Source organism: Ceratotherium simum, chromosome 7 (genome assembly GCF_057802395.1).
Source record: "Ceratotherium simum simum isolate JZ-2026a chromosome 7, ASM5780239v1, whole genome shotgun sequence".
NCBI lineage: Eukaryota > Metazoa > Chordata > Mammalia > Perissodactyla > Rhinocerotidae > Ceratotherium > Ceratotherium simum.
The window spans coordinates 20,122,601-20,266,779 of NC_141906.1; the positions used below are offsets into that span (position 1 = coordinate 20,122,601).

General features: G+C 38.0%; 2 protein-coding genes and 1 non-coding gene across 6 annotated transcripts; all 3 read right to left on the reverse strand.

Annotated features, from left to right (window-relative positions):
* Positions 1-378: 378 nt before the first annotated feature.
* On the reverse strand, positions 379-63,329 carry ZNF143 (zinc finger protein 143). 4 transcript variants are annotated; one of them, XM_087433236.1, is made up of 16 exons: positions 63,219-63,329; positions 37,757-37,871; positions 37,332-37,424; positions 36,531-36,614; positions 35,931-36,014; positions 34,424-34,620; positions 33,789-33,863; positions 28,360-28,479; positions 27,067-27,142; positions 26,241-26,366; positions 23,287-23,466; positions 17,092-17,319; positions 14,755-14,903; positions 12,142-12,303; positions 2,236-2,382; positions 379-1,369 (listed from the first exon to the last, which is right to left on the reverse strand). In XM_087433236.1, exons 1-16 carry the CDS (start codon positions 63,312-63,314, stop codon positions 1,286-1,288), a joined length of 2,016 nt encoding a protein of 671 aa, XP_087289362.1. In that variant the 5' UTR covers positions 63,315-63,329; the 3' UTR covers positions 379-1,285. The 4 variants fall into 4 exon arrangements, with proteins under 4 accessions (XP_087289362.1, XP_014638378.1, XP_004418477.1 ...); XM_014782892.2 differs by having other exon boundaries at positions 35,931-36,011; positions 37,757-37,875; positions 63,223-63,307; XM_004418420.3 differs by having other exon boundaries at positions 37,757-37,875; positions 63,223-63,307.
* An 8,848-nt stretch (positions 63,330-72,177) lies between these two features.
* On the reverse strand, positions 72,178-120,391 carry IPO7 (importin 7). Its single transcript, XM_004418419.3, has 25 exons — positions 120,191-120,391; positions 104,999-105,080; positions 103,977-104,130; positions 102,969-103,127; positions 99,293-99,449; positions 97,402-97,491; positions 94,326-94,420; positions 94,127-94,211; positions 91,817-91,951; positions 91,040-91,139; positions 90,194-90,270; positions 89,918-90,034; positions 86,175-86,264; positions 85,572-85,737; positions 85,208-85,368; positions 84,000-84,128; positions 82,283-82,349; positions 82,074-82,199; positions 81,546-81,643; positions 79,537-79,632; positions 78,680-78,900; positions 78,376-78,581; positions 77,369-77,575; positions 75,463-75,579; positions 72,178-74,315 (listed from the first exon to the last, which is right to left on the reverse strand). Exons 1-25 carry the CDS (start codon positions 120,272-120,274, stop codon positions 74,218-74,220), a joined length of 3,117 nt encoding a protein of 1,038 aa, XP_004418476.1. The 5' UTR covers positions 120,275-120,391; the 3' UTR covers positions 72,178-74,217.
* LOC147916562 (small nucleolar RNA SNORA23) lies at positions 85,819-86,000 on the reverse strand. Its single transcript, XR_015552839.1, has one exon. It is a non-coding gene; the product is annotated as a small nucleolar RNA SNORA23 (small nucleolar RNA).
* Positions 120,392-144,179: the final 23,788 nt, after the last annotated feature.

Consider the following 144,179-nt stretch of genomic DNA (forward strand, 5'->3'; position numbering starts at 1 on the left):
AAGCTCATCTCGATAATCTCAGCCACAAATTGTCATCTGAGAAGGCAGTTGAGGTGTGGTGAAAAAACACACTGGACTTGGGAGTCAAGAAGTTGGGGTTCTCGAGTCTGTGCCCTGCCTCTTCACAGCTGTAAGGCCAGGGTAAGGCACTTAACCTCTTTGGACCCTCAGTTTCCTCATGTACAAATGGGGATAATAAATCCATATATCTCACAAAATTGTTATGAGTACATAAAAATGTATGGAAAAGTACTTATTCTGTGCTTGACGCATAATATACTCTCAACATGTGTGTTGGGTTATAATCTATTACATTTGTGGTATTTTCTGCAACACTTCCCCCCGCCCCATACCAATTTAATAAAACAAATATGAAGGTAACATTTTAAAAATTGCTGTATTCAAAATTAATAATAAACTTTAGGGTAAATAAGCTTTAAAACAAAGTACATAAGCAAAAATAAATAATTTACACCAACCCACTAACCTAATTTTCAGAGTAAAGCCATTTCCAATTACAGCACTGTTATCCCGGGCTCCAGCCTGTGGTCAAACTTTGATAGTTCATTATTTTTAAAAAACAGTAACAAAAACCTGAACACTAAGTAAAATCTTTAACAAAAACAAAGCACTGGGTTTAACTTTTTAATTTTAAATGACCAAACCTTGTAATTTTATACATAATCCAATGTAATGCTAATATAATTAGCACTTTAGCTTGAAGAGCTGATATTTAACCGGGATGGAAAACTATAATGAAGTCTTCAAACTGTGAGATACAAATAAAAATGGACAAGGATACAGTAGAACAAAAACTGCGGACACTCTACTAACTGGGGAAATATTTGAAGGCTTCACATCCTTTATTATCCGTGATGGCTTTTGGAATTATGATTGTTTGATGTATAGAACCTTTGACATTTTAGATACAGCCTTTATTTTTTTTTCACAGTAAGTTAAAAATCCATCATAAGACTCTGTAAGACATCACTGGTCTTGCATGTAGACTCTAGGAGTTTGCAATCTGATAAAAGAGTAACATGAAAATTTACTGTATTGCCCTAATTTCATACTTCCTTGTACACAATGAATCAGTTTGGGAATCTATTCCAAGGATTATATACACAAAAGTGTTAAGAATAAAATGTTCTCCACTCTTGCATAAAAATGTGTACAATGTTTCAGGAACTGAAAGCTTCTAATTTTCCTGGGCCCGGGCTTCACGGATCTCTGCTGTCTGCAGACGAAAGGCTCCTCTTGCTTTATTGCTCCACTGTTCTGATGATTAATCGTCCAACCCTGGCGTTTCTCCTTGTTGGATCCTGGATGCTATTCTGATGGCTTCTTCCAGAGATGGCTGTTCTCCAAGCTGAAACAGGAACATACACAAAGCCACAGTCAAGATAATGCCAAAGAAATATTACATGCCAGAAGTAACATTTTTCAATTCTGACACCTGGGCTTGTTAAGATACTACTACTGATCCAACCACTAAGAGCACAAAAACAAATTCCCACAGGGGAGAAGAACGTAGTTTCTTTATTTAGGATTTTGATAAATCTTCACACATGCAAGGGACACAGATGCTTGTCTTTTCCAGTGGAGATACTCAGAGCGCTTCCTGAGCCTTTGGCTTCTAGGCCCATAAACTAAAGTAAGACCAATGATGGCATTTTTCTGAGTGTGTTCTAACCCTTTTCCAAGTAAATACATGAAAAACAACTCTCTCCAAGGAAAGGTTATCTGCACCTAGCATTCTCAATTCTCTGCTTGAATCCAGTGACTTCCCAGAGAATCGTTTCTTCTTAGTCTCCTGACATTCCCCACTGTAAAACAGGGCTGTGCAGTGATTCTCAGAGGACTAATTTAGGGTCTATGTGTACATGTTTACACTAGGTTCATTTCCAAGGAGTAGCTCTTAGGTGCTTTATAGAATCCTGCCTAATTAGACTTGTATTCTGAGAGTAAAGATGGTTGCCTGGGTGCACACAGGGATATATACCAGAAGCTTTATTTTTGTTGTTATAAATTCCCCTAGAATACGCAAAGATAATAGAGGACAAAGTGTTGGTCTCTTTGAGTCCACCTCAACTATAGCAATTTCCTTAAAGTGGCTAAGTGACACGGATTATCCTGTGCCCTGCTCCTATAAGGGTCATGCATAAAGCACAGTGTACGAGGCTGAGACCTATGAGCAGGGCTGTCGTCGACTGAGGGCAGCAGCCGTGTACTCACCTGAACTGCAATCTGGGTGCCATTGGATGTTGCCACTAAGGTCAGAGGTCTGGTTTCTGTGGTTACTAAGTGATGGCTATGCTGTTGGTGTCCCATTTCTGATGAGGCAGTATGGAACGCTGCCAAGTCCTGAGCCACAATTGCAACCTTAAACAAAAAAATACACAGAAGGATTAAAACTATGATTTATATAGATTAAAATCCATTGAATGCAAGGGATTGTCTTTAAATTCAAAAGGAAAAACTCCCTCTGACCACAGACGTGTAGAAACCTAAGGCTGGAAGGGACCTTATATATTGTCTATTCTGGATTCCTCTTTTTTATTTGAGGAAGTTGAGGCTAAGAAAGAATGGACTTACCTAAGGTTATGAAGGGAGCCAATGGCCAAACAAGGTGGAGGACCCTGGAGAAGTGGAGCCGCCACACCAGGCTCCATTAAGCGGGGGACATGACCACGTGGGTTCTATTACCCCTAAGTGGCTGCTTTGCAAGTTACACATGTGAACTAATTCACATCTCAAATGTCTATTTATTCCTAAGTTTGGATCAGTGGTAGATATACTCTTTTCTCCTGTTTACCTGTTGCATTTAAAATCAGATTTCCATTTAACCAGGAAAATTGAAAGGACCAGTAGCATTACTGACAAACAGCAACATATCTTGTTATACTCACTTTCTATTTTAGATTCCATGGAATCTTTCTATATTGTTCCTGAAGCATCTAGCCAGAGTGGTTAAAAATGCTTTTGTAGCTCTTGAACCACAAATATAGCCTTTTCTATGTAGATAGAATAATAATTAGAGTCCCAGAAGGAAAAGAGAAACAGAATGAGGCAGAATAAAAACAACTTGAAATAACAGCCAAACTTTTCCTAAATCTGGGAAAAAAAAAAAAACCCAAACCCAGAAAACATTAATATATGTTATAAAATGTCTTATAATTATACGTAAGAATGCTAGACGATAAATACAAAGAAAACCACACCATAATCAAATTGCTTAAAAGCAAACATAAAGAAAAAATCTAGAAAACAGCCAGAGGAAAAATGTTGTATTATATATAGGGGAACAACAATATGAGGATGGCTAACTTTTCATCAGACACCATGAAGGACAGAGACAATTTAAAATGCTGAAAGAAAAAAATAACTGCCAACCAAAAATTCTATATCTAGCAAAAATATCCTTCAACACAACAATACTTTTCAAAAACAAAGGTGAAATAATATATTTTCAAATAAATAAAAACAGAGAATTTGTCACTGTAGATCTGCACTACAAATAATGCTAAAACATAATCTTCAGGCCAAAGTGATGATTCCATATGAAAACCCAAATCTACAGAAAGGAAGGAAAGGCACTGGTAATGATAACAGTGAAAAAGTATAAAATACTCTGTTTCCCATCTTCCTGTAACTTAAAAGATTAACTGTTTAATGCTAAAATATAATATTGCATTGTGGGGGTTATAACATATAGATGTAAAATATATCACAACAGCACAAAGAATGGGGGCATAAATGAAAATATACTGTTGCAAGGTTCTTAGGCTTTATGTAAAGTAGTACAATATTAAGTCTAAGTAGACTGCAGTAACTTAAGGATGCACATTGTAATTGCTGGAGCTACTGCAAAAAAATAACACAGAAGGGCAGAGTTAGGAAGTCATTTGAGGAATTAAAATGAAATATGTATGTACCTAATAACAGAGCTTTAAAATACTGAAAGTAAAAAAACTAACAGCATTGAAAGGGAGAAATGATACAAATCCACAATCATGATTTTAGATATTAATTCCTTTTTCTTAGTAACTGATAGAACAAAGATACAAAAAATTAATAAGGCTATAGGACATTTGAACACCACTATCAACCACTTTAACCTATTTTATATTTATAGTACACTACACCCAACTGGCGCAGAACACAGATTCTTTTCAAAAACATATGGAGTACAAGGGGAAATTGATGAAATATACATGGAAAACGAGTCTTGAATTTCAAAAAAATCTTACAGAACATGTTCTCTGACCATAACAAAATTAAATTAAAAATCAATAACAATAAGATATCTAGAAAAGTAGAAGATATTAAGAAATCAGCCATATAAATCTAAATAATCTATGGGTCAAAGAAGAAATGATTACAGAAACTAAAAAATATTTCAGATTGACAGAAAATTTTAAAATGTATCGAAATTTGTGAATCGAAGCTAAAGCAATTCTTCGAGGGAAATTTATAGCTTTAAATGCTTATATCAGAAAAGGAGGTTTAAAGTCAATGCTTTTAGTTTCCATTTTAGGAATACAGAAAAAGAAGAATAAACCCAAAGTAAACAGAAGGAAGAAAATAAGGAAGGGTTTGAACAGAAATCAATGAAATGAATAAGAAAACAAAAAAGAAAACATGAGATAAAATTAATAAAGGTAAAAGTTTGTTCCATGAAAGATTAATAAAATTCATAGGCCTGACCCGGTGGCTTAGCGGTTAAGTGCGAGTGCTCCGCTACTGGCGGCCCGGGTTTGGATTCCGGGCGTGCACCGACACACCGCTTGTCCGGCCATGCTGAGGCCGCATCCCACATACAGCAACTAGAAGGATGTGCAGCTATGACATACAATTATCTACTGGGGTTTTGGGGGGAAAAAAAAAGGAGGATTAGCAATAGAGGTTAGCTCAGAGCGGGTCTTCCTCAGCAAAAAAAAAAAAAAAAAAAAAAAGAGGAGGATTAGCACGGATGTTAGCTCAGGGCTGATCTTCCTCACAAAAAAATTTAAAAAAAAAATAAATTAAAAAAATTCATAAAGCCATCAAAAGATGATCAAGGAAAAAAAAGGAAAATGCAAATTATCAATATCAGGAATGGAAGAAGGAACATCACTTCAGATCCTACAGACATTAAAGGGATAGTAAGGAAATATTATGAACAACCTTATGTCATAAATATGACAACTTAGATGAAATAGACAAACTCTTTCAAAAACAAAACTTATCAAAATGGGTACAAGAAGAAATAACTAACTTGAATAGCACTATATCTATTTAAAAACTTGAATTCATAATAAAAAAGCTCCCCACAAAGAAAACTCCAGGCCCAGATGGTTTCACTGGTGAATTCTATCTAACTTTTAGGAAGGAATAATACCAATCTTACACAAATTCTGTCAGAAAATAGTGGAAAAGGGAACACTTTTCAACTTGTCTTATGAGGCAAGCATTAACTCTGACATTAAAACCAGAGAAGAACCTTAAAAAAAAATTACAGACCAATACCATTCATGAACATTGACACAAAATAGCAAATTACATCCAGCAATATATAAAAAGGCTAACACATCGTAATCAAGCGGGATTATGATGTATTAGCTTTTTTAAAATGCAAATTAAAAGCACAATGATATACCATTTCACATCCACTAGAATGGCTAAAATTTAAAAAACTAACAATTCCAAATGTTCGTGATATAAACAAACAGAACTCTTATACATTGCCAGTGGGAGCGTATGATGGTCCAACTACTTTGGAGAACTGTTTGGCACTTTCATATAAAGTTAAATATACCTCTACCTCTGATCCAGCAATTTCACTAACAGGTATTTATCTAAGACAAATGAGAACATATGTCTGCAAATATACTTGTACTAGAATTTTTATTGCCACCTTATTCATAATAAGCAAAAACTGGAAGCATCCCAAATGATCATCAAGAGGAGAATGTATCAACAAATTCTGGTGTATTCCTACAAAAGAATATTGCTCAGCAATAAAAAATAATGAACTGATATTATATACAATAACAGATAAATCTCCAAAATGGTATGTTGAATAAAAAACCTAGATACAAAAGAGTCCATACTGTGGTTCCATTTATGCAAACCTCAAGAACAGACAAAACAAATTGATTGTCAGAACAGTTGTAGGGGCCAGCACGTGGTGTAGCGGTTAAGTGTGCGCGCTCCGCTGCTGGCAGCCCGGGTTTGGATCCCGGGCGCACACCGACACACTGCGTGGCAAGACATGCTGTGGTGGCATCCCACATAAAGTGGAGGAAGATTGGCACAGATTTTAGCTCAGGGCCAGTCTTCCTCAGCAAAAAGAGGAGGACTGGCAGACGTTAGCTCAGGGCTGATCTTCCTCACACACACAAAAAAAGAACAGTTGTTGCCTAAAAGCGTGGGGATTGACTGGAAGGGGTCACGAGCGAATTTTCTGGGGTAATGGAAATGTTCTGTATCTTGTTTGGGATGATGGTTATATGGCTGTGTATGGTTAACAACTCACTGAACTGTAAACTTAAGATCTGTGCATTTCATTGTATGTAAATTTTGCCTCAATTAAGAAAAAACAGATTGCAGGCTAATATGAAAAACATGTTCAAAGTCACTAGTGGTCAGACAAATGAAAATAAAAATAGAATTTAACTTTTGCTTGTGCATTATGCACATATAAAAAAAAAATCCTCAATGCTAGCAAGAGTACAGTGAAACAAGAAAGCTTTTAGATCCATGGCATAATTATTAAAACTTTCTGGAAAATAATTTGGCAATATGTAGCAAGAAGCTTAAAATAGTTTATACAATTGATCCAATAATTCCATGCCTAGAATTTGTTTCCTATGAAAATAATCAGAGGCTTGTACAACAATCTATTTATGTGGAATGAGTTAATAAGTTATGGTCTCTCCTTTTGATGAATTATTTTATAAATATTAAAAATCCTTTTATTTTTTATTTATGTATTTTTTTAAATAATTTTATTTATTTATTTATTTTTCCCCCCAAAGCCCCAGTAGATAGTTGTATGTCATAGCTGCACATCCTTCTAGTTGCTGAATGTGGGACGCGGCCTCAGCATGGCCGGACAAGCGGTGTGTCGGTGTGCGCCCGGTGCGCGCCCGGAATCGGAATCCGAACCCCGGCCACCAGTAGCAGAGTGCGTGCACTTAACCGCTAAGCCACGGGGCCGGCCCAATTAAAAATCCTTTTAAAAGAACATTTAATTGATATGAGAAAGTGCTCAGAATGTAGTGTTAGGTGAATGACAAGAATACAAAATCACATTATAATCCTAATTTTGTTCACACATGCACACATACAGGAAAAAAGACGAAGTAAATAGTCCTAAATGTTGAGACTAGTTATTTTAACATCAAGGGATTGTAGCTGATTTTAGTTTGAGTCTCTATTTTCAATTCTTTAGGGTATATACCTATAAGTGGAATTATGGGATCATAAGTAATTTTATGTTCAACTTTTTGAGGAACTGCATACTGTTTTCCACAGCAACTGTACCTTTTTATATTTCCATGAGCAATGCACAAGAGTTCTAATTTCTCCATATCCTCACCAACACTTGTTATTTTTCATTTTTTGGATAATAGCTATCCTAGGAGGTGAAGTGGTATCTCACTGTGGTTTTGACTCATATTTCCCTAATGACTAATGATGTTGAACATCTTTTCATGTGCTAATTAGCTATCTGTAAATCTTCTTGGAGAAATGTCTATTCAAGTCCTTTGCTCATTTTTAAACCGGGTTGCTTTTTTTTTTTGTTGAGTTATAGGAATTCTTTATATGTTCTAAATATTAATTCCTTATCAGATATATGATTTGCAAATATTTTCTCTCATTCTGTAGGTTTTCTTTTCACTCTCTTGGTAGTGGCCTTTGATGCACAAATGTTTTTAATTTTTCAGTAGTTCAATTTATCTATTTTTTTCTTTCATTGCCTGTGCTTTTGGTGTCATACATAAAAAATAACTTCCTCATCTAAGGTAATAAAGATTTTCACCTGTTTTCTTCTGAGTTTTATAGTTTTAGCTCCTAAATTTAGTTCTTTAATCCATTTTAAGTTAATTTTTGTATATGGTATAAGGTGAGGGTCCAACTTCATTCTAAGTTAATTTTTGTATATGGTATAAGGTGAGGGTCCAACTTCATTCTTTTGCCTGTAGATATAGTTTTCCCAGCACCATTTGTTGAATACAGTGTCCTTTCCCATTGAATGGTCAGATTTTAATTGTCGAAATGTAATTGACTATACATGTGAGTATTTATTTCTAGACCCTCTATTCTATTCCGTTAAGAATATATATTACTGGGCCGGCCCCGTGGCTTAGCGCTTAAGTGCGCACACTCCGCTGCTGGCGGCCGGGGTTCAGTTCCTGGGTGCACACCGATGCACGGCTTCTCCGCCCATGCTGAGGCCACGTCCCACACACAGCAACTAGAAGGATGTGCAACTATGACATACAACTATCTACTGGGGCTTTGGGGAAAAAAATAAATAAAATTAAAAAAAAAAGAATATATATTACTTTTGTAATCTGAAATTAACTAAAATAGATGGAGAGTACAGACTCTTCCCTCTATACCTGCTAAGTAGGCTTCCAGAGGGACCTGGAAAATTGAGTCTGAGAAATCCAATTACCTTTTTTTTTTTTTTTTTGTGAGGAAGATCAGCCCTGAGCTAACATCCATGCTAATCCTCCTCTTTTTGCTGAGGAAGACCGGCTCTGAGCTAACATCTATTGCCAATCCTCCTCCTTTTTGCCCCCCACAGCCCCACTAGATGGTTGTATGTCATAGTTGCACATCCTTCTAGTTGCTGTATGTGGGACGCGGCCTCAGCATGGCCGGAGAAGCTGTGCCTCGACAGTAGCGGAGCGTGCGCATTTAACTGCTAAGCCACAGGGCCGGCCCAAAAATCCAATTACCTTAATTGAAGAAAAAAAAAGATTTAGGGAAGGACCGACTGTTTTCTTCCTATGCATGTAAAGAAATAGCTGTAGCCAATTTAAGTGTTCCAGACAATCCACAGGTGGAGTCAGAACACCCCAACAGGATAGTCAACGTTTGCCCAATGGCCTACAGTTGCAGCAGAAGGAGCAGTGGCAGCAGCTGGTCCACAAACGAAACCCCTACCCCTGTTATGATATTCCTAGTTGCTGGAAGCTGCCTGTCTTCATTCCAGCCCTCAAAAGTCTCCTCTCCTGAGAATCTTCCTAGCCCATAGGCTACAGATAAGCTACATAAGAATGTTTGCTTTAGGGTCACTATCTTTCCAGACCTGTAACTGTAGCTGGTACAAGATGTATTTATCTAAGCTGGACTATAAACCCATCCAGGAATCCTAGAGCCATGGAAATCACTGCAAACTGATTAGGTGGGACCATTCCATGAGACAGCCTGAAAGCTAATGGTTGGGTTTTTTTGTTTTTGTTTTGGCATAAGGTATAATTAGCAAACAATAAAAATACAGGAATCTTAGGTGTTTTGTTGAGTTTTGACAGTTAGATACATCTGTGAAACCACTACCTAAAATATGATATAGAACAGTTCCTTCACACTTCATTCCATCAATTTCCTTCTCCCAGCCAAGTAGCACCCTCTGATTTCTATCACCATGGATCCGTTTTGTCTATTCTTGGATTTCATATAAGTGGAATCATACCATATATATACTAGTGGAACTGCTGGGTCATAGGGTAGAAGTATGTTCAACTTTATAAGAAACTGCCAAAGAGTTTCCAAAGTGGTTGTGTCATTTTACACTTCCACTAGAGTAGATAAAGGTTCTAGTTGTTTCATATCTTTGCCAACATTTGTTTTATTTTAGCCATCTTCCTGTGTCTGAAATGGTATCTCTTTGTGATTTTTTTTTTTTTTTAAAGATTTTATTTATTTATTTTCTCCCCCCAAAGCCCCAGTAGATAGTTGTATGTCATAGCTGCACATCCTTCTAGTTGCTGTATGTGGGACTCGGCCTCAGGATGGACGGAGAAGTGGTGCCTCGGTGCGCGCCCGGGATCTGAACCCCGGGCCACCAGCATCGGAGCGCGTGCACTTAACCACCAAGCCATGAGGCCGGCCCTCTCTTTGTGATTTTAATTTGCCTTTCTTTGATGACTAAAGACGTTGAGCACTTTTTTGTGTTATTGTCATTCATATATCTTCTTTTGTGAGGGGTTTGTTCAAATGAGCAATCAAATCATTTGCTCATTTAAAAAATTTTTGTTTATTTATTTTGCTCATTTTTAATGGGCTATTCATCTTTTTATTGTTGATTGGTAGAAGTTTGTTTATATTCTCATTACAAGTCCACCGTCAGATACATATAGTATGAATATCTTTTTTCCAGTCTGGGGCTTATCTTCTTCTTAACCGGGTCTTTTGGTGAGCAGAATTAATTTTGATGAAGTCCACTTTATCAGTTTTTTCTTTTATTGTTAGTGTATTTTGTATCCTTTCCAAGAAATCTTTGCCCTGAGGTTGCAAAAATATTCACTTTTCTTCTAGAAGCTTTATGATTCTGAGTTTTGTATTTCAAGGTGTAGAAGATCTTCAACTTTGTTCCTTTTTTTTCAAGATGGTTTTGGTTATTACAGGTCCTTTGCATTTTCATGTAAATTTTAGAATCAGATTATCTATATCTTCAAAAAAGTCTGCTGGAATTTTGATTGTGATGGTATTGAGTCTATAAATGAATTTAGGAAGGATGAGAGCTACCAATTTTGACAGAATCTATCACTGAACAAGGTAAGGTAGCTGTACTGAAGATCAACACTGCCTTCAGCAAAGTACAAACACAGTTGGGTTTTTTTTAGATTTTTTTTTCCTGAGGAAGATTGGCCCTGAGCTAACACCTGTTGCCAATTTTCCTCTTTTTCTTTTTTCTCCCCAAAGCCCCAGCATATAGTTGTACAACCTAATTGTAGGTCCTTCTAGTTCTTCTGTGTGGGATGCCGCCTCAGCATGGCTTGATGAGTGGTGGGTAGGTCCGCACCCAGGATCCAAACCAGAGGACCCCGGGCCGCTGAAGCAGAACACGTGAACTCAACTGCTACGGCACCGGGCCAGCCCCAAAGAACAATTTTTAAGTGTATTAATCAATATCATTTATTTTAAGGGAAATGAAAAATTAAAACTACAAAGAGAAACATCAGATAGGCAAAAATCCAAAAGTTTGATACCACTATGTTGACTATGCAGAAGGGGAAGAGGCACTCTCAAAAACTACACGTGGGAATGTAGATTGGCACAACCCTAGAAAGGAAGTTTAGCAACACTTAACCACAATAACAGAAAGCTACGCATGTATCTCTTCAATTCCACTCTAGGGATCTACCTAGAAGATATAGTCACACACATGCAAAATAACATGTGCACAACGTTATATGTTGTTTGAAACAGCAAAAGACTTTATAAATAAATTATGGCATGTCCATACAGTGCAATAGAATATAGCTTAAAAAAAGAGTGAAGAAGATCTCTATATAATGAAACAGAAAAACTTTCTAGCTATATTAAGTTAAAAAAACACATAAGATGAAGAACAGTATAGTTTACTACCATAAAAAAAAGGAGTGGGGGAAGATGACTATTTATTTGTATTTGTTTGTATATGCTTAATGAATCATTGGGAGAAAACACAAGAAACCAGTAAAAGTGGATTATCTCTATGGGGCAAGAACTGGATAATGGAGGCAAGGGTGAGAGGAAGACTTTCACTGCATACCTTTATATACTTTTTGATTTTTGAACTATATGATATAATACTATATATTCAAAAATTTAAAGTAAATTTTGCAAATGAGTATCTGATGATGAGGAGGATGACAGGAAGAGCTACCATTAATGAACACTTAATATATACCTCGGCTGAGTAGTTATACGCATTATCTCATTCAATCCTTATATCAACCTTATAGGGTAGATGCAACAATCACTCCTATTTTAGAGATGAGGAAAAACTGAGACTCAGAGCGTTATGTAGCTAAGAAGTTATAAAACTGGGATTCAATCTGAAGTTTGTGTGCTTATCCACTATATCACACTGTACATCTGGGTAACAGTTTTGATATTGATATATATGTATTGATTGACATAAGAGAAAAAAGCAATTACCTGCTGCCCTTCTGTACCCTCCGCGGTAACCATAGCAACAGAGTGTGTTCCTGCTGAGGAGATGACTGCGTCATGAGCAGGGACTGTGATGGGTGTGCCATCCTGTGTTACCATTGTGATGGTATTGCCAATGGCTTGCATGTCGGCTTGAGATATGTTGACCTGCAATACAATGCATTTTACAAATCAGTCAATGTTTCTTGTTATATTTGGCAATCTTTATTAAGGACTGGGCCAAATCATTGTATAAGTCTACTCTATGGGAACAAATAATCATTTTTTTTTTTGTGAGGAGATCAGCCCTGTGCTAACATCTGCCAATCCTCCTCTTTTTTTGCTGAGGAAGACTGGCCCTGGGCTAACATCTGTGCTCATCTTCCTCCACTTTATATGGGACGCCACCACAGCATGGTTTGCCAAGCAGTGCGTCGGTGTGCGCCCAGGATCCGAACCCGCGAACCCCGGGCTGCTGCAGCGGAGTGTGCGCACTTAACCGCTTGTGCCACTGGGCCGGCCCCAACAAATAATCATTTTACAATGGAATACACTCTTTTAGAAAGAGGTCACCAGAAAAATTGAATATTTCTTAAATGCAATTCCTCCTCTCCATCTCTACTGCCAATTTAGACTCTTATTTTTCTCTCATCTGACTTTCTGCAATAATACAACTTCTTTCCAGGTATCCAGTCTAATCCTTCCCTAACCATTCTCTACCTTGACACCTTTCTAAACAAACAATTTCATTATGCTCCCTGCTTAAATCCCCAATGACGCCCCATCACTACAGTTCAGGCTTCTTACGTGGTGTTCATGATCTTGCACGATCTGGCCTTTAACAGCTTCTCCAGACTCATGTTCCACTACTTCCAAACCAGCATCTGGCACTCCAGCCACAACTAATCATTTGCAGTCCCAGAGAGTGTCATATTCTGTTATATCGTCATGGCTTTGCCTTCCCTTCACTCTCTGCCTGGTGAACTCATGAAAATTCTTACAGATCCAACTGAATGGCCCATTCTCTATAAATGCCTCCAAGACTCCTTCAGAAAGAAGCATTTCCTCCTTCCTCCAGGCTGCCACAGCACTTTACATCCCTCAATTATATACCCATCATTATGAGACATTATTGTTCATTTTAGGAATGTTTCTCTCCTATGAGACTATGATACCCCCCTTCCTGTACTCCCTACATTAAGTCCGCCAAAATGTCTGGCATTGGGTAGATGTTCAATAAATGTTTGTTGTTTAATTGACTAAAGGAACAGAATAGAAATCTAATTCCTTAAAGAAATGGGAAGGTTATCTCTACAGAAAATACAACACTGGAATAGGGAAAATAGTTATTTTGGAACTCATGAAGAGGGATTAGACTCATTCTATATGGTCAGGGAAGAGCAATGAGTGGATGACACAGTGGTAGGTTGCAGTCTGATAAATACTAGAATCATCCAGCAATGGAACAGGCTGCCTCTTAAGAAAGAAACTGCCTCATCTGTTTTAGGCTGTTGTGGAGGGAATTTTTCCTGCATAGGGAGCAAGGGAGTTAGATCAAATGATCCCCAAAGGGCCTCTGTCCGTGATGATCTAATTCAAAAAAAGTCTTAGGGTTGATGCTGAATTACAACTGGGTTAGTAAATATGTTTAATCTTGCATGCCAATCAGTGGACAGAGTACTGCGTGGAATTAGTGATGTCAAAGTGATGGGGAGGGAGATGAACGGGATGGTACAAGTGCTTTGTACTTTCCAACCCTGAATATGTTCTGCCTCCTAGCTAACATCAGCATGTCAACAGTTAATCAACACAAATGGCAAATTAATCATGGAAGGTAAAGCTCTGAGAGAGACAGGCAAGGAGAGAGTTCTCCATGGAAAAGGCAGATATGGGAGGCTTACAAACCCCAAATGCCTTTTCCCACCAGGTACTAAGACAACCTTAGCTAGAGCTTAGAACATGAAATCAAGTCTGAATTATTTTAGGCTGGTGGCACCTAGAAAACAATAATAAGTTTGACTATCGGAGAACAACCATTACACTGCTTTTCCCGGGGAAATCAAGATACCTGTTCTATTAATTCTGTGAAGCTAGTTGAGTGAACTCCCATGATTCCAGGTAGGGAGAGAGCCACACTTTGGAAATTTTACAGGTTTGCCCATCACTGACTTCCCAGGATCTTTGCATGATGCCGTTGTATCCTCATCACCTCAGCCAAGGCTCTGCTGATTTCTTAATCTCACCTCCTGGATCTAATCAGCCATCAATCCTATTCCTTCTCTGAATTGTGTTTCACATGGATCCATTACTTTTCAAGCCCTCAATTTTACTGTGGTTCTGACCTTCATCACCTCACCTTTGAACTATACCAATAACACCATCTGAATTCCACAGAGTCACAAACCTTTTCTCTCTACTAATCTCCCTGCATGTAGTCTCTTTCAGCAGACTACTGAAAAACTCTCAGTTCTAGCACTGCCTACAAGCTGAAGTCCAGACTTGCACGAATATCAGGAAAGCCTGATATTCAAGGCTTTCTTCAATTGAGACCCAACCTGCCTCTCAAGCCCCGATTCAGAGAAATATTATTTAACTCTTTGGCTTTTGGTGGATACTTACATGCTGAGTCCCGTCCTGGGATATAAGTGTCACTTGTTGACTCAACCCAGACTGGGTTACTGTGGCTACTTGTGTAGACACAACATCATCCCCTTCTACACCTGTAACATATGTGATCTGGGACCCCTTAAGAACATCTTCACTTTGACCTGTTTGAAACAAACGAATCATTTATTTGACCAAACAACCAAGCTGTTTAGAAAACAGAGGATATTTTAAACACTACAGAGAAACATAAACAAATTAAAGAGCATATGCATTATATTCTAAATTACGAAAATGGCTTCCAGCACCTCTTTCCGATTCCTCCACCTCCACTTTTGCAAAGCCAAACCAAATCAAAACAGACCAAACCAAATCTTTCCACATACAATTTAAGTGTTCTAATTTTGGGAGACCTCTCTTATTCTCTTAGTTGGAGTAATTAGTGATACTGTGCATGTGTGTTGGAGCAGGAAGGGGGGGAATTGTACAGAAGACTGGCAAATACGCTTCCCATATCACAGGTATGCATTAAGTTCTTGCAGTCACTTAAGAAGCCGTTAAAATGATAAGACAATCTTCATAAACATTAACCACAAAACCGGAATGATGTGTAAACACAACTTACTAAGTTACTTACTCTTTAACACAAGTGACTGATTACAAGTCATCAGTACACAAAGACATCATTGTCTAAAGACAATGTTAATGGCATATTATCTGGGGTAAGGTTAACCATTTATTAAGTGACAGAACAGGAACCCCCATCCACTTCTTTATTTCAAAAAGAACCAGCAAGTAAACAACAATTTCAACAGTCCATTACTGCTATACTTGGCTACTAGGAAGATTACTGATCCCTCTCTTCTTCTATCATTTCGACCTCTCATGAAGCCAGAAAGAGGGTAAACATGTTTTCTTTTCCTTCAAAGAAGGACTTAACATGCTAATTTAAGAGTACTTCTCAAAGTTAGTGGTTGATGCATGCACTCATATGGCTATGCTCATCATGTGTAATCTCCACAGCAGTCATTACTTCATTTCTTTTTGTTCTGTTCCACAGCTATTTATATACCACTATTTCAATAGGGTACAAAACTTAGGGGATCATATGAGAGAGAAGGAACACAAATCCATCCCTATTCTTAGAAAAACAATCTTAGTTTTCTTTTTTAACAAAATGTATATTATTATACCATAGACTATTTTCTAGAATGCAAGAAATTCTGACAATCTGAAATATCAACATTTAAGGAAGAGACTGAGGAAGCTTCAAAAAGGAAGAGTTTTAAAATCTAAGTTTGACATCATTAAAGCCTGCTTTCTAGCTGCAAGGATTCAGCAGCTGTAACATCTAACCATGCACACTTACGGTGCTTTGGCTAGAAAATAATACAGCATTCAAGACGGAGGGAATTGCTATTTTCTTGCTATCACATGACAGATATCTGAAAAGACAAATGAGAACTACAGGCAATCATCTGAGCAGCTAGTGAGTGATCTGTTCTTTCCTTTATTCTCCAACCAACTTTTTTCACCTAAATGTTTTTCAACGCTTCAATATCAGTTAAGAATGGGAAAAGATGTTTTCTTTTAATTTTCAAATTTACTTCATTTAGGAAGTACTCTGTGAAACAGTAAGACAATCTATGTTTTTTTTGTTTTTTGTTTTAGAAAAACCTACTTCATTTTGTCTATTTACCTATGCTATTTAACTGAAGTCATAGAATGTAATTCTTGAAAATATTTTTTTCAAGTTTATTCTTATTGAAATGAATGTTTTTGTCTCCTACAACACTACCTAATAGCACATGAATCAACTAAGAATTATTTGCAAGTGCTTCCCTGCTCTTAGGATTAAGACCAACATCCTTAATGCACCCAAATAATCTAGCTGCCCCTACCTCGCTCTCTAGCCTCATTTCACACCACCTTCCAGGCAGAAGTGCCACACTCTCCAACTTCCTCTGCTCTCTCCAACCTCAGGACTTTTTGCACGTGCCATTCCCTCTATTTGGAACGTTCTCTTGCCTTTGCTCCCTGTCCCCACCCCCTACCCCCAAACCCTGCCTCTCCACCTAGTTAAACCCTATTCACTTTCTAGATCTTTCTAAAAGTCACTTCCTCAGGGAAGCTTTCTCTGACCTTTCAGACTAGACAAAGTTCCCTTCTTAAACATCCCAAAGCACCAAGTACCTTTCTTTGATAGCACTTATCACAGTTGTAAATTATGTTTGTGTGATTATTTGAATGAAACTTTATGATCTGAGAAAATGCTATGAATCATAAACTATGTTCATTACTGTTGATTCTCAAACACAGGAACAGATATACTAGACAAAACCCTTTTTGTACCTGGGGGAGGCTCAAAGAAGGCTTCCTGCTCCTCCTCGATGGGCTCAGTGTCGTTGTGGGCCGTCCGTTTGTGCATGGCCAGCGTGGAGATCTGCTTGTATGTCTTCCCACAGTGGTTACAGTTGTATGGTTTGGAGTGAGTGTGAACAACATGATGTTTGTACAAACTGGAATATTCTGTAAACCTTTTGTCACACCCAGGGACTGTACAAACATATGGCTTTTCCCCTAAGTAAAGAACAGCACCAAAAAAAACAAAAAATCAACTGTTACATATGAACTTTTACATAATCATTCTATACTTTCCTGGGGAACGGGGAAGCCTCTAACGGTAAAAATAAATAGTTGTCAAATCCTTTTCTATCCTGCCATGAGGATAAGACACAAGAAAAGACTCCCTAACCATGGTTTTGACTTGGCTCAAAAGGTAGTCTGCATCCTGAGTGTTATCTTGTGCCTGAATACTACTTTTCCCTTAATATCAAGGGAGGAGAAAAGTAAGGATGGAGATGTTGCCCAGTTTAACTCTAAGCTTTGATAACTGTATTTTATTGTTACCTATAACTAGATAAGCTATCGTTAATGATACTATCCTGATAATGACAATAATAAATGCAATTATTACCATAACGAACGCAGCTTACCCTATGGGTTTTATAAGGATAAGAAAAAAGGATTTTCTAAAAAGTCTGTTATGGGCCGGCCCCGTGGCTTAGCGGTTAAGTGCGCGCGCTCCGCTGCTGGCAGCCCGGGTTCGGATCCTGGGCGCGCACCTACGCACCGCTTCTCCGGCCATGCTGAGGCCGCGTCCCACATACAGCAACTAGAAGGATGTGCAGCTATGACATACAACTATCTACTGGGGCTTTGGGGGAAAAATAAATAAATAAAATTATAAAAATAAATAAATAAATAAAAAGTCTGTTAGACATAGTTTAGACACTTCAGTAAATCTAAAAGGACGTACATGTTTCATACTAACCTCACCTGACTTCTTGCATCCAATCAAAAGCTACTGAATATTCACTAAAAACAACTAGGCAATACAAAGGGAAGGGAAAACTATAATTCTTTTCCCATGAAATGATTGAGAACAATATAAGCAGTACATACATTTTTAGAACTTTTTATTATAGAAAATTTCAAACATACACAAAAGTATAGAGAAATAGTGCAATAAACCCCCATGTACCAATCATCCAGCTTCAATAATCAATTCATAGCTGATATTGTTTCATTTATTCACTACACATTTCCCCCCTTCTTCTGCCCTAGATTATTCTGAAACAGCTCCAGACAGCATTCCATCTCATCTAAAATATTTTAGATTCTATATCCGATAGATCCTTTTTTTAAAAAACAAAATTAACATTAATTAGCTTAATATCATAAAATATCTAGACAGTGTTAACAAGTTGGGGGGATCTAAAACTGAAAGCAAACTAGAACAAATTTACCTAATTTAAATACTTTTAACCACACTGAAGAGGTTTGTGTAGGTGGGTAGTGGCGAAAGTATAAACTAATTAAAGTAACTCATACACAGTATTTGACTAATGCCTTCAGTCTTGGACTAGGTTAGGGGTGGGGAGAATTACAAACAAATTTTCAACTCTTTTCCGTAGGCTTGTTTGTTGTAGTGGTATGGGCAAAGCGATTCTGAAACTATTTTAGATGTAATAAAAGACTGAGTAAATGTGTCAGTGCTGTTGGAAGCCAGTGCTCTTGCTGTGGAAGAAGGAACATACAAATATGGAATAGGGAAGGAAAAGAAACAGCTGTTGGAGGAAGCGGAATTGAAGGCACTGATGTGTAAACTCATATCATTTCTAAAATGTGCATTTGCATGAGTGTGTACATGTGCACGTCCCACTTTATTCTCATTCTGCACTCTCCTTGGGTAACTGCATCTTTTCCCATGGTTCTAAACATAGTAAAACCACCTACAAAAAGTAAAATGGCACACTAATGTAATCTGTAATATAAGTCTTGGATATAAAGTAACTGGAGACTGCTTCCTGTTCTCTGCCGAGTGCCCCAGTCTCAAAGCAGGGCAGGTTCAAGTTCTTATCTTGGTGGATGGTTGCGGGGGAGATGTGAGAGCAAGGCCAGGAAGGGCAATGGCAGGCAATTCCAACTCAGAAAACCGGCCCTACTGACATTTAGGAAGGAGCAGAAACCGCCACTAGGTGGCACCAAACCACAGTCAGGATGTAAATGAACCTGAATTGCACCTTTGAGCTCTCACTGGCTGGCTGCATAGCCTCCACTGGGTCACCTGATCAACCCTGAAAGAATGGCCTGAACCAATCTTCACACTCCACTTACAGTATAATGTGGGAATTAACTGTTTCATATACTTGATGATTATTAGCCAATCTTTTCTTCCAGCCCAGACCCACCTCTTGAGTCAGACCCAACATTTATCACTACCTACTGGATGGCTCTACTTCAATGATTCCCAACCATGTAGGCATATAAAAGACCTGGGGAGTTTTTCATATATACTGATACCCGAGCCTCACCCTGGTAAAATTATGTTGGAATTTTAGCAGATAGAATTTGAGGAATCAGTCTATTTTTAAAAGGTGAACAACATGCAGCCACATGAGAATACTCTACGTGAATATTCCACAGATCAGTATGGCCAAACCTAATGTAGGCATCCCTCTTATCAAAATCTAATTTTCCCATAAAACGTGTTGAATGGCAAACTCAGATAATGAATCCATATTCCATTATTTAAATGGGAAAAAAAAAAGTTTTCCCAGCCCATCTAAAACTCCTAGCCAATTTCCCCAAATATCACAAAAAGGCTCTTAAGCACTTGTGTTATAATCTACCAAGACAGTCCGCATAATATGAAGCACTTAAAACACCAGTAATCTAATTATTTAACATTCAACGAACTCAGTAGTGGGTATATGTTTGTGTGTAATACACAATGATATGGTATAGTATCGGAAAGGAATTTTGTTTTCCTTCTATATTGCAAACGTACTATAATTAAAAAATGAAATATCTTAAAGATATAAGAGGAATGCAAATTATATTAGCAAAATATAATTTTTCTTCTAATCTACAGCCACCTTTTCTAGGCCTCTTGGGTTTTCACAGGCTTTTCCACATTTTTAGAAAACATATTAATTTACTCATGTAGGGAAGATGATAGCAGTTATGCATAATACACTTACACAATGTAAGCATAAGATATGACTGTATCAGAAATAAGAATTCAGTGTATGTTCTCTCGCTTAGAAGCACATGCAACTTAAAATTTTTTCCTTTCATAGAAAAATGAACCCACAAGTAGATTTATTATAGGGGGTTTTCAATTGGAATCATAAATTTTGAGTAAAAATTTTGCAAATCATTATAGCAAATATAAAGATAGTAAGAGTTCAGGTGGTGAGGGATACTCAGAGACCTACATATTCCAAACTGAGGTTCTTATCTTCCCTTTCCAACCTGCTCTTCTCCATCTTCACATTATCATCTAACCTGTCATTCGAACTAGAATGATAGGTTCTTCTTTAGTCCTCATGACTAACTTGGTCACCAAGTCCTTTACCAGCACCTCTTCAAAGTCCTTCATTTGTATCCTTGTCCATTTCACTTCAAATATTATAACAGCCCTTAATCAGTCTCCTTGCTTATAGTCTCATCTCCCTTTAATTTTATTTTTATTTATTTTTTTCCCCCAAAGCCACAGTAGATAGTTGTATGTCATAGCTGCACATCATTCTAGTTGCTGCATGTGGGATGCGGCCTCAGCATGGCCAGAGAAGCAGTGCGTCGGTGCGCGCCCGGGATCTGAACCCGGGCCACCAGCAGCGGAGCGCGGGCACTTAACCACTAAGCCACGGGGCCGGCCCTCTCATCTCCCTTTAATGTCTTTCTATATTATTGACTGATTTTTTTCTAAAAAAGAAAACTTTCTTTAAATTCTCTTAAGACTTCCCCTCTGCCCACAGCAGTATTCAAACTTGTTAATGTACCCTTTTCAAAGGAAAGGGATTGGTGTAGATCCCTGAAAGTATTTCCAGAGATATCCATGCATCTGTGGAATGCCGTCTGAGAAACAATGACAATCAATTAAAGTTCCATTCCGTAGAAATGCCTTTTCATTTTGAATTATCACAAGTTTACTTTTTTTTTTTTTTTACTGAGGAAGATTCACCCTGAGCTAACATCTATACCAATCTTCCTCTATTTTGTATGTGGGTTGCCGCCAGAGCATGGCCGCCGACGAGTGCTGTAGGTCCACACCCAGGAACCAAACCTGGGCTGCCGAAGTGGAGCATGCCAAACTTAACCACTAGGCCACAGGGCTGGCCCCACAGGTTTACTCTTAATACTAGTAATAAAAGCAATATATTAAAAAATTTCTTGTAAAATGAATGCACATTCTGCCCCCCTCTCCCCTTCGCCTTTCCATTCCCACCCACCAAAAATACATCCACAAAGTGGAATATCAAAAATAAAAACTTTTGTGCTGAAAATGGTATCATCAAGAAAGTAAAAGACAACCCACAGAATGAGAGAAAATATCTGTAAATCATACATCCGATATAGGACTTGTATTCAGAATATAATAAAGAACTCTTACAACTCAACAATAAAAAGACAACCCAATTGAAAAAATAAGCAAAGGATCTGAATAGACATTTCTCCCAAGAAGATACACGAATGGCCAATAAGCACTTACAAAGATGCTCTATATCATTAGCACATCAGGAAAATGCAAATCAAAAGCAAAATGAGATAGATACCACTTCACACCCACTAGGATCGCTATAATCAAAAAGACAGATAATAACAACTGTTAGCTAGGATGTGGAGAAATTGGAACCCTCATACATTGCTGGTGAGAATGTAAAATGGTGCAGCCACCTTAGAAAACACTTTGGAAGTTCCTCAAAATGTTAAACACAGAGTTATCATATGATCCAGCAATTCCACTCCTAGGTATATACCCAAGAGAAATGAAAACATATGTCCACACAAAAACTTGTACATAAATGCTCATAGTAGCACTATTCATAACAGCCCCAAAGTGAAAACAATTGGTGAACAACTGGTAAATCAAATGTGATACATTCATATAATGGAATACTATTCTGTAATTAAAAAGGAAAGAACTACTGATACATGCTACAACACAGCTGAACTTCAAAAACATTATGCTAAGAGAAAGAAGCCAGACAAAAAACACCATATATTATATGATTTCATCTACATGAAATGTCCAGAATGGGAAAATGCATAGAGACAGAAAGTAGATTAGTGATTGCTTATGGCTGGGGGTTGGGGTGGGAGAAGACTGCTAACAAGTATGAAGTTTCTTTCAGGTGGGATAAAAAACGTTCTAAAATTGGATCACAGCAATGGTTGTACAAGCTTAAACACTAAATATACTAAAAAACATTCAATCATATACTTTAAATGGATGCACTGTATGGCATGTGAATTATATCTCAATAAAGCTTTTTTTTAAAAAAAAGAATATATCCATAGATCACCCCTCTCCGTCTGCTCCACAAGCACCACAAAGCTCAGTTTAAGAAGCCATTACCACGACAGCACAACACACAGGGCCTGCCTGCCTCTCTGACCTCACCTCGTACTACTCTTCTGTATGAGCTCTATGCCTCCTGTCAGAGGGAACCACTCAATGTTCTCCAAATAAGTCATGCTTTTGCATACTTTTGTGCCTTTACCCATGACGTTTCCCCTGCCAGGAATACCCTCCCTCCACCTAGCAAACTTTAGGATTCAGTCTAAGAGTCAAACTCCCCTGTAAAGTCTCCCCTGAATGCTTCTCCCGTTCCCGCAGAGCTGGCTGCTCCCTCTCTGCTCCCACATCATCTTGTTCACGTCTTGGGAGACACTGCACTCTGCAGCAATTATATGTCTACCCTCTCTCCCCAGCTCAAGTGCCCTTGACCATGTCTTATCTGTCTCTGTACCTCTGATGCCTGGCAGGGGAACACACAGCAGATGCTCAATAACTGATTTTTGAATAAATGAATGTATACATGCTAGGGAGAAGATTTTTTTTAAGTTGTTTAATCCCTCTCTACTACGCCAAGTGGTAGGAAGGAGGGAAGCGATGACTTGGAAATGGTTTATGGAAGAGGTAGGAGTTAAACTGAGCCTTGAAAGATAGAAGATCAAGAAATCAGAGACTGTTACCTGTGTGTATCCTCACATGGTTTTTATAATTGGTTGCACTGGCAAATGCCCTCCCACATCCTGGTTCTGTGCAGTAATAAGGTCTTTCTCCTGTGTGTGTCCTAATGTGTACTTTTCTGATATTTGATGTTGTAAAAGATCGACCGCAGCCTTCAAAGGGACATTTAAAGGGCCTTTCTCCTGAAAACACAAAAGGGAATAAATTAAACAGTACAAAAATACATAGAAAATTGAAATGTCTTATCCTTCAATTCCGCCTGGGATCACATTCAGGATTTTAGCCTTCTTGTATTGAGCTTCCCTTTCAGGGTTTTTTTTTTGTTTTTTTTCCTGTAAACAGTATTTTCTACTTCCAATTTAAATTTACATAGGAAAATCTGAATAGTATTCAAAACTCATCACTGATTACATGACTCTCCAAAATGGAATCATCCAGATGGGTGGGCATCTTTAAAAATGAGCTGAGAAAAGCAGAGAAAGAAACACCATAAAGAAATACAAAAGAAAAATAGAGTCAAGAATAAGGATTAAGTTAGAACAACCCTAGAATCCCCTAAAAGCTTATCTCCTACTTTATTTATTCTATAATACCTTGAAGAAAAATAATTTTTAGCTTTTAAAAAATGTAGTGTCTAGGGCCGGCCCCGTGGCTTAGCGGCTAAGTGCGCGTGCTCCGCTGCTGGCGGCCCGGGTTCGGATCCCGGGGGCGCACCGACGCACTGCTTCTCTGGCCATGCTGAGGCCGTGTCCCACATACAGCAACTGGAAGGATGTACAGCTATGACATACAACTATCTACTGAGGCTTTGGGGGGAAAAATAAATAAATAAAAAAAATCCTAAAAAAAAAAAAATGTAGTGTCTAGCACATAATACGCATCAAAAATACTTGCTGATTACTATTCTCAATCTAAGCTTATGGAAAAGTCTTCTCTGCAAGTTATACTGCTTTTATTAATACATATTTGTTTTGTACAACCTCAGAACCCAGAGGGCCTTTCAACTGTCAGGCAGGAAGGAGTGTCTACTTTTGCTTCCCATGTGTACTTTTCTAGATGAGCTCAAATTAAGCAAACAACTTCTGGGATAGAAAAAAATCCCTCTCTCTATATGTCTGTGTGTAGATAGACATAGACATCTTGTTGGTTGGATTTCTTTTGTTTGTTAGTTATTTAACAATAACTAACTTAGTTAAGATTGTTATTTTTCTTTTGGTCAGTGAAATTATGATTTACCTCTTGGTGGAAACCATTCCAAAAGATTTCTGCCCTCAAGTATGAAATCACTTAGAAAGAGGCAGGAATCTTTGATCCTTTCTTTACTGAGACTTTTGTTCAGTATGTTAACCCAAGAAGAACAAAGAGTTTATCCTGGTCAAGGCCCTTTTCCTTTCTGGATCTAGACGACTTCTAGCGTTTCCCCAGCTCTGACACGGTAGGGTAAGGAATCAGGCATTCTAACAATTTTCATCGTGCCGTACATCCTATTCCTCTGACTCCGGTAGCACCTTGCTCTGTGTTTGCACTGAATCACTTGCGTTTGTAATAGAAGTCCCTGAAGCCCCTTACTCAATCCAACATTATATCAATGAAAATACGAATGATTTAAAAACTGGTGCATGGGGGGCCAGCCCCGTGGTGTAGCAGTTAAGTGCGCGTGCTCCGCTGCTGGTGGCCCGGGTTCGGATCCCGGGCGCGCACCAAGGCACTGCTTGTCAGGCCATGCTGTGGCGGTCCCATATAAAGTAGAGGAAGATAGGCACAGATGTTAGCCCAGGGCCAGTCTTACTCAGCAAAAAAGAGGAGGACTGGCATGGATGTTAGCTCAGGGCTGATCTTCCTTACAAAAACAAAAACAAAAAACTGGTGCATGAATATGTGGTTTGCTGAATGAGTACTATCAAAGGAATCACAGTTCTGATGTTTTTGACCAAATATTAATGGAACTAGATTACGGTTTTATGTAGCTTTTATATAAAAAGTTGGCATTATATAGCAAATCCAAATAGAATTTGCAGGAGCTTGGAAACACTTGCCTCTGATGCAATGGATAAAAATTAGTGCATGAATGAAACAGAAGCGGAAACCTACCACTTTGTTCCTGACCATTGAAAAGTAAAGCCAATTTGGGATCATATTTGAACTAAAACTTAAACTTTAATAACTGGAAGAATTCTGCATGGAAATTTGCTAAACTATTCAAGAATACTTAGAAGTATTTGGGGACACAGTTATCATACTATGTTTAAAACATCTGTAGTAAAATCTCAAATGAAATTATCTTATGCTATATTACTTAGTCAACAGTTTATAACAGCATCCCTTATCAACAGTTTCTGAAATTCTTCCAGCTCTGATCCAAAGCAAATAATTACCTTTATAATACCAATTCCATAAATAATCAAGTACAAGGAAGGGAAGGGAGTGGAGCGGAGATAAGAACCAAGTATCCTTTAGGAAAAGGAGAGAAGTAAATTTAAAGGGGAGGAGAGATGATCACAAGGAAATGACAAGCCTTTCTTTCTGTGGGCCAGGAAGGGTTCAGACACTTTCTTTAGCAGCAGCTTAACGCAGGAGAAGCAATACTAAACTGAGAAGGAATCGAGGTGAGAAGGAATTGAGGTTCTGGTCTCAGTTGGGCTACTAAGTAGATGTGTAATCCTAAGTAAATAAGCCGGTTGCTCAGATAATTCCTGAAAACTGAGAGAGTTGGTGGTCTAGGGCCATTGTTAATCTTTTTGGGACACAGACTCCTTTGAGAACCTAACAAAGTTATGGGCCCTCATCCTGGAAAGAAGCATACATGCACAAATGGTAAATTGCATGGAATTTCAGGAGTTTAAGAGAAGCCCTTGATGCTGACTCCCTGAAACTCTTGCTGAGATTCCTTCCCCAGTCCCCTCCCCTGCAGATTAAGAACTCCTGGCCTAGATACAGTATTTGTTCACACCAGTACCTGTATGAGTTCTGATATGTTTCTGTAGATCTCCTGAAGTTTTGAAAGATTTAGTACAATTATCTTCTGAACACCGATATGGCTTTTCTCCTGTATGAGTTCTGACATGACTTTTTAATCCATAACCTTTAAGAAAAATTTAAAAGAAATTTAATTACATAAGACCCCTCTAGGCACGCCCATTGAGATTAAGCTATTGAAAAATATAGTAAACATCAAGGATATAACACTAGGCAAACACAACACAATAACTATTAAAAATGTATAAGAGTATGGCTCAGGACTGTCATGCTGAAAATTCAATAGTTTTATCTCTGTCTCTAAGAGGTTGTGTTTCTTTTTTTAAAGTGCCCCAATCTTATTAGATGTTCACAACTCATACCCCAAAAGCTTGAAGTGGAACTGAGACATGGGATGAGGAATAGGGTGGAGGTCAGGAGGCCTGGTACCAGCCCCGGTCCTGCTGGAGGTGTCCTTGGGCAGGCCCCGTCCCACTGCTACGTCCCAGTTCCCCATGGTTTTAAGGTCTGTCCTAATGTTAAGTTCTGTGTCAGCTTTTAATCCTTGGCTTTTATTTTTCCTGCTATAAGCAGAGAGTGGAGTGAAAACACCGAACACAGTGGGCAGTAACAGATCTGAGGAGAAAGATGAGAACAGACAGAGAGAATAGAGCAAGGAGGACAAAAGGTAGTCAAGGAGAGACTGAAAAACTGGTCACTGTGCATCCACTAACTCAGACAAAGGCAAGGGGCCAGTTCCTGTCTCTGGCCTCTCTCTGCTTGACCCCTAAGTAGAACCAAGAAACAAAGAAAATTCATGTTTTTACCTGTTGCAAATGCTTTCCCACAACCTGGATGCTCACACTGATAAGGCCGGTCTCCTGTGTGCGACCTCTCATGGACCTGTCATTAAAACGCAGGCATGAATTTATCTCCTTCAGGCACTCCTCAGGTAGATGGTCTCAACAGAGACCTATTTTTTTTCACTGCTAAATTATTTTGTTGTTTGTATGTTATTTTTGAAAAACAAAAGATACCTTTTCTTTTCTCAAAACTACAGCCCAATAATCCTCAATATAGACCTAAAAGTTTTATGTTAAGAAGTACTCATTTTAAACAAAGAACAGGAATATTGGAGGTTTGAGTTTTCTACAGTGGTCAAAGGTGTTTGTGGAATATATACATGGTGAGAGATAGGAGCAGAGGGTAGGGAGAGGCTACACAATGTAAGGTTAAGAGTGTGGAGGCTGCTGCTAGAGGCGCCTTGATCTGAGGCAAGGATTCACTATTGACGAGTGGTGTGGCTGTGGCACTTGCCATCTCTAAGCCAAAAGTCCTCTCTGTAAAGTGGGGACACAATGGTAGAGGGCTGCTGTGACAAATGAATAAGCATGACAATGGCCGACATTACTGAACCTTTACCACATGCCAGGCCATTCTTTTCAGTCCTTTACATGTACAGTATTAACTTATTAAATTCTCACAACCACTCTATGAGGGAGGTACTTTTATCATCCAACTTTATAGATAAGGAAAATGAGGTACTAAGAGGTCAGGTAACACGTCAAGATTACACACTGATAAGTAGTGGAGAGGGGCTCTAGGGCTGCAACTCCAAATATGCCCAATGCACACTTCCTGACACACTGTAAGTTATCCAATAAATGTTAGCTATTATTTTTATGAGTCATGGTATGTTGTGTTTAGCTGCAATCAAAATACTTGGCCTATATATTTGAAAGACAAGATAAATTAACACCAACTTTTGCTAGATTTCAGCAAATCACTGTTAACAGAGTGATTAAACACACATCTCTCATTAATTAAATTTCACATTTGACAAAAATGTATTCAAATATACAGAGTACCTACCGTGTGCCAGATAGTATGCTGAACATTAGGGAGACAGAGGTGAAGAAAATATAGTCCAAGCCCTCAAAGAGTTGACAGTTTCTAAAATCTGCATAGACTTTTGTGTGTTTGTGTATGAGTGTGAGAGTGTGTTTGTATCTTGAGAAGTGGAGGAAAACAATGGCGTTTGAATGCTACAAAAATATCATATCGGCATTTAATATCCTAGGTATTCTCATAACTAGATACAGCACTTCTCTTATATCTACCTTAAGATGATGAGCTGTTGTATATAATTTTCCACATCCATCATATTCACATCGAAATGCCTTTTCTCCACTCTGTTGAGATTTAGCAGTTACTCTTGTTGCATGTCCTTGTAAGACAATCTAGATGAAACAAGAAGTATGATTTAAATTATTTATACAGAAATAAAATAGATGAAATTACTATTTTCAGAATTAAAAAGATAAAAATGTAACAGGAGTTTCCAGATTCAGGTCATCATTTTAAGAAGATTATATCACTCTGAGCCAGTTAGGCTAATTCTGTTCCATGGCTGAATGGAAGAAGTCAAAAGGAGATCCACAAGGGTGCATAGCTAGAGCTCACAGATCTATTCCTACTCTAGAAAAATCAATCCAAGTAGCATCTCCATTGTATACAGGTATTCCTTGACATACTCAAGTGAAATAAGTCAGAGGGAGAAGGTCAAATACCATATGATTTCCTTCATTAAGTAGTAGATAATAACAACAATAAACAAACACATAGAGACAGAGATTGGATTGGTGGTTACCAGAGGGGGAGGGGGGAGGGAGGAGGGTGAAAGGGATAATTCGGTACATGTGTGTGGTGATGGGTTGTAATTAGTATTTTGGTGGTGAACATGATGTAATCTATGCAGAAATAGAAGTACAATGATGTACATCTGAAATTTTTACAATGTCATAAACCAATGTTACTGCAATAAACAAAAAATTAAAAAAAAAAAATAAATCCTGGATTCCATCCCAGACCTCCTGATCAAATCTCTGGAAGATGGTCTTAGTCATGGGTTATTTTTTAAAAGCTCCACAGCTCAGTCTTGTGTTTGCCCCTGATTACCACTGATCTAATTCCCATCTTTTAAAGATGGAAAAAAAAGAGGCTTAGAATAGCAAGGTTCACTTGCTCAAGGTCACATAGCTAGATAAAAGTACAGAAAATATACATGAAATATGATCCACAGTCAAACTGCTTATACTGAACAGGTTTTCGGGTAATTATCCAACCCATGTCCTGGGAGAATCTGCCACCCCAGCCATAGAGCCTGATAACCAGAGAAGATGGTATATTTAAGGCTGGCCAGTCATCTATGCCTTCTGTGGCCTGGCTTAAAAAGTCAAGCTAAGTCCACAAATTCTCCTTCCCTGGAATTTGACCTGAGAAATAAATGGAAATCTAGAGTTGGTTGTGGGTGGTAAACCTGAGAAAGCATGGCTGTGATGAGCCATGTGCAAACTCAGTGAAGACGCAGAGGAAGCCTGTCTGCAGAGAAAAGAAGGGAGCGGAGGTGCCATGAAAGAGGCGAGGAGGAAGAAAAAGGAGTGAGATCAGCTTCCGGTCCTTTGCCATTCTGGTTCCTGTGAAGCCCAGCTGTCAGCAGTTCCCTTTCTTGGCTTTTTGTAAGCTCTGCTGTATCCTTAAAATATATCTTCTTTTTCTCTTTGAGCTAGTTTGACTGGCTTTCTGTGTTTTCCAGCTATTAGAGCTCCCATTAAAACTGCCAACCCAGAGAACTTTGATCTCCAATGTAAATAAAATTAGTTTTGAATGAAGTCGAAACTAATGAAAACCATGAAAAAAGGCCTGGTATTCTAACAGAACACCTAAAGCATCAAGTATGCTGTATAATGCTTACTTACACATTTACAAATTATGTTCTCATGTATTACCTAAAATATTAACCAAATGAAAATCTCCTTTGGTTTTCATAACCCCATGACATGGGTAAAGCAAAGATTATTATTATTCTCCTTTAGCGAAATCTCAGAGCCAGAGAAGTTAAGTCATCTGCTCACAGTCACACAGTTACTACACAGCAGAGCGGAAACTCAACTCAGATTTTTTTTTTTTTTTTGCAGGGGAAGATTCGCCCTAAACTAACATCTGTTGCCAATCTTCCTCCTTTTTTCTTCCTCCCCTCCCCCACCACCCAAAGCCCCAGTACATAGTTGTGTATAGTTGTAAGTTTTTCTGGTTCTTCTACATGAGCCACCACCGCAGCATGGCTACTGACAGACAAATGGTGTGGTTCCGCACCTGGCAACCGAACCCAGGCTGCTGAAGCACAGTTCACAGAACTTTAACAGCAAGGCCATCACGGCTGGCTCTCAACTCGGATTTTTTTATTACAAATTATATGCTACTTTAACACCATGCTGTTTTCTAGTTAACTAAGGGTGGTGTAGCATGAGGGCAATGACAGTAGTCATAGTCTCCCTCAAATACACAAACCCCATCATCCTTACAGTTCTTACAACTGAACACATGGGCATTCTTAGACTACTTTTGATCAGGGCTTTCAAATTCAGCACTACTGACATTTTGAACAGGATAATTCTTTGTTGTGGGGGGCTGTCCTATGCCTTGTAGGAGATCTACCCAGTAGATGCCAGTAATACTCCCCCAGTTGTGACAATCAAAATTGTCTCCAGACATTGCCAAATGTCCCCTGGGGGGCAGAACCGCCTCCCCATGAGCACCGCTGCTTTTGATACTCTAGGTCCTTCTTGTCCTATGAAATTGGGTTTCATGTAAGAGATAGCTCAGCAGCACCAGCTAGTATGTTAATGTTAGAGATGAAAGAAGAAGATCTAAACTGTAAGCATCACAATGAAAAAAATCTAGAGGTTTGAAGCAAGACTATTTACAAAAACTCTATTGAATTAGCTACAATCCCTGTACTTGAAAGTTCAGCCAGGCACAGAATTATAACTTCTTAAGCAACTCTGGCAGAAGGAGAAGGAGTACCAAGAGACAAGCTGAGAAGTTACAGGTGCTACTTATTTGCAGTGGTTCTTTTGGGATATTTTGACCTTTTAATACCATGTACTGGGCCCTCAACCTCAAATACGGCACTCAATTGTCATGAACTTCTGGTCCAGCAATAATGAAGAGAAATATAATGAGTCACAAACGCAAGCCACATACATAACTAAAAATGTTTTAGCAGCCACATTTAAAAAGTAAAGAGAAACAGGTGAAATTAATTTTAAGTAAATATTTAACCCAATATGTCCAAAATATTATCATTTCCACATGTAATCAATATGAAAAATTATTAATGATATATTTTACATTCTTTTTTTCATAATAAGTCTTTGAAATCGGGTATGTACTTTACACTTACAGCACATCTCAGTTCTGACTAGCCACATTTCAAGTGCTCAATAGCCACACGAGGCTACCGTATTAGACAGCGCAAATCTAGTCTGTAAGGGAGAGGTACAGAGGGCAAAGGAGAAAACGTTATAGTAAAAAAAAAAAATTCCTGTTCAGCTTTCTTCTATTTCTTTGTCTATTGGCACTAAGACCAAAGGTTATACGTCTGCAGGTAAAGAGTAATGGGGCTTTTTATGACATTTCGCTTCAGCAGTTCTGAATTCCTTGTTATGTTTCTGGATTCAGAAATCCATTGTTGATGGTAATAGACCTTTTTTTTTTTTTTTTTTTTTTTATTTATTTATTTTTCCCCCCAAAGCCACAGTAGATAGTTGTATGTTGTAGTTGCACATCCTTTTAGTTGCTGTATGTGGGACGCGGCCTCAGCATGGCCGGAGAAGCAGTGCGTCGGTGCACACCCGGGACCCGAACCTGGGCCGCCAGCAGCGGAGCACGCGCACTTAACCACTAAGCCATGGGGCCAGCCCGTAATAGACTTTTATAATAATAGTATATTATAATGTTATATGGCTCAACGGTAAATTCATTCATTTTTTTAAGACTCATTCTATACTAGTTCATTACAAGTGTAGTTACAACTGTCTTTCTTTAAAAATATCCTATTATTAAAAACCTAATTTTAGTCACTAACAAGAGACAGAACCCTTATTGGGCCACCCCAAAAACTGACTGACATCTCTTGTATATATTTACACTGTGTTTGCATTTTAGTAGAGTTTGACTTAGGTGGATTTGACACACTGCAGTATAAAAAATTTTAAAGTCTCATTTTGAAGATTTTGCCAAGAATCACAGAGTTTCAAAGCTAATGGGCTTAATGAATTACAAACCGTGTTTATACTACTGTTGCGTCATGCCACCACTTCAGCTGGTAAACAGAAATACTGGTTATTCAGTAACGTTTAGAAGTATCAAATTTCTACCAGTGATTTCAGTGATTCCTGTTATTTCGTCATTCACTATTATTATAAACGTAAAATCTTCTTGATAACCCCTGATAGTATCACTCAGTGTCATTAAGTGGTGATGCTAATGCTGAAGTTAAAAAAAAGTATGATCCTGGGGGCTGGCCCCGTGGTGTAGTGGTTAAGTGTGTGCGCTCTGCTGCTGGCGGCCCGGGTTTGGATTCCAGGCTCGCACTGATGCACTGCTTGTCAGGCCATGTTGTGGCAGCATCCCATATAAAGTGGAGGAAGATGGGCATGGATGTTAGCCTAGGGCCAGTCTTCCTCAGCAAAAAAAAAAAAAAAAAAAAGAGGAGGATTGACATGGATGTTAGCTCAGGGCTGATCTTCCTCACACACACACACACAAAAATTTGGTTCTGAAGCAATAACTTTAGAATAGGAGTTAAATAGGATAAAACTCCTGGAAGAATGCAAAAAACTGCTATGAGAGAGGAGTCAGCAAAATATTAAGAAAATAATTGCTGAGAAAATAAGGAGTAGCATTAAAGCAAGAATATGCTACAATGATTACATAAGCTCCAAGCACTCCCTTCCCCAACACAAAAACACATAATTCAAAACAGAACCTCGAATTATGCAAGTTTTCAGTTTTTGGTTTGTACATCTACCAGAATGCATCTGTGACAACTTTGTACTTATCACAAAACTTTAGAGGCACTGCTGCCCTAGGCTGTTATTTGGGTAAGGGATAGTCAATGACTGGACCCAGGGTGAGCATCTGAATCAAGGGCAGCCAACCCATGGCCATCCTCAGCCCAGGAAACAGTCTGGTACAAAGAGTACAAACTGCTTTGCTAAGTAGGAACAATGATAATTAGCTAGGCTGGAGCTTCTCTCCAGAAGTTGAAAAGGAAAGTATGGAGGGTATCAGTTGGAAGCAGAAGAAACAAAAAGATATAAAAAGCAAAGTAGTGAAGGTTGGTTAGTTACAGTAATGAAGGAGCCCCAGAAAAAGGATCCACAAACTGCCATGGGTGGGAGCAGTCAGAAGATCACCTGGTCTCCAAAATTGCCTTGGATTCTAGAACATAAGTTCCATCTGGATTTCTGCGGTATTTCTGCTTCTTTAGTGCCAGTTTGTATCCACATAATGAATCCTGAGACCCGAGGTAGTTCGAAACAGCTGCTGCCTAATACGTACACAGTTTTTCTGAATTGGTAAGATTTTCCTAGGAAGGTAATGATTCTCTACTCATTCACAGAAGGGCCTAGAAATGCTAAGAGAAAGAGATTCTTTTTTTTTTGAGAAAGAGATTCTTATATCAAAAGGTAGCTTTACACACCTGCATTTTTTTCTCTTGCTCATTTTCTCCGATCATTCCAGTACCTGCTACACTTTCACTTCCATCAATGGACACCTAAAGGAATAAAATACAGCTTAAAAAAGTTTCACATTTTGCTAATTGTTTAGTCTGGGTGATAAAGTACACGGGGATTCATTATTGTTTATTTTTGTGTATATTTGAAAATTTCTATTATAAAAAGTAGGGGAAAAAAAACTTTTAAATTATATGAAAGACACATGTTCAATGCACGGAAAAAACCCAGGCCTTTTGATTAAAACTTAATTGAGACTTTCCTTCACCTTTTCCAATCTCTAATTTCTACTTCATAATTCATAAGCGTTCCATCTATACTTTATTATTTCTTTTATGGCACTCATCCTCGAACATATCTTTTTGTGAGTTATCTGCTACTTATTTCTTTTCTTTAAGCTCTTACTCCATTCTCTTGTTTTTCTTCAAACATTTCTTTCTACACGCCCCTTCTTTTAAGATAAATGCTGATATTCTCCTTGATGCTGTCTGATTTTGACTTTGAATTGCTAGTTTCTTATTTGATAAAGTATATTTTTGTGTTTTCTTTTAAAAAAATGAAGCTGTATCTGGGGCATTCTTGACATTGTAAAATGCTGTACCTTTGCTGCATATTGTTCCAAAGCACTGATGGTGTCAGGGTCAATCGTGGCATCCCCAGTGTGCAGACCTGCCACTGTCCCATCAGCCTGAATCGCCAAGATGGTGTCAGACTGTGGGACTTGCACTGCATGATGGATGTAAGCTGTGGTGCCGTCTTCCAGCTGAACTGCCTGTAATGCACTCTGGTCATAACTATCTGAGGGAGTGGAAGAGAATGGCATTAAATTAAAGGTAGTCTGATAAACAGTTAAATATTTAAAGGAGAAGGGAATGAACTTTTATCAAGTAGTTACTATCAGAACTGGCCCATGTGCTTTACATGGGTATTTCATTCAATCCTCACAACAATTCTGTGAGGTGGGTATATTTACCACCCTCATTGTACAAATGGGAAACTGAGGTTTGGGTAAGTAAAGTCATTTTCTTAAGGAACCAGGAAATTTAAAAAACTAACAATTAACAGTCAAAATCAGTATGTAGAGAAACCAGGATCTGAACTCATGTCAGTATGACTCCAGAGTCCGTGGGTTTTTTTCCCTCTAAATAAACACACCAAGATATATATACAACATTGTGAAATAATAAATCTAGCCAATTACAATGAACCCGTGATTAACTCCCACTGCTAAAGGAAAAAATTCAGTTTACTTTTTCTCAACTTTAATTAAATAATTTTACTTACAAATTTAAGTATTCTAAATTTTTAAAAATTTCCCCCTTTGGTTTCACAACTAAACAGTCTTTCTAAAACATGCAATGTCATTCTATAGTAAAATATTTTATAAAGTAATAACAATAGCTAACATTTATTGAGCATTTACTATATGACAAATATTGTTCTAAGTGCTTGCACGTTTCACACCAATATGTCCTATGTATGTTTGCACATTTCGTCCTCACAACTATCCTATGATGTGGATACTTATTATAATCCTCATTTTACAGACGATGAAACTGAAGCACAGAGAGGTTAAATAAATGCTCAAGGTCACACAGCTAAAAGAGCAGACCCAGGTTTGAACCCAGACAGTCTGGCTGCAGAACTGTGCTCATTACTCCTATACATTCCACCTTGAACCCCTGGTCCTCCTACACCAAGTTCATAAACATTAACATTTTGCCATACTTGCTCCAGATAGTTTTTAAATTTTTATTTAGTTTTAAAGACCAACACTACAGGCAAAGGACCTTACTAAATAAATTATATTTAAAACGAAGAAAAAACTCAACCATTTAACTTGCAAATGTTTAATTTCATATTTTAAAAGCAGCCTCAATTTGAAGTCTTCCAGGGACCAGGGGTTTGCTATTTCAACCTATTACTAGACAGCTCAAATTATTAGCAAGTTTTTCCTTAGACTGTGCCCAAATCTTCTATCTTATATTTCAGAGCACAAGTACAACTTTTCATTTACATGACAATACTTCAGCAACTAAAGGCAGGTCTTATTTTTCCCATACCCCTAATTGTCTGTTATTTTATTCATATTTCCAAAGCGATTTTACCTTTGGAGGTATGGTGAATAAATGCCGTGGTTCCATCTTCTAACTGCACTGCTTGACCATCCTCTAAACGCAAACTGTCCCCTGCTCAAGAACAATGCTTACATTTAGATCCCACGTTTTCTAAGTACGTTCTGATAACTCAGCAACAACAGAGTCAATAAACCATTAAAGACATTATAAAAACCTACACTTGCTTTATGAATCCTTGAACATTTAAGTAATTTCAGTAAAGATGGTCTGAATAAGTGTTGAAAGGTAAAAAGATATTAGAATACTTATTTTAGGACTATATACCAGGGGATAAGGCAAGTTGAAAGAAGGGAAAAAAAAAGAAGAAAATCAGAGACATGTAGGATTTAGCTCAAATAACGGGAATATTCACTTAGGACTGTTGTCCGTTTATGTCCAGAATTCTATTATCTTTGAGAGAAAGTCTCAATTAAGTTAAAATGGTCATTAGAGCCTCTCTTTGACATCTACTAGTCTCCCCTTTCAGAAGGAGGACTAGGGATCAGGACCAGTTTAGGAGTAAGAGGCAGCTGGAGACAGCAAATACTGAAGTATGAGAATCAGGAGTATAAGGAAGTATCAAATACTTACTACTTTTAGGTATGGGTACGTGTTGAACATAGGCAGCAGAACCGTCCTCCAACTGAATGACCTGGCCATCTATGAGTTTTCCATCTGCAACACAAGATTTAAGCCAATAAATAAGCAAAAGCAAAAATTTTAAACTTTCTACAATTTCAAAATGATATCAACGATAAAAATATACACCACTTAAGATCATGTTCATCTTGATTCTTCCCTCAGTGTTCTGAGGCAATTCAATAACACATCCAGTGATCCTACAGAAAGCAGAAAATCCTCCCTCAGCCCTCTTTCCTCCCCTCCAATTTTCAATTAGACAAGTTCAAGTGTATGTGAGGCCAGTTGTCATTCTCATCCCTGGGGGCTACAAGTCCCTTCACTATGTATACACGTGCTCAGTAGGTTTCCATAAAAACAGGGAGTTTGAGAACTGGGCTATTTCTTGGAGCAAAGCAAACACTGATTTAGAGACAATGTTATATAAGCAAAATCAAATGTCTTTACTTTTATGCATATTTTGTAAAACACTAAATAATAACCTAAAGTAAAACAGCAAGAAAGGTCTTAACAGAAATAAGTTGGGGACACTCCTCTTCCTCTCTTCCCCACTAATTTTGACACCCCAGAGTATCTTCCAAATATTTCAAAGGGTGTCCCCAAATTATCAAAACAAAATTAAGTTAAACTGAAACTATTTAAAATTACCATATGCAATACAGTGTCTTTAGAAGGGGTATAGTTGCTAGGTGCTCTAACTCTGAGGTTACAAATTGCTGATATTAACCAATGCGCTGTATATGAGACACATACCTTTAGAATTGTGTTGTATATAAGCGGTAGAACCATCTGCAAGTGTTACTGCTTGCAAGCTTACACCTTCCATATTTTCTAAATTGTCACCATCTATTATAAAAAAAAAAATAGTTATTTTCTTTAGATAACTATCATATGTGCATGCTATTTAAATTAAATTTTTTTAAATGAAAATTAGGCAAAAGGCAGATTGCTTAACTTAGACTCAAATGGGATTTCCTCTAGCAGTTACAAAAAATATTTCCCTGCCCTACTGTACCCAGCATCCACACCCAGGTAAAAAGGCTCACAGAAAGGCTCAGCTTTGTGTTGTCTTTAGCTAAACAAGGAAGAAGGAGGTAAACACAGTGTTGTAAATTTTCATTTTCCCTTAAGGTAAATATTTCCAAACCTACATGATCCCTTCAAACAAGACTGCTCACCTGCCACAGTTACTGCCTCTGTCAGGCACAGGGTAACATGCTGAGCTTCCATTCCTCCTCCAGGAAACTCCGTCATTCCCTGAGAATCTCGATTTATTTGGGCTAACAACATTTTCTACCTTAAATGAAAATATAGGCAGTTGAGAACAAAGAATTATGCATACAAAATAAAAGCTACAAAGAATATTATGAACCACAAAAAATTGCTAAAGAAGTACATGATGTTTGAAATAAGCTGAAATCTCACTTAATAGGATTAAGTGTACTAACAGGTAAAAGTATTAACCCAAAGTCCAAGGCATGGTTTTCATAATTCATCAGTAAACTATTGAGCACAGTGACAAGTCTCGGCTATCAGTTTTGTACCATGTCTAAAATTTCCATAATTAGAGTTCTTTGGGTTTAACATGGTTGAAGATTCCCACTTACAATCCATCAGCAATCCTGTCGACTCATCTTCAGAAATCTATTCTAAATCTGGCCACTTCTCACGACCTTCGCCAGTACTTCCCTGATCCAAGCCACTACCATCTGTCACCCATTACTGCAATAGCATCCTAACTAGTCTCCCTGCTTCCACTGTGACTCCCCACAGTCTCAACACAGTAGAGCACCCTTTTGAAGGGAAAAGTTAGATCATGTCCCTCTTCTGCTCAAAACCTGCTGATGACCTCTCATCAGAGTAAAGCCAACAGTCCTTACACTGGCCTATGAGGCCAAGGATCTCACCACTCATTTCCTACTACTCTCCGTCTCATTCATTCCACGTCAGCCACGCTGGTATCCCTGCTTGTCCTCAAACATACCGGGTGTTCTCCTGCCTCAAGACCTTTACATTTGATGTTCTGAAACATTTTTCCCAGTATCTTCATTACTATTCCCTTGTCGTCGTCATCGTCTTTTTTTTTTTTTAGTTTTATTTATTCATTTATTTTTTTGTGAGGAAGATCAGCCCTGAGCTAACATCCATGCTAATCCTCCTCTTTTTGCTGAGGAAGACCGGCTCTGAGCTAACATCTATTGCCAATTCTCCTCCTTTTTTTTCCCCCCAAAGCCCCACTAGATAGTTGTATGTCATAGTTGCACATCCTTCTAGTTGCTGTATGTGGGACGCTGCCTCAGCATGGCCGGAGAAGCAGTGTGTCAGTGCAAACCCGGGCCGCCAGTAGCAGAGCGTGCGCACTTAACCGCTAAGCCACGGGGCCAGCCCTCCCTTGTCTTCTTCAAGTCTTTGTTCAATGTCACCTCAACGAAAGCTTCCTTGTTCACCTCATTTCAAACTACACCTCCCACCCCTCAACCATGATATACCCTATCCTTTTTCCCTCCTTTACATTTCCGCATAGTACTTACTATTTGACATATGATGCGTATTTATTTATTTTTTTAAATTTTATTTATTTTTTCCCCCAAAGCCCCAGTAGATAGTTGTATGTCATAGCTGCACATCCTTCTAGTTGCTGTATGTGGGACGTGGCCTCAGCATGGCCGGAGAAGCGGTGCGACAGTGTGTGCCCGGGATCCGAACCCGGGCCACCAGCAGCGGAGCACGAGCACTTAACCGCTAAGCCACCAGGCCAGCCCGATGTGTATTTATTTATTCTGTTTGTTTCTTATCTATTTTCTCCTCCACTAGAACGGACAGGAATTTTTATTTGTTTTCTCACTGCTGACTCAAGTGCCTACAAAGTGCTTAGCACATAGTACACATACAATAGGTGCTGAATAAATGGATGAATGAGTGGCTCCTCTACCAATCACCCCCAAACCCCCTTCCTCCCTTCTCCCACCTCCAGGTCCCATCACCTCTGTGGGCCCTAAGTTGTCTCAAACAGGAGTTGGGATAACTTAGCTGCCTTGAGCCAGGGAACTGGGCCAGAGGATCTCTTGAGGACCTTTCCAGGTCTAAAGATCTGATTTTAGTGTCGATATTTAAAAGAACAATATGTAGAGAGTAGTAATAACTTGCAATTGTATTTATGTTTAGGACTACTTGAAGATTTTTGTTTTTTTTTATTAATTTTTTTATTGATGTCATAATAGTTTATAACATTGTGAAATTTTAGTTGCACATTATTGTTTGTGAGTGACTATATAAATGCATCCCTTCCCCCTTTATGCCCACCCCCCAACCCCCTTGCCCTTGGTAACCACCAAACAGCTCTCTCTGTCCATGTGTTAGTTTATCTTCCACTTATGAGTGAAATCATACGGTGTTTGTCTTTCTCTCTCTGGCTTATTTTGGGTAACTTAATACCCTCCAGGTCCATCCATGTTGTTGCAAATGGGACGATTTTGTCCTTTTTTATGACTGAGTAGTATTCCACTGTACATATATATACCACATCTCCTTTATCCAATCACCAGTTGAAGGACGCTTGGGTTGCTTCTACTTCTTGGCTATAGTGAATAATGCTGCAATGAACATAGGGGTGCATAAGCCTCTCTGGATTGTTGATTTCAGGTTCGTTGGATAGATACCCAGAAGTGGGATAGCTAGATCATAAGGTATTTCTATTTTTAATTTTTTGAGGAATCTCCATACTGTTTTCCATAGAGACTGCACCAGTTTGCATTCCCCCAAGCAGTAAATGAGGGTTCCCGTTTCTCCACAACCTCTCCAACATTTGTTTTTTTGTCTTGGTGATTATAGCCATTCTAATGGGTGTGAGGTGATATCTTAGCGTAGTTTTTATTTGCATTTCCCTGATGATTAGTGATGTTGAGCATCTTATCATGTGCCTACTGGCCATCTGTATATCTTCCTTGAAAAGACATCTGTTCATATCCTCTGCCCATTTTTTGACCAGGTTGTTTGTTTTTTTGTTGTTCAGCTGTGTGAGTTCTTTATATATTATATATTATGGAGATTAACCCCTTGTCGGATACATGATTTGCAAATATTTTCTCCCAGCTAGTGGGTTGTCTTTTCATTTTGATCCTGGTTTCATTTGCCTTGTAGAAGGTCTTTAATCTGATGAAGTCGCACTTGTTTATTTTTGCTTTTGTTTCCCTTGCCCAAGTAGACATGGAATTCAAAAAGATCCCTTTATGACCGATGATAAATACTGTACTACCTATATTTTCTTTCAGGAGTTTTATAGTTTCAGGTCTCACCTTCAGGTCTTTGATCAATTTTGAGTTAATTTTCGTGCATGGTGAAAGGAACGAGTCTACTTTCATTCTTTTGCATGTGGCTGTCCAGTTTTCCCAACACCATTTATTGAAGAGACTTTCCTTTCTCCATTGCATGTTCTTAGCTCCTTTGTCGAAGAGGAGGCATCTGTAGATGTGTGGTTTTTATTTCTGGACTTTCAATTCTGTTCCATTGATCTGTGTGTCTGTTTTTGTACCAGTACCATGCTGTGTTGATTACTATGGCTTTGTAGTATGTTTTGAAGTTAGGGATTGTGATGCCTCCAGCTTTGTTCTTTTTTCTCAGGATTCCTTTAGCTATTCGGGGCCTTTTGCTGCCCCACATGAATCTTAGTATTCTATGTTCTATTTTAGCAAAGAATGTCATTGGGATTCTGATTGGGATTACACTGAATCTGTAGATTGCTTTAGGTAGAATGGACATTAAGATTTTTGTTTTAAAAACACTATAAACTGTACAGTCTTTGGACTAAAGCCAGGGACTGTGGTTTAGACTCACATAAAGGTATCAGTGCTGTGATAAAAGTCAATCAAGGGCTGACTTTTCAAGGATTCCTGAAAGATTCATAACCTATAACTGTTCATAGAGTAGACTGAAACTTTAACACTTCCTTGCTACTTCTAAGGGATAACAGAGAAGCCTCAAAGTCACACGGGTACTCTGCTGTTAAGACCCCTGATGATGAAAAAAAAAAAAGACCCCTGATGGAGTATACAATTGGGACAGGCTAATTTTCAGAAGAAGTACTGTCACTACGTAACAGAAATAAGATAAGGAAATGGAAGGGAAAACTCCTACAAAGATGTAGTAAGCATTGTATGATTTTTGCAGTATTCACCTAGGATGTGAACTTTGAAAAAGGCAGATTACAAGGTAACTTGGGTCATGATGTTAAGAAATGTCTAAGGTTTGATAGTAACTCAAGTATTTGTCCTTTTCATTCAATTACTTATAAATCTCCAAATAACTACTAATATATGGCATCAACAGGTAACTGACATACCTGCAATAAATAGAAGTTGTCTTTTGTCTGAAAGTTGGTTAACTGTTAAATTTCTTTAGGAAGCCTTCAGGAACTATAGCTTTGATCCTAATGGAAAAAAATCTACACAACTTGAAATATGAAGAGACAATTGTTTCCCGGACACAAGCTGCTGGCAAATATATCGGGTAGTGAAGGGCGAAAGGACTCAGAGGAGTTCAACTGGGCACTACAATTACCAGAGATCATAAATGATGACAGGTACACAGCCCACCTTATTTTTAAAGTTCTCAAAAAAGACTCTGTGATACAATTAACGCCTTTGTTAGAAAATGATCAAATGAGGAAAATATGATAGTGAGAAAAGGAATAAACAAGCCAGAGATCAAACACTCTAGAGCTGCTCACACCATATCCATCATCATGTCTTGATTATTTCTGTCACCAACATTTTCAGGTTGTGTGAAAATGAGCATGTGAGATACACACAACATCTTTAGAAAGGGCCACCTTGTGAAAAGTAGTCAATTTCATGGGCTTTAATAATGAATCACGGGCCAAAATCAGACACAGAGGAGGCTGTCCTGAAGCACTATAGGAATCTCCAATGAAGACGTAACATGTAAAGTTCCTGCCTTTCTGGAAAATGATGATGTATGTTAGCATAAAGAAAAGAAAAAAACACACTATAGAAATGTAGCAAATATTATATCCAGAATATATAAAGAACTTCTACAACTCAACAACAAAAAATAAATAACCCAATTAGAAATTGGATAAAGGACTTGAATAGACATTTTTCCAAAGAAGATATACAAATGGCCAACAAGCATATGAAAAGATGCTAAATATCACTAATCATCACGGAAATGCAAATCAAAACCATAATGAGATATCACCTCATACCCATTGAATGGTCACTATCAAAAAAAAAACAACCCGAAAAACAAACAGAAAATATAACAAGTGTTGGTGAGGATATGGAGAAATTAGCAGTCTTGTGCACTCTTGGTAGGAATGTAGAATCATGCAGCTGCTATGGAAAACAGTATGGAGGTTTCTCAAAAAATTAAAAATAGAATTACCATATGATGCAACAATCCCACTTCTGGGTATATATCCAAAAGAATTGAAAACAGGATCTCAAAGGGATTTGCACTCCCATTTCACTGCAACACTATTCACAATAGCCAAGAGGTGGAAGCAATCTAAACGTCCATCAGTGGATGAATGGGCAAAGAAAATATGGTATATATATACACAATGGAATATTATTCAGCCTAAGAAAGACGAAAATCCTGTCATATGCTACAACATGGATGAACCTTAAAAGACGTTATGCTAAGTGAAATAAGCTAGTCACAAAAAGACAAATACTGCATGATTCCACTTATATGAGGTATCTAAAGCAGTCAAACTCGTAGAAATAGAAAGCAGAATGGTGGTTGGCAGGGACTAGGGGGCAGGGGAAAGGGGGAATTATTGTTCGATGGGTAAAGAGTTTCAGTTTTGCAAGACGAAAAAGTTCTAGAGGGCCGGCCCTGTGGCTTGGTGGTTAAGTGTGCGCGCTGCGATGCTGGCGGCCCGGGTTCGGATCCCGGGTGCGCATCGAGGCACCACTTCTCCATTCATCCTGAGGCCGAGTCCCACATGCAGCAACTAGAAGGATGTGCAGCTACGACACACAACTATCCACTGGGGCTTTGGGGGGAAAAAATAAAATAAATAAAATCTTTAAAAAAAAAAAAAGTTCTAGAGATCTGTTGCACAACAATGTATATATAGTTAACACTACTGTACTGTACATTTAAAAACGGATAAGATGGTGTTTTTTTACAATAATTAAAAAAAAAAAAAGATTTGAACACATATGGCAAAATGTTAGGATCTGTTAAAAGCTGAGTGGTTACATGGGTGTTCATTCAATTACTTATACTCCTCTTTGTGTTTGATAGATCTCATAATTTTAAAGTGAAAAGTATCTAAAATTATTGGCAAGAAGAAAAAGAATGTCTGAAAATTGATGGTTAAAATTAGTAACCAAACACTAGCAGACTTTACCTCTTTAAAAAAAAAAATCAGTGTTTCTTCAGCAGTTTGAATCTACATCAGACTAATATTTTTAAATGTGAAACCCTTAGATATTTCAAGTTTGGTGTAGTTTGTTAGAGACAATTATTACCACAAATTATTACGAAAACATAAATCCAATGGTCCAGGTATAAAAGCAAGAACTCCAAGTGCAAGTAATCTTTATTGTGATAAGAAATGATACAGGGCTGGCCCCGTGGCTTAGCGGTTAAGTGTACGCGCTTGGCTACTGGTGGCCCGGGTTCGGATCCCGGGCGCGCACTGACGCACCGCTTCTCCAGCCATGCTGAGGCTGCGTCCCACATGCAGCAACTAGAAGGATGTACAACTATGACACACAACTATCTACTGGGGCTTTGGGGGAAAAAAAAAGAAGGAGGATTAGCAACAGATGTTAGCTCAGAGCCGGTCTTCCTCAGCAAAAAGAGGAGGATTAGCATGGATGTTAGCTCAGGGCTGATCTTCCTCCCAAAAAAAAAAACAAAGAAAGAAATGATACAAAAAGAAATCAAGATTAACAAATCTTCGATGTCTCTTTGCATGGAGCTACACATAGCAGGTCTTCAGAAATTGTCAAGCTCAGATCCTAACCTCAGGCCGGTTTCACCTAAACATTTAACAGAGCTAGTTCTATTATCTGCTCTCAATTCCAAATTTTCCTTACAAGCTTACTACTATAAAAAGTTCTTCTCTTGGGGCCGGCCTGGTGGCGCAAGTGGTTAAGTGCGTGCGCTCCGCTGCAGCGGCCCAGGGTTCGCCGGTTCGGATCCTGGGCGTGCACCGACGCACTGCTTGTCAAGCCATGCTGTGGCGGCATCCTGTATAAAGTGGAGGAAGATGGGCACAGATGTTAGCCCAGGGCCAGTCTTCCTCAGCAAAAAGAGGAGGATTGGCACATGTTAGCTCAAGGCTGATCTTCCTCACAAAAAAAAAAAAAAAAAAAAGTGCTTCTCCATTTAAGCCCGGTATTTGTGCTGGATTTTAGGACATCTCCTAACCTGGAACGAGGAAGTTCTTTAGCACAGTATCATAAAAATAGTGGGCTATCCTGTACGTTTGCAGTTTGCTGATTCAGTTACAGTGCTTTGATCAGCATTTGTGGAAAACTGTCTTTCAAATCTCTTCAGTTTTATTTAAATACACCCAGGGACTAAGCATGTTCCATTACTGAAATGTAATTCAGTTAAGTACAGAGTGGTTAGAATGTGCCGGCAAATGAGGCCAAGTTTTCACAGGGTCCACAGGATGCTAACGGGTAAAATGTAGGGATAGAGTTTATACTACCACTTTTAATTGGGCAGTAGAATATGCTATTGGATGGGTGAAATGTTGGAACTTGAAAGCTTTGCCAAGTTCCAGGACCATTCAGAAACTGAGTGTTTGAAACTGACTGACAGGCAGTTGAGATAAGACCTAGGAGCCTAAAGCTAAAAATACTTGTGAGAAGAAGAGGTGAGAGCAGAGACAAGAATTTAGACACGAACATCTGGGTGTAGTCATCAGAAAGGTCAATTTTAGTAACAGATGGATCTTAACTGAACCGTTGTGTGAAAAAGAACTTAAAAAGAAATCTCTTTCAGACCTCAACAACAAAGTAGCACTAACACCATGGCTTGATAAGGGCACACCCCCATAGAGCAGTTTGCTCAGCATGCCCTGGTTTGCTTTCACTGAGGCTGGGGAGTTGGAGAAACAGAAGCAGCAGGAGAGAGGGGTTCTGATATATTCAAACACCACTTCTAACATTGCTCCGTTAAAAAGGCATAAAGTCATTTCAAAATTGCGATGCTAGATTGTACTTTATTTCCCCCAAGACAACACTGTATACGTTAATATTTTATTACCCAAATTGCTCATCTTGTCACGGGTAAGTGAAGCAAAGCACTGTTAGACAATTACGAAAATTACACAGGGCATTCCTGACTCAAAATTCTTTAACAAAATAGATCCTTTGTCCAAAAAGTGCCCTAAATAGGTCACTAAACATGGATAGTTAAAACACATACCTCTAGTCAGAAATAACTGTTGGGTAGGTCTCATGTTTACAATGGCCATGAAAACCCTATGAATAGCAGTGGAACACTGTCTGATTGATATAGCGCCAGAACGTGGGAGGATGGCGCAAAAAGGCCAGGCAGGGGCCGGCCCCGTGGCTTAGTGGTTAAGTGCGCTCGCTCTGCTGCTGGTGGCCCGGGTTCGGATCCCAGGCACGCACCGACGCACCGCTTCTCCGGTCATGCTGAGGCCGTGTCCCACATACAGCAACTAGAAGGATGCGCAGCTATCACATACAACTATCTACTGGGGCTTTGGGGGAAAAAAATAAATAAATAAAATTATTAAAAAAAAAAAAAAAAAAAGACCAGGCAGGGTTCCGCTCTGCTGTACACAGGGTCGCTAAGAGTCGGAATCCATCAATGGTACTAACAACAACAACATATTTACAAAGCACTTTTCAGATCTAATAACTTATTTGATAGTGTTAAATGGAATAGTCCTGAAGGGCCATAAAAGTTCTTTGGCTCTGAACCCTCCTCTGAACCCCCAAAACTGTCCAGCAAACTTATGTTTCTTTGTTTCTTCATGGTGACTATTTAAAATATTTTCTATTTGCCTCAAACCTCCAACCCACCACTCCCTCTCCTGCCAGGCCCCACCCCCTGCCCCTGCCACCTCATTTTCAGCAAATTAATCAGCCCCCAACTTCACAGAAAATATAGAAATCATCAGAGAGTAATTCTCTGCCAACAAACCTATCACTTGACTGCATTTCCACACATTTCTTCCTTCTCTCCTACCATATTACCATCCTACAAGGTAAGACTAACCCCTCCAATCTATACTCTGCATTTCATCTGTCTTTCCTCCTTAGGGATCTCAGGAATCTCTTCTACAAACGATCCCTCTCTCTTTCCCAGTTCCTTCCCATCAATTAAGTAAAAAACAAAAATAAAATCAAACAAAATCTCGCCTCTGACCCAGTTACTAGTCTCTCTTTCCTCCCTATCACAGCTAGATTTCCTTAACAGTTGTTACTAAGAATACTTTCTGATTTCCCACTACCTAATCTGTCTGGTTTCTGTCCCTAACTCTATTGAAACTGCTCTGGCTGGTCACTAATCTCCACTTTAACATAAAGTTCAATGGCCACTCCTAGGTATTTACCCAAGAGAAATGAAAATATACGTCCACAAAAAGACTTGTACAAGAATGTCCATAGCAGTTTTATTCACAATAGTTCCAAACTGGAAAGAATCCAAATGTCCATCAATAAAAGAATGGATAAAGAAATTGTGATAAATTCATACAATGGAATATTACCTAGCAATGAAGAAGAACAAACTACTATGCATATAATAACACTGATGAATCTCAAAAATACTATGCTGAGGGAAATAAGCCAGACACAAAATAATATATATATATGTGTAGTATTATTCCATTAATATAACATCCAAGGACAGGCAAAATTAATCTACAGTGGTAGAAATCAAAATGTGGTTGCAAAGTTGGAGGATTGACTGGAAAGGGGAACAAGGGAATTTTCTGTGGTGATGGAAATGTTCTACATTTTCTTTCAAGTGAGGATCATTTAGGTGTACACAACTGCCAAAACTCATCAAATTGAACACTGAAGGTTACACCTCAAATTTTTTAAAAGTTTAAAAACTGACCAATTGTGATCATAGTTAAACATTAAAAAAATATGTGATGGATACTTTTCAGTCTTTCCCTACTTGATTTGATACCACTGACCTTTATCTTCTTGGAACACTCTCTTGCCTTGGCTTCTGTGACATCCACATGCTCCTGGTTTTCTCCAACTTCTTATTTAATCCTTTTCAGTTTCTCCTATGGGTTCCTAAATATTGAGGACCCTCAAGTTTCTGTCCTAGTTCATTTTTTCATTTTATGCACTCTTCCTCTTGGGCAATCACATCCAATTCCACGGCTTCAAAGATCTCTGGAATTTATAAGCTCTCTAAAATCTATCTAGTCCTTTCTCTTAAGGGCTCCTGATCTATATATCTAACTGCTTACTGGCCTTGATGACCTCCGTGGTCCACAGCTACCTCCATCTCAACAGAGTTTCTCACAAAATTCTCCTTTTGTATTTTCTACCTCAGTGATAAATGCAATCACCAACCCAATAACTCAAATCTCCCTTATCCTCTAACCAATCACTAACAACTATCACTCTACTTCCTAAATATCTGTCAAATCCATTCACTTCTCCTATTAGACTGTCTTAATTCGGGCCACCATCATCCACTTAGATTATTACATTGGCCTCCTAAAATCCACTCCTAACCTCCTCCAATCTAATCTCCACAGCACAGTCCAAGTGCTTTCAAATCCAATCACAGCATTTCTCTGTCTCAAAACCTTTAATACTTTCCTATTTCCCCATATAATCCAAATATCATGCTCTAGACTCTACTAACTTCTCCAGTAGGGTGGACAACCATCCTGGTTTGCCCAAGACTGAGGAGGTTCCCATGACATGGGACTTTCAGTTTTGTTTTGTTTTGTTTTGGGGGGGGACTTGGTTTTAAAACTGGGATAGTCTTAGGCAAATCAAGATACTCTTTCAGTCTTGTTCTAGCCACAACCTCCTCACACTCTATACTCCAGCAATATTGAGAAAATTAAATTCTAGTAGTTAGTGATGCTAATATCATTTAATAATATTAATAAAAATATTAATAATACTATTATATAGAAAATGATGATAACAACTAACCCTTACATAACACTTACTATATACCAGGCATTATTACTACCTCATTTAATCCTCCTAGCAATCCTATGAATTAAGTGCCATTTTTTTTTTTTTGCTGAGGAAGATTTGCCATGAGCTAACATCTGTTGCCAATCTTCCTCTTTTTGCTTGAGGAAGATTCGCCCTGAGCTAACATCTGCGCCAATCTTTCTCTATTTTGTATGTGGGTCACCGCCACAGCATGGCCGCTGACAAGTGGTATAGGTCCACACCTGGGAACCAAACCTGGGCCACCAAAGCAGAGCGTGCCAAACTCAACCACTGGGCCACAGGGCTGGCCCTGCAGTACCATTTTATACCAATTTTGCGGATCAAGAAAATGAAGTTCAGAAAAGTTAAATGATGTCCTACACTTCACAACATAAGTGGCAAAGTCTACCTTCTAACCATTTGGCCCAACAACTCTTACATGAGCTACTGGATTATTTGCCACTCTCAGAACAGCCCAAGGTGTCTCTTGCATCTGGGCCTCTAAACATTGATTGCTATTCACACCATCTAGAATACTCCTCCTCCTCTCTTTACTTGGCTAAATTCTTCTGGTCTCAGATTCCACCAGAAAGCTTTACCTGATCTCCCCAAATTGGGTCAGAATGCTTTAGATGTATTTCCCATGATACTCTGTCTATACCCTTATTGTAACACTTTATCAGAGTATACTTTAATTACCTCTTTTTCTCCAGAGTGGAAGCAGTATATCTACAGAAACTAGCTACTAGAACAAAATATCTAAGGAGGATGTCCCTACAGGTAGATTAGAAAGTGTGGGGTACACTAGGAAGGAGTGCTTATAAGAGGTAGTATAACATTATACTTAAGAATGAGGACTCTGGGGGCCGGCCCCGTGGCATAGTGGTTAAAGTTCAGTGCACTCAGCTTTGGCGGCCCAGGTTCACAGGTTTGCATCCTTGGCGTGGACCTACACCACTTGTCAGCCATGCTGTGGCGGTGACCCACATATAAAATAGAGGAAGACTGGCACAGATATTATCTCAGGGCTAATCTTCCTCAAGCAGAAAAAAGAGGAAGATTGGCAACAGATGTTAGCTTAGGGCGAATTTTCCTCAGTAAAAAGAAAAAAGAATGTGGACTCTGGAGCCAGACAGCCTGCTTCAAAATCTCATTTTATCACATATTATTTATGTGACCTTGGGCAAGTTATTTAACTGCTCTGTGCCACAGTTTCCCTATCTGTAAAAGGAGGGTACTTCATAGAGCTGTTGGGAGGATAAATATTAATCGCTTAGAACAGCACCTGGCATTACATATATGTTTGCTATTAATGCTTATCAGTAGTTTTAAGCTAAATGACAATTGATTATATAGCTCCATGCCTCTGTCTTATTCACTATTTTCTCCTACTACTGTAAAAGGGTACTGCCAAGAAGAAAGAAAGTAAAAATAGGCTTTGGAGATACGTTATTCAAGAGGAACTTTACTCTTGTTTACTTTTTTCTTTTTTAAAAATATCTTTACTGAGATATAATTTATGTACCATAAAATTTACCCATTTAAGGTGTACAATTTGATGTCTTTAGTATATTCAGAGTTATACAAACATCACTACAACCTAAATTCAGAATATTTTTATCACTCCCCAAAAGAAAACCCCATCTTCCCCCTCCCGAAGCCCTAAGCAACCACTAATCTACTTTCTATCTCTACAGATTTGCTTATTCTGGACATTTCATATAAATGGAATCATACAGTATGTGGTCTTTTGTGACTGGCTTCTTTCACTTAAGTATAATGTAAGAATTAAGTGAAATAATGTATGTAAAGAATTAAATGAAATAATGTATGTAAAGCCCTTAGCAATCAAGATGTACTCAAAACATGCCAGTTTTCTTTCTACAGGTGAGGAAAGTGAGGTTTACAGAACCTTGTTTTTGGCAGAAATGCTTCTGATTCCTGATATCGAATGCTCCTCTCTCCTCTTACCAGTCCTTTAACAACATCCAGTCTCCCAGTTAGACTACAAGCCTTCTAAGGTAGGTAGGTAAGGTTCCCAGGGGTCTTTGGAATTTTGACACCTAAGATTATACGTTCAATAAATAGCTAATGAGTTTAATATAACTCATGTTGCAGAGTGCTTTACAATTGTCCTCCATTATATACATCCAGCCATGCTGCCCTTCTAGTTCCTAGAACACATCTAACTCTTTCTGCTTTTGCACATATTGTTCAGTGTCACCTCCTATCTAAAATATCCATTCTACCACCATCCGCTTGTTCTCTATCACAGAACTCTATCTCCTTCATAGCACTTAGAATTTCTAAGTGAACTCTAAGTTCCATGATGGCAGGGCCTGCATCTGTCCTGTTCATCCCTGAATTCCCAGTGCCCACAAGAATGCCTGGCACATGGTACACGCTTACTAAATATTTGCTGAACAAATGAATACAATTTGTATGAGGTTATGGCTAGTTAATTGCACAGGACAGGATTAAAGATTAGGTCTTTTTTTATTCCAATGCCCTTTTCATTGTGCCTCACTTTTTATAATATGCTACTGTATTGTGTATATATAGCATGTTATAAACTGCCATTAATTTAAATGATTCCAGCTTCTTGTGACCATATATCCATACTATATCAATCTCTGTATTTTCAACACAAGGCCAAATGCATTCATCATTATTTAACTTAAAGAAGTGTATAAATAGCACAATAACATCCATGCTATGCCCTATTATGTATGGTACTCAAAATACAGTATTATTCTAGGAACTACAGACATCTTACATTTTAAAAGTTAAAGAGGTGGGTACTTGGTGGGTTACTGAATAACTCAGTTGAGAGATTGGACTTTTGAGCCAGTCACAGGTTCAAGTCCTAGCTCTGCCATGTAATAGTTGGACAAGACATTCTAAACTTCAGTTGATTCACCTACAAAATAGGGATAACTAGTATTTGATCTAAGTTTGTAGTGAAGATAACAAGTTTATGTATATATGTAAACCGCTCAACAAATCATTTAACTCAGTGCTGTTGGGACTCAGGGCGGGCTACCCCAAAATATCCCACGATGGCATATTGATTATTTTGAATTAAAGTTACTTGAGAAGCAAAAAGGGCATCCTGACCTTTCTCTCTCTGTTCCCCCTGAAAGCAGGACCACGTGAAGGTGCCCTCCCTGCACCTGAAGGCTGAGAGAGACATCCTTATCAGCAGAGCTAGGGAATTCAGGGCTGAGAAGCCGACATAAACAAACTTTGTTAATTTTACTAATATGCTACCTCAACGCTAAACTCTGTTTAAAATTCCTCTTATGTACCCCAAATCTAAGTTTCTTTGTCCTGTCATTCCTCACAAATTGTTTCTTTGTGTAAAAAGATATAAAAGCAGCCTGCTCTGCTCAGCTCGGAGAGCATCATTTCTCTATGATCTCCAATATCTACATAGTAAATTGGGTTTTCTCCTGTTAATCTGGTCTTGTGTCAATTTTATTATTAGTCTAGTCATAAGAACACAAGAAGGGTAGAATGGGGAACTTCCCCCTCCTCGACAGTTACGGCGAGCCAGGCAGGAGAATCACTGGCTGGGAAATGACTTTCTGTCTTAGGCTGCTCCAGCTAAGAGATCCTGGGACATCTGACACAGAAGCTGGCAAAAAAAAAAAAAGGTAAGCTTTCTTACCATGTCAGGCTCCCAGATCTCTGTCTGCAGGATCCAATGGGAACAAAAATGGTGCAAGTTTCCTTTTTTTCCCTCTCTAAATTTAGATTAACAGGAGAAAATATTTGTGAAAGTAGTTTCTTGGGTAAAAGCGACTCTAGTAAAGATTTGGGACGAGTACTCTTGATTTTGTTCATATTTTCCTCCCAGAGATGGTCTTTTTTATCTCCGCCAGCTGGAGGATGCATATACATCTGGTGGGTAGCCAACAAGGTTGTGGATCCAAGCTTAGGAAATCTAAACATCCTATTCTGTTCAAAAGGGGGAAAACACGTGATTCCCTATGTGTTGGAAGAGCTGTTTAAAAACAGGGCCCCTCATAGGTCTTAGGCTGACTCCGGGAGTGAACTTTTTGGATCTTGGGAGGGCTGCATCCTTTGCACTCTCCTTTGGGGACAGCTCTTGCATTCATGGTTAAGCCATAAAAAGGCTTATTGGTCTGAGTCCTATTAAGAGCCTACTTGTCAATGGCCAGACAACGGAGCCTTTAAATTGGAAAAACTTCTAAACTGAAAAAAAATTTAGAGAGCTCTCATATTAGTATAATGGCTAGCCATCAAGACTCCCTTAATAAGATGGAAGGACAGAAATTAGAACAAAAATCAAATTCCACTCAGATCCCTTTTGATTTGCCTTCAGACATTTGCAGATATTATAAAAAATCAGGACATTGGAAGTACAACTGGCCAGTACTTAAGAAGAAAAACGAAAAAAAAAAATAACAGCTAGACTTAGGGACTCCCTAACAAAATGAGAAAACAAAAACTTTAGACTTAAAACAAAAATCCAACATGAAACCTCCTTAAAATCCGGCCCCATCGGCCTATTTTAGCTTCCTTTTTTCCTACAAGATTTACAGAGAGCACTCCACCCTAATCTCTAAGGGTATACAGGTTACTGATGTAAATGCTGAAAGCCAGAAAATGAATTTAACAGAAGCACCTAGGATAGGCAGTAAAGCTCACTTTACTGGGCTCTATAATTAGGCTCTGCCAGCTTCAGGCTTTCCTATATAATACCCTTTGCAGATATATCCTAGAACCCCCTCCCAGGGAATTCATGTTCCCTGGACAACAGCCCTTTTACCTCCACTCAATGGCCATTCTGTAATGCCCAGTCAAGAGAAGAAAATAAAATTTCATGTTGTCCTTTACTTTCCAAATCCAAACCCACTGGTTATTGACCCTCTCTCTCCCAGAGGTAACTATTATCTTCTTGCTTGTCTCCTGTTCGTGTCCTAAGGGCTTGGCTTAGCTTTCTGCCTGCCTGGGACATGCAGGCTACTGGTTCTTTCTTTTGGCTTTCTTTGGGAATGACTCTGGATCCTGGGAAGGTAATAACCTTTGAGGACGCCTCTTGGGTCCATGGAGTTGTGTAGTACTGTCAGAGATATTTACTGTTTGTCCTGGCTGAAAACCGAGAAGATATTTACAAGGATTTTTTTAAATAGCTGTATGGTCAAAAAATTGGCTAAATTTGAAGCTGATATTCAAAGCCTGATAGGAATTTTTTTTATAGGCCTTCTTCCCTAAATTAAGATAAAACTATATACCAAGAGAGAAAGAAACAAATTAGGGATAACGTAATTGGACAGGTAGAGCAACCTATAATGTCATTTAAGTTACAACTCGATTTCTGAGGAACTGAGAGCAACTGTCCTTATCTTACAGATATTTGCAAACCTGGAAATACAACTCTAAAGGCAGTTCAGATTCCACCCATTCCTTTCACCAATCCCCAAACCTCTTCTATTTATCTCAAAAAGTTTATAACCTCTCTGGGAACTCTTATTAAACTATCCCCAATTCCTAAGAGTGAAAGAAAATTTTAAAACGCAATTACCCCGAAACTCCTAGGAAAAAAACTGAGATTTTTTCTCTGTCTTTTGAAGTTGTAAATTTTACCATGTCTTTAGAATGTAAAGACCCCTGGAAATAGCCCACAATTGTCTGAGACTAAGCCCAGTTAGTTAGCTCAATCGATAAAACCTGAAGTTAAAGAAAAAGGGAAAATGTTTTGTTTTAAATTGCAAGTTGCTAAAGAGGCTCTCTTATCCAAGATCTAATTCCTTAGGATTGCTTGTCTAGGGCAAATATGAATCTTAAAAGTCTTCACAAATACTAACAACAAAAAAAAACTTTTGAAGCAGATAACCTTAACTTGTTCCATCTGCTGGAGACACAATTATTTATAAACTAGTGAGTTTTGTACTGTACCTGATTCATGGCTGAAATTTTAAAATAAAAGCTTGAAGATCTCTGAAGATCTCTGGTTGTGCCTGTCTATGTGTAGGTATGTACATCATAGATACTGTATTTTTCTACCTCTGGATGGTATTATCAAAATTAATTTCTAAAAAGCTCTATTTAATTAACTTAAAGTAAGTGCTTATATAATTTCTAAATATAATAGGAACTAACCCAAATGTTTTTCAAGTTAACATGACATAAAATAATCTTTGGTAAATAAAAGCTTGTTTAAGCTTGTTGGTTTAATTAAAAGACATGTCTTCAGAGTAATCAGCACTGGATATAATGGAGACAAGCAACTTTTATTCTTCCTGGGTTATCAGTCAAATAGGCTCATGTTATCTCTGTTACAAAAAAGGTCAGCAAGAAAAATACAACTTAAGATTATGGCTAACTGCTTTAATGTCTCATGAAATTTTCATGAATAATCTAAGTAAAATTGTTAAGAACAAATGAATTAATTATACAGATGTTAAATGAAATACGAATTTTTATGGTATGTGTACTTAAAAACAGCTTCCCCAAATCTTTTTGGTAACTTGAAACTTTAGAGTTTTACTAAATGAAATTAAATGATGGAAAATTCATTGACTATCTGGACCATTTCCAGATAAGATAAAATAATAAAACATTAATTACTGGACAGAGGTTTATCTACTTTTGGCTTCTTGTTACGGAGAAACTAAAAGATAAATTTGTGTTCGGTAATAAACATGTTTTGTGCTTTATTATAAGATTGCACTATGGAAAAACATGTTTCTAGAAATTATAAAATGTATTCATAAATTTGCCAGTCTAAAAAATATGGGTATAACATACAATTCACAATTACTTACTTTTTAGTTTTCACTAGAAATTAAGGTTTCTAAGGGTTAAAAATTCTAATTAATATATGTAATTAAAGCTATTAAAAATAATAAGGGAAAAATCTCTGTGTATAAAGGAAAATAAGATATATGTTTTTGGTAAGAAAAGGTATAAGGAATGGAGATGCATTTTTGTTTAGGAAAGGAAGATAATTTTGTCCCAAAATAAAGCTGGTTATTCTGAATTAAAAAAGAGAGACCAAGGGACAAACTAAAATGGACATATAGAAGGTTTATGAAAAAGGAATCTTTGGAAAGGAATTTTATGGGTGGTGAGGGCTAAGATTGGAATGAATTTAATTAAATGAGTTTTAATATCAAAAGTAAGCTGGTACAAATTTTAGAGTTTTTCTCTCTGTTAAAAGGACAAAAAAAAAAAAAGAGAGAAAGAGATAAAATCTTACCTTGTATGGTCAAGTTAACAAAAATTAAATTGTTATTTTAAGAATTTGAAAAATAAGCTTTAATATCAACAGTGTATTTATATAAAACTAAAACTTAATTTTCTTTTCATCTCTTAAAAAAACAAAGTATTCTTGGACTATTGGTTTGCTCCTAATAAGAGATTATGAAAAGTTTTTATAACTATGAAAGGTTAGGACATTCTGTTTTATCATAACTATTTCCTGTGCTTTATGTTAAAAGTTGAGTCTTTTCTATTAAAAAGAGCTAGCATTTTGCAGCTATGTAAACTTCATCTGTCTTTGAAATCTTTTTGTCACTTTGGTTAAATAGATAATTAAATATTGTTTCATAGTGATCTGTGATCCTATTTAGGCAAATGTTTTAAAACCTCTTTGATATTTTTGACGAACTTCCCAAAATCAAATTCTAGATGAAGTCTTTTTTGAACTCTAGCTAACTTTGGGATTTTTCAGAGCATTCCTGAAACATCTCAAAAGATTTGTTCTCTCTCCTTATAAAAAGAGGGATAGTACACTAATTAGGCTTATTTGATTTGTTAAAATACAGGGGAAGCATTGTCAAATAAGAAATAACATTAAGCGGGGCTGGCCCCATGGCATAGCGGTTAAGTGCGCGCCCTCCACTGCTGGCGGCCTGGCACTGCTTGTCAGGCCATGCTGTGGCGGCATACCACATAAAGTGGAGGAAGATCGGCATGGATATTAGCTCAGGGCCAGTCTTCCTCGGCAAAAAGAAGAGGATGGGCATAGATCAGCTCAAGGCTGATCTTCCTCACACACACACACAAAAAAAAACAACAAAGAAATAACATTAAGCCTTCTTTATGTTGTGTCTGTATATGTTACAAGAGTTCCAGAAATTATATGAAATTCCTAAAAATCTGATATGTCCTGATAGAATATTATTCATCATAATTCTAGTTATCTTCAAATGTTGTATGTAACAGAAATAACCAAATTTCTTTATCGATAGCATTATAATGAACCATTTTTAAGTCTTTTGTCATTTATAGTTGCTCTGATGCTTTTGCAAAATGCTTCATAGAAAGGAAATTCATAAAACTGAACTGGGTTTCTGTTGCCAAACTTCTGCCATCTTGATGTCTTTATAACATGGCAACAATCTGCTCCTGAATAAGAGAAATTAAGATGAGTAAACAATGGCTGTAAACAAACAGTCAGGGCTATGGGAAACCAAGACAGCTGCTTGGTTCTTCCCAGCTCCCTGGCAAACCCCACTTTCTAGTTTTTACATTCCTTCACTCACTTTAGGAAAAACTATTTCTGTCCCCAGAGGCCTCAGAACTCCTCCTTGTGAGTCCTTTGAGTACCTGCAGCTGGACTTCATTCAACTGCCACTTAGTACGGGTTATCAATATGTTCTTTTTATTGTATGTATGTTTTCTGGATGGGTTGAAGCCCTCTCTTGCTGCAAAGCTGATGCCCTCACAGCGGCAAAGAAAACTGTTAGAAAATGTGTTTCCCACTTGGGGTATACCATCCACAATCTCCAGTGATCCAGGCATTCACTGGGCAAATCATACGAGCCTTATATGAAAACTCTGCAAACTTCTTGGAATTATCACTCCCTGTCACCCTCAGTCACCAGACAAAGTTGAGAGAACTAACGGAAAAACCGGATTCAAGCAGAACAAGAATTAGTTACATGGGACTAAATGAACTGATGAGGATGATAATTTTTACGACTTGTTGTCGGAAATATTACTTTTTAAAAATCTTTTGTTTTTCCAGATTCAAAGAAGCCTTTTTTTTTCCTCTTAAGCTATCTATGACTTACAGCAATTTGGTGAATTATACCTTTGTAAGAGGAACTGAAACAATCACTTTTTTCTCCCTAACCTGATCCCTCCAGAATTCAGAAACTCTCAGTGAGTATTCTTATTTTCATGACAATATATTTATTTGCGTAAGTTCAATAAGAATCTGTTCTCCTTGTAAAAGGACACAGTTGGGCCGGCCCCGTGGCTTAGCGATTAAGTGCGCACACTCCGCTGCTGGCGGCCCAGGTTTGGATCCCAGGTGCGCACCGACGCACTGCTTCTCCGGCCATGCTGAGGCCACGTCCCACATACAGCAACTAGAAGGATGTGCAGCTATGACATACAACTATCTACTGGGGCTTTGGAGGGAAAAATGATAAATAAATAAAATCTTTAAAAAAATGGGCCGGCTCTGTGGCTTGGCGGTTAAGTGCGCGCACTCTGATGCTGGCGACCCGGGTTCGGATCCCGGGAGCGCCCCGAGGCACCACTTCTCCGTCCAACGCGAGGCCGAATCCCACGTACAGCAACTAGAAGGATGTGAACCTATGACATACAACTATCTACTGGGGCTTTGGGGGGAAAAAACTGAATAAATAAAATCTTTAAAAAAATAAAAAATAAAAAATAAAAGGACACAGTTGGAAACACTGGTTATATTACCAAAGCTTTGACTGGAATGTCATATTTGAGAGAGACATGCATAAACCAGATATGACCAAACAGCTTATTGACTCTAGGAGGCCAATAAAGCCCCTTGGAAGAAACAGCCTGGTACCCCACTTACAGAGAGTTCCTGACAGCCTAACCAAGTGAGTAAAGAATGCCACTTGCTGGTGGGTGCAAGAACCTCAAGATATGTTCGGAGACTCAAAAAGAGAGGAATTCACCCAATGTATAGGTATTGCGGGTAGAATATTTGGCTTGGATTCTTAGCCTCAAGAGGCTATTAAAAGTTCATTCTGGAGATTCCTTATGAAAAGTTCCAGCAAAGCAAATTTAAAAGAGCCTATATGATCAATCACTATTCTTGTTGTACTTATGTAAATAACTAAGCCAAGTTTATTGAAACTAGATTTATTTGGCAAAAATTCGTCTTAATTTGACTACCTTTGATAAAAATAAGGGTCATTTTAGCAAGAAAAATTGTTTCAGTAGAAACTAATACACACTTGTGGATATTAAATTCTAGTGCTGTTAATTTTTCTTGAAGTTTTGTTATTACCTAAAAACTGGACTGGATCCTAAATTTTTCTAGTTTCCTCCAATATTTGGTTACAACTCTCCAAACTAACATTTCCAATTTTTCTCCCACTTTTGACTTGGAATCATTAAAAACCAAAGCTGCCCTTTTCCCTGAAGCCCTGCAAACTGAAGCTTAACAACTTGATATAAAACTTAAGAGAGATCACCACAACAGCTCCTGTTTAGACAACCTTCATGCCTGTTGCTGTACGAACCACTCAGAAAGTGTACCTAAATACCCAATGACATCATCAGAGACATTTCAAACTGCAAAAGATGCTTTAACCTTGACATCTAAAATCTTCTTGACTGGCTGCCCCCTAGGCTCAGAAACTGGTTTACAATTTGCTCCAACCAATAACCTTTGTTTTTCTTTGTTTCCATAGAAATATCTCTTATTAAGTACCTGATTTCCTACACCACAGACCTAACTTTGGGAACCCATCTGCATCACCACTTCCTGAAATGAGACAAAACTGTTTAACTGAACTGACCTATTCAATGAAATAATGGAACAATCTACCAGCTCAACTTTAATATACTAAACTTGCAGGGAAATTTCAGAGGAGGGAACTGCTGGGGCCTAGGGCAGGCCACTCCAAAATATCCCTCAATGGCATATTGATTATTCTGAATTAAAGTTACCTGAGAAGCAAAAAGGGCATCCTGACTTTTCTCTCTCTACTCCCCTTGAAGGCAAGAAATAAATCTCCCACATGAAGCACGCGCTCCCTGCACCTGAAGGCTGAGAGAGACATCCTTATCAGCAGCACTAGGGAATTCAGGGCTGAGAAGCCGACATAAACAAACCTTGTTAATTTTACTAATTTACTACCTCAAGCCTAAACTTTGTTTAAATTCCTCTTCTTACATACTCTAAGTTTCTTTGTCCTGTCATTCCTCACAAATTTATTGTTTCTTTGTGCAAAAAGATATAAAAGCACACTGCTATGCTCATCTCGGAGAGCATCATTACTCTATGATCTCCAACAGGTACATATTAAACTGGGTTTTCTCCTGTTAATCTGGTCTTGTGTCAATTTTACTATTAGTCCAGCCCTAAGAACACAAGAAGGGTAGAAAGGAGAATTTTCCCCTCCCTAAAGCCAAAGTGCTGAGTAAAGTGGTATTTTAAGTATAGAAAATGTAGTTTCGAGTTAAATGCCTGTGTCTACATATCAACGGACAAGTTATTTCCACAGAGTGCAGAGTTCCCACAGTAGCATAGTTTTAAAATGAGATTAGATTTATGGGAAAGTATGGAGAAAAGTGTATCATTTTTTTTTCAAAAATTTTTTTTTTGATGAGAGGGAGATTTCTCAGTCTAAATCCATCTTAAAAACAAAATCGTTTTGATTGACAGTACAATAAAGTTTAAAACACTGTCTCACAAAGGCTGTCCCTTAAAATGCAAATTAAGCAAAGAAAGGAGTAATGAGACATGCAACCCAACTTTTTGGGCTTTTTTGTTTTGCTTTTTTTTTGTGAGGAAGATCAGCCCTGAGCTAACATCCATGCCAATCCTCCTCTTTTTGCTGAGGAAGACCGGCCCTGAGCTAACATCCATTGCCAATCCTCTTCCTTTTTTTTTTTTTTTTCCCCTTTTCTCCCCAAAGCCCCAGTAGATAGTTGTTCGTCATAGTTGCACATCCCTCTAGTTGCTGTACGTGGGACGCTGCCTCAGCATGGCTGGACAAGCGGTGTGTCGGTGCGTGACCAGGATCCAAACCCAGGCTGCCAGTAGTGGAGCACGGGCTCTTAACCGCTAAGCCATGGGGCTGGCTCCGAAACCAAACTCTTTGAAAAAATCACTATGTCCTGAAATAAAGCCAGGAGCAAAAACACTCAGAACTAGGTAAAACCTCAGATTAAAAAAAAAAAAACACCTAGATAAAAACTTCAAAATTAAGTAACAATAAAAACCTCAGGACTCAGAAAGTTCTCCTCACGAGATCATAAACTACATATACATTATAAGTAATTAATAACAGTTAAGTAATAGTAGAGGCACAATTCCCCAATCCAGCTAGGTCATCTTTCCATGAAGAATATGATGAATCCTTACTTCACAGCAACATCCCAACTTGCAGCAAAGGGCTATGGACATTTTGCAAATCATATATCTGATAAGGGACTTTAAAAGAACTCTTACAACTCTGTAATAGACAAACAATCCAATTTAAAAATGGGGAAAAGATCCAAAAAGACATTTCTCCAGAGAAGATATACAAATGGCCAATAAGCACATGAAAAAGTGCTCAATACCATTAGCCACTGGGAAATGCATATCAAAATAACAAGAGATACCACTTCACACCGGCTAAGATGGCTACTGTCAAATAGACTGATAATAACAAGCGTTGACAACAAGTTTTTCCCATATGGAAAAATGGGAACTCTCATACACTGCTGGTAGGAATTTAAAATAGTGCAGCCACTTTGGAAAACAGCTTGACAGTTCCTCAAAAAATTGAACATCAAGTTATATAATCAAGACATTCTACTCCTAGGTACATATATCCAAGAGAAATGAAAACATATGTCAACACAAAAACTTGTACACAAATGTTTATAGCAGCATTATGCATAACAGACAAAAGATGGAAACCACCCAAATGTCCATCAACAGATAAAATGCATTACACCCATACAATGAAATATTATTTGGCAATAAAAAGAAATGAAGTACTGATACATGCTATAACATGAATGAACCTTGCAAATATTATGCTAAGTGAAAGAAGCCAGTTACAAAAGCCCACATACATACTGTGTGATTCCATTTATATGAAATGTTCAGAACAGGCAAATCTGTAGACTAGTAGTTGGGGAAGCGGGAGGTTTAAAGGGAAACGGGGAGTAACTTAATGGTATAAAGTTTCTTTTGGAGGTGACAGACATTTTAAAATTGACTGTGGTGATGGTTGCACAATTCTGTGAATGTATTAAACCTACCTAACTACATACTTTAAATAGGTGAATTGTAAGGTATGTGAATTACATCAACAAAACCACTATCTTTTAAAAATAAAGGGGGGGGGCTATGGAAAAAAAATCTGTATAGGAAGATATCTGTAGACTGCCAAATAATTAGTGAATTTTCAAAGTAGTCAAAATACGCCTGGATAAAATCAGTTAGGAATCTTATCCGAGCTTTGAGTGATCTCCTTATCACCTACTCTCTTACTACTTAACAATGACCTTAAACTACACACTCAGCAAGAGAAAATATTAAATATTGCACCGATTTTTGTCAACTACAGCAAAATACACGTATCTTCTAATAAGATTCAGGACAAAGCCGACCACAACCTCGAACCTACAATTCTTCACCACATCCCCACTTGATTATGGCAGCTGATTAGACACTTCCAAAGCAAAGGCTGAAGTTGATTTTAAACAAATAATGGGTTTAGCAATGGTAATCTTCTTTCTAACTTTTTGCTTAACTTTATTACTGTGGAAAAAAACTTAATGTTAAAAAAAAGCAAAAGAGGGGGGAATAAAAATTGGTTCACGTTCCACAATAAAATATTACAAAGCAACTAGAGGATTCATTCACTCTTGGGCCAAAACCGAGAAAAAGGAGGAATGATAAAACGGACAATTTCTAAAATCGGTATTAGGCCTCAGTAACCTAAAAATCTAAAAAAAAAAAAAAAAAGTGAGGGAAACAAGAAATCTGTGCACGATCTGGGTGGGAGGAAATTCTGGGTGCGATATGCAAGCGGGCCCTCGGCCAGTCCCGCCGCCGGCGCACCAGCTGGGGCCTGGTGCGGCCCGCGGCCCGCCGTCTCCGCCGGAGGAGCTTCGCCTCGGCGGCGCCTGGGGACTCGCTCCGCGCGGAGGTCAAGCCGAGAAGCGCCGCCAGGCTCCCGAGGGCTCCACCCTCCCCTCCTTTCCTCCCTCCCCTCAGCCGTCCCCTGAGGGGAACAGGCGGGGCGCAGCGCGCAGAGACAAGGGGGGGGGGTTGCGTCCTCAGCGAGAAAAGCTCCGCCACCCCAGAGTGGCGGCCGCGGGTTATTAATAAACTCCGCTTCTGCCCAGGCGCCGCTACCGCGACCCGCCGTAGGATCGGCAGGGCCTGCGGCGGAGGCTGAGCAGCCGGAGTCAAAGCCCGGGCCCAAGCGGGCCCGCGCCGCCGCGCTGAGGGCGGCGGCCGGGCGGAGAATAATGCACACTGGGTAAAAACACATTTATATACGAACCTCCGAGAAAATTTTCCAACAATTCCTTCGTCCGACCACCATGCACCAGGACAGGAAACAGCCGCCCGGCCCCCAGGCCCCGCAACCCGCATAGCGAGTCTCAGGCCCGCCCCCAGCTTCCATTGGGCCGTCATGACGTCACTCACTGGCCGCTTCCTGCTTGCCATTGGCTCAAATTTAGGCGACGCGAGAGGAGACCGCCTTATCCACACCCCGTTTTCGTAACGTCAGCCTCGCCTGGCGTGAAAGGCGGCGCCTGAGTGGCTTGCGCAAAGTGCGGAATCAAAGTTCCTGTGTCTGACTGGTCGGCAGAACCCCTCATCCCAGACCGACACCGCGTGGCTGACAAGTGAATTATGCCCATTCTGGGGCCCCAGCGGGAGGCGCCATTTTGTAGCGAGGGAGGGAGGCTGGTCCTTGTGACTAGCCGGGAGGGAGAAGGGGTGACAGGCGCCATTTTCCCCACAGGGGCTAGGAGGTGGCATTGGCTCTCCCGGTGGGCTTGCTGAAGCGCGTTCTGGAGACTGGTTGGGCTTTGCCTAGCGACTGTCGAGTGTCGCCCCCTTGGGAGGGAAGTGGTAGGGGCGGGCAGGACAGGATGGGACCGTCTGACCGTTCCCTATGGGTTCTCGGTGCCAGCCGAGGCCTTTGGTCTTGGGCGAGGGCTGTGCTTTCCCGAGAGCTGCTGCATGCGGGCACTGGCTGCCAAGCCTGCCTGCGCTTCTTCCAGTCGCCGGGGCATCCCCATTCGGTGGGAGGGTGAGCTTCCTGCTCCTGCTGAAGCTTCGGCGGAGCGGCGGTGATCTTGGACACTGCTGGGAGACACTGCGGACACTTTTGCGCTTTCCTGCTATTTAGGTTCAAAATTTGAAGCCGTCTGTAATGGTGTCGCCACCTTCTCTTTTACTTTTCCTTTGGTGTGTGTCGTGAATTAAAGGAATGTCAAAAAGCTGGGAAAAGCATTGACTCGGGCTCCCCAAACCTATTAAGAATGGATACAAATTTGTTGTGAAGTTTAGGTAATGTTTCTTGTAGCTGTCAACCCAAACTTTTTCTCAGCTCTTGGGAATACTAGTTATTTCAAGAGTAGTCAGTAAGTATTCATTTGCTTTGGCAACCAGGCTAAGTAAAGATGAGATAAAGTTCATAGACTCAAGATGTGCTAAATCGGGCATTCCAGGTGTTAGAATTGAGTTACTAAGAGAATGAGGAGGCTGGGCCCCTTTTAACAAGAGATTGGTGTCCTACTTGATAAAAACTGGAGAGAGCCAGATGGTGTTTGATTTAGTGTCTTTTGCATTTCAGATGACTATGGAATGGCCAAGGGGTTAAATCAAAAAGATATTATAGATAGCCAGCCTTCTAAGTGAGGATAATTAAAATGTTTTGGTTTACAATTGAGTCTAGTTTGAGATTTTAATGTTACTTTCATTTTGGTGGAGAGTGGGGGACAGGCTGACCCTAACCAAGGCGTAGTTGCATAATTGGTGCCCAATTGCCATTCAAAGGGAAATAGGACTTTGAGTTTTATTTGAATACATATTCTTTAGAAGTTTAAAGTAGTTATTTTTTACACCCTTAGAAAAAAGGGAAAATGTGACATAAAATTGGATTAGGTTACTTGAACCTGGAGGAATTGGCTCACTTAAAGGTCTCCTACCCAATGGATAGATTCCCTTTGTCACAGAGAGGTAGAGTTCAGATGAAAAATAAGGTGTTTTAATTTATACTTCCTGTACCTTCTGGATATTGTATCTGTATTTTATGATCAGAAATGTTATTAAAAGAATCAAAATAGTTTTATGCAGTTTAGCCATTTATTACTAAGTCTTATGCTTTTAGTCTACTCATTAAAACACTGTAGTACAGAATTTCAAAAAGAATTTAAAATAATCACCCTGTAATTGTAGATTGCAGTTACAGGAGGTCTTTGTATCCCCAGAACCTACTCAGCGCTTTTAACAGTTGAATGGTGGTGGATAGGATGCTATAATTCTAATCTGATCAGGGAGAAACCTTAATTCTGCTTTTGTCACAGGTAATGGAACTTTGTGTTAACAATATTTACCAGTGACTGTAGATCAGAGTTCAAGTGTACATAGTATTCGGGTCCATCCATAATCTTCAGATTTTGCGCAAATCACCTCCTGTACCTTATATCTTACTACATCTTTACCAAATTAATGGCTTGAAAATATTTCACTTCCAATCAATGCTAGTCAAGTCTCTTACATAAACCTGGACTGTTTTTCCAGTTTTCTAAATAGGTTATTTCTAGCCCCTTTCAAAAACTGTTACCATCATGGTTTTTGTGTTTTTTTTTTAAAGATTTTATTTATTTATCCCCCCCCCCCCAAAGCCCCAGTAGATAGTTGTATGCCATAGCTGCACATCCTTCTAGTTGCTGTATGTGGGACGCGGCGTCAGCATGGCCGGAGAAGCGGTGTGTCGGTGCACGCCCGGGATCCGAACCCTGGCCACCAGCAGCGGAGCGCATGCACTTAACCGCTAAGCCATGGGGCCGGCCCCATCATGTTTTTTAAAATACTTCTTTCAGTAACTCAAAACTTTCTGGAGAATTGGTTCATTTTGGTAATTTGTACAATGATATAACCATTAAAGTAGTATATGTATAGAAAAAAGATACAGAGAAATGATGTATTAAACTCTTAAAAGTGTCTCTGGGAGGTGTTACAGGTAACTTTGACTTATTAAATTATTTCTGTGAAAATTTTGAATTTTTTTATCACAAATTTGTGGATTTTTTTAAATTTTTTTTTTCTTTATTTATTTATTTTTCCCCTAAAGCCCCAAGCGATAGTTGTAAGTCATAGTTGCACATTCTTCTAGTTGCTGTATGTGGGACGTGGCCTCAGCATGGCCGGAGAAGCAGTGCGTCCGTGCACGCCCGGGATCCGAACCCGGGCAGCCTGCATCGGAGCGCAAGCACTTAACCGCTAAGCCACAGGGCCGGCCCTGTGGATTTTTTTAAACACTAAATAATTTAAAACCAAACTAGTAGCTTGCTCTCCATTGGGAGCTGTGGCTGTAGATGTGTCACTTGTCTCAGAACCTGTTGCGTTATCTGTAAGGTAAAAACCACTTATTAGACAGTGTGATTGGGAGGATATATGAGAATGTAGATAAATGAATGTAGCACAGTGTCTATCAGAGATGCTTTTCAAGTGCTTAATAAATGTTAACCCATCTCTCTCCAATTCTCACTTTAGTGGTCTACAGCAGTGGTTATTAAGCACTTGGATAACTCCTTTGTGACTCAGAGGAAAGCTGTGAAAAATACACTAAAAAATTTGCAGTTTCATAGGGCACATAGACCCAGAGTTGAGTGTCGTCGGTCTGTAGACTAAACTCAGTTCAGTTAATCTCCTCTCAGCTTCCACACTGAAAGCATTAATTAGAACATACTTTTGGAAGTGTGTAGTTAGGTTACTTAAAATGTTCCTTTCCAATCTCAGATAAATAGTTCTCAGTATATACACTGCCATAAGCATGGGTAGCTGGTAATGTTTTGTTAGTGGCTGATTGCATGATTCCCTCATTTCAAGCTGGTCTATAGTAATTCCAGTATGAATGCAATTTTTCTCTTTTTACCAACTCTATCCATGGACCACCTATTAACCCCATTCGTTCCATCTCTGAAAATATCACCCAATAGTGAGCTCCAAGTTTTACCAATTGTGGTTAATGTGTTAAGTTTAATTTAGTGGCAAAAAAGAGAAAAATACACTCAATCTACAAAATGTTATAAATCTAAAACCCCTGAAGATTCCAGGTGTCTCTTTTTTGTGTGTGTGAGGAAGATCAGCCCTGCGCTAACATTGATGCCAATCCTCCTCTTTTTGCTGAGGAAGATGGCCGTGGGCTAACATTTGTGCCCATCTTCCTCTACTTTATATGGGATGCTGCCACAGCATGGCCTGACGAGTGGTGCATTGGTGCGTGTCCAGGATCCAAACCCGGGCCGCCAGCAGTGGAGCTTGCACACTTAACCGCTATGCCATGGGGCCGGCCCCCTAGGTGTCCCTTTGAAACTGGCTATCTCCACAGGATTCTAGCTATCATTCTAACTTCTAATTACATTTGCTTAAATCTAAAGTAGAGCATTCCAGACAAAAGAAAAACCAAGTTTCATTAATATACGTAGTAAGTATACAGTGTTTCAGCTGTAGAGTTAAGTAGTGGGTAGTCCAGAAATGAAACCACTGTTTTTTTTTTTTGTTTTTTTTTTGTGTATGTGAGGAAGATCAGCCCTGAGCTAACATCCATGCTAATCCTCCTCTTTTTGCTGAGGAAGACGGGCTCTGCGCTAACATCTATTGCCAACCCTCCTCCCTTTTTTCCCCCAAAGCCCCAGTAGATAGTTGTATGCCATAGTTGCACATCCTTCTAGTTGCTGTATGTGGGACGCAGCCTCAGCATGGCCGGAGAAGTGGTGCGTCAGTGCGCACCCGGGATCTGAACGCGGGCCGCCAGTAGCGGAGCGTGCGCACTTAACTGCTAAGCCACGGGGCCGGCCCGAAACCACTGTTTTTAATGTGATTTTATTTTGGGGGGCAAACATACTCTTTGAGACAAAGTGAGACCATTTTTTTATTTTTTAAGGTGAAGCTTATGTCTCTAAAGCAGTAAGATTGATACCATTTTATAGAAAAACACTAAGTGCTGTAATTTTTTGGGAAAAGACGTTTGGCTCAAATTCCTAATACTATGTATTACATTGAAAGATATAACAGAGATGCAACATTTACAGGAAAATAGAATTTTAAGGATTTTCCCCCCCAACTTTGGCACCAGCTAGGCTGTTTGATAGGGTGATGAGATTTAAAAAACAAATAAACTAGTAGCAAAACAAAATATTGGGGGAATATGATCTTGAAGACTATTTTTCCCCTAATATGGGGACAGCTGTATAACCATGAGTAATACTGTTCTTAGCTTGTATTAAATGCATAAACATTTCATATTACCCTTTAGAGAACTTGAACTAAACCAATTTGAGACTTTTAAGAAAGTTGAAAATTATTGATATTCATATAAATTGACCATTTTATTTTTTTTATTATTATTTTTTTTAAAGATTTTATTTATTTTATTTTTTCCCCCCAAAGCCCCAGTGGATAGTTGTATGTCGTAGCTGCACATCCTTCTAGTTGCTGTATGTGGGACTCGGCCTCAGGATGAACGGAGAAGCGGTGCCTTGATGTGCACCCGGGATCCGAACCCGGGCCACCCGCGCAGCGCGCGCACTTAACCACCAAGCCACAGGGCCGGCCCTAAATTGACCATTTTAAAGTGTATACTTCATCAGTAGTTTCTAGTATATTCACAAGGCTGTGAAGCTATTACCACTATGTAATCTAAAATATTTTTATCATCCCCCCCAAAAACCCTGTACGCATTAGCAGTCACCCTTCATTTCCTGCCCCCTGCCCCTGGCGACCGCCAATCTACTTTCTGTCTCTGATTTGCCAAGTCTAGACATTTCATATAAATGGAATCTTTTGCATCTGACTTCTTTCACTGTTTTCAAGGCTCATCCATGTTGTAGCATGTAACACTGCTTCATTCCTTTTTATTGCCAAATATCCGATTGTATGGATACCACATTTTGTTTATCCATTCATCAGTTGATGGCTAGTTGGGTTGTTTCCTCCTTTTGGCTATAATAATGCTAGTATGAACAACTGTGTACAAATTCTTGTATGGACGTATTTCATTTCTCTTGGATATATATATATATCTAGGAGTGGAATTGCTGGGTGACACTATTTTCAACCTTTTGAGGAACTGCCAAACTTCCTCAACAGATAAGCATTTATTTATTTACTTATTTTGCTTGAGGAAGATTGTCTCTGAGCTAACATCTCTGCCTATCTTACTCTATTTTCTATGTGGGACGCTGCCACAGCATGGCTTGATGAGTGGTGTGTAGGTCCATGACCAGGATCCAAACCTTCAAACCCTAGGCCACCAAAGCAGAGCAGGCAAACTTAACCACTACACCACCGGGTCAGCCTCTGGATAAGCATCTTATATCCTATCAGCAATGTATGAGGGTTCCAGTTTCTCCACATCCTCACCCATACTTTAATTGTCCACCTTCTTGACTATATAGACATGCTAGTAGGTGTGAAGTATCTCATTTTGACTCTGATTTGCATTTTCCTAATGACTAGTTATGTTGAACATCTTTTCCTATGGTGCTGGTCATTTGTCTTCTTTAGAGAAATGTCTACTCAGATTCTTTCCCATTTTTAAATTGGGCTGTTTTTTTATTGGGCTGAGTTCTCTGTATACTTAAGTATTTGCAAATACTTTCTCCCATTCTCTGTTTGTCTTTTCACCTTCTGCAAGGAGTCCTATGAAGCACAGTTTTAAATTTTGATGAAGTCCAAGTCATTTTTCTTTTGTTGTGTGTGCTTTGGTGTTATATCCAAGAAACCTAATTCATAGTCACAAAGATTTATGCCTATATTTTTTCCTAAGAGTTTTATAGTTTGAGATCTTACATTTAAATCTTTGAACCACATTTTTGTATATAGTGCGAGGTAAGGGTCCAACTTCATGCTTTCGCTGTCTCAGAACCATTTGTTGAAGATTATTCTTTCCTACATTGAATGGTCTTGGCACCCTTGTTGAAAATCAGTTGACCATAAATTTAAGGGTTTATTTCTGGACTCAATTTTATTCCACTGGTTAGTATAAGGTGTCTATCCTTATACTAGTACTAGTTATGATTACTAAATCATGTTTGATTTCAAGATTGTTTTGGTTATTCTGAGTCCCTTGTATTTCCATACAAATTTTAGGAGCAGTTTGTTAATTCCTGCAAAAAAGGTAGCTGGGGATTTTATAGGAATTACACTGAATCTATAGATCAGTCTGGGGAGTATTGCCATCTTCATGAAACTGTGTTCCAATTCATGAACATGAGATGACCTTCCATTTATTTAGGTCTTCTTTCAACAATACTTTGTAGTTTTCAGAGTATAAATTTTTCACTTTACTATATTGATTCTTAAGCATTCTTCATGCTATTGTAAGTGTAATTTTCTTAATTTTACTTTCATTTCATTGCTGCTGTATAGAAATACAACTGATTTTTGTGTACTGATTTTATGTCCTGCAACCTTAAAGAAGTCCTTAGCTCTGTGTGTGTGCGTGTGTGTGTATTCCTTAGGGTTTTCTGTAAGATCATGTCAAATATAGTTTCACTTCTTCCTTTCCAATCTACATGTCTTTTATTTCCTCTTCTTGCCTAATTGCCCTGGCTAGAACCTCATGTATAATGCTGAATAGAAGTAGCAACAGAGGGCATGCTTGTCTGGTTCTTGATCTTAGGCAGAAAAGTTTTTAGTCTTCCATCATTAAGTCCATTAGCTTTAGGCTTTTGGTAGATGCCTTTTTTTCAGGTTGAGTAAGTTCCTTGTATTTCTAGTTTGAGTTTATTAAAAGGATTTAAAAAGGAACTACTTTAAAAGATTCTGATAGGAAACATTTACATATAGGATTCAAATAGTCAGCGTAATTGACAAATTTCAATCTATACATGAAAGCAGAATCTATAAATATATAAAGGAATTTTATCACCTGTGCCTTAAAAAACCTGGAGGGGGGATTACTCACAAAAGAATAAAATCCCTGAATTTCTAGCTGGGTGCCCAGTTTCCCTGTAATAACCACATGCACCAAAGTGTGAAGTGTCATTGCAAGGGTGGCCAACCTCATCAAGGATAAAACCTAGAATTCACGAGGGATGCTGATAAATAGTCACAATCTTCACCAAAACTTAAATTATATAGAACTTTTTTTTTTTTTTTTTTGGTGAGGAAGATCAGCCCTGAGCTAACATCCATGGCAATCCTCCCCTTTTTGCTGAGGAAGACTGACCCTGAGCTAACATCTGTGCCGATCTTCCTCTACTTTATGTGGGACGCCGCCACAGCATGGCCTGACAAGCATTGCATTGATGCGTCCCCGGGATCCGAACCCGGGCCACCAGCAGCGGAGCGCATGCACTTAACTGCTATGCCATGGGGCCAGCCCCAGAACTGACATTTTTATAACTGATATGTTTAATGTAATTTTAGGTCATTTTATAAACTTATGGAATGCCTACTATCCTTAAGGCATTGTGCTAGATTTTCCCAAAGACATGGTTTAGTCATATTAATACAATTCTTAATGACTTTTTCTTCATGCTTGCTTCAGGGGCTACATCAGGGGCTGAATAGCAGCATATAGTCATAGGGCTGTGGTTTGGCCAACCCTGCTCTATGCTTTGGTCTCTTCCAGAGCTGAGCAGAGCAGTCATTATCTTGATAAAGAGTGTAGATTAGTAATCACCATTTTATTACCTGCAGAGAAACAGATTAACTTCCTTTATTTAATACTGATAAATGATTTTTTAAAGAAGATGGATTAAGTTTACAAAAAAATCAAGATTTTACGCTGTCAGCCATTAAAAAAGACAAATACTGAAACTCAAACAAAATCAGAATTAACTTTTATAAATTAAAAAATAAGTTATAGGTCAATGAAACTGTGGGAAAAGCTGTATATTAAATAAATAAAACCTATATGCAATTAATTACAAGTTTGTAAATACTCTCAAAAAGTTATCCAAATGTACTTCCTACAGCCTTATCTAGAAACACTGACACACATCAAGATCCATAACCTGTTAAGAAACTATAATTTGATGTTAAATTTAAGGAAATACTGAAAATAATTGAGGTATATATTTGATGCATTAGAAACTACCATTTGAACACTAATATTAAATACAGTTTAATTTTAAGATCTTTAATTTTCGTTAAAATCCATAAATGGAGATTACTTTGGATTGTATGACAGGAGACAATAAACTTGTTCTCAAAGACATGCCAATACATTTTCTTGAAATAAAACCTCAGCAAACGAGAATTTTCATACTGTGCATGGGAATAACTAAACCTTTATTAGATATGGTTTTCCAATAACAATGTGAAAATTGGAATTATCAATTCAAAGAGCAGTGAAGTCTGAAATTTAAAAAAGACTAGGTATTAGGGGATAAAAGGTAAAGGAAGACGAAAATGTTTAATACTATTCAATATCTCCCCTCTGTACACAATGTTGCATATATACAACTACTCCATTTTAATTTTACTGATTTTATATAATAGTGAAATCCCCTTAAGCAACCTAGGGTATACAGATGGTGTCCAACTTGGAGGAAAGAAAGTAGAAACACACTTGATTAACAATTTTCACCCACACATTTTAGACATTTTTTTTTTCTTTTTTTGCCAAGATTTTCATAGTAAATTCATAAATATAGGAAATACTTTTCACTCCTTCAGTGTTAAAATAGAAAACCAAACACTGCCAACAGTAGTGGCTTAATTATTGGCATACAAGAAAAACACAACACCAATGGGTTTTCTTCATTATGCATTTTAAATATCAATATGTGCATTTGTTTCATTTTTACAGTTATAAATTTTCTAGTCTGTTATAGACAACAGCATTTACTAGTTTTTACTCCATTGAGATGTTGCTTTCAATTTGAAATTTGTGTGTATACATGTATATTAAAAAAAAAACCCCGAAGTATGACTCATCTGACAGATGTTTAAGATCAATAAAGACTTATTTTTGAACATGCTGTTAGGAGAGAGGGAAGTAAGCCACCCTCTCTACATTGTATTGTTGCTGGCTTGTTTTTACAGTGGTATCAATAGTGGTTTTTGGAGGGAACCATGTACCTTCAGCCTATCTAGTTAAGATCAGATACCACAATCAATATGAGGGGTAGGAGACAGATGGGGAAAAGGGGGGGTGAGCAGGTGTCAAATTTTAAAGGTGTGCACTTTGCACTCTTTCTAGGTACAGGATAAAAACAGGCCAATGAGGAAAAAAATTTATAATTAGGAAAAAACTGCAATCAAATCAAGACATAATAGCCGAATTAAGTTCTTTTAATAGATTGCATATATAGATGTTTAGCCATACTCTTTGATCAACTCTTTAAGAGTAGAACTTTATATCCAATTTACATGCTTCAAATATCACCTTTCTTATTTGTTACAGTAAAGTCTTGTATCCAAATATCCATCCACTTGTACACTGAGAGCTTTAAGAAAAAACAGGACAGAGGGAGTTGCCATTTTTTAGCAGCAATGAAATATCACTAACCCCTTTTAACATACCGAATTCAAGTCACTGTCAGAGGTGAGTGCACCACAAAGTCATCAGGTACAAAATTGCTAGTTCATTTTTAAATTAATAACTTGAAATTACCCTTGCCCCCCCACCCCATTACATCCCTTCTTTTTATAAACAGCAAACATTTTGCTATTTTATACATAGGCTAGCAGGCTTGTTTCAATATGAAAGTGCTAATTCATTTACAGATTTTTTTTTTAATCAGTTATGTAGTGCTACAATAAATGTCCAATAATCTACATAGGAACAATCTTTGATGAATGAAAATGATGAAGATTGAATAAGGCTATCGATTACCTTATCTTATTTACATATAAAGAACAGATACCCAATGGTGAGGAAGAGACAGAAATTGGACAAATACTCATAGGTGTAAAAATTACATCTACCTTTGAGCTTATACTGTAAATGAGACGTTTTAAATACTCCTGTAGCCCATGCCTATTTTTTCCTCAGAAAAAGAAAAGCTGCCTTCATGACATCCCCTCTTGTTTCAATTTCCACAGTGTCACTTGAACTTTCAGTCAGAATCTTACTTTCTTCAAAAAAATAAAGAAAATACCCCCCCCCAGAACCCCTCCCCACCAAATCCCTCTGGTTTCTTCTTCAGTGCCAAGTTCATGATCAGGTCCCACCTCCTGGGTTTTTTTGTCCATCTATTGATCAATTAGTTTAGAGTAGATAACATGAACCAGTTCTGGAACCGCTACTAGGAGGAACACAAGCTCTTCACTACAATCACACAGCAGGAAAGAAAGTGATAACTCAATTCATCCCTGGTGCCGGGCCTCCAAAATTGAAAGAACTTGGCACAACTGGAGCACTGAATTTGTATCCTCCATGCTTCTCAATCATTTTGGATTCTAGAAGACAAATAAGTGAAAGTTTAAAAGAGCATTCAATCATCTTACTACTTTGGAAAACAGAAGGAATTGACAGACATTAACAACAGCTTAACTACTACATTAGCCAGGAAGTTCCAAAGTTGGTCTCTGTTCTCCCTCCAAATGTATAGGAGCAAGAGGAGAGTATATTATGTAGAGAAAATAAACTCTTGTATGCTGTAGACTTCTTAGCCAACTTTCACTTCCCATTGTTAAAAAAAAATCTTTAAATACCCAATTTTGAGTCAAATCCTGAAATCAGTAGGATCCAATCTCCAAAGGGAATAACAGCAATGAATCTAATGCAGGCAAATCCGAATATAAAATACTTTAGAAAGCCGTGCCTTTATAAAGAGAACCCACCCTTCTTTGAATATAAAACTAGTTTGACTAATAGTATTAAGACCTACAGAAAACTGTTAGGCTGTGTGACCTTTTTTGAAATGTATACTGAAATGTTTAAAGATGAAAATACATGATGATGTCTGGAATCTTCTTTAATATAAGAAAAAGAATAGTTTTCACAACTTTTAAAAATTTTACACTTTTTTTTTTTTGGTGAGGAAGATCAGCCCTGAGCTAACATCCATGCTAATCCTCCTCTTTTTGCTGAGGAAGACCGGCTCTTGAGCTAACATCTATTGCCAATCCTCCTCCTCTTTATTCCCCAAAGCCCCAGTAAATAGTTGTATGTCATAGCTGCACATCCTTCTAGTTGCTGTATGTGGGCAGCAGCCTCAGCATGGCCGGACAAGTGGTGTGTCGGTGCGCGCCTGGGATCTGAACCTGGGCCGCCAGTAGCGGAGCGTGCGCACTTAACCGCTAAGCCACAGGGCCGGCCCGAAAAATTTTACACTTTTAATAGAATTTTCTATTAAGCCATCACCATGAGCTTGAGCAACCTTTTTAAAGCTACTGCACATTGAAAGTAGTCTTCAACCACACTTAAAATCAGTAACTGTAGTCAAAACCAAAATTCATTTCTTCATTTGATCCCTTCAGATTAGAGTGAATTCCTATCACCTGCAACAACTGTAGCTTTTATGTAATTTTAAATCATTTAATATAAAATTTTAAAGCTGTATCAAGTCATTAATTAAAGAGGGGTTGTGGCCAATTAACATACCATGGGCTGCTCTTCTTTGATCAGCCAGAGTTGCTATATCCTGTAACTGTTTTCTTTGTTCTTCATTAAGACCATGAGTCAGAGCCTGATACCACACAGGATTACGATTTTGTATAGCTATCAAAAAGAAAACAAGGGAAAAAAGGGCAATAGTAAGAGAGGCCTGGTAGTTCCTTTCTATTGTTTCCTCTACGCCACCTCCAGTACTGAAATTCTGATCTATTTTTATATTCTCCCAATAATCATCTAAATTACTTGTGAAACAAAAGATATAGGGGGGAAAATTCCAGTTTAGCTTTATGCCTCAAAAAAATCTAATCATTCTCATAATATATCTCTAACAAATAAGGATTCAGAGCCTAAACCAGTTCTAGGTAACAAACTAGGGAAACTTGTGAAATAAAATCAACCCAATTCCCTTAAAAGATTCAGAGTTAAAGCAACTTGAAAATGATCAAGGGTACTTTGATTAGAATTCTCAAATCCCTAAATTAAAAAAAAAAAATCAGAAGCATTAAATAGATGCAAGAGAGGGGTGAATGATAAAAAATAAATCCTTTATTTTTTTCTGCATTGCCTATTCAAAAACCTTTCTTAAATACATCTACTGTCTTTCCATAGAAAGGCTGCTCTGAAAAAATTTAAATGCTCACACATTTTTATATTATAGCCTAAATAATGGTCAAACTCAATCTGTGACAAAGGGAGAAGAAATCTTCCCAGAATGTCACAAGACGAGGTGTTAAAATTTCATACTGTTTCATGAAAACATGCACTGGATAAGCTGATATATAATGTAGCAAGTCTGACCATGCACTTCCCTATTTCAATTAAGTAGCTATACAAAGGAGGGTGTGTGTGGTGAGTGAGAGAGAGAGAAAAAAAAAGTTCTCTATAAAGGCTTTCCCCAAAAGAAAATTTTTTAGAGTAATTCCAAGAATGAAAACTGATTTCCTCATGTACTAGGTGCCAGGTATTTTGTGGGGGAAATCTGACATTCAAGCACATGATTTTCTATTTCTACCTCATTGCATTGACTGTCCATGGGCCCTCTATTATAAACTATCCTTTATGGATTAACGTATATTTAAGTCTATAAAATACAGTCACAGACAAAAGCAAGTCAGTAGTTCTTGGCACCTCAATCAATTCTTGCTACCTGTCATGTACCTCAGAAACCATTCCTTTGTGTTTCTGCAACCCTGCGTCAAAACTGCTTTGTCAGTGTGCCTTGGTTATCAGAGAATTTATTCTACATCAAAGTTCCTAATGCAAAGGAATGATAAATAGTCAGCATAATACAAATATAGTGCCAGTTTTAATTTCTGGCTGGATGGTGGAACACAGATGTTATATTTTGTTGAAATGCAAGTAAAGGATGGTAAAAAACAAACTGGCACCTAGTATTCGGTAGCCACACACACTGTGACAAAGGAAAAAAGAAAAGGGATTCCAAGACCATTAATGTTATAAATGGTCAAATTCTCACACAGGTAAGTGTGGGTTCGGCTGGAGGAAAAAAAAGATATACAAATACATAAACACTCAAAAACAGATAGGAGTGGATACTTCTGGGGAAAGCTAAGAGGTTAGAATGCAGCAGTGGGAAAGAAGTACTGTCACTGTATAAACTTTTTGAACTACACTATTTTCCTATAATGTGCATGTTTCAAATTTACAACCTAAATAAAAGTAAAACAACTGGATGAGGAAAATACTCTGAAACTCTATGGCAACAGTAAAAATAACTTTGGTTACTTTGCCTAACAATCCTAAATCATATTCTAGTTTGGGTTTGATATACTCAAAATCCCTTCTTCAACGGGCAGACACAAACAAGAACAGATTGGTTCAGGGAAATGGATTACATAGAGCTATCTGAATTACATATAACAAGTTGACTTACTTTGAAATATAGCTTTAAATATCTGGTACTCATCAACAGGATTATCTTCATCATCAATGATTGTAGAATAGCCTTCCAGAGCAGTCTCCTCAGCATCATCTTCTTCCCAATCTTCATCATCTCCATCTTCACCTGCTTGCTTAGCCAGAATCTCCAAATATTCTTGCCCATCTTCATCAATATCATCTTCATCACTCCCCAGTTCCTCTGCCAAGTCATAAAATAGGTGCTTTTGTTAACAGTGAAATATTGTTACTCAACAAACTGACAGTGATTACTGCCAGTAAATTACAAATCACAAGTGAATAAATTCAAGGAAAAGTTCCAGGAATTGGTGTTTAAATACATATTCAGCAATAAATAGAAAAAAAATTCTCATAGAAATCCAAGAAACCCAGCAATGATGGTTAATACTAGAGGTTTGAAAAAAGATGGCATAATATGAGATTTAGCACTTGTGCTCTGGGCCTTATGGTAGGTATATACCAAACCAAATACCAATAGTAAAGTAACATAGTTCATGTTATCCACAGATCACTTTTGGTGAGATTTTTTTTTTTTTAAAGGCTGGCTAAGTTAATAAATGATAAAAGACAAAAATGGCAATAGCTATCTAATTTTGGAACAATTACAATAATTTCTCTTAACCAACATTCTATCAATTTATACTCTTGTTGTCTCTAGAGTCTTATGGATGAAATGTATTAGCCCACATTTAATTAATTTTATAGTGCAGGTATACTTAGGTTTTAGCACTAATAGATGATAGATATTTGCCAACACTAAAAACCATAAATAACTAGAACTGCTTTACATGTTGGAGATATAGCTGAAGATATGCCTTACACTCTAGTGGGAAGATAAGATCATCTTTCTGTGAATGAATGAACATGAGAGCATTTGGCTATGATCCCATGTCTTTAGGAGAATGGCTAAAAAAACAAGTCACATCAAGTGATATTTCTAACTAGGTAAAAGTTTGGCATCCTCCATCACAAATCCCTTACCTGTTTCATCATCATCTTCAGCTTCATCATCGTCATCACTGTCATTCTCGTGTTCTGCATGGCAGGCATATGCTCTTTTTAATCCATTAAATAAGAGGATAAAAGCTGGCAAAATCTGTCCAGAAACCTGATTTAACACTTGTGGTATTTGTTCCATATCAATAAGAGCACATAAGCCCAGAACACACATCTTTCTATCATGAAGCCTAAAAAATAAAATAAAGATTTTCTTCTTTTTCTTTTTTTTAATAAGCAGAGTTCCTCACAAAGTTAAATAAACAAAGATCCAATATATGTCACTTACCCCAAGAAACAATCAACATCATTAAGCCACTGTGTAATAAAATGATTTGTAACTGGTTCTACATTATTAGGGAAGCGAAGATTTTCTAAGGTGTTGAGAAGCAGGTGTGGATTATAATACAAAGCTGCAATGGCAACTTGCAGGCACATTGTTCGAAGTTCACTTGTCTTCACTTCTCTTGTCAGTCTCTCTAAAGCTGCTTCCACAAATAAGGGAATGCACTGTAAAGAAAGATAGCAAAATATTCCAAAACTGTAAATAATAGCAGTCTAACTATCCTACCCATGATCCAATAGTTTTTATTGTTGAGGCATTTCACTTGGGAAATCTCATTTTGAGAAAGGCAGGTCTTCACTGAGATATTAGAATCTCACCACAATAGCAACCATAGATTCACAATATTACTATCGACTAACCTTATCATGGTAATCATTTCGCAATATATACATGTATCAACTCATATTGGACACAAACTTATACAATGTTATATTTCAGTTATATCTCAATAAAGCTGGAAAAAAAAATCCTATTGAAACTGACCATGAAAATTTAATGACTAAATCTATCTTACTGCAAAGTGATCATGTGGCAAGCAATACTCTCACAACATACTATAAAAATATCTTAAGTCAAAACTTACCTTGCGTGATAAGTAGCCATAAAACTTGTCATTCATATTTGCATACACAATAAACATATAATTATTATTATATTGGTAATTAAAAAATGTTATTTAGGTGTCATAATAAACAATAATGTACAGAATACATAACAAATGACCAACAAGAAAAAAGTGGAGGGAAAGATGCCCTCTCTGAAGCCTCATATACAAATCATTAATAGTCAGCCTCACTGACCTGGTCAATGCCACGCCCTTTGCACTGTAGAATGATGACCTCTAACAATTTTGCTGCATGACACTCTGCATCTTCTCCTGCAACTCCTGTAAGAACCTGATCAACACAGAATATAAATTGTAACAATGCACCACGAAACCTTTAAATCAGAATTTCCAACACAGAATATAAATTGTAACAATGCACCACGAAACCTTTAAATCAGAATTTCCATCCCGTGTCTACAGTCTCTGGAGTACTTAAGATATTCTTATGAGGGCCGGCCCCGTGGCTTAGTGGTTAAGTGCGCGCGCTCTGCTGCTGGCGGCCTGGGTTCGGATCCCGGGCGCGCACCAACGTGCTGCTTCTACAGCCATGCTGAGGCCGCGTCCCACGTACAGCGACTAGAAGGATGTGCAGCTATCGCATACAACTATCTACTGGGGCTTTGGGGGAAAAAATAAATAAATAAAATTATATATATAAAAAAAGATATTCTTATGAATATGAATGATTGCAATACTCACTGTACATACTATAGTATAAAGCACCTGTGAGGATTTAGGGTGGTTCATCTATCTGTCATATTCCAGCAATCTGGCATCTTGGTCGATATAATCAAAGCACTTCCCCTGTAGTGCCATTCTGGACTTTAGCATGTTGACAACCACTACCTTCGCATACAAATGTGGTAGCTAAAGCACCTTACCTTTCTTAGGCTCTTATGTAAAGAACTACAAAGAATTAAGCTGATTATTGCTAGGAAAACCTTTTCTATACACAAGTCTCATAAAATAAGAAATACTGACATTGGAGAGGAAAAGGAAGGAAGAGGCAGCCTGTTGATGGTAAATCTTGTCCCCAGACAATAAAAAACATGACCTGCTATGCTAGTTAGCATTAGAGGACTGTAAGTGTTAAGGGTAAGTGTTCTGGAATAGGAAAGCAGATGGTATAGATATCTCTGTTTCCAGAGTATTAAACAATATAATTGGCAATAAATAATGAGTAACATAACTAAATGGTTATGTTGTGACTAAGTGTTCAGAAAGGAAAGATATCAGTGAGAACAAGCACATCTAAAAATTTCATGGAGCAAAAGCATTTTTTAAATGCCTAATGTTAAACAGCCTGCGCCTCTTAATAAACGCTGCTAGAAATTCAAATGCTGCCAATTACATTGACTTTGATAACGAAGGACCCCAATTCAACTATTTTATCCCCTACCTCTTGTTTAAGAAAAGCATTTTTTTTAAAGTAGCATTCACCATAAATTTATCTTATGATTTTCTAAGAAATGGTACAGTACTTTTGACTTTTTCTTTTTTTGGTAGGGAAAGATTTGCCCTGAGCTAACATCTGTTGCCAATCTTCCTTTTTTTCCCCACTCCCCAAAGCCCCAGTGAATGGCTGTATATCCTAGTTGTAAGTCCTTCTGTGTAAGTCCTTCTAGTTCTTCTATGTGACCCGCTGCCACAGCGCACAGCAACTGACAGATAGGTGGTGTGGTTCCGCAACCAGGAAATGAACCCAGGCTGCCAAAGTGGTGAGAGCACGGAACTTTAACCACTAGGCCATCAGGGCTAGCTCTTGACTTGTTTTTTTAAATGAACCCTCAGATTTTACAATCTTGCTATTTACTAAAAAATTACTGTATAGCCTCCATAAACCCACAGCCTCCAAAGATTTTCTTTATAAGACATCTCTAACCATCCTAAACCTTTCAAAAATCTCTCAAATAAATTCTTGATTTCTTCCTTCTTTCTGTTCAAAGCCTAGCAAATAACTAGGCTAAGGCAAGCTCCAGGCACCCTAAAAATGAAAAACATCAATTAAATGTCAGAGGGCAAATACCTGCCAAAGCCATTAATTACTATGGCATCTAGGAATCAGTATATAGAATAGATAGAATCTTATTCTGTCAGACCCATAGAGTAATATGTTCGCCATAATGCAATATTCACAATTTCATACATTTTATAGCACCAGCGTTATGACATATGTTCTTATATTAACTAAAAATGACCTACCTTTTTGCACATACTGTATATCATTTCAAGATACTTGGTATCAGACAGAAGTGTGTCTGTATCAACTGTTACATAATTATGAAGCAGAGGCATCATATCTGTATTAATAAAAACCATCAGTTAAATTAATATAAATGCTTATTTTCTGAAAAATCTTAGAAAAAGAAACAAAATCTGAGATTTTGTCCCCAACATTAACTTTTAATTAAAGTATATTCATTTATAATTAAATGTAGAAATGAACCTATTATTAAAGTGAATTCCTTTATATTTAGTAGTTAAACACAAAGATTATACAAAGAAGACACGGGGCAGGAGAGTAAGAATATGTGTTAAAGAAAAAAATGTAAAGTGATAACTAAACCAAAATATATAACAGATATCAATGCTATGGGTCATCCTTGAGCATTAACTGCTACTGATAACTTATCCAAACAATGAAGCACTTACAATATTCAAAAGTCTATGTTCAAGTGATATATTAAAAATGAATCAAAATGGGGGAAAATCTATGCTGACTTGATTTACCTGTAAAGTAATCAAAGCCATCTTGCTGGAAAACTTCAAATACCAGAGGTAGTAGCTGCCACATCTGCGGAGACACCTGTTGACATGTCAAACTATGTGCTAAAGAGAAGATCTCCTCATAGAATTCTAAAAGAGAATACTGAGTCATTAGGACAATGCTTGCTGATGTGAAACAGCAGTAAATTCTTAGCACAATCAGAGGTATATACCTAAGACATGCTGTTGTAAAACAGTTCCAATGACCTGTAAGCAGATTCCCTCAAGCTGCTGGGTTATCTAAAAGAGAAAAAAGGATATGGAATTGCAGCACACTGAATGAATTATTAAATAATGTATAATGTAATCCACTGCATTTAAATATAAAGTCAATATTAAGAAATCATTTTAAGTCTGTTTTGAAATGACTCATATTATGAAATTGTAAATCAATCTGGGATTGAAATTTAATGAGATACCATTACAATGAGACAAACACCAAGGAATAACATGCACAGTTTACCTAAAAAGGAAAGGAAAAAATAATATCTTGGAAAAATGCAAATAATTATAAAAATAAAGGAGCCACAATCATTCTGCAGACGATAGATCTTTTTGTGTGTAAATATAGATTAATTCAGCCTAGGTGTCATTGAAAAGTCACTGTCAATGGCATACAGAAAAATTGTTTGAAAGAAGGCATTATTCCCACCACTCCCAATAATTCTTACACTCCCAATAATTCTTAAGTCACCTCCATTTATGTAATTATATTAGCTATAGTGAACACCAGGTCCCCAAGTCCTACAAGACAGACAGAAAATACAAATTCCTCTTTAATTGTCAGTATGGTACTCAATTGGATCCCAAATCCCGAGAGCCACTGAAATGTTTTAAAAGGGGGGAGGAGGAATAAGATAAAATTTACTAATCAGATATAAAAGCAGGACATCCATTTCAAATACATATATTTAATATATTTTCAACTCTTCAAATATAGTAAACGACTGATTTGTTGACCATAATTAGCTACAGGATTCCTCATAGCTTCTGCCTATCTCCAATTATAATCTAGAATACAAAAATAGTTTACTGAAAATCTCATGTTGCAAAAGGCAATTTGTAGATAACTTGAAAACATATGATTTATAAATATAAATATCTGCATTAGAATTATAAACACCAAGTTCAGGACATCGGTTACTTCTAAGGGAAGGAAGTAGGGAAATGAGATTAGGAAGTGGTACCCCGAGGGCTTCAATTACATCTATCTGAAATTGTTCTTCTTACCGGAAATAAAGTCTAAAGGATATATTGTAAAATGTTAAAACCTAATAAATTTAGGTGATGGTTAAGGGGTACTGGTTACAGTTTTCTCTGTTCTTTACTCTTTTCTGTATGTTTTAAATAATTCCATTTTTAAAAATTCATGATTACAATTCTCGTACCTTTCCAAAAGGCAACAACAGTAAAAGAAGAAAACTAGGAAGATGGTGGTGATGGTTGCACAATGTGAATGTGCTTAATATCACTGAAGTGAACACTTAAAAATGGTTAAGATGGTAAATTATGTTATGTGTATTTTACCATAATTAAAAAAATTTTTTTATTAAAAAAGAAAACTAGGAAGAATATGTTTTCCTAGGAATCACCACACTTTTTGGATATGGGAAAGGTAACCTAAGAGGGAGCCAAATCCTTAGCCTTGAGGTAAAGACATGGTAAGACAAATACATCCTTCCTATTCCTTCTAATACTAAGGAACCTACAATATTTATAAGGTACCAACCTTATCCTTACAAAAGGGAGCTAATTAAAAGATGGCAAAATCAAGGTGTGTGAAAAGATGACCAGAGAATTATAAAAGTCAGAGCCAAAAAGCACAGAACAGTTGATGAAGAATGGCTTGAAATTTCCTAAAATGTTTACCACACTGGATCATTTTCTTACCTCTTTATGATCTTCAACTACACTAAGAAGTGTGTCAATAGTATTGAGGATTCCCATAGCAGTAACTGCTTTGTCATCACTTCCTTCTTCATCTGGCCCAGTCTGGATTACTTGATTAAATGTCATTGCCTAGATTCAAGACAATATAATTTAAGTCTGCCATTTGGTTAAAACTTTTAATTTTTAAAATGTTCTCATTGGCATAGCACAACTGATCAGTGTCTCCAAATTGATTAATAATAGTTAAGAGCTTGGGTTCTATAATCAAATGGTACTATTCTGCCACTTACTAAGTGACCTTCAATAAGCTACCTGACCTGTTTTCTGACATCTCATCTGGGAACTTCATAGAGATAATGTGAGGATTAAATGAGGCAAGGCATAGAAAGTACTTAATATATTAGTCATCAAGGTTATTTTTTGTTGTAAAATTCAATCGTTTTGAAACAAACTTCCGAGAAGTAAAGGAAGGACTCATGACTAATAATCAGCTTAATATATTATAAATACAATATACATACTTAGTGAATGCTATTGTATTTATTCAAATGTCCTTATCCATTTCAAAATCAGCTGTTAAGAATATGCTTTTTTCACAAACCTCTTTGCCTTTGCTTAAATCTACAATACCAAGAGTTAGATTCTTGAAACCTCAATACTTAGGAGGAATATAAGCAGCATCAAAGAAATTATTGTATAGGGAATATGGATGGATAATTGTTGGGTACATCTTCATACTTTCTATTACCCTTAAATAATTTACATTGTTAATTCTCAGAAGTTTGGGGCTATGTACAGTAAACAGGTCAACTATAAAATAATTACTATTTATACAAATTTCATTTAAAAAATCTATTTATAACTATTATTGCTACTTCTTCTTTAGGTTGGTCAACAGTATTCCAGGCAACCACACAAACAAAGCAGTCATGATACAACATAAGGTAGTAGCTAAGAACATGCATTGTGGACCATACAGCTCAGGTATGAATCCCAGCCCCCCTCCTTCTAGCTTGGGCAAGTTATTTTAACCTTTTTAAACCTCACATTTTCTGAGTATAGAAATATTCCTCACATAGGATTGTGTGAAAATTAAATGAGTTAAATATATATCAAGGGCTTACAACAGTACCTGGCATACAGTAAGCTCTGTGAAAATACTTGCTATAAGGCAAGTAACGCATAAATGATTGGTTCAAATAACATACCAAATGTTGTGTCATTTCTACGGCAATAGGAGTAACTTCTTCACTATACTCGCAGATCATTTTCTGAATTACATTGGTAAGATCATCATTTTCTGTTTCTCTTATAATGTGAAGAAGAGCTTGCATTACAGGTCTGATGAATGGTGTAATGTATTCTTTAGCTGTAAGAGAAAAAGAGAAAAAAAAAATTTGGCCAAAAGAGCTGTAACTCCTTAAAACCTGATACAACATATGCCAAGGAGTAAAAAGTAAAAAAGAGACATTTTCACATAAAAAGGAAGATAATGTATCAAGTTTCTAAGATTATGCCATATACAATTATGTGAAAACACACTGCACTATTTTTGAGACATAAATCCTTTACCTTTTTCTTGATTGCTGATCAACACTTGAAGTGCAATGGCAGCTTCCACTTTCACAGGCATTTCCCTATCATCAATCAGACACCTTCGTGTCAGCTCTAAGGCCGTTTGCAGGTTCTGGTCACTTTTGAACTTCACTTCACAAAAATAGTGAAGGACCCAGCAAGCCTTTTTAAAAAAACACAGTGAGTTATTATAGATGTCTTACATTAAATTCCCCCAAGCTACAGTATCTCTATTCCCAAAGTTCTGTGTGTGGGAATTTGGAGGCTGGCCAGTGGTAGATATGTCCAGAGACAACACTAGACCAGTACTATGATCCCAACTTACTCTTTGGCTGCATGATGTTTGTGTGGATAGCAAGATCTGAATGCAAAACACAGACAGACACTGCTATCAGACACAGATGGAAACTATGCACACATTACAGCAGCCATTTAAAGATTTACATGAAACAGAAGTCTAAAATGGAATCAAGTGAACATCTACAGTTTTCAGTAAACATTTTTAAAGTGAACATTCAAAAGTTTCCATGTAAAAGTCCACATAAGCAGTCATTCATTACACGACATAAATATACAAATTAATACAGCTTCAAAACATACCCTCGCTCTCATGTAGCCTAGTTCACTGCTGAAGAGAGGGAATACATGATTCTGCAACATGTATTCCATCTGATCTTTGTAGATCTTTTTCTGTAAATATAAACAACAATTATTTTTTAAAGAGTTCCAAATATAATCATCTCAAATGCCAAACAGATATGCCAGTGTTAAAAATGACCACTGTTGTCAAAACATATTTATTCTGGTTCTTTGAATCTACATCCAGTTTTCTAATTCTCAAACTTTACCATCATAAAAAACTTAATACATTTTTTTTAAATCTTTTTACACTCTTTAGAAAGTAATTATACCAAATGTTAACAGCAATGGTGTCTGAGTAATGGAAGTGTGGTTAATTTTACTCCTTACCTTATAAAACTTTTATAATAAAAAAAAAAATCTCTGGAAAGGTTCTAAATGAACATAACATAGTTTGAGAAACACCCTGCTTTCAAGGTAATAATCTGGATGTCTAAAGAGATACTCTCATGAATCTTAGAGTATTTTCTAAATGATAACAAGCTTTTAAGAAGAGTTCCTTGAAGAGGATATTAAATCAACATTAAAAACTGATAAAAAAAACTAAGAAGACTAATGAGACCTAAGAACTAAATGCAGTGAGGGATCCTGGACTGGATCATGGGCCAGAAAAAAGGATATTAGTGGAAAATTTTGTAAACTGTAAAAGAGGTCTGTAGATTAGTTAACAGTATCATAGCAATATTAATTTCCTGGTTTGGAGAATAATGGGAACTATTTTTGCAATTTTTCTGTAAGTCTAGAATTATTTAGAAATAAAAAGTTAAAACATGGGCCGGCCCTGTGGCTTGGTGGTTAAGTGCGCGCGCTGCGATGCTGGCGGCCCGGGTTCGGATCCCGGGTGCGCATCAGGGCACCACTTCTTTGTCCATCCTGTGGCCGAGTCCCACATGCAACAACTGGAAGGGTGTGCGGCTGTGACATACAACTATCTACTGGGGCTTTGGGGGCAAAAAATAAATAAAATCTTAAAAAAAAAAAAAAAGTTAAAACAAAAAATCTGAATGTGCCAAGACAGCTCCCTCAAGATTCTCAGCCTTCTATACAACAAATAATCACTGTCTTTAATTTATATTTTATAAACTAAGAGAAGGACGGGTAGACAGATATAGAAAAGCTGAAAGATACACAAAATATACCCACAAATCAACTGTGACAAATTCAATGGAGCATGATATGGAGCAGGATTTCCTCGGAGTTGGATGGTACTGTGACTAAATATTTACTTACACTTTTTTTTTTTTTTTTTTGATGAGGAAGATCAGCCCTGAGCTAACATCCATGCCAATCCTCCTCTTTTTGCTGAGGAAGACCGGCCCTGAGCTAACATCTATTGCCAATCCTCCTTCTTTTTTTCCCTTTTTCTCCCCAAAGCCCCAGTAAATAGTTGTATGGCATAGTTGCACATCCTTCTAGTTGCTGTATATGGGACACCGCCTCAGCATGGCCAGATAAGCAGTGTGTCGGTGTGTGCCTGGGATCCAAACCCGGGCCACCAGTATCGGAGCACACGCGCACTTAACCGCTAAGACACGGGACCGGCCCCCCACTTACACTTTGAATAGTTACCATTTATTAACTTTATTTTTTTTTTTTTTTTTTTTTTTTTAAAAGATTTTATTTATTCAGTTTTTCCCCCCAAAGCCCCAGTAGATAGTTGTATGTCATAGGTTCACATCCTTCTAGTTGTTGTACGTGGGACTCGGCCTCACGCTGGACGGAGAAGTGGTGCCTCGGGACGCTCCCGGGATCCGAACCCGGGCCGCCAGCATCAGAGCGCGCGCACTTAACCGCTAAGCCACAGAGCCGGCCCCATTTATTAACTTTAAAGCAAAAACAAATTTCAGATCTTATTTATGAAGAAGTCAGAACAATGTGTACAATTAAGTTGAGGTTTCTAAACATAGATCTAATCCAGTCAGTCATTCTTTACTAGAAAATTTGTGTCAGGAAAGCTCGATGTTCCCAGTCTGCAAATGGTTGCATTCACGTTTACAAAATTTCCTTAAAGATCAATTTTTTGGAGAAGAAAAAACCCAGATTTTATAATTATCTTGCAACATGGAAAGAAAATAACATACAAAAAGAAGTACCTTCAGCACGAGCAACAAAAGAAAATATCAACTAGACATCATTTCAAAATCATATCAAAACTTCTCCTTCAAAGGACAACATCAAGAAAGTGAAAAGATAACTAACAGAATGGCAGAAAATACTTCCAAATCATAAATGAAAACAGTCTAGTATTTAGAATACATAAAAAACTCTAACAATTTAACAATGAAGACAAATAACCCAATTAAAATGGACAAAGAATTTGAACAGATATTTTTCCAAAGAAGATATATGATAGCCAGTAAGCACATAAAATGTTTCTCAATATAATTAGCCATCAAGGATATGTAACTCAAAACCACAATAAGATACCATTTGACACCAACTGGGATGGCTATAATAAACAAAACGTAACAACAAGCATTGGTGAGGACAGAGAAACTGGAACCCTCATATAGTGCTGATGAAAATATAAAATGGTACAGCCACTTTGGGAAACAATCTGGCAGTTTCTCAAAATATAACCAGCAATGTGATTCCTAGGTATGTATTACCCAAGAGAAATGAAAACGTATGTCCACATAAAAACATACACACAAATGTTCATAGCTCCATTTGTTTATAATAGTCAAAAACTGGAACCAAAGCAAAAGTCCGTCAACTAATGAATGGATAAATAAAATGTGGTATATAAATACAATGGAATATTATTTGGCAATAAAAAGGACCAAAGTACTGACATGTGCCAGCACATGGATGAACTCTGAAAATACTATGCTAAGTGAAAGAAGACACTCATAAAAGACCATGTGTTATATCACTCCACTTAAATAAAATGTCCAGAATAGGCAAATTCATGGAGGAGACAAAAAGTAGACTGGGGTAGCCTAGGGCTGGGAGGTTTGGGGAAAAATAGGGAGCAATTGCTAATAGGGTTTCTTTTGGGGGTGCTGAAAAACTTTTGGAATTAGAGGTGATGGTTGCACAACTCTGTGAATATAAGAAAAACCAGTGGGGCCGGTCCCGTGGCTTAGCGGTTAAGTGTGCACGCTCTGCTACTGGCAGCCCGGGTTCAGATGCCAGGCGCACCGACGCACTGCTTCTCCCGCCATGCTGAGGCCACGTCCCACATACAGCAACTAGCAGGATGTGCAACTATGACATACAACTGGGGGGCTTTGGGGAACAAAAAAGCAAGAGGATTCGCAATAGATGTTAGCTCAGAGCCGGTCTTCCTCAGCACAAAGAGGAGGATTAGCACGGATGTTAGCTGAGGGCTGATCTTCCTCACAAAAAAAAAAAAAAAAAAAAGAGGGCCGGCCCCGTGGCTTAGCGGTTAAGTGCGTGCTCTCCGCTGCCGGCGGCCCAGGTTCGGATCCCGGGTGCGCACCGGGGCACCACTCCTCCAGCCATGCTGAGGCCGCGTCCCACATACAGCAACTAGAAGGATGTGCAGCTATGACAGACAACTATGTACTGGGGCTTTGGGGGAAAAATAAATAAAATAAAATCTTTAAAAAAAAAAAGAAAAAAGAAAAACCAGTGAACTTGTATACCTTAAATGGGCGAACTGTATGGTATATGAATTGTATCTCAATAAAGCAGTTACTAAAATAAACCACTTGCACAAACACACATAAAAGAAATACCTTCAGAAGTATTTCAGCTAAAGAGCCAATCATATGCAGGGCTCCATCTTTTTTTCGAGGATCAGCATTTGGTTCTGTAAGAATCTGGTAGCAAAATCCCATAGTCTTTTGTAGTACCTAGATTAAAAGAGAAAAGTAACATTTCACTGGATATCCCAACAGTCCTTAAAAAATATTAATGACAAAATGACTTACATGGCTAACATTAAAAACAATGTATATCTGAACAAATTTTAAACATTAAAGCAAAAGTTATCTACACATTAAATAACCTACCTCTTTCCTCTTACTACAGGCTGTAAACAAAAGTGTCTGGGCAGCAGTGGTAGGAGAAATGAAATCTTCAAACACATCTAGAAAATAAATTTAAAATTAATACAGAAGACAGTAATTTCAATTTCTTCAACAAACATTTTCACATAATTTACAAATGATGATGCTCTGTAAAAAACAAGGATCTTAAAATTTTGCTAAATCTTCACTCAAGGTGAGTACGAAAATGAACACAGATCCCCATAAAATTTTGTAAAAGACATTTCTAAATGTCTTTTCTGTACAAATTAAATGTTAATCCATCAATTTCTCCTAACGATTATTTTCTTTCCTACAAAACATTACCACTGTGAGAATCTTCATAATAGGGTCACAAAAGGACAAACTACTTAAAAGTACATAAGATTTTGGTAGGAAGGAGGACTAATACTCAACATTAGCCAAAGTAATATTCTTTAGTTCCATGCAGATACTCCACGTGACTCCACCTTCCAGTACGCGTCTTCTCAATTCCCACACATATGATGACTGACATGGGATCCAAAAGTATAGTTTAGATACTTAGTGTTAAGGTATAATCTTGAATTTCTAAGTTTTGGCATGTGCCAGAAGCACATCCAATAATCACAATAACATTATTTTATTTGTGTCTGCTAAAAATGAGATTATCATTATCAAATGCCATAACTAATGAATAGCCCCCAAAAAAGTCTAAACAATGGATAAATTACATTAAAACAACAAAGATTTTTCAGTACTAAAGGTGAGCCCTTAAAACCCTCTAGGTTTACTATACAAAACCTTAATTACTGACTCATTTTGTTCCTAAAAAAAGTGAAAATTCCTTACCAAACTTCATGCGTATATATTCATAAGGGTCTTCCTGCCAAAGTTCCTCATCAGCATCTGTATAGCACATCAATGGAAAAATAACATCTTGGATAATGCCCTGCAATTTAAAAGTTAAGAAGGTAACAATCATAAGTCAGTCTTCAAATTTAAACCTTCAAATTTCTGTTACGTGCAAAAATAAAAGTAACCCTGTAATATGTATTTTAAAGTTTAATATCAAACTTTAGTAACGCATTTAATGCATTCTCAGGTCAACTATCAATATAAATATTCTTACCCTCTGTGCAACAAATAATTATAAAACAAGATGTGTACAAAGGTAGCAATTAAGTATTCTGAGAAAATACAATATGACTTTTAGTCCATCAAGTCCTACAGTTCTAAATAAAGCAAATAAATTACTCATAGAAATAGTACATAAACCAATTATCCTCAAAACTAATCTGGTAAAAGAGTCCTTTGCTTACTCCCAATTACATGACTAAAATGGTAACTAATCATAATCCAACAGAACTTAAATCCATAAGAACTTAAAGGCAAGTTTTAAGATAACAGTTTTAGATTAAAAGATAATCTGAATATTCACAAAATACCTTTTGTAAGTTTATGTCAAGGTGTTAAAATATCTCATTTTTCTACTATACTCTCAAAACAATTACCAAAACTAGATTAAGTAACACAGGTCAACAAAAAATGGATTTTTCAACCTTTATGGTAATTAATGTTATTTCCATTATATTTTCTAGAAAAAGATTTCAGATAGAAAATTATTACTTGTATATGAGGCTTCAGATTCTTCCAGGTGAGGGCATGAGAAACTCCTTGATTAATATAATTTAATGTCTGTTGTAAAACGCGAGGAGCCATATACTGCTTTTCCTTGTACTGATATAACACCTTCAATAAAACCTTTGAAAAAAAATTTTGATCAAAAACCAAAGTTTAAATAGAAATTTTAACCACTTATAAGCCAGCAAAAACATCTGACACTTATCTTAATACCTAGGTCATCATCATAAAATAACAACCATATTCCTTTAAAAAGAAAATAATTTTTAAAATTATGTATTGGAGAATCAAGGCATTTAAATAAATAAATTGAAGTAATACTGTGTCAAAGGACTAGTTTCTGATTAAGTATAAAAAGAAGAGAAAACCATACGCCACTTAGTGAACATACCACAATATTCTGCGACAGCCCTATATTGTTAAAGTCACACTCTAGGAAAATCTTACCCAAACCATTCACCTACCTATCTAATGTGTGCCAAGAGTTCAAATTCTACTTCCTATCTCAGAACAGCAGTTGTCAAAATGTGGTCCACAGACCTCTCAAGAGGGTCTGCCAGGTCAAAGCTATTTTCATAATAATGCTAAGATGTTACTTGCCCTTTTTACTGTGCTGACGCTTGCATTGATGGTATAAAAGAAGTGGTGGTAAAACTTGTGGTGCCTAATAGGAATCAAGAGAGTGGCACGGAAGTGTACTAGCAGTCTTTACAGCCACAAAAAGGCAGAATAAGCTTTCCTTAAAAATGTCTTTAATGAACCAGAAATATTATAAATATTATTTTAAGTTGTTTTTTTTTTTTTTTTGTTTTTTTTTTGGTGAGGAAGATCAGCCCTGAGCTAACATCCATGCTAATCCTCCTCTTTTTGCTGAGGAAGCCCGGCTCTTAGCTAACATCTATTGCCAATCCTCCTCGTTTTTTTCCCCAAAGCCCCAGTAGATCGTTGTATGTCACAGGTGCACATCCTTCTAGTTGCTGTATGTGGGACTCGGCCTCAGCACAGCCAGAGAAGCGGTGCGTCGGTGCGCGCCCAGGGTCTGAACCCGGGCGGCCAGTAGCGGAGCGCGCACTTTACTGCTAAGCCACGGGGCTGGCCCTATAAATATTATTAAATGGGAAGTATAGATATATATATAGCACTTCTGCTACATGCCAAACTACACTGGTTGGAAGAAAAGCTGAAAGAATAGCTTTGTCCATCAAACACTATCATATACTTGAAAGAAAAACTGATAGACAAATTATGGTTATTTATACTTGTGTATCTGGCAGATTTTTTCTCAATAATGAACAAAATGAGCCTGTCACTTCAAGGAAAATAACCAAAAATATGTTACTGGTATTAAAATCTGAGCTTTCAAGCAAAAATTAGAATTCTCAAAATCCTAGACCCACCACTTAGATCCACTTGATAGCTTTTCAATAATTAAAGTATTTCTGATGACATCAGTGGTGATATTAACAAAAGTGATTTTTAAAAACTGCATAATGAAATATATTAACATTTGGAAAATCTGCATTAACTCAGTGAGTCAACATTTTCCAAATGACCAGTGCAGGATGTTACAAAATCATGTATGGATAAAAGACCCATTCAAGGTGCAATAGTCAAATCATTTCCAGTCAACATACATATCACAATGAGTGTTAATGTAAGACTATGAAATGTTCGTTGTTACAGTTTCAAACTGTACACAGCAATTAACCTTTAAGAAACTACCATTGTCAAATTTTGGTGTGATATCAAAGCATTTCCACAATTACATGAAAAAGTCTATTAAAACAGTCTTTCCTTTTCCCAATTCTTATCTCTGAGGCCAAAGTGTCTTTATTTACGTCCACCAAAACAAATTAAAACAGACGGAATACAGAGGTAGATGAGTATACAGCTGCCTTTTATTAAGCCAGACATTAAAGCTAGTAAAAATGTACAACAATGCCACTTCCTCTGCTAAAAATTTTTCACTTTGGAAAATAGTTACTTCTAACAAAAAACATGTATTCTATGTTAATATGTAAAAGGTCTGTTATTGTTTTTAAACTTTGTTTTAATTTCTAATATGATAAATATCACTAGGTATAACCCACATAAATGGAAGCTTGTTGGGGTTCTCAATAATATAGGAGTGTAAGGAGGTCCTGGGACCAAAAATGTTTGAGAATTACTACAGGGTTCAAAATGTTAAAAATTGCTTTATGCAATCTTTGGGTGCCGAAGAAACTAGAAATAAGCAAGACAGAAATTAACCTGATAATGCCATACTTCTACTTAAAAAAATTATCTTAGACTTACTTGCTGGACACCAACAGCAAATGCCTTCAGAAATACTTCAGCAAATTCATTATACTCCTTGGAAACATTGCCAGGGCTTCCATATCTAAAAGAACATTAAAATGCCCATTGTTTCTTTATGATGCTTTATAATAGCACTTATAAAACCAAAAGCTTGAGAACAATAAACTTAAATCATCATATATCGAGAGGAGCTTACCTTTCAAAAAGCCTTGCTAAGATATGTAAAGCCCACTTCTTACATTTCCACCATGGTAACTCAGGTCTATCATCTTCTTCAACTTGAAGTGTTTCCTTTAAAGAGAATTTATTTAATGATAGTAAGCGATGATACAATCTAAGAGGAACAGCACGAGGCGAGAACAGATTCACAAAAACGTGAATGCTCCTCCAGTGTTGGCCTTTCATAATAAAAAGCTAGATTTGGAAAAGTACTAACCCTTATTTAAATATAAGAGGCATTTTCACTACTTCACTACTTGGTTATAAAGGATACACTTTTTTAAATTCTTATAAAAGACCCATACATTGTAGTCAAGGCCATGGCAGGTATCTTAATCAAAACCAGTACAGCTCAAATCAAAAGGGCATGAGAGGGCCGGCCCCGTGGCTTAGTGGTTAAGTGCGTGCGCTCCGCTGCTGGCGGCCCGGGTTCGGATCCCGGGCGCGCACCGACGCACCGCTTGTCGGGCCATGCTGAGGCCGCGTCCCACATACAGCAACTAGAAGGATGTGCAACTACGACGTACAACTATCCACTGGGGCTTTGGGGGAAAAAATAAATAAATAAAATTAAAAAAAAAAAAAAAAGGGCATGAGAAACTCCATTTCAGAAATCTAGTTTCAGGAGTATTAGTATAAATACACAAAGATAACAGGTACGAGAACATTCATTTACAAAAGTATTTGTAATAGTGAAAAACTACCAAGAACCTAAACATTCATTAATAAGGGTATGTTTAATTATGGAACATCCATAAAAGACTACTATACAACCATTAAAAGAATGGATTAGAGCATTACATATTGACCTAAGACATCCATGACATATTTTAAAGTTACAATTGGGAAGTGAAACTGTGGAGCAACTAAAACTCCCATACATTGCCAGTGAGAGCAACAGTGCAACCACTTTGGAAATCACTTTGCAAGTTACTTACAACGTTAAACATACACCTACCCTATGACCCAATTCCATTCTTTGCTATTTACTCAAGAAAAATGAAAATATGTGATCACAAAAAGACTCGTGTAAGAACATTCATAGCACCTTTATCTGTAATCCTAAAATCCTGAAACCACCCCGATGTCCATTAACTTGTGAATGGATAAATAAAATATAGTATATCCATACAAAAGATATTTCTTGGCAATAAAATGGAACAAACTACCGCAACACAACATGAATACATCGCATACATATATTAAGCAAAGAAGGTACTTTTACATTAAGTTCTAGAATAGGCAAAACTAGCCTATGGTGCTAGAAATGAGAACGGCAATAGTAGGGATGACCAGAACTAGCCACAAGCAAACATTCTAGGTGATGGTTACATGAGTGCATATGACTGTCATAACTCACTGAACTGTTTACTTATATTTTACTTTTATTATTTTTTGTGTGTGAGGAAGATCAGCCCTGAGCTAACATCCGATGCCAATCCTCCTCTTTTTGCTGAGGAAGATTGGCCCTGGGCTAACATCCATGCCCATCTCCCTCCACTTTATACTGGACGCTGCCATAGCATGGCTTGACAAGCGGTGCGTCGGTTCCCACCCGGGATCCGAACCTGTGAACCCTCGGGCTACCGAAGTGGAGCACACGCACTTAACTGCTATGCCACCGGGCCGGCCCCGAACGGTTTACTTATAATGTGTGCATATTTATGATTATAAATTATACCAAAAAAGGTACAGAATATATGAAACTTATAGTTATATTTTATACCTATTAAATGTGTACAGAAAAATACACAACAAACTAATTCCCCACCGAGTAGAAGAAATGTCCCATTTATTTCTTCTGCAGTTTTTTTCAAATAAATATTTGAGCAATAAACTACAAAACAGGAGGTTGGCCTCACTTATTTCACTAATAAAATTATGTTGGATAAATTACAAAACCCTTCCATGTCTCTGTTTAAATTCAGAAGGATTTTGAGGATTAAATAAGTAAGGTATGTAAAAGCACTTAAAACACACTAGGTAGCAGGACTTGTAAATTTTCCTACCTCTCTAAAAAACTAAATTATAAAGAAAAATTGTGGTTATTTTAAAAATCGTGATTAAATGTTAAAAAATAACAGTTGGATAATTCTGTATGTACTAAAAACCACTGAATTGTATACTTTGAATGGGTGAATTTTACTAAGTTATATTTCTATAAAGTTGTTATTTAGAGAAACAAGTAATAAAACTAACTACAAAGTTTGACCAACTTGTAATTCAAGTTCTTCCCCTGTTCATGGGTGTCTGACAAATTATTAGAATAAAATCTAGCTTTGGACTTTTTTTGTTTTTGAGCTATAACTGATATACAGTCACGCATTACTTAGCAACGAGCCTATGCTCTGAGAAATGCACCTTTAGGCAATTTCATCACTGTGTGAACATCATAGTGTACTTACACAAACCTAGATGGCATAGCCTACTACATACCTATGCTATATGGTTCTAATCTTAAGGGACTACTGTCGTATATGTGGTCCATCATTATGGGGCTCATGACTGTATAACGTTGTATTAGTCTAAGCTGTAGAACATAATGATTTGATATATGTATATATTGTGAAATGATTACCATAGTAAGTTTAGGAAGGTGGTCAAAAGATACAAACTTCCAGTTATAAGATAAATAAGTTCTGGAAATACAATGTACAGGATGGTGACTATTAAACAATACTGTATTATATATTCAAAGGTTGCTAAGAGAGTAGATTTTAAAAGTCCTCATCGCCGGAAAAAAAGTTTGTAACTATGTGAGGTGATGTATGTTATGAGCTCTTAATTAAAAACTAAGAAACAGATGAATTAGGATGAAATAAACAAAGAGCTATATATAAGCACTTACACAATAATATATGAAATAACCCTTCACAATTTTTTACTTAGTATATGAACATATGTAAACAAAGAAACGGTGTCTCTTTACCTAGAAAAATTTGCATCATGAATTATATAAGTTCATAAAGAATGTTACAGGAAATAACAATTAAAATTCTCAAAAGATAATTAAATGTTTGTGTTTAGTAACATAAGAGAACACACACACTTACATTAGGTACATCTCTGTTCACAACAGTCTTTAAAATTTCTATCCATTCTGTCAGGTTCTGTTGGTTTATCAGCTCCAATGGTAGTGTATACTAAATTAAAAATCAAGAAATCAATATTTTAAAATCCTTACAAAAGAAAATCCCAGTTCCTTTTACTCTTCACAAAACCTACAAAAAGTATTTCATTCAATCCACATTTCCTGTTTTTAGTACACAGGCAAATTTCTTATCTGGCTGACCTGATTAGTTATCTACAATGGTGAAATGTGGCAATGACAGTCCTCATCCCTATCTTTTTATAAAATTACTCAGAATATATCTTATTTTCACCATAAAGTGTGATATTTATTATGGATTTCTAATGAACATCTTTTATCAAGTTAAGGACATTTCTATTCTAGGATTCTTAGAGTTGTTTTTTCTTTTAAGCAGGAATGGTTACTAAATTTTATCAAATACTTGATCTGGTATCTTAAAGATGGTTACAGGTCTCTCTTTTCACGTAATTTATAAGAGTTAATCACAAAAATTGATTTCTTACTGTTGATCCATTCTTGCATTCTTGGGATAAATACTATCTCTTACTAGGCTCATACAATCAATATCCTATTTAGGATTTTAGGACATCTATTTTCACAAGTGAGACAGGGCTATATTTTGATATCAGGGTATGCTAGTCTCAAAAAATTAGTTGGGGAGATAAATATTTTGTCCTATGCCCTAGAACAATTTATAAAAGAGCTTATTTTTAATGTAAAAGTTGTGATCCTACCAGTTAGGAAAAAAAACAAAAACAGTATAGATATTGTCTATCCAAATCACTTAAAAAATTATATAAGAAGGAGCCAATGAAATGGCATTAAAGTGCCCTTAGGTTAAGACTGGGAGACACTAGATTGTCTTTATAAATCTGGCAAAGACATACAAAACCCAACCAAACAACAGAATGAGTCAGTTACAATCTTAGTGGAGGTAAAGTCACAGGTCTATTTAAATGACATTTTAAAGTAAGTACATAATATCATGAATTGAATCAAAGGTCCTGGTAGATGAGGTGAATCTTTCTATGGCTATATGGCACAAAAAGAACCAGAATTTCAATCCTGATCAAAAACTCTGTTTCCTAAGTAACTATATTCCCCTGGGAATATAGACACAAACATTTCTTTAGTGGATATCTTTTATCCCAGGAAAATGTAGAACAATATACAAAAATGATGAAGCCCATTATTGTACGCCAATTAAGCCCACAGTATTAGTATTTTTGTGTTAAGCTTAAGAATAGTTTTTGTAATTATTGGGACAATCTATGTATATTTGGCATATCAGAGTATGTGTTAGATGAGAACTGTAATCAAGTAACTGATTTTCAGACTTGTGAATTCTTAACATGAAAAGTATAAGAAAATTTTACTAATCTTGTAAATAGCATTGGATGGTTTAAGAGAACTTAAGATTGCCCATTTATAATTTAAGATGTATAAGAGTTGTTTGTGTATTTGGAGAAGTGTGCTTGGTTAGACTTTTTTTGTGTGTGAGGAAGATTGGCCCTGAGCTAACATCTATGCCAATCTTCCCCTATTTTGTATGTGGGACGCCGCCACAGTATGGCTTGATGAGCAGTGTGTAGGTCCACACCCAGGATCCGAACCTGCAAACCCTGGGCTGCCAAAGTAGAGCACACAAACTTAACTGCTACGCCACTGGGTCAGCCCCTGGTTAGACTTTTAATATACTTATAATTTTGGCAATTTATATTTTACTATCAAATCATCCACTTAATCTAGATTTTCAAATGAAATTATTATTCAGATGCTGTAATTCTTTATCTTTCAATGTGGCAAATGGTAGACTGCCTTTTTATATACATAAACTGCTTTATAAAAATTACCTGAACAAGAGCATAGAAGATCTTGAAAATTTGTTTCTGAATGAGGACAGATTGATCAGACTGATCAGAAAGAAGCTGGATAAAACGGTCCTTTAGAACTGGCAGGAAATGCTGCATTGCTGCTACCAATGGACTCCGTTCCTCTGGTTTCTTGTACCTTTGGGTAGGAATACAAACTAATTCTGTAAGAATTTATTTCACAATTATATATATATACACACACACACACATTGACATATATATGTATATATATGAGATATAAATTTAAACTACTTGTTTGTTCACACAAATATAAACAAATACCTCCTAAGCAACTTTAGACTCCTAGAAAAAGAAAAACCTACTATGGAACCAAACCACAAGCAAAAGCAACTTGAGAAAAACCTCAAATAATAATAGGATATCTAAAATTTACTGAGCATTTATTATGAGGTCAATAATCTTCAAGGCCCCACTAGTATCCTCACTTCTACCATTGAGAAAACTGAGGCACAGAGAAGTTAAATATCTTTCCCAGCACACACATACAGGTGTGAACCTCAGCAGCTGAGATCCAGGGTCTGCCCTCTTAATGGCTTCACTGTGCTTTCTCTAATTGTGAATCTTGATAACACTGAGAAGCTACAATGATTTGGCTTTTAAACATTAGCAGCTGATATAAAATCGATTATATATCATCATCCTTAAGTAATGTACATAACGAGCATTACAACAGAAGTGGCATCTATAAAATGGAAAATATTCTATTTCTAAAAGCACTATAAACCAGAATTTCTTTTGTAACCCATCCAGCAACAAAACCTGACCTCAACAGGCTATTTATGATCTTCATTTGTCCAATTTGGAATGAATATTCACATATTTTATAGCAGATATAATAATAATGTGTTTGACTACTGGGTGGTGGTACAGATTTCAGTAAGAGTGCCACGTAACATTTATTATGTGAACCTTGTTACCTTTCTAAACTCTGAAAAACTCTGAATTCCGAATCACATTTTGCTCCAAGAATACGGGTAAAGAATTGCTGACCTAACTGAGACATTTCCAAATATAGATTCCTTAGCATTTTAACAGTATTGTTAAAAGGTCTGTTGGTTTATTTTTTTAAAAAATTAAATAATCGAATTTATAGTTTAGAACTATGAGAAAGAAACTCCAGCTTCCCTTATTAAAGAGTCAACAGGCAGAATAGCTTTGCAAAATACAGACTAATGGTTAAGAAGTCATTATTCTAAAAGGCACAGCTTATTGTTTTAGATTGGTTTCGATTATGTGAACTGTTTTAAATTGGTTTTCCCTATCAGACTCCAGTTTTATCTATTGGTAGCCTTTTTGAAGGGGAAAAATGTATTTAAGAATTGAATATATGAGCACATTTTTAAAAGGTCAAGATAGACCCTCTTAAAAGGCTAGATTCTTTTTTCCTCCTGGATGAAATGAGAACCAAAGTAAATTGCCAAGAACAAAAAACACCAAGAAAAATGTTCACACTAATAATGATTGAGACTATTAAACAATTAACTGACAGATTATTTTAAATATTATTTTAATGTGCTGAGAAATTACACCTAGCATACATTTTTAAAGGTTATCTGTACGTTTCTTTGAGTCAACAAAATAACAATTTATAAAAGGAAGCCATTTGCACTCTCCAATCTGATTATACAAACTAATAATTATAATAATATTCTTTTAACAATAAAGGTGAGAACTACATTATGCACCTCTCTCCATTTATCTAACACATTAAGAGAGTTTGAATACCCATTCCATATTAGATATTCTTCTCTCCTATCTCCCTCTCTACATTGAATAGTAGACTGGAAGCTGGGTGATACTAGTTGGTAATCTAAGCTAAGGGGTATAAAAGTAATTTATGGTAGGAAACAAATTACTATTCCATAAGACCTGAAAGCTCCTGAAAGCATGAAAATGTGACACTAATAAAAGCCTACTACCACAAGTTAGTGTGTCAATCTGGTGAGCCATGCTAATAGGAAATCCTTAAATACTAGCTCATCACTTTTCTGTTTAAAAAAAGAAAAAAATTCAGTGGTTCATCAGTATCTAAAAGATCATATCCAAATTCCCCATCATGGCATTCAAAACCCTCTTTAACATGGTCCCAATTTACCAGCCCAAAACTATCCCCAACCTCTCAGCAGAAATTATCCATACCATTTAGTGGTCTCCTCACTACCCACTAAAGACAGTGTCTCATTTCCATCTCTGTATCTTTCTTTCTTTGTTCATACTACTCCAGTGTGACAAGCCTTCCTCTTCAAATGCTCCTTCTGTGCTCCTTCAACTGATAAGCATTTCCTGAGGATCTATGCTCCTGAGGGCACAACTTCCAATTTCTCCATGAATTTTCTTAGCACTGCTTCAGTCCACACAGATCCCTTGTGAACACCTTGTGCTCCACAATTGAACACTGGCTGAAAATGAACTGGAATTCCAATACTGTAGCAGCCTCCTATGTCTCCCATTTAAAAAACCCCTGTCACACTCTCTCCTGCTACGATTATAGGACAGGAGAGACTTGAACCTCCTTAATGACAATGACAGCTTATTATTGTTATTCTCTCTCGTTTTAGTCACTCACTTACCAGAACTACAACAACTGGCACTCTGACAGAGGTTGGAGCAACAGCTGGAACATTCCTTAGCAGGAAGATGGGTAGCTGGTGGGAACACAAGAAAACACCAGTACCAATGCTGTAAATGGTGTATTTCTCTCCTGCTCAGAACAAAAGCAGCAGTTCATCAGCTACTTTGAGTTGGGACCCAAAAAGGGTATCGGAGGCTAACTACAAGCCCCACAATTACAGGGCTCACAATGGCATCTGTGTAGCTGTTAGGACTGGAAATAAAGCCACCATCATGGTGTTAGTGTTCCTCATGCCTTCCTCATAGTTTTCCGATATCAAAACTTTCAAGTGCCTACCAATTTCATTACTGTCACTACACACTTAAGAGAAAATCCCTTCAACATCTGGCTTACTACTTTTAGTGCTACACCTCAACTTCCAAGGTTAGATTTTTTTTCTGATCCCTAAACCCAGATCTAAAATGATCCCTTGGCCTAAAACCTTTCTTGCTGATACTGATTACTTACATGAACTATAATTTGCTCAAATATGCAAACACTGAAACAGGTGACTGTGAATCCCTCAAAACACAATGATTAAAAATGATCATGTGAAATTCCAACATATTCTTCTTAAAGAATTAGAGGTGGGTTCTTGAAACTTAACAAGAACCCAAATTAAGATAAAAATTCACAGAAAGCCAGAAGTAATAAAGAGCTCTAATATTCAATGTACTCTGATCTCCTTCACATTTAAAAAATATTTATCTTTAGCCCTTTTATCAGCACATATTGAGGAGCTCATATTGAAGAGTTAGAGATAACTCGGTTTTTGAATAGGAAAACAGATAATGATTAAGAAAAAAGGGCACAAGGAGTTATTTAGTTGAATCAACAGAAGAGCTTGCAGAATTAAAATAAGAATGCTATTTCAAAAACAAAACACTGAATTAAAATCAACATATAATTTACTAATTTTAATATATATACCAAATGTAATTTTAGATGTTCAAACAAATTAGCTTAAATTTTCCAAACTTTTCCTACTTCTCAAAGCTCTATAGAATTGAGAGAGACACTTACTCATAATTTTTCACAAGCTGATAAAGGCAAAGAAGAATTCCTAGCCAACAAGCACTGTTATCAGACTGAAGATAAAAGCCAATTTTGTCTACAATGGCAGTCCAGCGGCTTGGATAATCATGTTTGATGATATGATGAATACAGGTAGTAAGCTGTACCCTGAAAGTCAAAAATAAACAATAAGGAGGAAGAAATGCTACCTAGATAAAATTTTGCTAACTCATACAAAGAAAATGGCTATTTAGACAAAATAAGTCACTGAGCAAAAACTATCTGTTAATACTGATTTAAAAGAAACTCAACAAATGTTACAAATGCAAGTGATTTTATTTTTCTTATTTTTCATCTCTATCATCAACTGACAAGTTTCATTTAGAACATCAACTATTCTCAATAAAAATTCTGCAAAATCATGGGGCCAGCCCAGTGGCGTAGCAGTTAAGTGTGCGAGCTCCGCTTCAGCGGCCGCGGCCCGGGGTTTGCAGGTTTGGATCCCAGGCACGCACTGACGTACCGCTTGTCAAGCCATGCTGTGGCGGCGTCCCATATAACGTAGAGGAAGATGGGCACGGATGTTAGCCCAGAGCCAGTCTTCCTCAGCAAAAAGAGGAGGACTGGCATCGGATGTTAGCTCAGGGCTGATCTTCCTCAAAAAAAAAAAAAAAAAAAAATCTGCAAAATCATATAGAAATAAGAGTTTTAAAATATCAAAAGACTATACAATATAAAGTATATGACAACATTCTGTAGTTTTCTTTACCCTCTTTCATCTGATCACAGTATGTTTTGCGAGTTTTACATCAAGTTTAAAAGTTTTTGGTTTTATAAATATAAAATTCAATTGCAGTAAGAAAATAAAAAGGAATTCTCCTGTAACAGCATTTAAGTTTTCTGCTACAAAAATGACAGGTTTGAATGTTCTGAAAAGACCTCTCTCCCCCTACTCCACCCCCCCAAAAAACCTTGCAAATTATATACTGCAACAATGGATAAGTTTAAAATATATACCTGATGAGTTCAGGAGAGTGGATAATGGCTTCTACAATATTTTCTCGAATACAATGTCGATCTTCTTCTGGAATAGTATAAGGGGATATATCCCCTGGTGCCGTTTCCCGATCAGGCCAATACTGTGTTATCATATTTTTCAAATAGATAACACCTAAAATATAGATCAAGAGAGTATTTACTGTGATGGCACTGTGAATATCCCTTATAAGTGTCCACACCTCAATTTCTTTCAGACCAACCATTGTTAGTAAAGCTATCCTTTTAAAAACAAAATACTGCATTCTATTATTTTAGAAGTTGATAATCAAAACACAAATTTAATACGCAACTACAATAATCACCCACAAAGTTATTATTAAACATATAGCCTAAGACAACTCTGCAAATAAACACACTACAAACAAAACTGTTACTTTTTTACATCACATTTATTTAATAACACTCTTTATCCTGTTTTCTGTAGGCAAGCTATTTAGATTAATTTTACCAAATCAGTTTTCTAAATGAAGCCTCTAAAGACAGAACCATGTAGACATACCAATATTTTGAAGACTAAAGGTAAATCAGAAGTAGTATGCCACATTTTCACAGACTTTGTTTGATACTGAGGGAACTGCTCAATGTCTTGTTGAAACCAGAACTAAGATATAGTACATTCTAAATGGTTAAAATGAAACAGTAAAAGCAAATAGCTGTGAGGAACAATTGCATAAACAAAGAGGTTTGTATCTTAGAATCATCCATCAGGGAGGGAAGCAGGAAATACATAGAATCTTTTAATAAACCCCATCAATTTCTCCTTCCAGCTTCTCTTTTAATTCAATGAAATATCACGTTCCTTTAAACTCTGCCACCAAGTATCAAGGCACTTGCTGTTTGTCGGAAACACATGAGGGCCAACCAATTTTCAGGGAAGAAAAATCAGTAACGGGCCATCCCAAGATATTTCTGCTATTCAACTATGAACCTTTTAAACAGTATATTTACATATACTCAAGAAAATAATTCAGGAAACTTGCCTGCCTGTCTCACAGGTAAATCCAGTTGTTCTGACATAGTAATCTGAAGCAGTGTTGAAACAAAATTCAGAGACTTGTGTGCCTACAAACAAAAAAATACATTTTAAATTTCTGCAAATAAATATTTTCAGTACTCTATTCCACTGTTTGGCTAGCACAAAAGGCTCTCCACAAGCTGGTCCCAGCCTTATTTCCTATCACTCACCTACAATGAACTCAAAAAAATTTAATAACCCAACTCCTAAAACATTTTGGATGTTTGCATTTGTCTGCATACCACTGCACTTCCCATTCAGCCCAACTAGCATTCTTAACCTACACTGGTGCACTGATGGCAGCAGCTCAAAAACAATATCCTCTGTGATACCTATTTCCCCAACTCAATAAAAATTTCTGCACAGAGATTTATAGCAGAGAGTTGCTATACACAAACTAAATCAGTAAAAATTAATAGCCTGGGGGGTGGTTTCCAAGGTACTAATAATGTTTTATTTCTTAATATGGCTGTTTTATATAAGGGTGTTCAGTTTGTGAAAATTAATTAACTGTACCCTTATGATAACTTTTCTGCATGCACGTTATATTTCAATAGAAAATTAAAAATCAATAGCTTTGAACACACAATAAAAGTAGGATACAAACTATATGATGATAATTTAATATATTTATATGAATATGCAATGCAACATATACAGAAAAGAATGACATACACCAAAAATGCTAATATACATACACCAAAAATGCTAATATAGTTATCTCTGGGGTGATGGGATTATAGAGGAGCTAATCTTTATACATTTTCTATTTTCCAAATTTTATACTATGGACGTGGATCACTTTCATTAACAGTACAAAAAAGCTACTTAATGATTCCTAAATTGGCCATATTTGTTTCTCATTCTTTTAAAAGAACTAAACATTCAAGTTAGGTCCCGTCTGGTATGTTTTGTTTCATTCCCTCTCCCCTGATAAAAACCATCACCAATAATGTCATCTCCTCCCTCCAGCCCAAGTTTTAGTTATTTTTCTGCACATGTTCCAATGAACAATAGTGATTTTTATTTTAGTTTCCTCTTTACAGACTCTTTCCCCCAGACATTCTACAAACATATTCTTAGAAGCAGAAAAATTTCCCTCTGGATATAAAAAATTTCTTCCACATTAGAACCTAGAGTAATATTTTACTCAGTTACTCCAAAAATTATTTATTTAGGTGTTCCTGGTGCAAGACACTATGCCAGGAGCTAAGGATACAGTGTGGAATGAGACAATGAGGCTCCATGACCTCGTGGAAACTTAACAGTTTAGTGAAGGAAAACAAGACAATCAAACAGGTAATTGCAATAAAATATAATGGAAGAAGTAGAGGACACCATGGAAGAATCAAAAGGAGAATCTCCTAACCCAGAAGTAAAGCTTAAATTTAAGACCTGAACAGGAGTAGTAGGTGGGTGAAGGGGAGGCATTAGCCCTTTCCAGTACTCTAAATAGATATGAACAGTTAACCACTACCACTTTCTTGAAACACCCTTCCATCTATGCAATTCATACACCACTCATCCTGGTCCCTTGGGCTCCTTGCTGCCTTCTCATCCTATATAATCTATAAATGCTAGAACCTGGTACCAGGACTCAGTCATAGGCTATCTTTTCCACTCTCTGGATGATTTCATCCAACCCCTGTCTTTAAATACCATCTATATGTCAAATATGTTATTTCCAGTCCAGATCACTCTAACAGATCTATTTAACATCCCTACCTTCATTATCTCACAGACTTCTCAGACTTATTATGTTCAGAGCATCTTTCCCCCTACAAGTTGTGACTCCTCTCCCAACATTTCTCATCACTATCCTCGCAGTGGGGCCAGCCCCGTGCTTAGCGGTTAAGTGCGCGCGCTCCGCTGCTGGCGACCTGGGTTCGGATCCCGGGCGTGCACCGACGCACCGCTTCTCTGGCCATGCTGAGGCCGCGTCCCACATACAGCAACTAGAAGGATGTGCATCTATGACATACAACTATCTACTGGGGCTTTGGGGGAAAAAATAAATAAATAAATAAAAGTATTACTATCCTCGCAGTTATTCATGTCTAAAACCTGAATGTCATCGTTAATACTTCCCTCTTTTTTATCCCAATTCAGTCCATCAGGCCTTGTCAATTCGATATCCAAAATGCTTGTATAATTAATATATCCACTTTCTCCATTCCCATTAACACCAACCTAGACCAAGTGACTGTCATCTCTCTTAATGTAACTATTTGCCACCGCCCCACACCATTCTCCATTTAGCAGCCAACAATCTTTAAAATTGTAAACCAATTCCCTTTAAATAAACCTTTTACCAACTTTCTATTGTATTTCCCAAAGCCTATAAGGCCCTGCATTATCTTGCCCCTGCCTATTTCTTCAGCCTTATTTAAAGAAACTTTCTCATCCCCTATTGCCCCACTTTACCAGCCTTCCTTAGGTTCTTTCAATAACAAACATATTACCCCATTTCGGAGTCTTTGTACATGCTATGACTTTCTAACTACAACACTCTTCTCTCCAAAGCTCCACCAGAGTTAACTAGTTCACAGCTTCACATTCTTTGGGTCTCAGCTTAAACATTTCCTTAGAGAAGCTTTTCCTGACTGATGACTCAAGCTAAAGTAGGGTTCCACATTACTCTCATAATCTCCAGGGTTTTTTTCTTCACAACACTTATTACTTATCTGTAATTATTGTATTTGTAGATTGGCTTTACATCTGCCTCTCCTATTAATTAGACTTTAAGCTCCACTGAGAGTAAGGACTATACTGTTTGCATACCCAGTTCCTCATATGATTCTTGGCATTTAAGATATTCAACAAATTTATCAAATCAATAAAAAAAAAAATGCCTTGGAAGCAGTTGAGATCACCTAGGGGCAGTGTAGAGTGAAAAACGGTATTTATATTTAAGGGATAGACAAATGAGTCCACAAAGGACACTACTATCCATAGTGCTACGGCACTTTTTAGGCCATTTATATTACAGTATATATCTTATCTCCTGCATCAAATGATGAACTCCTGGAACAGACTGCTGGAATCAGATACCCCTGGTTATAAATACAGGTGATGTCACTTCCTACATTTTTAACTCTTGAGCAAGTTGTTTGAGCAAATCTAAGTCTTAATTACAAAATTAGTATAATGAAAGCTACTTCACAGTACGGCTGTAAGGAATAAATAAAATATGGAAAATATTTTAGCAAATATCAATATATAAATTTTGCATTGTTTATATATCCATACACAGTAGAATCTCATCTTTCTCAGACAGTATGTTCTAAAGTCAGTAGGGTATAAACTGAATATCGCCAAATTACTCTTTAGTTCCTTAAATCACCCATAAAATATAGCATATGTAGTTTTGTATATACAACACTCTTTTGAGGTCCCAATACTGCAGTTTTTCCTTCTGAGTTGAAAAAGACTGCTTTCTATGATTGGAACCCCAAATGAAGTTGTTGGTTTATGTTTAGGAGTCATGTTAAAACAACAAAAACCACCACAACCAGTGTTTTAGTTGGCAGGACACATACATAGCTACATATGAGATAAAAGTGAGCACATGCCACTCACTGTATCTTCCTACAGTACAACAGGAACTCCATAAATGTTACATTAACAAAGGACTTTTATCAATTTCTAACTTCTTAAGGTTTAAATATAAAAAATGGGGGCCGGCCCGGGGGCACAGTGGTTAAGTTTGCGCTCTCTGCTTCAGTGGCCTGGGGTTCGCAGGTTCAAATCCCAGGCGCAGACCTACACACCACTTGTCAAGCCATGCTGTGGCAGCATCCCATATACAGTAGAGGAAGATGGGCACGGATGTTAGCCCAGGGCCAATCTTCCTCAAGAAAAAAGGGGAGGATTGGCATCGGATGTTAGCTCAGGGCTAGTCCTTCTCAACAGAAAAAAAGAAATCCATAAGAAATCAGACTACTTAGGTACATACCATGTGATTCTATTTATATGAAGTTCAAGGACAGACAAATCTAATCTATACTTAACAGAAGTCAGAATAATGGTAACCTGGAGGAAGAAATGTATTGTCTGGGAAGAGTCTCAAGGGAAAGTCCTAGGCCAATAGAAATTATATATACATATCTTGATCTGGATGATGTTACCTTGGGAAAAACTGACAGCTGTATATATTTTTGAGCTTTTTATTATATGTAAATTATCCTTCAATTAAAAAAAAATCACCAAGACTACTTTTACCTGAACATTCACAGCAGCATTATTCATAATAGCCTGAAAGTGGAAACAACCCACATAACCATCAAATGGATAAGCAAAATGTGGCATATCCAAACATATGATAGAATATTACTTGGTAATAAAAAGAATGAAGTGCATGTTACAACACGTATGAAACTTAAAAACATTATGCTATGTGGGGGCTGGCCCAGTGGTGTGGCGTAGTGGTTGGGTTCACACGCTCTGCTTCAGCAGCCCAGGGTTCGTGGGTTTGGATCCTGAGCACAGACCTACACACTGCTCGTTGAGCCATGCTGTGGCAGCGTCCCACATACAAACTAGAGGAAGACTGGCACAGACATTAGCTCAAGGACAATCTTCCTCAAGCAAAAAGAGGGAGACTGGCAACAGAAGACAGCTCAGGGCCAATCTTCCTCAACAAACAAAAAAAACCATTATGCTATGTGAAAGGAGCCCATCACAAATGACTACATATTGTATGATTTCATTTATATGAAACGTCCAGAATAGGCAAATCTATACAGACAGAAAGTACCCTAGGACTGGAGCGGGGGGATGGAGAGTGACTGCTAATCGGTATGAGGTTTCTTTTTGGGGTGATGAAAATATTCTAAAGTTTGTGGTGATGGTTGCATAACTCTGAATATAATAAAAACCACTGAATTGGATACTTTAAGCAGCTGAATTCAATAAAGTTATTAAAAATATCAACAAAACTGAACTGTGAAAATAAGCACTTATTTTACTACTCTATTATTCTAAGTCACTTTGACTGCCTTCAAAAACACACAAAAGTAAATCTAAAAAGTGCAATTGACGAAAAAAGTGTTACTTTCAGACAGCTGAGCTAGACTAAGGGTAAGAAAGAAAGGCTATTTCTGTCAGCAGGAATAGCACAAGCAACTCAACCTGGGACATCTATCCACCTGTCCCATACAAATATCCATCCAGCTGAAATCCCAAATGCCTTGTATTCTCCCAAAGGTAACAAGTGGACTTGACGTAAAACTAAATATCAGGGGGCTGGCCCCGTGGCATAGCTGTTAAGTGCGCGCGTTCCACTGCTGGCGGTCCAGGTTCGGATCCAGGGCGCGCACCGAGGCACCGCTTGTCAAGCCATGCTGTGGCGCCGACCCATATAAAGTGGAGGAAGACTAGCATGGATGTTAGCTCAGGGCTGATCTTCCTCACACACAAAAAAAACTAAATATCAGACATCAGATTCTCAAGAAAACTGAGACAGAAAGTAGGTTAGCAATCGCCCCTGGGACTGGGATAGGGGATTAACTGTAAACCGGAAGGAGAGATTTTACTGAGGTAATGGAAATGTTCCAAACCTGGATTGTGGTGTTGGCAGTATAACTTCACAAATCTACTAAAAATCACTGGTTTTCACTTAAAACAGGTCACTTTTATGGTATCTGAATTATACCTCAATAAAGTTTAAAAATGAAAAAAAAAAAAAGACTACGGATCTGTACAATTATAAACACAGATCACAAAAATGCTTACATTACCTGTTCAAATGAGGAAAAACCGTTCTTTTAAGCATTGGGTGGTGTCTAACAACTTTCTGGCATTCTTGGGTATAGCAAACTATCACATATGTAAAAGGCTTTCTATCACATTAACTATTATTATATTTATTAATTATCATCTATTTAAAAGATATTTACATTTTTATGGTAATTTAAAAAATAAACTTAAAGGGCCGGCCCGGTGGCACAGCGGTTTAGTGCCGGCGCTCCACCTTGGCAGCCCTGGGTTCCCAGGTTCGGATCCCATGCGTGCACAGAAGCACGGCTTGTCAAGCCACGCAGTGGCAGCATCCCATATAAAGTAGAGAAGATGGGCACGGATGTTAGCCCAGGGCCAATCTTCCCCAGCAAAAAAGGGGAGGATTGGCATCGGATGTTAGCTCAGGGCTGATCTTCCTCACAATAAATAAACAAACAAACAAACTGAAGTAAAAACATCACTAGCATCAATCTTTATCACAAAAACCCTTTAAAATTTGAGTAATTATGGTATTATCCCCAACAGTTTTGGCAAACATGGATATAGGCCTCAGAAGATGCTACAATAAATCTTTTATATGAGTCAAATATAAATGTAACTTCTGCATGATGGCACTAATTATAGGCCCCTCTTCAAGGTCCTGGCTTCTAGCAGTCAGAGAACTAGGAGAACTGAAGCAACAAATGGATCATCATACACCATTTTTTTGTTGCTATTAGTGCTGTCAAGTTGATTCTGGCCCCTAGTGACCCTGTGTGCAGCAGAATGGAACCCTGCCTGGTCTTTTTGCACCATCCTCTCACCTTCCAGAGTATATCAGACAATGCTCCGCTACTATTCATAGGGTTTTCATGGCCAATTTTTTCGGAAGTGAGGGCCAGGTCCTTCTTCCTAGTCTGTCTAGTCTGGAAGCTCCACTGAAACCTGTCCACCATGGGTGACCTTGCTGGTATTCCAAACACCAGTGGCATAGCTTTCCGCATCACAGCAACACACAGCCGCCACAGTATGACAACTGACAGACGTGTAGTGTGGTTCCCTGGCCAGGAAATGAACCTAGGCTGCAGTGGTGAGAGTGCCGAATCTTAACCACTAGACCACCAGGGCTGGTTATACATCATTAAGTAGAGCTAACAACTGCTAATACTCAAATTTAAAAGCTGCTAACCATAACACAAACTACCTTTTCAGACAACTTCTTACCTTCTCATTATTTGTCATCAACCCAGATAATTCGACATTCACCCTTAATCCATCTCATCAAAATTCTTCAATGACCCCAACTCCATCTCCATCTCCTTTAACTCTACTCCACTTACTAGTACTTACACCTTGCCAGACACTATACGGATAAAAGACCACTATAAGGTAGGTTGGGAGATTAATTCTAATTGGACTAATATGTGAAATTTTGAGTTAGACCCTAAAGGACTTAAACCTACAGCGATGAGGAGAAAAGATTTTTAAAAAGAAAAGAAGTATGGGTTATGTTAAAGAGATTATTAGGAGAATGAAAGAGAATAGTGAAAGACAAAAATGAATAAGTAAATTGTGACCACATCAAGAACTCGTGTGAACTTTTAAAAAAAGTTTTTACATGATCAGATCTATGCTGTAGGAAAATAAGGTCTTGAAGCAGCAGGAAGGATGTAATTCTAGGATAGATCACTATAAAACATTACAGGTGGAAAACTATCATTACAACAAGTAATAATAGGCCTGAAAAACTTCTACTCCACAGGCAGCTTCCCCTGCCCCTCCCCAAAATAAGTTTAACTTTACAAAAGAAAAAAATGAAAAACACATATACTCATATAAACAAATTTTCTCTGACTCTACTAACACCCTTTTAACCTACAATCTTATCCTCACCCTGCTACTAGCATTCCATTCACTAACTCTGTAATCAGAAATTGCTTTCTCCAAGGTTACCAATATTTTAAAAGCTTCTCCCCCACAAAGTCTTCATTTTGTTTTAACTTCTCTCCTTTAGAAATGTCAATAATCCTTTCCTTTTCTAATAGCTTTTTACTTATTACGAAAGTAATTCATGTTCACTGGTAGAAAATTTATGAAATTCATTTAAGGAAAAAAGAAACTAAATTACCCACAACCTTCTTATTTGAAGTTCCTTTTCTTGGCTTCCTCCTACTTTATGCACAGTACTCCAGTCTCCTTTTTCCCATGTTTCTCAAAGTCCTAAAAATGGGCATGGCCCCAAGTGTGGCCCTCCAGTCCGCCCTTCACCTCTGGATCATACTCCCTTCCTCTCAATTCGCCTGCAGAAGAAAAATCACTTTTCCATCACTGTTTTCTCTCCTAAGCTTCAGTTTCACATTCCCAATTGCCTGCTAGACATTTTCTCCTTGATGTTTACCAGCTCCTCAAACCAGACTTAAAACTTATGTTTTCTCTAATATCACTTTCCCCATTAGACCCACATTTTCCAATGTAATCACCTAATGTCAATATCTTTTAAAGCTTACTCTTTAAGAGGTAAAGTTTTATTATTTCTTTCCACTGGAATGCAACCAAAGAGACTTGCAATTAGCTACTGTACTTTACACCATTTATAAGGAAGAGAGAGGCTCAAGGGTACTGCGACATCAGAGTTTACATAAAATGAATACAACTGGATAATTTCAAGAGCCAAGGGATTTCTAACCCCTCTGTTTTACTAAAGAATTTGACAAAGGCAAATACTATATCTATTTTACCTACATGAAATATGAGGCATAGTGAGGTTAAGTCATCACAGTGGTAGAATCAGGACCAAGCTGAGGCTCTTCACTGAGTCCTCTTCCTGCCTTTCATTAAATAGCGGTAATACTTGAATGCTTTCCAACTAAGGAGTTTAAAAAAATTTCTTAATTATAAATTACTTAGTGACCAAAAGAAAAAACCCACTTTAAATCAAACTCATCATTAATGTGCCACTGACAGAAACAAACTATAAGTAAAATGATATATGCATCTACAATATCTGAAAAAGAAAATCGTTTTCTTACAAATATTAATAAGGTGTTATCTTTCTTTCAGATCTCGAACACGCTGTGTCACTGAATTACTTCCTGTCTAACAGTCAAAGTATCCAGGGACTTTCTCTCGCCCAAATTCAAAACAGCATCTACTTCACAATATTCCTAATTAAGGAATGTTACCTGCTCAGACTACAGACGACTCTGTTTTCAAAAACATACACTATATTCTTACAAATATTTTACTGACTTTCTAGACATGCCAATTGTCCTGTAAACATTTTGCACTTTCCAGATTGAAGATTTTCATTAATTAAGCATTTCATTAAGTCCTTTAATAATATGAAATCAAATTAGCCACTTATAAATAAAATTTATCACTTCCAGTAGTGATAGTAACCATCTGTGAAAACCCCAGAAGTGACTCAGTTTATGAATTTAAAACATAAACACAAAATATCAAGAAACTATCAAAGCTAAGTCCACTTACTTTTTACATAAAGCATGTGAGAAAGTGTCATTTCTGCCTACATAACCATCTTATAGCACATTAAGCTCAGGAACTGAGGATTTAAAAGGCTTCTAGGTAAGCCTTCTAATTCCACTTAGGGCATTTTTCTTGGCTGCAAGTATAAAAGGGAGAGAATATTGATACTGAGATCATATCTGCCTTAACCAAAGTCAGATTTAATAGTTTCCTCATCTAAAACTTACACATAGCTCTACCATAGTCCTGACCACATGTATTATGAAGGCTGTGTTGACTATACAGCTCCAGAAAGGCAGGAATCATGAATTTCTTTGTATCTACCATTTAGCTCAGTGCCTAGTACAAAGATATTTGCTATTAAATGAACCAGAATGGGAACTGTCATTCAGAATAAGTATTTCAAAAAAATTTTTCCTGCCATAACATCTAAAACTTCGGTTCAAATGTAAGCTTCATGAGAGCCAGGACTCTGTCTTGTGTACAGTATTGGAAACCCAGCATCAACGGCAGTATTTGCCACATGATAGGCATGCAAATATTTTTTTTCAAATATTTTTAAATAACAGAAACAATTATTTGTTAAGTGTCTGCTTTCAGCTAATACCAAAGGGTTTAAAAAAAAAAATCTTGATTTAAAGATTCCCACTGGAGATAAGTTCGAAATCAATGAACTTTTAGAGTGGAAGAGACAGCAATCACCTAGTTCAAATAAAATTAAAATAGCTAAAATAAAATGTAAGGAAGAATATATAAGATTAGGTGTTAAAAAGATGAGTTTTGAATTCACACAGTAGCACAGAAGGTCAGAGTAGGAAAAGATGGCATTGATAAGATTTATGGATAGGAAAAATTTAGTTCTAGGTGATAAAACCTTAATAGGAGGGATGAGCAGCATGAGTAAAGGTTTGTATACAGAAAGGTTTCCACTGAAGAACACTGGCAGCTAAAGCAGGAGGAGAGCAGAGAGACTGTTGTCTTTCATAATAATCTGCCAAAAACCTTCAGAGATGTTTTATCTTTATCTTACGAAAGAAGAAACAAGTATTTCTGAGTGTGTGTGTATGTATGTATATATACATGTAGGAAAGGACAGTCTTTGTATCCCCAAGAGCAATTAGTCTCTGGAACATAATAATTAATGTTGAATGAATACTAAATGTCACATATTTTAGATTACCTAAACAAATTCTGAAAAACTGCACTTCTAGATATACAGAAGTCAACTGACCTCAAAGTATAGAATTTAGGGCCGGCCCCGTGGCTTAGCGGTTAAGTGCGTGCGCTCCGCTGCCGGCGGCCCGGGTTCGGATCCCGGGTGCGCACCAAGGCACCACTCCTCCAGCCATGCTGAGGCCGTGTCCCACATACAGCAACTAGAAGGATGTGCAGCTATGACAGACAACTATGTACTGGGGCTTTGGGGGAAAAATAAATAAATAAAATCTTTAAAAAAAAAAAAAAAAAAAAAAGTATAGAATTTAAATTAGAAGTGCTAATAGATCCTTGTAATCAAAATCTATTTCAAACATTCAAAGATGAGTATTCTAACATTTCTGACTATTATTCAAGTTCTTATTTCTCTTCACATTCAACAACTATTTACTGAGAGCCTATAATATGCCAGGCACTGTGCTTATAATTGTGCTGATTTTCATGTTACAATAAGGCTATCTACCAGTGGTCTCAGTGTCCACAGAACAGGCACTTGTGTTCTTTCTCCATTAGTGCTATCATTTTCCACCAAAATGTACAATTACTAAGTTAGTAGACTGAGGTAGGAAGTAAAATGTATGGCATGTTGGATTGGCTAATCAACTGGTTCTTACATAGTAGTTCAAATAACATGGAGAGGGGCCGGCTCTGTGGCTTAGCGGTTAAGTGCGCGCGCTCTGATGCTGGCGGCCTGGGTTCGGATCCCGGGCGCGCCCCAAGGCACCACTTCTCCGTCCAGCGCGAGGCCGGGTCCCACGTACAGCAACTAGAAGGATGTGAACCTATGACATACAACTATCTGCTGGGGCTTTGGGGGGAAAAAAATGAATAAATAAAATCTTAAAAAAAAAAAAAAAAAAAATAACATGGAGAGAACTTAGTAGGTGCCAAACACTTTCCTAAATTTTTTATATGCATGATCTCACTCAACTCACATAACACAATGACATACATATTATTACCACTTTCATTTTATAATTTTTGTGTGTGTGTGAGGAAGATCAGCCCTGAGCTAACATCCATTGCCAACCCTCCTCTTTTTGCTGAGGAAGATTGGCCCTGGGCTAATCTCCAGGCCCATCTTCCTCTACTTTACATGGGACACCGCCACAGCACGGCTTGACAAGCAGTGTGTCAGTCCACGACGGGGATCTGAACCTGCAAATCCCAGGCTGCTGAAGCAGAGCACGAAAACTTAACTGCTATACCACTGGGCCGACCCCTACTTTCATTTTAAACATAACAAAAATGATGCTTAGAACTAACTTCTCTAAGATCCCCCAGCTAGTACAGGCTCTTCAATAGTTAAAAAAAAAATTAAAAAATTAAATGGCAAATGGGGTTTTCAATTATACATCCAAGAATACTTGTACTTTCTAATACTTGTACTGGTTTTCTCCAGTCTTTGAGACAAAGCTTGCTCCATGAAGATACTTCAAATTGGGACATGACAGTGGGTTCCAAAATTATAACACAGTTCTAAAAAAAAGGATCAAAATTCATAACATATTACGGAGTAACTCAGTAGGGAATACTAAGTCAGATGTATCTTGAAAATATCTGCCAAAAAGAGTCCTCAATGTGGTCTCTAGCATCTAATGGGACTTTCTTAATTTTATCTATATGTAATATAAAAAATATATAAATACCCTAAAAATCTGTGAGGTGAGGGTGGTATAATAGAGCTATAGCCTATACGGTTATCTATTATAAAAAGAAGTCAGTAAAGCCTAACACTGACAAATGGAAGAACTGCAATAACAAAAGACAAAAATTCCTGACCCCCCCAAACTCAAAAATTATACTGGAGAGAACAATAAGTAAAAAATGTATGATAAATGAGTGCTACAGAGAAAAATAAATAAGTGAAGGGAGATAGGGAGCATGTCAGTCAGGGATCTCCTCAGTGATATGGAGACAGTTGAACAGTGAGAGAGGGAAGTGACAGAACAAGTCTGGGAGATAACTGAGTAAAAGGGGCTCCAAACAGATGGAAGAGTTAAGGGCAATCACTCTGAGGCAAGAGTACTTTTTTTGTTTTTTAACTATCTGCACTACAATACTTGGATAACATCTACAATTTTTACAGAGTTATTGATTGATTACTTGACTTAGCTGAAGAGATTCATTCAAATGTCAATATCTTTTTCTTTTTAACTAAATGAACCAAATTACAGCTTCAGTTGAATGAGACATGGAATGATTGGTTCATACTATCTTAGCCAAAGCAAGTTACCCAAAGCAAGAAAAGTCTGCCAGAAATAAAATGTTACTTCCTCATTCTTACTAGTCAAGTTTCAAGACTGATCTGGGATCTACTTCCTAAATCAAGGTTCTGCCACAAGAAAGTCAAAGCAAAAAGTATTCAAATAGAAGCACTTCATTAAAATAGAACGAAGATTAGAGCTGAGATATTCTAATTAATAGAAAAGTTACGTTAGGAAAATTACTAAAAAATCTAGGTGCAATAATTGAATGAAATCTGCAAAATGTAAAAAGCTAACAATCACAGAAATATAGGCCAGATACCAAATTTTCTTTGGCAGAAAAGATAAGCAGTGTTCACTACTACAGAGTATTCCAAAACTCTAACAGCAGCTCAACAGTCAAGTAAAAAATGCTTTGAATACTATTTTGATTATTTATCTTCCAAAAACCAGCTTGTGAAATACTTATCCCAGGTTTCTTTTTTTTTTTTTTTTTTTTTTTAAAGATTTTATTTATTCATTTTTTTCCCCCCAAAGCCCCAGTAGATAGTTGTATGTCACAGGTCCACATCCTTCTAGTTGCTGTACGTGGGACTCGGCCTCGCGTTGGACGGAGAAGTGGTGCCTCCGGGCGCAGCCGGGATCCGAACCCGGGCCGCCAGCATCAGAGCGCGCGCACTTAACCGCTAAGCCACGGAGCCGGCCCCCAGGTTTCTATTACAAGACATATTAGTGCATATAACTAGGCATTCAATACCTACTTGAGGAATAAATGAATTTCAAATTTGCAGGAAGTATTATTTATCCAATTTTTCTACGAGGGAACCAACTCTTTAATAATTTTTAAAATTAATAATTACACACAAGTATGTTTAGTCAAAATAATGTGCTATTAGAGCAAAGTCATGGTAGAAATCACAATGGCTAAACTTTTAGGATGTCTAGGCTATACATGCATTAATATTTCACAAACAAAATAATGTCATCTTAACCTGTGTCCATCACAAAACAAAATAAAAAGTGATCCATAATTCCCTCCATAGTTTAGTAATGGTTCAAAGTGAGAATCTGTTTCAACTCACTATTTTATATCCAAAAGAAATCTAAGCTCCTCCCAAGGTGACTTTGAGCCTAAGAATTTGAGCATCACTCTTGGTATGATCTAATAATGGTTTCATTTACATATAAAATATTCAACTTTTTATTTTTAAATAATTTTACAGTTAATTTGTCTAAACTCTGTGGGTGGTCGTCTTAAAATATAAGTTCTTTGAGGGCAGGGATCTCTAAAACAGCATTGTACATCCAAGATGTTCAATTAGGAATATTCTTGCAGCTTTTTAAAGTCAATATAAATAACATGTTTAAATGATTTACCTACCAGCTAAGAGAGCATAAAATAACTGAATTTCTACTTTAAAGATGGACTTCTTTTTACGTTAAAAAAAAAACCTCACTAAAGCTGGCAAATTCAGTAGTATACCAAAAGACAATTATTAACTGGCATAGGAAGTTACCGCGGACCTTTTAGGAAGCCTTTAAAATACTCACTAAAATATAAAAGTTGCAGAAATTTAGAAAAAATGAATGAAACTGAAGACAGTACAATAAAATATCCACATAATAAGGCTGTTTTCCAAGGGGTGGTCCCCCAAAAACATGGGAAAAAAAGAAACCAACTCTCAGCGAGCTGATAAAGAGCTTGGCACGTTTCAAGGCACTCTGTCGTACGCTGTCTCACTGGACTGTCACGGCACCCCTGTGGCCTAATTTCATGAATGGGAAGAAACTCAGCATCTAAAGGTTAAGGGACTCGGCCAAGGTCAGTCAAGAAATGAGTGGTGCAGCTCTACCTAGAAGGATGCGCTCCACCTGACACTTGGCACTCCATCGCCCTTCCTCCCCAACCGAGGCGTTATTAGAGCAGAAGAGCAGTGAATCAGACTCCCCTGGGTATCCCGCACCACCCTCGCCCTGCCAGGGGCGGGGGTCGCCTCTGAAAGCGTTTCCCAGCACTCAGCCGGAGCAGAGAAAGTTGTGCAGGTCACTGATCAGCCCAGGGAAGCGACAAGCTGACAGGCGCAGCCCCCAGCGGACCAGCTCTGCATTCCCAGGAGCCCCTCCAAGCCCGGCGCCGGCGAGAACGCTCCCGGAAACGTCTGAGAAACCTCCCGGTGAGTTTCGCCCCCTTCTGGGCGCGAGGAACGAGCTGGGAATGAGCCAGAGGGCGGCCGGCCACCCGAGCCAGCCATGTGTCCAGCCCGTCACGCCCGCCTCGCCTCAGCCGGCTCCTCATGCCTCGACCGCAGCCAGAGGCCCAGCTCAGGATCCGACGCAAAGGCTGCCTTGGCCGCCGCCGCCACCACCGCAGCAGCCTGAGGCGCCCCGGCGTGGCAGTCGCCGACAAGTCTCCGCCCCACCCCTCCAGTCCGGCCGCTTAGCGTCGCCGTCCGCGCCTCCGGCCAGGCCAGGAGGGCTCGGCCTGCCACAGTCCGCCCGCCCGCCCGCCGCCGCCAGCCCGGCGTCCTTACTTCATTGAGCTGGCGCTCCGCGGCCTCACGCAAGGCTGGGTCCATGGTGCCCCGCAGGGCCTCGATAATGGTGTTGGGGTCCATCGCAGCGTGGACTCGCTCAAACCCGGGTCTCGAGTGCTACTGGGCCAGGAATAGCGCCGCTCACTGCGCACATGGACCCGCCGCGCTCCGCAGCGGCAACCGGCGCGAAAGGAAAGAGAAGCGCCAAGGCCCCGGATAGAACCTCTTCCCCTCGGCGTGGAGGCGGGAGATGCTCCGGCCACTTCCTGTCGGTGCGCCAGCGGAGCACCTTGGGAGATGTAGTCCACATGTGCAGTCAGTAGCCCACGTGGCCCTGATTGTCGCTCCTACAGACAGGTCTTGCTATTCGAAAAGAAAAAATGGAGTTCGATAAATATTTTAGTGAATAAATGGAGAAAGGAATGAACTAGTAATGACTGGTCGGTGCTGAGCCAGAATTGAAAGCTCAGTCTTCATGATTCCAAAGCCAGTCCTCTTTGCACTACTACATATCTATTTTAGATTCCAGAATTAACTTGTACATCATGGAATTGTGACAATCACAGCGTAGCACAATGTATGTAAAAGCACCTCACACATAGAAGGTGCTCCAAAAATGTTAATTCTCTCTCCCTGAAGCTGAAAGGGAGAAGGAGTGATGGTGTAAAACATGGTTTTTAAGCGATAGTACCGGGAACTGGGAGCCAGCAAGGTTTGCAGACCTGCAGCTGGAGGGGGCCTGTATCTCATGCTTCAGAGAGAATAGAGCTCATAGGGTACTAGACCCTGTCTAGAAGCCACAGTTATTTTATCCACACAAGAAGCTTGGCTCCGAGACCCTTCAGAAGCTTAGCTGGCAGCATGATTAGCACACCCAACTTATTTGTAGGTTTATTTCTATTTTGTCAAGCTAGTGACACAGAGAATACGACTTATATGACTGAAAATTTGGATGTGAGCTCCTCCAGGTCAGGGACCATATCTATCTCAATAAATTAATGTGTGAAGATTAAAGAAAAAAGCACTATGTTAGGCCAGTATAAACATAAATAGGAAAGCTTGCCTCACTCCTCAATCCCAATTCCTAGTGTTACAGCCAACATAGATATCTACACTGTCTTGGGCAAGGTTAGTCTGAGGAATTCAGAAAAGTATAAAACACAGGGTTTCGCAGCTGGTTTTGAGCTGGGATGGGATTAGACAAAAATCCAGAAGAGAGAAGGAAAAATGCAGAGGTGATTTGGTTAACTGATCTTATAAACAATGGTTCTGTTGCTCAAACAGAAAAAAACATGTCTGGCTGCAAGTAAGAAAGAGGAAAGAGAGGTTCAAGGAGTGACCATAATAGCTATAATATAAGAGAATGGAAATAATTAATCTTCCCCTTACAGCCCTCTGTTGGAGGCTTTTGTGGGTAAACACTAATGACAAGGCCCTTGATGGTAAGTACCTAGCACCCAACGGCATCTTAAAGGCCCAAACTGACCTGTCTAGATTTGGGGAAGACATCCCATATTATTGAAACTCTTCATCCTATACTTCCTATGTTAGGCCTATTTCAGACATCCAAAACATTTCAAACAAAATTTTTCATGAAATTTAGTTTTTTCAATAAAGGTAATCATTATATTTGTAACTAAGTGGAATTCATTTTAACACATTGGTGAGATTTTTACTCTAAACGATTCAAAATGTAAGGGGTAAAAAAAGACATGAAAGCTAAGAAAAGAGCTACTGATTATGTTCTGAGGCATGTACAAACTGTGCTGCCTTGGGTAAGACTTTTATCTCACTGGCTCTCATTTTTTGTTTCCATCTGTAAAATGAATAAGTAATCCTGTCCTAGTCTTCCAAATTTATTCTGAGAATCAAATGAGGTTAGAAAGTGCTTTGTAATTATAAAGCTCAGTACAAAAGAATAAATTGTTATTGGTATTCAGGAAAGGGCTGAGGAGAAAGGAAGGTAAGAGGGCAAGGAAGGATAGTCAAAGAAAGTGAAGAAATGACTTTCTGCAGAGCACCCTTCCCAGCAGCTGTAAATCTGACATTCAGCAGCTTGGTACATATGTGTCTAAAGCTTAGCATATGCAAGGAAAGGTAAAAGACAATTTTGTACTGAAATTGTCACATGAAGACCATTTTAACATTGCATTTCTTTTAAGTACACTCACCTACACAAAATTGAAGTTCATGCCCTAAACCATATGAAAAATTTTAAAGATCAACTTCAGGGTATACTTTACATAAAATTCAATGTTTTCACAAAGATACATACCCATGTAACACCACCATTACCGACTATAGATTATCTCCATCAGCCCTTCCCAGTCAATCATTACATGCTCACCTTGTGCCACATATACCCACAGATGTGCGTTCTATCCATAGCAATTAGATCTGCCTTACCTCGAGTTTCATGTAAGTGGAATCATTCAGTAATTGCTTTTTGTGCCTGGCTTTTTTCACTCTCTGTAGTGTTTCTGAGATTATTTCCATGATGTTGAGTGTATCAGTAATTCCCTCCCTGTTGCTAAATGGTGGTCCTTTGACTGGATATACAACAATTATCCGTGCATCTGTTGGCGGACACTTGGGTCATTTTCAGTTTTTCACTATTGTGAATAAAGCTGAATGTACAATCATGTATAAGTCTTTGTGTGGCTATGTGTTTTTATTTCTCGCCTAAATAGTTAAGAATGGAATGGCTGGTTTGTATTATAAGTGTATATATAACTTTATAAGAAACTGCCAAATCATTTCTCAAATTGGTTGTACAATTTTACATTCATACCAGCAATATATCGGCATTCCATTGTTCCACATCTTCACCGACAGTTTGAATTCTCAGTCTTTTTATGTGTATCTAGTGGAGTGGATATATAGTGGTATGTCATTACTCATGTCGTTATGCACAATGTGCATTTTTCTGATGACTAATAATGTTGAGCATCTTTTCATGTGCTATTAGCCATTTGTATCATCTTTTGAAAAGTGTCTGTTTTGCTCATTTTTAAAATTGGGTTGTTGTCTTACTGCTATTGAGTTGTAAGCTACTCTGGGTACAATTCTTTTTGTCAGATTTCTGTATTGTGAATATTTTCTTTCGGTCTGCATCTTTTCGTTTTCTTAATTGATCTTTCAAAAAGCAGTTTTCTATTTTGATAAAGTCCAATTTATCTGTTGTTTCTTTTATAATCGTTCCTTTTATGGTCTATATAAGAAATCTTTCCCACTGGAAGATTGTAAAGATTTTCTCCCAGAAATATTATAGTTTTAGCATTTGCATTTTGTGATCCAGTTTGAGTTAATTCTTTTGGTTATGGTGTGAGATAAGGGTTGAAGTTAATTCTTTCTGCATGTGGATATTCAGTTAATTAATACAGTACAATTTGTTAAAAAGTTTATCCTTTGACCAGTGAATTACCTCGGCCCCTTTGTTGAAAATCAATTGACCAAATATGTATAGATCTATGTTTGAACTCTCTATTCCATTCCACTGATCTATTTATCTGTCCCTATGCCAATATCACTATATCTTGATTAATGTAGCTTTCTAGTAAGTCTTAAAATCAGATAGTGTAAATCCTCCAACTTTGTTACTTCTTTTCAAAATTGTTTAGACTTTTCTAGGTTATTTGCATTTCCAGATACATTTGGAAAATTCAGCTTATTAATTTCTAGTTTAAAAAAGTCTGCTGAGGGCCGGCTCCGTGGCTTAGCGGTTAAGTGCGCGCGCTCTGATGCTGGCGGCCCGGGTTCGGATCCCGAGCACGCCCCAAGGCACCACTTCTCCGTCCAACCCGAGACCGAGTCCCATGTACAGCAACTAGAAGGATGTGAACCTATGACATACAACTATCTACTGGGGCTTTGGGGGGAAAAAAATGAATAAATAAAATCTTTTGAAAAAAGTCTGCTGAGATTTTGATAGATATTGCAATATCTAATGCAATATGCATATTTAATCTATACATCAATTTTGATATAATTAACATCTTGACAATACTGAGTGTTCTGATCCATGAACATGGTATATCTCTCCATTTATTTAGATATTTAAAAATTTCTCTCAGCAATATTCTTAGTTTTCAATGCACAGACCTTGCACGTATTTTCTTAAATGTGCCCCTAAATATTTAATGTTACTGTTAATGATATTTTAAAATATTATTTTCCAACTATTTGTTGCTTGTATGTAGAAATACAAATGATTTTTGTATTTTGACCTTGTATCGTGCAATCCTGCTAAGCTAACTTATTGATTTTAGTTGTTTCTTTTCTAAATTCCTTAGAATTTTCTGTTTATATAATTAGGTCTTCTGCATATAAAAGCAATTTTTCTTTCTTCCCATTTTTTAGCCATAGGTTTTTCATAGATTCTCTTTATCAGATTGAAAATTTTTCTTTTTTTTCCGCTAAGGAAGATTCACCCTAAGCTAACATCTGTTGCCAATCTTCCTCTTTTTTTTTGGTTAAGGAAGTTTAGCCCTGAGCTAACATCTGTGCCAATCTTCCTCATTTTGTATGTGGGTTGCTGCCACAGCATGGCTGATGAGTGGTATAGGTCTGTGCCCTGGGATCCGAACCCATGAACCAGGGCCACTGAAGTGGAGTACACTGAACTTAACCACTACGCCACGGGGGGGCTGGCTCTCTGAAAAGTTTTCTTTTGTTCTTAGTTTTCTTGGAGTTTTTAACATGAACAGTGGTTGACTTCTGTCAAATGTTTTTCTAGAGCTATTGATATGATTATATGGATTTTCTTCTTTATTCTGCTAACGTGGTGAATTCTATTAATTGATTTTAACATATTGCTTTCCTAGGATAAATGTCACTTGGCCATGATATATTACCATTTTTGTATATTGCTGGATTCAATTAGCTTTTTTTTTTTTTTGAAGGTATTTGCATCTATCTTCATGAGGGATATTGGCCAGTAGTTTTTTTTTTCCCCTAAATGGCTTTACCTGGTTTTACTATCAGGGTAATGCTAGTTTCATAAAATGTACTCCTTCCTCCTTTGTTTTCTGAAAGAATTTGTGTAGGACTGGTATTATTTCTTCCTTTAATATTTGGTAGAATTCAATAGTGAAACAATCTGAGCCTTAGAGTTTTCTTTTTGGAAAGATTTTGAATTATGAATATAAGTTTTAATAGACATAGAACTAATTAGATTTTCTAGTTTTTCTTGAGTTACTTTTGGCAATTCATGTCTACCAAAGAATTTGTCCATTTCATCTAAGTTGTCAAATTTATTAGCATAAAGTGGGTTCATAATATTCACATATTACTCTTTTAATGTCTGTAGTATCTGTTTAATGAGCTGCAGAAATGATAGCTCTTCTTTCATTTCTGATATTATTAATTCATGTCACATTTTGCTACTTCTTACCAGGTCTGGTAATTTTTTATTAGATGCTGGATATTGTGAATTTTATATTGTTGAGTGACTGGATCATCTTGTCTTTCTTTAATGAACGTTGGGCTTTGCCCTGGTAGGCAATTAAGTTATTTGGGATTCAGTTTGACATTTTCAAGTCCTGTTTATAAGGTTTTTAAGGGTACGTCTAAATTAGTGTTTATTATAGGGCTAACTTACATTACAACTAAGGTGTGGCCTTTTGATGTGGCCTTTTCTATTAGTGTCTCAAGTGATCAACAAGGTCTCTGTAGTCTGGCTAGTGGGAACTCTAGGATCCCAGCCCAATGAGAACTCTAGGAACTGTTCAGCTCGTAGCTTCCTGGTTACTATTTGCCCAATCTTTGAAGTTTCACCCTGTGTATAAACATTCTAATATTCAGCAAAGGTTCAGAGGAACTCCATGAGGATTTCTTGAGCTCTTTTTCTGTGTAGTTCCCTCCTTTCAGAAACCCTACCCTGCTATCTGCATCCACCTTGGCCTCCCTAAACATCAAACTATGTCTCCTTGACTCAATGAGACCACAATGCTCTTTTATGGCAAACCCTTCCTGCCCTATGGACCAGATGGTGCCTTCAGACAGAAAACTGGGGAAACTATAGGCTTACCTCATTTGTTTTCTTTCTCTCAGGGATCACAATCCTAATCTGCTTCTGATAACAGTTGTTTCATATATTTTGTCCAGTTTCTAGTTGTTTACAGCAGGTGGTGTTCGCTGTTCTCCACCATGGTTGGAAGCAGAAAACTATGGGCAATTTTTAGCTACTATGAATGGATAGATACTCTCTTCATCACCTAAAGCATTCAGGGTAACCATGAGGATCAAAAGAGAAATCACATGTCAGGATTATTCTTTTAACTCACAATGGAAAGGTTTCCTTTTACCTGCCCACTCATAATGTGGGAGAGATATGCTACTTACTTTGCATAGTCCTTTAATATGCACAGCCAGCACAATAGGCAGATTGAAAGGGAAAAAAAGTCAAAATACATGTGAAGTAGCTTTGGCTCCAGTACCCTGATCTGAGGTCAGCATTTCCCAGGAAGGAGGTCTTTGGTTGGGTATTTGGTAGTCTTCATTTTCTAGGAAGGCAATCTAATTGAGAGCTGACCCAGAAACACCTAGCTTTTAGCTGGGAAAAATTATTCTAGTAAGCCACAGAGCTTCCATATCATTATGGTTTAGTAGAAGGAGCATTAGCCTCAAAGGCAAGCAGACGTGAATCTTGACTCTACAGCTTCCTAGCTTTGACATAACTGAGGGCCTCCATTTTCTCTTCTTTAAAATAGGAACAACAGCAATTCTATCATTAGGTTATTGTAAGATCATTTATATCAAGCAATTAGCACAAGCCCTGCACACAGAGTACAGGTAACTGAACAAATGGTAATTTGAACAGACACCTCACCAAAGAAGATATACAGATGGCAAATAAGCATATGAAAAGATGCTCAACATCATATGTCATTAGGGAATTGCAAATTAAAAGAATAATAAGATACCACTACACACCTATTAGAATGGCGAAAATCCAAAACACTGACAACACCAAATGCTGCTGAGACTGTGGAGCACAGGAAGTCTCATTCAGTGCTGGTGGGAATGCAAAATGCTACAGCCACTTTGGAAGACAGTTTGGCAGTTTCTTACAAAACTAAACATACTCTTACCATACGATCCAGCAATCGCACTACTTGGTATTTACCCAAATGAGTTGAAAATGTTTGTGCATACCAAAATCTGTACCTGAATGTTTACTATAGCTTTATTCATAATTGCCAAAACTTGGAAGAAACCCAGATGTTTTTCAATAGGTGAATAGATAAACAAACCATGGTACATCCATACAATGGAATATTACTCAGCAATAAAAAGAAAGGAGCTATCAAATCACAAAAAGACATATAGGAACCTGAAGTGCATATTGCTAAGTGAAAGAAACCAATATGAAAAGACTATATACTATATGATTCTAACTATATGACATTCTAGAAAAGGCAAAACTATGAAAAAAGTGAAAAGATTAGTGGTTGCCAGAGGCTCAGAGGAGGAAGAGAAGTATGAATGGGGGAGCACAGGGAAATTTTAGGCAGTGAAACTATTCTGTGTGTTACTGTAATAGTGGATATACGTCATTATAGGTTTGTCAAAACCCATAGAATGTACAACACAAAGAGTGAATCCTACTGTAAACTATGGACTTCCGTCAATAATACATCAATATCGGCTCATCAATTATAACAATGTACCACACTAAAGCAAAATGTTAATGATAAAGAAGTTGTGTGGGGAGGGGTGAAGGGATATATGAGAACTTGGTACTTGCTGTTCACCTTTTCTATAAATCTAAAACTGCTCTAAAAAATAAAGTGAATTCAAAAATCAATAGTGGCAAAATGATAAAATTATATAGATGGAGAACAAATTAGTGGTTATCAAGGGTTAGAGATGGTAGTGAAGGGGGAAAAGAAGTGTTATGACTATAAAGGGGGTAGTACAAGGGAGCTGTGATAGTGGAACAGCTCTGTATCTTCATTGCAGTGGTGGTTACACGAATCTACACATTTGATAATGTGATATAGAACTATAAACATACATTGTACCAATGTCAATTTCCTGATTTTAATATTTGCTAACGTAAGATATAACAGGGAAACTGGGTGAAGAGTACACAGGACTTCTCTGTACTATCTTTGCAACTTCCTGTGAATCCATAATTGCATAATAATAAAAAGTTTTTTTAAATAATAAATAAAGTAACAAAGAGGAGTCTAAGTAGACATGAATGTTAAGTGTCAAGTAGTATCCTAGATGGGATCCTAGAAGAAAAAAAAGACATTCAGGAAAACAGGACATCTGAATAAAGTAAAGACTTTAGTTAATAACAATGTATCAGTTGTAGTTCATTAATTGTGACAAAAATACCATACTAACATAAGATGTTAATAATAGAGGAAACTGGATGTGGGGCATAGGGGAACTCTCTGTACTGTCTTTGCAATAATTCTGCAAATCTAAAGCTATTCCAAAATAAAAAGTTTACTTAAAAATAATAAATGAATAAATAGTGGCAAGCTAATAAGATATATAAATCTAAGTATGTGAGGACTTATATCCAGAATATATAAAGAATTCCAACAAATCAGTAAAAAAAAGAAGACAACTCAATTTAAAAATGTACAAAACAGACGTCTCACTAAAGATAAAAACAAAATGGACAATAAACATATGAAAAGGTGTTCAACATCATTAGTCATCAAAGAAATGCAAATAAAAACCACCGTAAAGTAGCATTACTCATCCAAAAAATGTCTAAAATGTAAATGATTGCCAATACAAAGAGTTGGTTAAGATGTGAAACAACTAGAACTCTCATGCATTCCAAGTGGAGTGTAACTTGGTACAATCACTTTGGAAAATGTTTGGCAGTGCCAGCTAAAACTAAGCATGCCTATGACTGTGGATATACACCCTAAAGAAATTAGCGCTTATGTTCATCAAAAGACATGAACAAGAATGTTTGTAGCAGTTTTCTTTGTAACTGCTCAAAACTGGAAATGACTCAAATGTTCATTAACAGGATAGATAAAGTCATGCCATGGAATACTACGCTGCAATGAAAAAGGACAAACTATCGCTACACACGCAACATGGATGAATCTCCCTGACAATGCTGAATGAAAGAGGTCACACATGAAAACAGTATATATTGTATGACTTCACTTATATTAAATTCAAAAACATACAAAACTAATCAATGGTTGCAGAAGTCAGAACAGTAGTTACCTCTGGAGAGAATACTTACAGGTAGAGGGTACAAGGAACATTCTGGGATGATGAAAATGTCTGATGTATTGGTTCGGATAGTGGTTGCAACCGTTATATATACATGCAAAAATTATCTAGCTCTTCACTTAAGATTTGTGCACTCTATTAGATGTTATACCTCAATAAGAAATTTTTAAAAAGAAACAAATAATCAGTAGCATTCACCTATGTCAACCATAACCAACTAGAAAAGATAATAGAAAATAAGATATGATTCACAATAATACCATATTGACATACCATAAAACCATAGTAATTAAAAACATGCATGTATGTCACTGGCTCAGAAACAAATAGGAAAATGGAACAGAACCAAAAGCTGTAAACTGGACCCTCATATAAATGAGGATTTCTTTTTTTTTTTTAAAGATTTTATTTATTTATTTTTTTCCCCCCAAAGCCCCAGTAGATAGTTGTATGTCATAGCTGCACACCCTTCTAGTTGCTGTATGTGGGACGTGGCCTCAGCATGGCCGGAGAAGCGGTGTGTCAGTGCGTGCCCGGGATCCGAACCCAGGCCGCCAGCAGCAGAGCGTGCGCACTTAACCACTAAGCCACCAGGCTGGCCCAAAATGAGGATTTCATATATGACAAAGGTGACACCCCAAAGTAATGGAAAAAGTATAGTTTGTTTAGTGGGTAGTTTTGGAAAAACTAGCTCTTTATAAGGGCAGAAATGAAACTGGATCCCTATCTCACACCATACACATAAGTTGATCATAGATAGATTAAAGACATAATTTTGAAAAGCACAACTATAAAGCCAATAGAAGTGTAAGAGAATCTTTTTTTTTTACTTAGAGGAAGTGAAAGGCTTTTAAAACTCAAAACCAAAAATGTGTCTACATAAAAATAAGGATTTCTTTCCAACAAAAGATATCGTAGACAAAGTTAATAGACAAATGGCAGACTCTGTAAAGATATTTACCACATCTAAAACCCACAGAGGATTGTTGTAAGTATATATGTGGAATTCCTGCAAATCAGTACCAATAAGACCCCAAAGAAAAATGGAAATATGTTATTAAAAGGCAATTCGTAGAAGAGGAAGCTTGAATTACTAAACAGGACATAAAGAAATGCTCAAGGTCATGAGTAATCAGTGAAACATAAAATAATAAATTACCATTTTTATTCCACTGGAATGACAAAAAACATAAAGTTGTATAACAGCAAGTATTTACATGTATATGGGAAGATTGGCACTCTTGTGCACTGCTCATGAGAGTATAAACTGATTCAACTGTTTCAGAAGATAATCTGTTAGTACTTAGCAAAAACAAATAATGCTTACACACTAAAAGGCAGTGCTCCCAGTCCTAGGTCTATATTTCAGAGTATATTCTTCATGGCTTTTTGTTGTTGTAGGGGGAAGTAGGAGGCAACCCAGATATCTATCAGCGGGGCAATGGAAAAGACAAAAGTAGTAAATTCACTCCTTGAAACATATGCTGCAGTTAAAAGCAACACTTTCTATGTACCTGTAGCAATACGAACAGATCTTGAAAACACAGTGTTGTGTGGAAAAGAAAGCAACTGAAAGGGCTGGCCCTGTGGCTTAGCAGTTAAGTGCGCACACTCTGCTACTGGCAGCCCGGGTTTGGATCCCGGGCGCGCACCGACGCACTGATTGTCCGGCCATGCTGAGGCCATGTCCCACATACAGCAACTAAAAGGATGTGCAACTATGACATACAACTATCTACTGGGGCTTTGGGGAGAAAAAAAAGGAGGGGGATTGGCAATAGATGTTAGCTCAGAGCCGGTCTTCCTCAGCAAAAAGAAGAGGATTAGCCTGTATGTTAGCTCAGGGCTGATCTTCCTCACACACACACAAAAGAAGTTAAAGGATAAGCTGCTTCACCCTGCACTAAGAAAGAGAGCAAAAGAAGCTGTGCGTGGTGGACCTCTTTCAATTATAAGAGCAGCATATACCACATTTGGGAATACGGCTTTATCCATTTATTGAGTATCTAGGAAAGCTCTCAATATTGAATGAGACCAAGAGAGAGAGGGACCTGCTGCAGAGCAGGTCTAAGCAACAGAGAAAGCTGTGCTGCCACTGGGGTCATATGATTCAGCAGATGTGATATGCCAGAGGTATCCACGGTAGGTAAAACCACTGTACGGTGTAGGAGAGTTGCCGCGTGTTTCTAGGGTTCTAGACCAGGTGCTGGAAAACTATGGCCTCTGGGTCAAATTCAGCTTGGTTTGCTGTTGCTGTTGTTTTTTGGTTTTGTTTTTTGTTTGTTTGGATATTTTTTTACAGCCCACAAGCTAAGAATGGCTTTTACATTTTTAAAGGATTTAAAAAAAAGAGAATATTCATCAGAAATTGTATGTTTTCTACAAAGTATAAAATATTTACTATCTGACCCTTTACATAATTGTTTGGGAAGCAGCTTTTAGTGTGTAACTGGGACCCAGTAGAGCCTAAGTGGTTTACCACGGGACATCAGTGACAATGCAACCAGAGCTCCCAGTCACATGCTGGATCTTATAAGGTTACCATGTCATAAGGTTAAGCATTCCATTGTACAATGGAAATGCTAGATTTGGAATTGAATCTAAGCAGGACCAGAAGACACGAGTAAATTACAACAACGGGTGACCTAAACTCCTACGTCATTTACCTCTGCTGCACTGAAGCCTCTCTTTCAATTCACTCCAACGATGGGGGCAGAAAAACTTAGGCCTGGTTCACAGAAGGGTCAGCTAAGATGTTGGGACTAATAAAAAATGGACTGTGCTGTACCACAGCTCTACTCAGGGGTAACTCTAAAGGACAGTGGTGAAGGAAAATTGTCCCAGTAGGTAGAATTGAGAACAGTACATTTGTTCATTCACTTTATGTGGAGGGATAAACAGCCTGAGCTATGGATAACATGGACTCCTAGTGGTGAATGTTTTGTCTGGTTAATCAGGGTCCTGGAAGAAGAAAAATTGGAAGGTAGGGACAAGGAGGCCTGGGCAAAGGTAAATGGATGGACTTACATAGGCACAAATTGTGTAGATCTTTGTGTCTCATTATAATGTCCACCAGAGAGCAAACGTCACAAAGGATGCACTCAGGAACCAGGTAGGCAAGATGACTTGTCCTGTGGATGTCAGTCTGACTCTCTCCTTGGCCATCTCAGTGCTTAAACAACGGGTCTGTTAATGGAGTGGCCATAATAGTAGAGAAGGCGGCTGTGCATGAGCCCAATATTATGAGTTCCCTCTAATCAACGTTGATCTGGCTATTGTTACTGAATGAATGCCCAACCTGCCAGCAGAAGAGACTGATGCTGAACCCTCAATATTACTCCATTCCTTGAGGAGACCAGCCAACCACTTGATGGCAGATTGATTACATCAGACCCCTTCCTCCCTGGAGGGGCTGCAGTTAGTTCCTACTAGGATTGACAACTACTCCAGAAATGGAGTCATTTCTACCCACAACGCCTCTGCCAGCACCACTATCTTAGGGCTTACAGGGTTCCTTATCTGCTGTCATAAGATCCCAAGCAACATTGTCTCAAACCAGGGACTCTTTCTATGCCAAAAAAAGTACAACAATGAGAACATGTCCACAAAATCCACTAGTCCTTCCATATTCCCCATCATCCAGAAGCTGCAGGTCTAAGAGAATTTTGGAGTGGCCTGTTAAAGCTTCACTCTAGGCACCAGCTTGGAGATGGCGTCCTGTGAGTTTGGGATACTGTCCTCCAGGATGCATTTATGTGCTGAATTAATACTGATATGTATCTCAAATTGGGTATCAAAATTGAGTACATGGGTTGGGAACAAATGATGAAAGTAGGATTGCCCTACTCACTTGAGACATAGTAAGCTTGAATTTAAAGCTACAACTTCTACCTTGGTCACTTTGGGCTTCTAGTATCAGTGAAGCAGCAGGCAAAAATGGAGTTGCTTTAAGGGCAGGGATGGTTATCCCTTATTAACATGGTGCTTCTGTGCTCAGTGTTGATAGTGAACAGCTAATTGCAGCAACTACAGCCTAACCAAGGTGAGGAAGCTATGGGTTAAGACCTCTTGCATACAAAGGTCTGGGTCTTCCCACCGGGCAAGCAACCCACATTAGCCAAAGTGTTGGCTAAGGATAAGCGTCCTGTAGAGTGCATGGTAGATAAGGGAGATGATGACTATCACTTATGACTTTGGGACCAGCTTTAGATTAGTTTATATCACTTGCTTTATTAATGCTAAAAATTGGATTTAATAGAGGTTATATGTGGATCTGTGTGGTGCAAGGAGTAGACTGTATCTTTCAACTCTTGTGTATCAGTTCGGATCCTCCCGGCCTTATCTCAAATTTCAACCACAACTGTGGTGACACTTCTTCTCAGGGACAATTCTCCATGGGTCTATCACATTCTGCATGTCTTGTATCAGCTTTTGTTCCAGACTACCTTTACAAGGATTTTTGTATAGCAAACAGCCTTGGAAGATAGATATAATGTCTCCCTTTGGGTGCTGGGCAGGTTTGCTAACAGCCTCCTTTAAAAGATCAAGGTTTCCTCAGCTTGAGGTTCCTCAGCTATGACACGAACCCACTGTGTGCACAGCATCTGCATCACTTTTGTGGGACTTGTCAGGGGTTGAGGGAAAGGAACTGACGCAAACATGAAACTGATGTCTGCTGTGGAGTGAGTAATAAAGTCCTTTGTCTCTGACCTAGGAGTTTCATATCTTCTGTCAGCATCCATGAAATTGTGGCTTGCAAATACAGTTAGCTTGCAAAAACAATTCTTGGCATCTACCTGTGCAACCTGACTGTGTGACTGGGCCTCACCTTAGGCCTGAGCCACAGGCCTCTCACTTCCTCCCCCAGGGCTTCTCTGATGCCATATCATAATATCACCTTAGAAACATGCTTGGCTCTTATGCATGTGCAACCTGGAAGTGCGGGGAAGTTAATAGTCTGTGAGGCAACCCTTGACCAATGTGGAATGAGAGTTGATTCTTCCTTCTTTTTTTTCTTGGTCAGATGGTCCTGAGATACATTTCATAAATCTTCTCACAGTCCCACAGGTCAAGCACTCAGTCTCCCTTAGTAGCGAACAACTAAAAACCGTTCCTTGTATTGCCTCTTCCTCCTTCCTAGTTTCACTTCTCACTCCTGCCCTCCGGAATTATACTTTGAGATAAACTATTGGCATTATGTCTCAGGTTGTACTTTGGGGGAAACCCAGGCTGTGGCAATGGAACTTTAGATGTGATGGCAAGACGACTTAAAGTTTTTAAGCCTGAGTGACTTGGAGGGTGGTAATGCCATTAGAAGAAATCAGCAAGCAGTAGGAGGAACATGTTTGCTACTGAAAATACTTAGTTTGAAATATTTGGGTATATCCTTGTGATGCCCAGTGCATCAGTGATACTGACCTAGATATCAAGTAAAAGCTAGATCTTCCATTCAGCAAACATATATTGAAATTCTACTATGTGCAAACTGGTTTTGGTTCAATGCCATGTTCTTAAAGATAACTGACACTATGAAAGAATTAATACCTGAGAAATGGGGAGAAGATAGGCAATGTATCAGAAGAAGCAATAAATAATTAAGCACATATTCGGTGCATGGCTCTATGTTTCGCTCTGCTATGAAGGAAACAGAGAAGAAATAGTCATTGTATTTACTTCAAGGTATTCATAATCTAATAGAGATGATGTTTTTATAGAGCACACAGTTGGGAGTGAGAAATATTCTCAAAAGAAGTAGAAATAGGAGCTCTGAGGAGAGGGGGAGCCATTAACTGCAGCTGAGATATCAGGATGGAGGGAGGTGGTGTCTGAGCTGGAATCCAGATACATAACACTGAAACAAGCAATAACAAGGCTGTGAGGGCAGAACACTGCAAGCAGAAGAGATGACAAAGGCACAGAAATGGGAGAACATGATTTGGAGAATGTGGTAGTTAGGATCTTTGGTTGCAAAGATCATATTACTTTAAGTGATAAAGATTTCCTCCAAGATTATGTGGGAAAATAAAGAAGACAGTAATCTCAATCCTGTAGGACTGAGGACTTCTGGGGGATTAAATTCCATCTGGGCTCTACTGGATCCAAGGCAGCTCAAGGGGTATTTTGTCTGTGGTCTGCGGCTATGTAGGGATGCTCTCTCTGCATCTACTGCTTCTACTTAACTTCTCGTTATGTTTCTGCATACTCAAGATTGCTATCTACTCCTGGCGTCTGCTGTGTCATAACTTCTAGTTACAGCTTTTTATCTGTGTTCGTTTCAGCTTCTGACCCTGCCATTAATTACTTTACTGTCTGGGTCTCAAATTCAATCTTTGCAAGAGAAAAAGTGATTGATCTGGTTAATTATTATCATTCCTATTGAACCACTCTCTTGAGCAATTGGACAGACTATGAATAGTCTGCAATATTGAATTGGACAGACTGGTCAATTAAATGTGTCAAAGGTGACAGAGTCCTATCATATAGAAAAAGGTGACCTCAGAGCTGTGGGAGTGGAAGGCACTGCCCCGTTACTGGGAATATCAAATAAACAATTTGGCCTACTCTTAGGGAGAGCAAAGAGAAATAAACCTGGGACAAGACAACGATGGCCATAAGTGCCAGCATAAGTCACTTAGATTTATTTGACCAGGCCAGCAGTTCTCAACACCATCGGACCTCTTTTGGTAATGTCCTCTCTACTACTCTTAAATGAGGTCCATAGATACTGTAGTCTAACTACACAGACGTATTTTAAAAAAAAATCAATATAGTGCTTTAACTGTAATACAAGGAAAAACTAAAAGCAAAGTGGTTATAACACAATAATATGTATTTCAATATGCAATTGCTCAGAGACAGCTACACTAGAAGTCATGAAGCAGTAGTCAGATGCTTGCAACTATACATAGCAAAATTATGTTATAGCTACAATTTAGACTGATGCAAGCATGTAGTGTTGGTGACTCAGATGCCACCAATAATATTGCAAACAGTCATGTAACTTTTTTGAAATGATATCATCAACCCCTAGCATAGTGTCCAGTACTCAGTTAAATCTAGTGTTTTTTGAGATGAAAAAAAATCCGAAAGCAAGAGAGACTCATCAAAGATTTTTAAAAGACAATTTTCTGGATCAGAACAATCTTCAGGAAGATTTAAGACTCCTAAAACATGATAAGCTTCAAAGGTCTGGGTTGTTTTCATATTTGGCTCATCTCCCACTCTTACCCCAGTGTTTGTAAGTAGTAGACACTCAATACATGATTTTGAATTGAATTGATTTGAATCAAATAAGTTCTCCAGCAAAGTGCCCTCAGGGCCCTTTGGTATAACATTCTCTTCGGGCAGAGCTCCAGAAAAGCAGTGTTAATGGAAGAGACTCCCTTACCACAGGGCCCAAAGTCAGTCCTATCTCTATTTTACATGTGAAGGACTCTAGAGTCTGAAATAGAATGTTCTAGGTCCAGCTGTGTTGCAAAGAAAGCTACATTCTATTAGATCGTCTCAAGATTCACTAGCAACAAGCCCAAGGATCCACAATCATGGAAGTCTTTAACAAAAATCCATTCCATGTAGCTGGCATATAACGTGTTCCAAATTTTGGTTGCCTGTTTGAAGAATGTCTTCATTCCCTAGCATGGTGCCTGACACATTAACAGCCACTTAACAAATATGTGTTGAATGGATGGATGAATAGCAGCAGTTGAAAACAGTACCTAAGGCAGAAAAATGAAAAAGCAAAATTCTAGTGTGTTACACCAGAACCTAGGACTCAGATTAGTTTTCAGTTTGAAGAACCATCAAGTAGACTGACTCAAAAGCAAGTACTCAGGCCACACATCCAAAACAAAACAGCAACGAAAAAGTAATGTGTATGCATGGTTACAAAGTAGTGCAGAAGAGCTTAAGATGAAAAGCAACAGCTTCTTGATCTTTTTCTTCTGCCCCCACCTTCAGTCCCACTGCCCCAGATAGGTCCAAGTTTCTAAATATAAAACTTTGTTCAAAAGACTTTGTGAAATTATATCTATTTCAGCTTTATTTTCTCTAACTATGAAATTACTGATCTGATTAAGAAGACTAACACATTGAGTTGATTTTCAAATGGAGGGGAGCGTTTGCAAGGAAACACATCCACCATTTTAGCCTTGGTGACCATGGCAGATGTGCCGTCATTACTCAGTGCAGAGCCACTCTTCTCTTTAATAGCAAAAAGGTAATAATACTTATTTATAAGTAAACATTTATTGAGAATTATGTGCAGGCATCATTCTAAGCACTTACTTCATAAATATGATCTCGTTTAACTCTCACAACAATTTATAAGTATGTACTATTATTATTATCCCCATTTTTCAGATGAGAAAACTGAGGCTGAAATAGGTTAAATAACTTGGTCTGAGTCACAGAGAAGACAGTAAACAGTGGCACTTGAACACAAACTCTTGACGAAAATCTGAAAATGTCTCAGACACAATTCTGCATCTTACTTTTGTCAGACTCCTAGACAGGTCTAGTGTTTTTTTTTTTTAATATTTTTATTGGATAGCAGTGTGCAGTGGTGAATTCTTTGAGTTTGTGTGTATCTTAAATAGTTTTTATTTTGCCTTTTTTTTTTTTTTTTTTGGTGAGAGAGATTGGCTGTGAGCTAACATCCGTTGCCAATCTTTCTCTTTTTGCTAAGGAAGATCAGCCCCGCGCTAACATTTGTGCCCATCTTCCTCTATTTTATATAAGGGATGCTGCCACATCATGGCTTGATGAGCCAGGAGTAGGTCTGTGCCCGGGATCCAAATCTGTGAACCCCGGCTGCCAAAGCGAAGCCCTGGAACTTAACCACTATGCCACCAGGCCGGCTCCCATCTAGTCTTTTTAAATGTATACCTCATAACATTAAAGAAAGGCAGTGATTATCCAAGTGGGATAAAATATCAAAAGAATACTTGGGGAAATGATGTCAACTCTTAAAAAGAAAATAAACTTCCCTGTAGTGCAATGATTGGCAGCCACTTTCCCTCATACGTTTCCACCATTTTGCCCAGCGACGCTTCCTGATGGAGGACAAACGCCGACAATCAGAAACAAGTCAAGAGCAACTCCAGTCGAGAAACAACCTTCAAGCACACCAATAGGAGGATAATTTAGTAGTTTAGTGGTACATAACGGAGTTATTTAAAATAATGATCCCGAAGATCTGTGAGACATGGGCAAATGTTTACATAACATTACCTGAAAACAGTAGAACAGAAAATGACAGCTCTGATGAAGCTATGTAAAAACCTCTTCTCATGAGCATTAATGTAAGGAGAGAAGCAAAATTAACTGTGGTTTCTGGCTTATGCACTGTAATTAGGTATGATTTTTCCCCAGAAATTTCTACAGTATAGTTTTTTGACTGAAAAAGAAACTTGAGGGGCTGGCCTGGTGGCGCAGTGGTTAAGTGCACGCACTCTGCTTCTACCGCCGGGGTTCGCAGGTTCCTATCCCCAGGCGCTCACGGGGCACTGCTTGTCAAGCCACGCTGTGGTGGTGTCCCATATAAAGTAGAGGAAGATGGGCACGGATGTTGGCCCAGGGCCAGTCTTCCTCAGCAAAAAAGAGGAGGATTGGCATCGGATGTTAGCTCAGGGTTGATCTTCCTCACAAAAAAAAAAAAACAAAGAAAAAAGAAACTTGAACAAAAACAATACAAGGGCCGGCTGGTTCGCCAGTTCAGATCCTGGGCGCAGACCTACTCACTGCTCATCAAGCCATGCTGAGGAGGTGTCCCACACAGAACTAGAAGGACCCACAACTGTGACATACAACTATCTACTGGGGCTTTAGGGAGAAAAAAAGGAAAAAAGGAGGCAGATTGGCAACAAACGTTAGCTCAGGGCCAATCTTCCTCAGAAAAAAAAAAATACAGCATTATTATACAAAAAAGGGTTCCGGCCTCAGTAGTGTCGGCCTCAGTAGTGTCGGAGTGAGGAGAAACTGCAGAAAGACCTTCCCATCAATTTTATGGGAGACCTCAGCAATGCTCCCATCTTGTTAGACCTTTATCTCAGAACCCAAGGTTTATTTTCTCTTGGAATTCTCGAAGTTTTGCTCTTGCATTAAAAAATAAGTATGTGAGTATTTTAATTATCATTTACTGCATTTTGGAACTGAATCAGGCAAATCAATTGTGGTCCTGGGCAAATCCCTTTGATCTTCAAAATCTACCCAGTCTTTGAGACATAGCGCGGCTCTTTCACAAGGTCAGCAGCCTCCACTGAAACCTGTATATAGATAGCATCTGTTGCTTTGGGCCTCTTCAAGATTTCAGATTTCCGTTTGCCAATACCCAGGCAGATTCATCAAAATCCTGCACCTAATCACGTCCCTGTGGGGTGAGGACTGCACAGCCTGGGATGTGCGCGCGCAGCCCTCGGCGGGGGCCGGTCCGACGCGGCGCGCGGGCGGCCCTAGACGCCCTGGAGCTGGGGCGCTCGGCCGGGGCGTCCGCCCTCCCCGCCGGCCCTCGCCGGCGTCGGCTGCGCTGACTCAGCTCTTCCGGTCACCGTCAGCGGTGGTTCCCGACTGCCCTGAAGGTGCCGACCGGGTGCGTCACGGCTCAAGAACGCAGGAGCCCAGCCTCTCCAAGCCGGCTGCATTCCTGACCCGCCGTGACTCAGCCGCTTCCGCTCCAGGGGCCGCTGCGCTCCCGCCGCCGCGACGCGCCTGCTTCCGCTCTTACGTGCGGGTCTCGAAGCTCTTCAAGGGGACTGGATCCTGAACTCCAGGGCCTAGGCTCTGCAAGGCCCTTCTCAGCAAATTGAGTTTAGGCCTCAGCACAGGGCAATTTCCTCACCCCGCAGTGCAGAGAGGGGGTTAGTGGAGGCCTCGGGCGGCGCGGGGTCTTTGGAGCCCGACGACCTACGTTGGAAGCTCAGCGCTGCCACTTGCCTGGTGTGACCCCCAGTGAGTCACTTAATCTGGCCAAATCTCACTTTGCACATCGGCGAAAGGGGGTGATTGCGTACCCACCTTGGTGGTAGCACAGCCTAGCAAATAGTAGGAACTCAGCAAATCTGTGTTTGTTGTTATTTCTTTTGAAATACCTTTTAGTTGTAGTTCTTCCTCTCCACGTCACTGCACCCATCTTGGACTTCTTCTTAACATCTCAGTGCAGGGTCACCGCAGTGACTTCCTAACTGGTTTTGCCGCATTCCGGTCTAAGTCTTACACAATGACCTGGTGCATTTTTACGGCATACCGTGTTCTTCAAGCCATTGCCCTGCTCCAGAAAATTTAGCACCTCCGTGTTATCTTTTGGTTTGAGTCCTTTCACTGGTATTTAAAGCACTACAACATAGTCTGGCTCATCCAAACCCCCGTCCCTCCCATAAATATTTTATGCCTACTCTTCATCCTACGTCGTGGTACATAGATTTCTGCCTTCCGGGAGCTGGGGGGAGGGAGTAGATACACTCATAAGCACATAATTATAATACTGTGTAATAAGGGCTCTGGTCTAAGTATGAACAGGAGAGGGGAGCAACTAAGTGAATAGAGCGGGAAGGGGAAGGGGCAGCGTGGCTTGATAGATGAGTAGGAGTTCACCGGCACTCTAATAGACAGTGTATAGATCAATGTCCTGGTTGATGTAGAACTTGGAGGTCACGTTGTGGTCTGGACTGTTGCTCTTACAGAATGCTTGAAACATCTAGCCGCTTCCCTTGATTTTCTTGGGTCCAGGAGTACTATGGGAAATAAGATTTGGGTTTAAAAATGAACATCACCTGATGAAACATTGTAGAAAGGAATAATAGATTCCTTAAGGAAAAAAGTCCCATACTGAGGAAGAAGTTCCTGTAGTGGGTAGAATCTGCCACAGGGTCTGAGTGCTAGAGAAGACAGTGTTTGTGAGGATTCTATAAAGTGGTATTTGAACCTGCCCGTCTCAGTCCTTAGTACACGGAAGAAGGCCGTGTACTAAAATGGAAACAACTGACTCACCAGGGGCCCAGCTACTCTTCTCGGTGGTGCGTGGAAAGAATTGAATTATTATGAACCCAGCACACACTGCTGCAGGGTCCCTACTAAAAAGAGCTGCGCATGAGAAAGGGAAGGCATTTGTCATTGGAGGTCTGCAAGTTGGCAGGGACAGATTCTCAATGGCAGCAGCAAAGAGGATGCTCCAGGGGGCCTCAGGGCGAAGGACACTTCAGGTAGCATTGATGTGTGTACTTAGAGGGAGAGAGGACAAGAGATCAAAGAGGTGGCAAAGGCAGCAGTTCATACAGGGACTGTGATTACAGTGGATTTCAATTTCTTTCTTTTTATTTTTCAGAGTTAAATAAATTTTCCATCGTGAACATGTTTTACTTTTAATATAAGAAAAGGAAACATTTTTTAAAAGTCATTACCCAGTGCTGGTGCAGGTGAAGTAAAATGAGCTCTCTCGTTCACTAGAGTTTTAGAGGAAACAAGTCGTAATACACTTTTTCACTCATCTGTGAAAATTATACATATCAATCATAATGTAAACATTGATTATTGATATAAGCCAAAATTATGACTTCACTACTTTGGGAGGATGGGGAAGGAGAAGTGGTGTTGCATATGTGGTGTGTTTGTGAGAGAGCTACATCCTCATCTACCACAACAGGAAGGCAATAGGGCATGTTTAACACAGATACATCAGGAAATAACAGCATAAACACGTTACTTTGATATATGGAGGTAAATACCTGAAGCAACAGTGAAAAATGGAAAATGATTGCCTTTGGGCTATGACGAGGAGCAAGGCAGAAGACCACTGTTTTTCATTATACATTTTTTAGTGGTATTGAAGTATCGAAATATTTTTCAGTATTTCAATGAATATTTTCAGTGAAATATTTTGAAACTTCATTTTTTTATATGGATAAAAATAAAAGCATACAAACCTGTTGTCCCAGTAATTTCATCTCTATGTATCTATGCTAAGGTGATAACTACAGATATGGGCAAAGATTCATATACAATAGTCACTGCAGGATTATTTATTTAGAAGCAAAAACTGGGAACAATGTAAATGTCTAATGTAATGCAATAATGTTAAAAGTTGTGGTGCATTCGTATGATGATTTTTAAAAATAACGTTTTTGAGAATTATTTAATTTCATAAAAAATGCCAATTTTAAAATGAGTGAAAATAAAACCAGAATGCCAGAGTACATATATTCGTAGCAAACAGACTAGAAGGAAACTTCAGAACATTTATGCTGTTTATCTCTGGGAATTAGGAATATAAAGTTAAGAGGATGTACCGGTTGGGTTCAATAGTAAACAAATACTGAGTTGGAGTTAGGAGTGAAAAAAGTTTATTGGGGAATTACACCTATGAAAAGAAAGGGGAGGAAGCAGGATTGGGCAGAGGGAGTAGTCAGATGTGATGCAAAATCTCTGCCAGCCTAACAGGGAGCTTTGGAGCAAAGATTGCCTATTGGAGGTGTCCTGTGATGGGTGGAAATAGCCAGGCCTTTGTACCTCCACCTTCCACAGTCTTTGATTAGGGCCACTCTGAGAAGAGAGTGACCTTGGCTGGGCAGCTGAGGATGACCAAGAGGTTAGCAGCTGGAAGCTGTCAGCTGACCACATTCCCTGCAGCTGAGCAGTAAGTCCTTTCTTGAGAGAGAATCTGACCAGCGAATCTCTTTATCTGCAACAAAGGATGATTTTTTGTTTGTTTGTTTGTGAGGAAGATCAGCCCTGAGCTAACATCCATGCCAATCCTCCTCTTTTTGCTAAGGAAGACCGGCACTGAGCTAATATCTATTGCCAATCCTCCTCCTTTTTTCTTTTTTTTTTCACTTTTTTTCCCCAAAGCCCCAGTAGATAGTTGTATATCATAGTTGCACATCCTTCTAGTTGCTGTATGTGGGATGCCATCTCAGCATGGCCGGACAAGCGGTATGTCGGTGCGCGCCCGGGATCCGAACCCGGGCCTCCAGTAGTGGAGCATGAGCACTTAACCGCTAAGCCACGGGGCCAGCCCCCTAGGATGATTTTTTTTAATATCTATTTTGTATATTGTTTTGTACTTTCCTAATTTTGGTACCAAAATTTTTTTTTTTTAATTTTTAAAGTAGTAAATAGACTCCAAAACAATGTTCAGAGGGGTCTCCTAAGGTAAAGTACATATGCTTTAGAGCATTGATTTTTTTTTTTTTTGGTCAGTTATTTTGTCTGTTCAGAGGTCATTGCTTTTCTTTTTTGGCTTGTAGGCTATGCTCCAAATAGGTGAGGTTGCCAGGGCTGACTTCCAGTACTTCATCCGTGTAACGAGTAAATTTTATCTCACTGTAATTGTGAAAATTATTATTCCTCTTGACTGATTCATTCATTCACTCAACAAACATTTGTTATGCATCTACCTGTTAAACTACTGTACTAGGAACTTTGCTAGATGTAGAAATTAATGAGATGATCATACACTTATAAGGCTCGCAGTTTCGTAGATGAAATGTCATGCACTTAATAATATGTTAAAAATGTACATACCCTTAGGGTTTCAGTTTTGCAAGATGAAAAGAGTTCTGGAGATTGGTTGCACAGCAATATGGATGCACTTAACACTACTGAACTGTACACTTAAAAATGGGTACAGTGGGGGGCTGGCCCAGTGGCGCAAGCAGTTAAGTGCTCGAGCTCCGCTGCAGCGGCCTGGGGTTCACTGGTTCGGGTCCCGGGGGTGCACTGACGCACTGCTTGTCAAGCCATGCTGTGGCAGCGTCCCATATAAAGTAGAGGAAGATGGGCA

Coding starts and splice junctions, on each gene's coding strand:
- IPO7 (XM_004418419.3), bottom strand. CDS start 120,274: ATGGACCCCAACACCATTATCGAGGCCCTGCGGGGCACCATGGACCCA. Junction 78,901..79,536: donor AAGGGCGTGGCATTGACCAG/GTCAGTGAGGCT, acceptor CTTTCTTTACAG/TGCATTCCCTTATTTGTGGA. Junction 78,582..78,679: donor GATGTTGATTGTTTCTTGGG/GTAAGTGACATA, acceptor TTTATTTTTTAG/GCTTCATGATAGAAAGATGT.
- ZNF143 (XM_087433236.1), bottom strand. CDS start 63,314: ATGCGGGTTGCGGGGCCTGGGGGCCGGGCGGCTGTTTCCTGTCCTGGT. Junction 37,425..37,756: donor AGAGGCAGTAACTGTGGCAG/GTGAGCAGTCTT, acceptor TTTTTATAATAG/ATGGTGACAATTTAGAAAAT. Junction 28,480..33,788: donor AGCAAGAGAAAAAAATGCAG/GTGTGTAAAGCT, acceptor TGTTTCATCTAG/ATTGTCTTACAAGGACATGC.